Source organism: Palaemon carinicauda, unplaced genomic scaffold, assembly GCF_036898095.1.
Source record: "Palaemon carinicauda isolate YSFRI2023 unplaced genomic scaffold, ASM3689809v2 scaffold214, whole genome shotgun sequence".
Taxonomy (NCBI): domain Eukaryota; kingdom Metazoa; phylum Arthropoda; class Malacostraca; order Decapoda; family Palaemonidae; genus Palaemon; species Palaemon carinicauda.
In genome coordinates, this window is record NW_027169745.1 from 1 (window position 1) to 117,500 (window position 117,500).

The 117,500-nt window shown below is 39.4% G+C and overlaps 4 long non-coding RNA genes across 5 annotated transcripts; 3 read left to right on the forward strand and 1 right to left on the reverse strand.

The window, feature by feature from the left end:
• Nucleotides 1–1,935: 1,935 nt before the first annotated feature.
• On the forward strand, nt 1,936–38,329 carry LOC137636035 (uncharacterized). 2 transcript variants are annotated; one of them, XR_011042898.1, is made up of 4 exons: nt 1,936–3,000; nt 10,805–11,220; nt 29,669–29,771; nt 37,752–38,329. It is a non-coding gene; the product is annotated as an uncharacterized lncRNA (long non-coding RNA). The 2 variants fall into 2 exon arrangements; XR_011042897.1 differs by lacking the exons at nt 29,669–29,771; nt 37,752–38,329 and adding an exon at nt 25,124–25,277 and having other exon boundaries at nt 1,945–3,000.
• Nucleotides 38,330–51,157: 12,828 nt separating this feature from the next.
• On the forward strand, nt 51,158–73,350 carry LOC137636032 (uncharacterized). Its single transcript, XR_011042895.1, has 4 exons — nt 51,158–51,248; nt 63,266–63,484; nt 70,401–70,681; nt 73,179–73,350. It is a non-coding gene; the product is annotated as an uncharacterized lncRNA (long non-coding RNA).
• Nucleotides 73,351–73,384: 34 nt separating this feature from the next.
• On the forward strand, nt 73,385–93,497 carry LOC137636033 (uncharacterized). Its single transcript, XR_011042896.1, has 3 exons — nt 73,385–73,521; nt 74,532–74,606; nt 93,189–93,497. It is a non-coding gene; the product is annotated as an uncharacterized lncRNA (long non-coding RNA).
• A 4,267-nt stretch (nt 93,498–97,764) lies between these two features.
• On the reverse strand, nt 97,765–107,805 carry LOC137636031 (uncharacterized). The gene is made up of 3 exons (XR_011042894.1): nt 107,712–107,805; nt 105,207–105,267; nt 97,765–97,979 (listed from the first exon to the last, which is right to left on the reverse strand). It is a non-coding gene; the product is annotated as an uncharacterized lncRNA (long non-coding RNA).
• Nucleotides 107,806–117,500: the final 9,695 nt, after the last annotated feature.

Below are 117,500 nucleotides of genomic sequence, written 5' to 3' on the forward strand. Positions count from 1 at the left end.
TGACGGTCCATTGACACACATTGGCCACCCCGTGTAACCTTGCCACTGCCACATATTGCCTTACATGTTCACTTGGGGTCTGAGTGGTTTGTAGTAGTGTTGTCCTCCATACGCTTAAGGCCACACTCAGTACTGCCAGACGTTTTATTGCCGCTAGTACGTCCACCTCGGTCTTTGTTGCGATGGCGGAGTCCTCTCTGAATATGGCGGCTTCAAGTTCTGGTTCACAACATGCGAGCAGGTGAGCTGTTGTCTGGTTAGGTGCCAAAGACGTTCCATCGTGGAACATTTCCCACCGCCTTGTAAAAGCGGCCCAGTCATCTTCACAGACGCCTTGTTTCAGTAATGGGCGGTTAATTTTTGGGGGGTTTCTGGCGTGACGAGTTTCCGTCATGCTTGTTCTTTTGATGTAATTGCTTCAGTGCTATGCACATTGGCATATCATCCGTCCGCTTCACCTCCGTGCACCCAGGAGCCTCACACCTCAATGACGTGGCCATGTCTGTATGTCCTGCGTTCTTGTCTACAATATGTCTTCAAACATGGTCAATAAGACATTTGTGCATTTGATGACTTTATTTGAGGTACATGCAACGAATGTTTGAAGCTGAAAAAATAAATGTACGAAATTACACACTTGTAATGGTTATAAAATAAAATAGGCTACCATACCTGTGATAGGCCATCCTGCTACATACATATCTATACATATGGATATGATCTTCCTGTGGCCTGCATGGATATGGGATATGCACTGTCATATATATTAATCTATGTATGTACACTGTGATGCGTGCTTATATTCACTACCAGACCTGCATAAAATTACTCATTGGGAGAACTGTAAAATGCACCCCTGATTGGCCTATCCAAAGGTGTGAATCTCGTCTGACTGCTATGTAGCCCGCAATATAAATAAAACATAATGCCCCCTCTGGGCTCATAATAATGATGCACCTTCTTATACTTTACTTACAAATAGATCAAGATAATATTCCTAAGATTATTGTAGTATAACAGTTCCGGTAGCTGAGACTTCCCTCGTGAATCTGTTTATTTCCCTGTTTACCTTTTGTACCCGTAGGTGGCACACATGCCGCTTGCCCGCCAGAATTGACCTGTCCTAACTCATTATTCCACACACAGGAACATGGAAACTTTTTTTCCATTGGTCCCATGGTGACTGCACTACAAGTGGATTAAACACCTTATGCTCCTTGATGGATAATCAGCAGAGGGTTTGAAGGCGAAGGTTATATGGGATTAGTCTGGGATGAATGTTTAAAAATGACTGGCTCTTTCTTTTCTTCATCTTTCCCTCTCTTGGGGCATCAGCACCCAGGATCCTCTGCAAAGCTGACCTCAACTATCTGCAGGTAAACATTTTCCCTAGTGTAACCTCTTATTGTTTCAATACTTGTTGCGTCCCCATACTCTAACGATGGGGTATTAGGTAATGTCTTGGTGACCTCTGAAGATCCCAAGGGCTCGGAAGAACTCTTAGCAAGACAGTCTCATTGCTAGTATCACGAGCACACAGCTTTTGTAGGCCGCGGACCATGCGTAGTACGGTTTTAGTGAGGTGTAGGGTTTCCGCCAATTATGTGCAGAACACATAAAGGGGAAAACCCCCGGGTAAAAGCCAAAAAGCCAGTTGGCACCAACTTCCACCTTTCTCAAGGGTAAGTCATCCCATATAGATAGCTTTGGTTTGTTATTTAGTGACGGAACAAATGACAAATTTGGAAGTAATTTGTGTTTTTCCTAGTGACACAAACCTTTAGCTATTTATATAAATTGGCCCGCCAGTACCTGTCTCTCTTGAAGTCCTACTTCCTAGCAAATTAGGTTAATAGCTCAGGTGTGTTAGTGAGCAGGGTGGCTACTACTAGCACCCCCCCCCCCCCTTGCTAATTAGCGGATGGGTGCTTAACCCTCGTTAAAAGTCTCCTCACTTGGTTAAGTCTGTTAGGTTTGCAGATATCTATGGTTATCTACGGATACGTCCCTGATTATACACGATATCTTAGGATAGTCGTTCCGGGGGTTGGAACCCCGTGATACCTGACGGTAACTCTCTTGTAATATCACTCGCAGAAATATTATACAGTAGGAAGCTGCCGGAAGAACCTTCCATCAGGACGACATGGCTATCTCACCCTGAAATAGATTTTTCTTACTTCAAAATCCGCTTTCTTTCAGCTTCGCATAAAGTAATATCCATGTGTAAATAGCTAAATCTTTGCGTCGTTATAAAAAATACAAATTACTTTCAAATTTGACATGTTATGCCGATTTGTGACCTTGCGACAAGCTCTGCAACAAGCAGTTATGATGAAAAGTTACAAAAAGCAATTCCAATCATGAAATTAAAAAATACAGTACATACTCATTTCTGATAATGGTATAATGGTATTATACATAGCATAATGAGAAAATATAAGTATAGGAGTGTGATAAACAAAAACATAAGCTATGTTTTGACAACTGTGTTTGCATCTCAAAGCTGTTCAGTACCTTACAGGTTGAAGCAGGTAGCTCTATCCCGACTGAAGCTATGTCGGTTTTGTTAAGAATAGTCACTAAGGTCGTACAAATATTTTGTAAGTGGATAACAGCGTGATAGCCTAATGATTATTTTATAACATAATGGAATTATTTATATAATTTATGTACTATGTAACTTTTGAATGAAGTCTTGGTGCCTAGCAATGAATTTCTCTGAAGTTGGATCAAATTTTAGCATTTTTCAAGTGACACTATTAGGGAAAGGGCTTTTTTTATGATGATTTATTTTAATTGAGCAATATTCCAGGTAAGGTTGCTGTCACCCCTAGATGAAAGTGGCTTTTAATCATGACGCCGATGCGATGGAAATAGCCAGTTCTTTTCTGGCTGCCCCAGCGGACTCTCGCGACTCTCACCGACCCTTTCTTTAAAGTTCCCTTAGGAACTCATAAAACATCGCATCTGTTTGTACTGGATGGAAATCCTTTAAAAGTAAGTTGCTTTTAGTTTTTGATTATCTGGAAAGTGGTTTTTTCTTTTCACAAATGGTAATGTGCTATTGACTAGTAAAACAAGTAACCTTATAGGTTACTTTGAGGTACTGTACTGTATAGGCTATTGTGTTGAGGGTAGAATTAAATCATCTTTGTTCCGATGCTAAATGCAAACCCTCTCGTTCTTTATTAGGGATATACTTCCAGCGAAACTGGATGACTCGCCATAAGACGTTTAGTGAGGGGTAACTCCCCCGCTGCTACTTAGCGGTGGGTAGGGGAGGTAGCCGGCTACCCCTCTCACACACACACATACAGACACACCAGTGTTGTCTCATCACTTTTTATTGAAGACAGGACTTAGAGGGGGATAGGTGATGGCAGGCCAAGTTTATATAAAGAGTTTAAGGTTTGTGTTAAGAAAAGTACAAATTATTTTAAAATTTCTCATCTTTATTATTGTTAAAGAATTTTCTATAGGTGTCATAGGTGGCAAGATTTTTATTTGCATTAATTAATAAATATTTTCTTTGGTAATTCATGCTTCTTAAAATGTTTATACATAATCCAGAGTGTGTTGGCTTTTCTAAAATGTTAGATGAAGTAGAATTTTTAAAAATAACATTTGTATAATCAAAATCAAAACAAGAAAGAAAGAATACTTGTTTGGCACATTGCAAAAGACTGTCGTCTTTTCTTATGAATAGGTCAAAGTGAGCCCAAAAAAAGTAGTTTGTTTTGGATTATGATTAATTCAACCACTAGATTTGTCTAACATTGTGAATACTTTCAGATTTCAAAATAATGAATCTGCATCTCCTGTCAAACCTACTGGTATGCCATCTATACTTGGAGCCTTGTCGTTTTTCAGACTAGATATTGCTGGTGTTACCTCGACTAAAGTTGGGGTTCTGTCCAGTGTCACAACTGGTTGTTGAGGTCTGTTATTAATGGCATTTTCATCTTTTACAGGATCTCTATTCAATAATTCCTGGAAGTGTTCCCAACCAATTAAGGATCTCTATTTCACCCTTGAGGTTTCTAGTGCAATCTTTATTTCTGAATGGATCTAGTTCTTGTGAGATGGCACCATATACTCATCTTGCAGTGCTGAAAAAGCCAGCATTTTATTTGCATTTCTTCAAACTGCTTATCTACCACTCATTTTCAATTCTTCTTGCGGATCTTTGAACATCATCTTTCAGTTGTTTATTCTTTTGTCTTTTAGTTTGTGAGGAGAGATTATTCAGATGATCAATCAGTGCCTTTCTTTTTAAATCTGTTAGCTTTGTTTGCCTCTTAATTTTCATCAAACCAGTCCTCATGTTTGTGATCTTTCATCCCAATTGTTTCTGAGCAGCTGTCCCACACTCTTGTTTTGAGTTTCTTCCCAGTGTCCTCTAATATCTGGGTATATTCATCTGGTAGATTATTGTTTAGGTCATTCTGATATAATTGTTTTGCAAAGGAGTCATATAGACGTTCAGTCTTAAATCTGGTTCTCTTCTGCATCCGTCCGTTCCTGACAGTCTTTTCAAGACTTATTTTTATCTGTCTGCTAAAGAAGGTGATGAATGCAAGAGTTGATGGGAGAAGTACGAGAGGAAGGCCAAGGTTTTGGTGGATGGATGGAGTGAAGAAAGCTCTGGGTGATAGGAGGATAGATGTGAGAGAGACAAGAGTGTGTGCTAGAAATAGGAATGAATGGCGGGTGATTGTGACGCAGTTTTGGTAGGCCCTGCTGCTTCCTCCGGTTGCCTTGGATGACCGCGGAGGTAGCAGCAGTAGGGGATTCAGCTTATGAAACTTCATCTATGGTAGATAACGGGGTAGGGTGGGCTGTTGCACCCTAGCAGTACCAGCCGAACTCGGTTGAGTCACTTGTCAGTCTGGGAGGAACGTAGAGAAGAAAGGTCCCCATTTTTTTTCATTTGTTTCATGTCGGCTACCCCTAAAATTGGGGGAAGTGCCTTGGTATATGGATAGGACTTTTATCACTTAGTAGACAAGAGGATGGCAGTCCAGCAGCCTATGAAAGGGGCAGCTCTTGTGATCATTACATCTTTACAGTCACAGGTTCTTTCAGTGATATAACCTAGTAAATGCCTTGGATGTTTTCAGGTAATCTTATATTTGTTCCTTTGCCTGAATATAGTATTTGCAATGCATAGGTTGAATTCTTAACACTTGGATAGGAAAAGGGTTCCATTTATATTGATCTTACCCACTCCATGTCTACCGATTGTATTTCGCCATAAATGAGTCTGTTAATTCCGGTGTTAAAGTCACCAAGAAGGAACGCTTTCTCATGGTTAGGGAATAATATAAGTATTCTATCAAGGTCAGCAGAGAAAGATTTGCAATGTCTTCAGCATCAAGAGTCGGAGCATAAGCACTGATCATTGTGGCATATGCTTTTAAGATTCCCCTGATGAAGCCAGTTATACATGTTGAACATAAGACACTTTTTTTCAAAAGCACTAAATATATTAATGTTAATTCTTATGATTCTTTGTAACTAATTGCATAATAAATATTGAAAAATCAACAAAGGTTCCGTACAGCTAGAATAATATAATTGAGAATCAAACATTCTTTATACAAATTGAAATATTAAAAAGTAATTCACCAATCTGTTGCTAAGCAATAAAGTAAATGAAAAGAGATATAAATATTTCCTATGCATTATCTATAAAATCATCTTCACTGTACCGTTTCAGGGGTAAATTTGATATTATTACAAAGCTCCTCATTCCCTTCCCATACACGCACATCTGCATGTGGTAAATCATTTGCTAAGCATTTGCAAGGGGGATTGCAGACTAAGGATATTATTAGGAGAATGAAGCACAGACAACTTGGCAGTGTGTGTCCATTAGTTATGTCCCATCCATGACCAAGGGGCGATGGGAGTGTTCGTTTTGGCTCTAACCTTAGTCCATATCATGACCTGATAATTTATTTTCCTAAGTACAGGTACAACAGCCCTTTATGTGCAGTAGCCTTTCCCAGGGTATTTGTTTCTTTGAAAACATATACTGTATCATTGAAGTTCTTACTAGTTTATCTATACTTGACCATTTTTTTTTTGTAGATTTGACAAAAAATTTCAAGTTCCTCTTGAAACTCCATCAGAGATTTCTTCACTTGTTCCGAGTGTCCAATGGTTCTTTAGTTTCCATATATTAAATGCCTTCCAGTAAGAGTAAAGCAGTTGCCTGGGTTCTCTGCACAAGCTGACCTTAAGCCACTGCAGGTAAACCATGCTCCCTTGTGTACCTAGTATTGTGTAAATACCGTTGCGTCCCCATACCCTGTGAGGTGATATTTGGAAAGTCTCGGGTACAAAAGCTTTTCCTACATAGACTCGGAATAACTTTTACTTTGACAGTCACACTGCTTATCTCAATACACAGCTTGCGTGGGCCCGTACCTTATGTAGCAAGGTTTAGCAAGGTGTAGGGACTCCTTATTTTTATACCAAACTACTCAAGATAAGGAGCCCCCGGGTAAAGCCAAAAAGCCAGATATGCAGGGACGTCCATCCTCCTAATGGGGAATCACCCCTAATAAGTAGCGTACGGAACAAATGACAAATTTGTAGATAATTTGTATTTTTACTAACGATACAAACCTTATCTATTTAACCAAACTTGCCTACTAGCCCTATCCCCCTTGAAGTCCTACCTCCAAGCAAAATGAGTTCAGTCACAGGTGTGTGAGTGGGAGGGTAGCAAGCAAACTAGCAGGATGAGTAGTTAACCCTCGCTCAATTTTAAGGGCTGGGCCTTTCAGCTTCACCGAAAGGTCGCTGTACCTCATGGGTCCCGGCCTCTGTTTCAACCAGGAGGAAATTTTTTTTAATACGTCTCGTGTCGGCATTACCATCACCATGTCCGATTTTCTTATTTCATCAGTGGTGTTTGCCAACCTGAAGTTTGACTCGGCACGCTGAAACCAGTCCCATCGACATCTGTGTAACCGTTTGTGTGAATATCGCGCCATGCCCTTTGGTTCTGAGGGGCGAGGTACTGTCGACCTCTGAATCTGTCATCTGACCTCACACTCCGAAACTCAGTAGTGAGCTGTATTTAGTCCGCTAACGGAGTAGGAATTCCAAGCAGCTGAGTAGTAGCTAATTACCGTGGCAAAACTGCTTTTGGAAACGCCAGAATGCAAAATGATTTGTGCCGTAACGAGTCCGTTAGTGGCGTTGGGGTATGTGGAGTTGCGAGCTCAAACGATTTCTTTTAAAATCGCCTTTGTGAGTTCGTTAAGGGAAAATCCATAGCAAAACAGGATGTCTGGCCACCTGCGCAGGTCATCCGCAGGAGTCTACCAGGCGAAGTGGCGAGTTTTCTGTGGTTGGTGTCGTGGAAGGGGTATCTCTCCACTCGATGCCACTATTCCAGCAATAGCAGAGTTCCTCGTGTATTTGCGGGAGAAAATGCGCCTTTCAGTCTCGGCAGTGAAAGGCTATCGCTCAGCCTTAAGTCTTGCCTTCAGGCTCAAAGGAGTGGACATTTCTTCCTCGCGGGAACTTTCTTTACTCATACGAAGTTATGAACTTACCAGCCTTCAGCCAGAAGTGAGACCACCTCCATGGAACGTGGTTCGAGTTCTCAGGTCTCTAAAGAGACCTCCCTACGAACCATTACGCCAGGCTTCAGATTGCCACCTTACTTGGAAGACGGTGTTCCTGCAAGCTTTGGCTTTGGCCAAGCGAGTCAACGAATTACATGGTCTCTCATACGACGTCGCCCATTCAAGGGGATGGGGGGAGGTAACGTTCAGATTCGTCCCTGAGTTTGTTGCCAAGACTCAGAATCCGGGAGTGCCGGACCCTCGGTTCGACTCTTTCCAGGTTTCGAGTCTCCGTTCTGTAACAGATGACCCAGACCATCTCTACTTTGCCCAGTAAGGAGTCTGAGGTTGTATCTTAAAAGAACAGCTGCAGTTCGTCCCCAGGTGCAAGCCTTGTTCGTGAGCACTGGGAAAACGAAGAGAAGGGTCACCAGGAATACCATCTCAGCCTGGATTCGCAAGGTAATACACCTAGCCTTGAATCCTGACCCTTCTCCGTCACGTCGCCCTAGAGCCCATGATGTCAGGGGCATAGCCACGTCCCTGGCCTTCAAGAAAAATTATTCACTGATGCAGGTCCTGCCAGCTGGGGTGTGGAAGCGTCAGACCACCTTCACAGCCCACTACCTGCAAGACGTGACACACAGGAGGCTCGATACGTTTTCTATCGGCCCTGTGGTGGCTGCACAACAGCTGGTCTAACCTCAGGCTCCTTAATGGACAAGTAGCAGAAGGTTGAGGGCATTGTTACCCGGTTTTAGTCTGCGTAAATGAAAAGGTATGTCTGGCCATTATTCTTTTCGTCATCCACTCTTCCCTTGGAGAAAGCTGCATTCTGGGTTCTCTGCACAGCTGACCTCAAACCACTGCAGGTAAACCATGCTTCCTTGTGTTCCTAGTATTAAGTGTAATACTGTCATGTCCCCATACCCTGACGAGGTATTGGGAGAGTCCTAGCCTAGATTTCCATCTGAAAAACTCAAGGTCAACTTCCTAGGATGAGTCACTTCTTCATCTTCGCACACAGCTTACGTAGGTGGCAGCAGTTTCACAGCATGCTAGCGAGGAGCAGGGACTCCTTATTTTCTGAGTACGTAAACACTCGAATATGGAGTCCCCGGGCAAGGCCAAAGCCAGTATGGCAGGGACTTACCGCCCTTCCTAAGGGTTGAGTCACCCTATGTAAATAGGGTGGTTTGTATTTCAGTTACGGAACAAATGAAAAATTTGTAGATAATTTGTATTCTTCCTAACTATAGAAACCTTAGCTATTTACACATATGTGCCCGCCAGTCCTGTCCCCCAGGATAAGTCCTACCTCTAAGCAAAGTGAAGTACTCACTAGTGTGTGTGAGGGGGGAGGGGGGGGGGTTGCAAGCTACCCCTCCCTAGCCCCCCACTAGCTAGCGGTGGGGTAGTAAACCCTCTTTGAATATCTTATGGCTCGTCATTCAGCTACGCCGAAGTAATTACCCTATGTAAGTAGCTAAGGTTTGTATAGTTAGGAAAAATAAAATTATCTACGAATTTGTCATATATATTTGAGGATGTACAGTATATCATGTCCATCAGTCGTTGGTTAAAATTTATTTATTCCAGCGCAACATATAAACCTTTCGGTCTTTATGTAGGGGTATTTATTTTGGCGAAGTGAAACTAGCCGTTGAATGCAAGGTGTAACTACCCTCTGCTGGTCACTTTTTATTTCGGCTCTGTAAAGACGTAATCTTTATCCCGCCAAAGCCTTTTAACTTTATGATTAAAAGCAACCGGCATAAAGCCTTATAAAAAGTCCTTTTTCTTTCAGTCTTGTACGATTTTTGATGATCAATCTATTCTGAAGAAGTGTTTAAATTCTTTCATTCTACCTTGTTTTGAGTATTGTTCTCCTTTCTGGTCTTCAGATGCTGACTCTCATCTTCATTTGTTGGACAGAAACTTACGGTCTATTAAATTTCTTATTCCTGATCTTGATATTAATCTTTGGCACCTTCGTTCTCTTGTCGTCAGCACTTGGAGGGACGAGAGGATGATCACCAAAACATCATCTCTGTTGGATTCACTGAGTCATCAACTACGCTGTGAATCCAGATCCTCATCCAACATGTCGACCCATGATGTCAGCAGATTACTCTGTGACGCAGGTTGTACAAGCAAGGGTGTAAATGCTCCAGGTGACTTTCACAACCTTTCTCCTGCAAGACGTGACCCACAGGAACTCGATACGATCTCTATTGGTCCTTTGGTGGCTGCACAACAGCTGGTTGTATACCTCAAGCTCCTTAATGGACAAGTAGCAGAAGGTTGAGGGCACTGTTACCCGGATTTAGTCTACGTGAATGAAAAGATTTAACTGGCTCTTATTCTTTTCTTCATCATCCCCTCTCGTGGGGAAAGTAGCATCCTGGGTTCTCTGCATAAGCTGACCTCAAACCACTGCAGTTAAACCATGCTCCCTTGTGTACCTAGTATTAAGCTAATACTGTTGCGTCCGCATACCCTGGCGACGTGGTATTGGGAAATTCTTGGTTACATCAGTTTTTTCCTACAATTGACTCTGAATAACTTTACCTAGATAGTCGAACTTCTGCATGTCTCAACACACAGCTTGCGTAGGCCGCGGACCTTGCATAACAAGGTTTTAGCGAGGGCAGGGCCCTCCTTATTTTTGAGTACTAACATACTCAGATAAGGAGCCCTCGGGTAGAGCCAAAAGCCAGATTGGCAGGGACGTCCACCCTTCCTAATGGGTGAGTCACCCTTAATATAGAGCTTGGTTTGTATTCCAGTTACGGAACAAATGACATATTCGTAGATAATATGTATTTTTCCTAACTCTACAAACCTTAGCTATTTATACAAGCTTGCCCGCCAGGTCTATCCCCCTTGAAGTCCTACCTCCAAGGAAAGTGGGCTAAATCACAGGTGTGTGAACGGGATTGGTAGCAAGCTACCCCCCTACCCCCCCGCTAACTAGCGGTGTGGGTAGTTAACCCTCGCTAAATTTTAATGGCTCGTCATTTCAGCTCCGCTGAAAGTATAACCCCTAATAAATAGCTAAGGTTTGTATTGTTAGGAAAAATACAAATCATCTACGAATTTATCATATTTATAGGGCCTCATTGATATGTATCTGAGGGTACAGTATTAAGAAAATAATTTAGATACAGTATAGTAGCTATTATATTATTTGTACTTAATGAAATATTCTTTTGCAGATAATGGTGTACGTCGTTGCTTTGAAAGGAAAAACGCCCGTGCGTCCAGGCAGGACACTTTTCAACATCACGGGACAGAAAGGGTATCGATGCGTTCTTCCCCCTTCTGGCCAGTAAGGAGGCTATCAGATAAGTTTAGGGCATTGCAAGATCGAGCGATGATCTTCATAGCTCTGCTTCGGCAACATGCAGAATGATTCCCAGATCTCGTACAACTGCTCACAGAGGCCCCGAGGGAGCTCCCTCCACTTCCCGACCACCCGTGAAGATTTTCCATCGAGTGATACTATCGCTACGACCTCGCATCTGGAGATCATCCAGCAGCTTCTTGCAAAGAGAGGCTTTTCAAAGCCAGATGCGAAGCACACGGCAGGATAGCTCCATGAGTCATCTGCTTCAGTGTATCACGCGAAGTGGTAAGTTGTTTTGTTTGTGGTGGTTGTCGTGGACGGAGTATCTATCCACACAGTTCCTCTAGACCAACAGCCATCTGCTTTGCTCTCATCTAGAACAGACTGACGCCTCTAGGGAGAAAAATAACAAATCAGTTCAGTTCTAGGGGAACTTCCTGTCCATCAATTAGTGAGTCTTATGTCTTCTCAGTCCCGAGTCAAACTTCAAAAGTCGAGTCTAACGAGAGGAACACTATCTGGAAGGGGTTATTAAAAAAAAGTGCCTGAACTTGAACCAGTTGAAAAAAAAACATGTTTCAGGATGGTATATGATAGGGTTCAAATGTAATTTTTGCGGAGAAGTTTTATTTTCCTGTGCAAGAGACTTTTGGATCAAAGAAAATGGGGTGATTTCAAATGTATTTATATTTATTCTTATAGGGCATTAAGTATATATCTCTGTGGGTATTGTAGGGAGAAAAGAATTTATATACAGTATAGTAGCTATTACATTACTTGTCCTTAATGAAATATTCTTTGTTCCAACACGGAGTACTTACCTCAAACTACTTTCTTAGGAGGATCTGGGATCTCCTCATTATCCGACCAAGAATTTTGCGTAGTTCCCCCCCTCTCTCCGTTACCTTGTTGGGGCGCTCTAGGGCGGAAGGATACTCGCCCCGGGGCGACCCGGGTCAGCACGCGAGGCAGCACTGCTAGGTCTGAGTCATCAGTAAGTGTTTGGTCGCAGCGTAGATATCATCTCGCCCCTCTCACTTATCCCGTCCGATCCACCTTATGTACCACGTGTTACTTTGTGTTCCTCATCCCTTGTGCACCACGTGTTCCCTTTGTGTTCTTTACCCTTTCCCTTGTGTTCTTGTGTTGCTTTTGTGTCCGCGTTTCCTTATTATGGAATCCCAGCGTCCTCCCGGGCCCCAAGCTGGTAAGTCTTGCGGGGCCTGGTTTTCCAGGCCGGATGTCAACCCGCACACGCTGTGCGCCTCGTGTCGAGGAAATAAGTGCTCCCCTTCCTCCACGTGCCCGGAGTGCGAGTCCTGGCCAGAGCTTCAGTGGACCCTGTTTGCCACTAAGAAGAAAAAGGCGCCCAAATGATCTCCCAAGAAGGCGGGTCTCATCTCGCCGTTGACGTCGCCCTCAGCACCTTCGGAGAGAGAGGTTCTCCTTCACCTTGCCCTACCCAGAGTAGGGGACGAGGTAAGTCCATTGCGGGGAAACAGCCTATTGCCGGTCCCCATGAGTCTGATATCGGGGATTCTGTTAATGTGGGGCCTACGCAGACGGGTGGGAGGTCTGCTAGTGTGGCGGAAGTATGTGTTGTGGACGAAGTCCTGGTGCCCGCAGGACCCATCTCAAGTGAAGGCCCGGTGTGGGGGAAGCCCGAAACAGCTCCTAACCCCCCCCCCCCCCCAGTGGCAGTGTTTTTCAGGTTCAGCGGGTTCCGGGGGCGGTCGGGACAAAGAAAGGAGGACCACGTGTTCTTCAGGACCCCCATGCGGCAGGAAGAGGAGTTCGAGGGCTGGTTTGCCTCTCGAGCTGCTATTCGCACGCCCCCGGCGCCCTCAGCAACGCTTCCTCCAGACTTTATGGAGCCCTTGACCTCAATATCCAGACCGAGGGCCCCTAGAAGGCTTGTGGTAGAGACAGAAGATTCCGACAGCTCCTCCTCCTCGTCTTCCTCCTTGGACAGCTCCTCGACCTCCAACTTTTCGTCGGAGGAGGACTCCAGCGACCGGGACACCAGGAAGAAGAGGAAGAGGTCCAGAAGAAGGAGGGCTAGCTCCCACGCAAGCCCAGCGAGGAAGAAGGCGAAGTCCTCGAGGAGAAGGAGTAAGAAGAAGAGTTCCCCGAGGGGGAGGTTTGTAAGAGTGGCTTTTCACCCTCGCGGGTCGAGTAGGACGGCTGCCGCCCCAGTGCCTGCCTCGGTGGCTGCTGGAGCCGCTTCCGCGACCTTGCCCAGTGTCTCTTAGGTTCCGCCCGCCTGTCGGGTTCAGTCATTGGCACACTTTTCCTTGCCTGGCAAATCATCGGCTCCATCCGCTCCCAGCAGCTCAGCCCCCAGCCGCACCAGCTCCGTCCAAGTTACGGAACCTGCCGCTATCGCGACCTTCAAGCAGCTCCATTCGGTTCTCCCCTGGAGGGGGTAGACCCATGACGGCTACCCCCACCCCGGCGGCTCCAGCCGTGACGGAGACAGCCACTCCACCAACCCGTCAAGAGGGAAGGGATACCTCCGCGCCCACGGATCCCTCCGTCTTCGAAGATGCTTCCGACACGGAGGTGCAAGTAGTGGAGGAGTTGCTAGACACCGGCGAGTGCTCCCCGGACGAGGAGCCTTTCGTACAGAAAAATTCTGCCCCTCATTCGCCACCACCATAGGCTGGACGAACCACAGCCGTCTTCGGAACAAGCTTGGCTGTTATGTCTGGGCAGGATGGTTGACAATCCTGTACAACAGAAGCCATCCCTGACCTTAACGCCTGACGTTGCCCTGGGGATGGAGCACGTTGATCAGTTTGTGTCGGGCCCTAAGAACTCCCTGAGAGCCCAGGGTTCCTTCAAGCTCCTACCGGGACTGAGGACCCAAAAGAAATTTTATGTGCCAGACGGGCGGCACTCAGGGCCCCGCACAATGGAAGAAGCCGTCGCTACTCTGAACCAGGGCGACACAGATGAGCGGAGACTTAATGCACCAGTGGTTTTCTCTCAAGCAGAGGCCGCCATGATGGAGGACACTGTCAGGACATAGTCAACGTGACCTCATGGCTGGACTGGTGGGTGTGCACCCTAGCAGGGTTTCAACTGGCGCACGACCTATTGGTCCCAGAGAACCAGGCCCTCTTACAATAACTGATCCGTTCGAGGGGGGGGAACGGCGATGAAGTTTCTCACCTTCCAGTCCCTTACCCAGATGGCAAACTTGGCTCTGAGGAGGAGGGACACAGTGCTGAACAGACTCCCCCGTAGACTCCCTGAGCGGGAAGCTAAATTCCTGAGGAATGCCCCTTCAGGCGGTGGCGGAGACGCTAGAAAGAGTGGGAAAATTGAAGTTCATCCGAGCCCAGGCAGCCGGCAACAAGGCGGCCCTCACACAGGAGATCATCAGCGGATGGGGCCTACCCGCCTATGCCTCCGGCTAGGCAGGAGGCCTCCTCCCCTCCTTGCATCAATCCCCACGGCCCTCCCGCAGGAGCGGTGCCCCAGCCCAGGCCTTCTTTAGACCTAAATATTCCGGCTCAAGGAGAGGCCGTTCTAACCGTCTCCCCAGAAGGAGATAGGGAGAGGGGCCCCCCACACCTTCCCACGCCTCAGGTCGGGGGATGCCTCAAACATTATTGGCAAGCATGGTGAGACAACGGTGCGGATCCCTGGACGGTGACAGTCCTCAGGGAGAGATACATAATTCTCTTCCTGTCAGAACCGCCCCCTCTGATCCCCGAACATCGAGCAGAATGGCTGGCACCCAAGGACACCGAGAAGAGAGCAGCCCTGTAAGGGGAAGTGGCAGCCATGTTGAGCAAGGGAGCTCTACAGCCCGTTCAGGGACTATCCCCAGGATTCTACAGCAGGCTTTTGCAGATGATGGTGTTCGTTGTCGCTTTGAAAGGAAAAATACCTTTAGAATTTCTTATTCTATTCCATCTACCCAACGGGTTCTCCAACAAGAGAGATGGATGTTTTGAGAAGACACATCTGATGGGAGAAAATAGGTTCTTGCGTGGTTCTAACATTTTGAAGACAAGTATCACAGATAGGGATCATTGGTGTTAAATTTTACCATACGACTGATTTTTTCTATAGTTCTGGATCTTCAGTACCAGATCCCCAGGCGTTTTGACAGGACGCTTTTCAAAGTCACGGGACAGAATAGACGTCTTTGCGTTCCTTCCCTTCTGCCTAGTAAGGAGGCTATCGAACAAGTTAGGGCATCGCAAGATCAAGTGATGGTTCCCTGATCTTATGTACCTGCTCACAGAGGCCCCAAGTGAGCTCCCTCCTCTTCCCGAAATACTCGGACAACCACATGTAAAGTTTCCAACGAGCGATATAATCGCTTTGACCTCACATCCTGGGATTATCCAATAGCTGCTCGCAAAGAGAGACTTTTTGAAGCCAGTTGCGAAGCACATGCCAGGTTATCTCCAGTAGTGGTCTTCCACAATCTATCAGGCAAAGTAATGAGTTGTTTGTGTTGGGTGTCGTGGACAGAGTATCTCTACACACAGTGCCTTTAGACCATCAATAGCAGAGTAGAATTCTTATTAAATATCAGGTAGGAAAACTGTTTGGTGTCAGCGGTGAAAGTCCTTGAAGCTAGTCTTCAAGCTGAATGTAGGTAACATTCCCTTCTTGACCAAATTCTCTCTCCTCACACAGAATTTTGAGTGCGCCTGCCCTCACTCGGAAGTCTTTAAGCTGAACGGAATTAACATTTCCTTCTTGACGGAATTTTCTGTCATCATACGGAACTTTGCTGTGATAGGCTATCGCTCGGCCTTGACGATGGTCTTTAAGCTGAACGGAATTAACATTTCCTTCTTGATGGAATTTTCCGTCATCATACGGAACTTTGAGCGCACGTTCCCTCACTCGGAAGTCAAACCTCCGTGGAACGTTGTCAAAGTCTTACGTTCTCTGAAAACAGCCTTTTATGGGCCTCTTCGTCACGCCTCTGACTGAGACTTTACTCTGAAGACTGTCTTCCTTCTAGATTCTGTCCTCTGGCAGGAGAGTCGGCGAGCTGCATGTATGGGAGTAAAAATGACACAGCTTCATCCCTGAGTTTATAGCCACGACTCAAAATCCGGCTGTAGCGGATCCTAGATTCGGGCCCTTCTGGAATGAGAGTCCCCGGTGGGTAGCAAATGAGCCTAATCAATGATTACTCTGCCATGTGAGAGCACTGAGGAAATACGTAAAAAGAACGGCAAAAAACCCATCGTCAGATCAGCGGGTTCTTTGTAAGCACAGGAAGAACCAAAAGGAAGATCATGAGAAGTTTAGTTTCTTTCTGGATCAGACAGGTCATGGAAAAGGCCATTCCAAATGACCTCTCACTTCTGATCGATGTCCCTGTGCACACTATGTCAAGTATATGTACATCCCTGGCATTTGTAAGAATTTCAGTCACTTCTGATCGATGTCCCTGTGCACACGATGTCAAGTATATGTATATCCCTGGCATTTGTAAGAATTTCTGTGACACAGGTCTTGCTAGTTGGCGTGTGGGAAACGAGTAACATTCATCGTCCACTACCTGCAAGTTGTGAAGAGCGGAAGATATTTGTGTTGTGGTGGAACCAATGACAATTTTGGAAATCATTTTTATTTCTCCTTGGTATATAAACTTGGAGCGGTGCCGTTATAGTATGTGGCCTACCTTTCGAGTGTGGCCTACGGAATTTTGTCTCTGATATAGTATGTGGCCTACATACTGTTATTACGAATATTGATCATGTAAGTACACATGGATTTCAGTATTTAACTATGTAGTTAATGTTAATGTTGTGTAAGGGGGGGGGTCCGGGGGGGGGGGGCGCAGTCCCCCCGGGTAAGGACACGGCTTTTAGCATAGGTTAGGTGGGTTTTTTTAGTTAGCTTCTCCCGTCGTACTCGTAGGTAAGGACACAGCTTTTAGCATAGGTTAGGTGGGTTTTTTAAGTTAGCTTTCCCGTCGTACTCGTAGGTAAGGACACGGCTTTTAGCATAGGTTAGGTGGGTTTTTTAAGTTAGCTTCTCCCGTCGTACTCGTAGGCAAGGAAACTGTTCTTTTAAAATTGTATTGTTAGATATTAAACAATTGTGAAAAATTATTGATTTCATTACATATATATACAAACTCTTCCTAAGGTAGGACACATTCAAACCGGGTAGGCCACATACTATAACAGATCCAAAAAGGTAGGCCACATACTATAACGGCACCCCTGGAGCTCTGTACACATACTGGGTCTGCCATCATCTACCCTTGAGGAGTCCTGCCGCAACGGCAAAGCGACGGTCAGTCGCTAGTGCTGGTGTGAGCGGGGTGGCTAGACTACCCAACTACTCCCCCATCCGTTAACTAGCGTAGGGTAGTAACACCTTGCAAAAGTTTTAAACTCTAGTTTCAGTTCCTCCAAAATAAATACTCCTATGAAAAGAGCTGTAGGTTTTTATAGCTAGGAAAAATACAAATTTTGAAATTCATAATTTTTACAAGAAATTTGGACAATATGCATACAGTACAGTGAACCCTCGCTACTTCGCGGTTCGACAATCGCGGATTCACCACTTCGCGGGGTTTTTCCATAACCCATATATATATACATATCGCGGATTTTCCGGAAAATTCGAAAATACCGCGAAATCTGAAGACCCCCAAATACGATATTTTGTTACCTGTAATTCCATTAATACTGTAATTAGTAATATCTGCTCTTACTGATTGTTCATTGCATTACATATGATATATAATTCAGCACAGAAAGAAATAAAACACGAAAAGAGAATGTGATCATACGATAATTCAGTACGTAGTAAAATTAAATCGAACATGAAACGCAAATCAGATGCAGTCATACCATATTAGAATGGTGTGTACTGTAATGGATGTGCTTCTTTTCCATGAATCTTTTGTATGTATACGTACGTAGTACAGTACTGCATCCAATAATATTCTTTGTTGCAAAAATCACATTTCGAATAAGCGTACGAGAGAGAGAGAGAGAGAGAGAGAGAGAGAGAGAGAGAGAGAGAGAGAGAGGCGTAAAATAGCGTACGTAAATTTTTATTATTATTGTTATTATTATTATTATTGTTGTTGTTGTTAATGAAATTATTATTGTTATTATTATTATCATTATTATTATTATTATTATTACTGTACAGTATTATTATCATTATTTATTATTATTACGGTATTGTACTTAATCTACGTACGTTCAGTATGCGCGGGGCATCTTCTATGAGTAGGTAACCAACGCATCATAGTACTGTAAGACGGGTTGTGATTGGTTCAAGCGCTGATAGATGACGAATCAGAACTCAAGTTTTGTTATCTAGCCTGTGATTGGTGTTTTGCCCGCATCTTCTACCCGCAGCATCAAAGTTCTCGCGGGGCTGGATCGTTCACTCTCTGTTACCGCGTATCGCTGAGTAGACGTTCTTAAGTTTGTGAAGTTTAATCTGTGCTGTGTGCGACCTTTTTAAGTTGAACTTTTTGTTACAGTACTGTACGTAAATCCTACTGTAATGGCTCCCAAGCGTTCTGCTTCTCTTAAGGCTGGTAGTGAGCCTAAACGCCACCGAAGGATGATGACGATAGCTGAGAAGGTTACGCTTCTCGACATGTTAAAAGATGGTAGAAGTTACGCGGCCGCCGGCCGCCATTTTGGCATCAACGAATCCACCGTTCGCTATATCAAAAAGGACGAGGCGAACATTAGAAAGACGGCTGCAATCACCTTTAGCAGATCAGCGAAGCGAGTCGTTACAACGCGTAATAAAACGATCGTACGCATGGAAGGTGCTTTAGCTGTGTGGATTGCCGACTGCCGGAAGAAGAACATAGCGTTGGATACGAACACCATCCAAACAAAGGCTTTGAGTTTATATGAGAATTTTGCTGCAAAGGAACCTAAAGACGACGACGGCAACCATGCTGAAGATGATGATGATGATGATGATGCAGATGATCCTCAACCAGGGACATCCACTGATTCCCAGCCTCAGAAACGTTTTTCCGCAAGCAAAGGATGGTTCGCGAAGTTTCAGAAACGCTTCGCCCTGAAAAGCGTTTCCCTGCATGAGGAGTCTGCTTCCGCTGACACTGCCGCTGCTGAAACTTACGTGAACCAGACCTTCAAGAATATTATCGCCGAAGGTGGATACAAGCCGGAACAAGTCTTTAATATGGATGAGACTGGCTTGTTTTGGAAGAGAAGGCCGTCGTGAACTTTCCTGTTCAAAGAGGAAGCCAAAGCCTCTGGCTTTAAGGCATTCAAGGATCGCGTTACCCTCGTGATGTGTGGCAATGCTGCTGGATTTTTGTTAAAGCCGGGGCTTATTTATAAGTCGAAAAATCCTCGCGCTTTGAAAAATAAAAATAAGAATCTCCTTCCCGTGTACTGGATGCATAATCAAAAAGCATGGATTACGAAGATGCTGACCTCCAACTGGTTCCACCAGTGTTTTATCCCGCAAGTCAGTAAATATCTCTTAGAGAAGGGCTTGCCATTCAAGATCCTTCTCCTTATGGATAACGCTGGTGGACACGCAACTGACCTGTCGCATGAGGGCATTCAGGTTGAGTTCCTGCCACCCAACACCACGTCATTAATTCAACCGATAGACCAGGGGGTTATCAGGGCGTTCAAGGCCCTCTACACGAAGAATACCTTGGCGGACCTCATTGCGTGTGTGGATGCTGCCCAAGATGACGAGGATGAAGATTTTAACTTGAAGGCGTACTGGCGGCAGTACACCATAGCCACGTGCCTGCAGAATATTCAGAAGGCACTTCAAGAGATGAAACCTGCAACCGTGAATGCGAGCTGGAAGAAGTTGTGGCCCGATATTGTTTACGACGACAAGGGATTTACTCCGTCGGAAATCCAACACTGCAATACGGAAATCTGTGCAGTTGGCTGCCATAATTGGAGGTGACGGGTTTGGCGACATGACGACTGAAGACGTCGACGAGTTGTTGGACTGCCATTCCCAGCCCCTAACTGACGCAGACCTCGAAGACCTGACGAAATCGGCAAGTGAGGAAGAGAGTGATACCCAGGAAGAGACCCAAGAAAATGTCGAAGAAACGGGCTTAACATTAGAACGGCTTGCCAAGGCCTGCAACCACGCGAAGGAGTTGAAAGAAATGTTGCAAGAGTGGGACAAGGATATGGTTTGCTCGATGCAATTCTGCAACAAGGTTGATGACATAATGACTCCCTACAAAATGCTCTTGGATCGAAAAAAGAAGCAGCGGCAACAACTTCCGATCACAATGTTCTTCCAGCCTCGCAAAAAAGAGCCAGTTCCTCCTGCTAGTACGCCTTCGGAAGAAATTGAAGTTTCCCAGGAAGAAGTTGAAGAGGTGTCCCAGGAAAAGACACCTCCGTCTGAAGAGACGTAAAATACTATCATTGGCTGCACAGTAGAACACATCATCAGCTTCGTCATCATCATTTCTACTGTGCAGCAAATTCATCGCCATCACCATTCAAGTTTTTCTTCAACTTCTTTCGTGGTGAGTACAGTAACAATCTTTATTTTTTACTTTGATATTCTTACTGCCTGTTTTATAGTTTAGTAATGTACGTACTGTATGCATTAAGTTAAAGGGAAGGTTTTAAAAGTCTACATGTTGTAACCTATCATATTTTTTTTGTTTAAAATTTACATTTACGTACGTAAAACAATCTCTCTCTCTCTCTCTCTCTCTCTCTCTCTCTCTCTCTCTCTCTCTCTCTCTCTCTCTCTCTCTCTCTCGTAAATTGTTTTCCTGCTTTGCTACGTACAATACTGTATAATTTATATTTGTAAGGTAACATATTTTGTAAATGCTTTTACTGTAAATACTGTATGTACTGTACTGTATCATTATTTATCACTATCATCATGCGCGTTAAATGCCTTGTTTGTTCTGAGCGTGGTTGTTTACTGAGCGTACACGCCGTCGTTTCAGGCGGCGTCATAAAGAAAAAATTTCATTTGGAAGTCCTAAGAAAAATACGTAAACTAAAACATTGGTAATAAACAAATCAACATACAGTACAGTACTGTATAATCAATATAATCGATGCAAAAACTAACCTATACATATATGTGTACTGTACACTAAATGAGTTTGTTTCTAAATTATGATCAGAGATGAACGTAAACAAAACATTGGTTGCCATTTTTTATCGTGCTTTTTAGGTGTTTAGGAAACGCATGATATAAAATCCCTTTAATATTTGTGCCTGTTTTAGTTTAGGGTGCTGTAATACATGCATTAAGTGTTCTGTACATTAAAGGGTGGTTTGTTAACAGTACTACGTACAAGGGAAGGTTTTAAAAGTCCGAATATACATGTTAAATAAATAGGTAAATATGATGTCACTACTTCGCGGATTTTCACCGATCGCGCCCGCGTCTGGAACCTATCTACCGCGATAAACGAGGGTTCACTGGTTTAACAACCATAAAATTATGCTTTATTAGGCAAGGATGAGTCCTATTGTTTATTAACTTGCCCCTTCTATTTATTCCTTTTCTCCTTTGTCCTTGCTGTGGTTTGTTCCTACACGAGTACAGACTTTCAAACGTACTTGTCTCGTTCGCGAGGTAAAATGTTTAAAGAGTCCACAGATCTCTAGACACTGTGGAGGATTAATTTTATTTGCTTTGGTTTTGCCAAATCGCGCACGTGCGCGAGAGAGACAGAGAGAGAGAGAGAGAGAGAGCGGGTGCGAGTATGCATGTATTTGCGTGTGTGTGTCTGCGGTGCGCGCCACCGAACGAGGGGTATTTAGTGTAATGATTGTTTGTAGTGGGAAAGACTGTTGGTATAATTGAGGTTGTTTGTTTACATTTTTTAGCTAGGTTAGGGTGGTGATGAATGTCTTGCGCGAATGCAATTTTTATTTGACGGTAGCAGGAGTCGGTTGTGTCCTGAATGCTGGAATATTATTATTTTTTTCATCAACCAGCCGCCTTGGAAGTGATTTTTGTATTAGTGTAAGTACAGTGTTTTCATTTATCTTTGTTGGGCGCGATCGTGAATGATAAAAAGTTTATTATTTATCTTTGATTATAGTGCGATAGTTCAGTTATCTAGGAGTGTTTGTAAGTTTTTCTTTTTTTTATTTGCAGGATGTAATTCCTCCTTTGGACTCCTTTGGAGTTTTTGTTTGTCCATGGACTGTTGGTTGCCTTCCGCACATTTATAGATAGATTGATGACGACCCCGTACGTTTGATCATTTGTTGATTTAGATATACAGTGAACCCTCGCTACTTCGCGGTTCGACCATCGCGGATTCACCACTTCGCAGATTTTTTTCATAACCCATATATATATATACATATTGGTAATAACAAAATCAACATACTGTACTGAATAATCAATATAATCGATGCAAAAACTAACCTATACACAGATGTGTACAATAAATGCGTTTGTTTCTTCATTATGATCAGAGAAACGTAAACAAAACATTGGTTGCCATTTTTTATCGTGCTTTTTGGCGTGTTTAGGAAATGCATAATATAAAATCGCCTTTAATATTTGTGCCTGTTTTAGTTTAGGGTACTGTAGTAAATGCATTAAGTGTTCTGTACATTAAAGGGTAGTTTGTTAACAGTACTACGTACAAGGGAAGGTTTTAAAAGTCTGAATATACATGTTAAATAAATAGGTAAATATGGTGTCACTACTTCGCGGATTTTTACCTATCGCGGCCGGGTCTGGAACCTATCTGCCGCAATAAACGAGGGTTCACTGTAGACCGCTTTTGGATAACTCTTGATGACCAAGCTTAATATAAGTTCCGGATCATGATGATGACGACACTGGTTTGGCCTGGATATGGATATGATATTCTGAGAGTATAAAGTTAAGCGATTGCGCGGTGGAATTGGCCGTAGGGTAATACTCTTTGCCAGGAAGTTGTAGCAGTGGGCTAGGGATGTTATGCGTATGTGGACGACGGTGACCACTCACACTTATATATTTAGTACTTGAGTGTTTTCGCTTATGTTGGTGTGATTAATTGTTGCTGCTTTATGGCGTATGGTTGATGGCGAAGTGTAAGCATGCCTTCTGGACTGCTTTCAACTCCAGGACATTGATGTGGAGTTATTTTTCCCCTTCCAACCCGGTGCCTCGTGCCGTCCCGTCGAGGAGGTGGGCTCCCCACCCTTGGTTGGAGGCGTCTGTGAACAGGAGCAATTCTGGAGGGCTGGTCCCTCCTCTCTCGACCAGAGAACTTAATGACGAACGTGACCTGGCCAACGGGCGACCTACCGTTAATCCTACCCTCGGGGCACATTCCTGGATGCCGGGGGTAAAAGCTACTGAGAGCGCGGAACGGGGGGGGGGGTATATATTCAAATCTCTGGTCATAGAGAGAGAGATAACCAGTGATCTCCTAAAGAAAGTAGTTCGAAGGTAAGTATGTTAGGAAAAATTAAAATTATTTGAAATTTTTGATTTTTAAGTGTTTTTTTGGTACTGTGTGTGGACTGTTGGTGTTGGGTTAGAAAAGGGATATTGTTTTCTGATTATTGGTGAGTTCTGTGTACCCACACGCACCGTTATACCATATATATAAAATAGACTGTTGTTATTTTTGTCTGTTTTAGTGTCAAGTCTCTGTTTAGTGATGTGTGATATTTTGGTTGTGTTTAATTTGTAAGCAATATAGTTTTAAGGTTATGTTTTACTGTTCCCTTTGTGCAATAGTCCAGTTGACGTAAAAGTCAGGGGAAAGTTTGCGTTGTGAGACAATTTGTTTGTCTGAGTGATCAAGGGTGTGGGAGTTTGTTTTTGTTTACATCCCGCCACAACACTCTAGTTCATGGTCCTGTACTGGCTGTTCAATTAGTTATGTAGTTATCTCAGCTCCCCCACAGATGACGACGACGATGATAATTTTTTTTTTGTTTTAATCATTTTAATATTTTGATAACAACGATGGTGATGATAATTTTAACGATCTTAATAATGATAGTAACGTTGATGGTGACCGTCATGATAGGAATCATATTCTCTATAGTAATGCATAATAGTCTTTCTTTTCCCTCTCTTGGGGATGAAGCAGTCTAGCCGTGACTCGATGCAGGTATTGTACTATTCCTTCCGAGCTCTATTCTTAGAATCTAATGAAGTATCTCCCTTGTCCTCCCTTGACAAGAGGGAGGGTAGCTGATTGTACCAACCGTGTTTCACACAATTGTACATAATTCCTTTTGTATATATTATGCTTGTATCTTCGCTCTTCCCTCGCACTAAAAAGAACATGAAAATTCATGTCTGGTTTTTCCTCTGTAATATTGTCTGTCTTGTGAACTTGTTATGTCCTGTTGCCTTGAGGTTTTGTATGTAAGGAGAGTGTTCTACAATAATATAACTCAGTCGATTGCTTCCTGCCTTTGAGTTCACAACCCTCTCTCGGCTCCGTCACATGATTATGTACCTACCCATTGAACATCACATGCCCATACTGCTATCCCCTTCAGGGGAAAGGATTCCTCATGATGGGCAAATAATAAGGTGGAGTCTTCTCCCTTGCTATCATCTAGAACAGACCGACGCCTCCAGGGAGGAAAAATAACCAATCAGTTTGGTTTTAAGGGAACTTCCTGCCCACCAATTAGTGAGTCTGCCTATTCTAAAAGACAAAAAGTCTAACCAACAGGTGGGCAAAGTTATTCGCCCACGCATACCACCTGTTTTGTAATGAGGTCCACTTGTCGATAACTACCTTGTTAACGGCTGTTCCAGTAAAGTTGAAGACATATCCTATTTTAAAGGACTCATGTTTGCGTAGCTAGGAAAAGTTCAAGTTTCTTTTGAAATTTGTATTGATTTTATTATGTCCTTTTGATATCTAAAAGTTCACTTTGGTTGGCTATGCGCCATAAATTCTTTAAGGGGGAACACCATCTGGGAGGGTCATTAAAAAAACTGCCTGAACTTGAATCAGTTGAAAATAAACATGTTTCAGGATGGTGTGTGTGATAAGGTTTGAATATTTGCTTGTAGAGAATTTTTATTTTGCAAGAGACTTATATTAAAGAAAATGCTGAGATTTCTAATCTATATTTTTGTATTTATAGGCCTCATTTACATATTTTTGTGGGTACAATAGTAAGAAAAGAATTTAGTAACTGTATTATAGCTATTACATTATATGTACCTAATGAAATACCCTTTTTTGCAGATCATGGTAAACGTTATTGCTTTAAAAGGAGAAACGCCTTCAGGGTTCCTAAAGCACTTCAATTTACCCAGGGGTTTCTCCAACAAGAGAGAGAGAGAGATGTTTTAAGGCAAACCTGATGGCAGAAAATAATTCCTACATGATTCCTACATTTTGAAGGCAAGTATCACAAATTTTTACCATACGACTGATTTTTTCATAGTCCTGGTTCTTCTTTCTTTTTTAGGGAGCATTTGTGCTAAATGAAACAACGGTGTCTGTAGGGTATGCTGTCTGTAATAACAAGCACATCAGTCAAAATCGAACACTTTTGGTACGATTTCTGACCAATTTCATTTCAATTTTGCTCAACCCAATACTATTCGGTACACTTTTAAGGTAGAATTGACAAATTCATTTAACCCCACTGAGAAAACATATCTGCCGAATTGTTAATAGATCTGCTTTTCAGTTCAAAATATATAAAACATCTTAGCCCCTAGGAAAGATGTCTTCCAGAATACAGTACACCACTTAATTGAAATGCCAAGACCTCTGGTCTTAACCTGGCTACCGAGTACTGCTTAGAAGTAATGGCTATCCCAAAATCCAAGGCAAGAGGGCTTTTGATAAACAATATATTGAGTTTTGATCCTCCCCAACCAATTAGATACCATAAAGGTTGGCCAGTGAATTTGTAAGTGTTTTTCTTTTTTTATTTTGGCAGGATGTGATTCCTCCTTTGGAGAGACTCAAGTTTTGAAAGTGGATTATTGTTGCATTTAGACTTCGCTATTCGATTGCTCAACTGTTGATGACCTGGCCTGTATACAATTTTTTTTTTGGACTGTTTTTTTGGATTTCTGAACGGATGATGACTTGGCCTTTGAATTAAGATTGCTGATGATGATGATGATGAATATGATGATGATGATAACAATGACCCCAATCAGGGAAGTAGTGTGTGCAAATTGCCACCCAGTGGAATAGTTGACCACCAAGTGGTGATAGTGGTAGTTTGCCATAAAAGACAGTTTGGCTTGTGTTGAGGACAGTGTCGGTGTCTTATAAAATAATATATACATATTGGTTGTGGTCTATTTTAATTTTAAGTTTGTTAGGGTTTTTTTATATGAATGGTGTTTTGGTTTTTGCATATTTAATATTAAGTTTGATCAGTTTTAAGTATTTTGAATGTGGATGCTTTTGGTGTTGATTATTTTAGTTTGTAAGGTAATATAGCTTTATGGTTATGTTTTGTTTCAATTTTCCTTCTGTCCAAGAGTCCGGTTGATAAAGTAAGGGGAAAGTTTGTGTTGTGGGACAATTGTCAGAGTGATTCAAGGGTGTGGGGGTTGTTTTGCAACATCCCGCCACATTATTTAAGTAGACATTGCTCCAAATAAGAATTACTGTGCCTGGTTGTCACCAGAATAATAGACTTTGCTTGGGCCCCTAATGCTAAGGACATTAACCGTGGTGTAACATTCCGAGAAATTAAAGTGCTTCTGGTTATCGCTTTATCGCCACGACTGGATATATTTACTGCTGAAATTTCTATTAAGTAGATCTTAATCTATAAATTTTCCTTTGCTTTTTCATCCGTCCTTTTGCCTTTATGTATATACTACTCTGACTTCGGAGGTAGCAGCAGTAGGGGATTCAGCGTTATGAAGCTTCATCTGTGGTGGATAACGGGGGAGGGTGGGCTGTGGCACCCCTAGCAGTACACAGCCGAACTCGGTTGAGTCCCTTGTCAGGCTGAGAGGAACGTAGAGAGGAAAGGTCCCCTTTTTTGTTTCCTTTGTTAGAGGTCGGCTACCCCTCAATTTCCTTGGTAGATGATGATGATGATGTACTACTCTAACTAATGGTCTCTTTGATTCATTTTTCCTCAAGTTTGTTTTTGTAGCCCAGGGAACAGCATATAGCATTCCCAGCCTTCTCATTGATACTGTGATCTTTGGATATTGATCTTAGTCCTTTTAGGCATTTTTGTAGAAGATCTTCCTTATTGTTTACAAGATTTCAGTCTTTACAGTAGAAGAGATCTTTAGACTACACTACAGTACTCACGATTTTATGTTGAGTTATAAGGTACTCATTTACTAGTTTAGTTTAGCAATCTTTTCATTTCGTCCATGCTTTTGTAGCTTAATACTTTATTGCTTTGGTGCAATGCTTTGTATCTGAGGGAGCGGTTATGTTGCGCACTTTTGAAGGGTGGCTCTTGCAGCACAAAATTATTTGTTTCTTTGTCTACTTCTTGCGTAATGTTCCCACATCTTTTTAATCCTTTTACCCCCAAAGGACGTACTGGTACGTTTCACAAAAGCCATCCCTTTACCCCCATGGACGTACCGGTACGTCCTCGCAAAAAAATGCTATAAAAATGTTTTATTTCATATTTTTGATAATTTTTTGAGAAAATTCATGCATTTTCCAAGAGAATGAGACCAACCTGACCTCTCTATGACAAAAATTAAGGCTGTTAGAGCAATTTAAAAAAAATATACTGCAAAATGTGATGGGGAAAAAATAACCCCCAGGAGGTTAAGGGTTGGAAATTTCCAAATAGCCTGCGGGTAAAAGGGTTAACCTCAAAGATCCCTGCACATTTGGATTTCGTAACCACAAGCGTCTCTTGTAGTGATAAAAGTGATACCTGCTGTATTTGTTTCACGTGTCATTCACCCTTTTTCTGCTAACGTTTCTTCCCCGTTACCATCTTGATGCTTAGTCGTTTTGCTTTCTTGATTCTCCTTCCTCTCAAACTCCATTCCATGTGAAATATTTCCCTGTTGAAAGCAGCGCCATATTTCCCCTTTCTGTATTCTTGAAAATAGATAAAAGGCAATGTTGGTGGTCTTCGTTGGATGGCATAAGTGGCCCCCTCTAGTCTGTTACTGTTTGTGCCTCCATTGGGGTTAGTATACAATAGCAATGTTGTACATACATACATATACCAAAGGCACTTCCCCCAATTTTGGGGGGTAGCCGACATCAACAAGAAACAAAACAAAAAAGGGGACCTCTACTCTCTACGTTCCTCCAGCCCCCTGTGGCCGCGGGGGCATAAAACAATTAGAATAGCGCCAACGTTATCCCTGCGTGTCGTAAGAGGCGACTAAAAGGGACGGGACGAGGGGGCTGGGTTCCCCCTCTCCTGTATAAAAAATCCTGTGAGACAGCAACAAAGCAATGTTGTAACCTATGGTATATTCTGTTTATGTTTGGTCCTTTTAAAGCTGATTGTCAGGATGTAGCTGTTGAGATTGGAGTACTCTGGACCAAAATAAGAATACACATATACAAATTACCTTCACCGACGAGGTTGTAAAATAACCTGTTTATTTATGTTTGTCTATTAGTAGTGTTATGTCAGACTTCTCACATTTTAACAGCGAACAGCGGATAGGAAGAAACCCATCACATATTTGATTAGTAGATTCATTCAAGGTTAACTTGTGTAAAAGGGAAAGCTTGGTCCATAGGCTCGAGTAAAAAGTTGACAATCTCTGATTGCTCTTCCTACTCGTTTTATATTTGATTCCATTCTGTTCGTACACATGTACAGTTACATACATTCACTTGTACAGTACTGTGATAACGCAGTTTTAGCTTCAGACTGACCTCTAGACTAGTTTTATAGAACAGCTGTTACACCTATACTGTAGTCAAAATATTTGAAGAAAAAACCCCAATCTCTATCTAAATAAATGTAACTAGTTAATGATACCAATGCTCTCTTTTAACAAAATTAAATTTCTCTCTGACTAAAATTCTTTGAAAATATTTTTCTCTCAGTTCTCGTCTCACCATAGCTTCCCTCCAACAATACTTCTCCAACACGAAATCATATCTTACTGTATCTAAAACCCTTCCTCCAACAGTTCCCACCAATCTCATCTCCAACATTTTCATTCTTAGATATTAAATTCATGTTAATATATATATACCATAATACTAAAATATGATTTTTGGAACCAATGTGAGTCCTTAACCCTTTTACCCCCAGGCTATTTGGAAATTTCCAACCCTTATTTTTTTCCCAGCACATTTTGCAGTATATTTTTTTTTAAATTGCTCTAACAGCCTTAATTTTTGTCATAGAGAAGTTAGGTTAGTCTCATTCTCTTGGAAAATGCTCGAATTTTCTCAAAAAATTATCAAAAATATGAAAAAAATAATTTTTATAGCATTTTTTTGCAAGGACGTACCGGTACGTCCATGGGGGTTAAGGGATGGCTTTTGTGAAACGTACCAGTACGTCCTTTGGGGGTAAAAGGGTTAATATACTGTCAAAAAGACTTCAAAATAAATCGTTAAAAAAATGTCGACACGAGTGAAGGTCCGTGTAAGTGTTAGATTCAGCACTGTGTACTGCTGTAACACCCCGCAAAATTGGTGACTTTTTAGAGAGCCAATAAAGATCTATGCATTTTGCATTATAGTCTTGGGATGGTTTATTGCACCAGGTAAATCTGTCTGTTTGTAGCATTTATTTGCACTTAAGTAAATTTTTAATAAATTTTTCATAATCTGATAAACTGTAATTATTTGCAGGTTACCGCTATGGCTATAGCGCATTTGTGTACATAGCTTCCGTAAAGAAGAGCTTTCTCGAGTCTTGATTGCCACTATAAGGAGATCAACAATGTGCTAAGAGGTAAATATGGAAAATGTACCAGAGTATTGGAAGTTATTATTTTATAGTCATTATTTGAAACTCTTTACGAAAGGATGTCCAAAGAATTTAATCTCGAGTAAAGTGGGTATCACCATCAGTGCGTTACTTGGGCCAGTAGCTATGCTTAATTTTTAACTTTTCTCTATACATGGGTAATGAATGTACTCCCAGGCCCCATTGTTGAACCTCATATTCCAAATTCACAATTTAAAATGGGGCCTTTTTTTTGGTCTTAAACTGTCCCTTGAGTTCACCTACCTGTCCTCTCATCGTGACTTGAATTTAAACTGTGTTCTTTTTAATCTTGTGTTATTCTCAAAGTTATTAGATTTGAACCTAGCATTGTGTAAGCAAAGTTAAACTCAATTTCTATATCAGACAACATAAGTGTCGTCTTAAGACTTGGGAAAACCTTCGTTTTCAGCCTCTGAGGTTTAGTTGTTTAAATTACTAACCTTAGAATTAATTTTCAATATTAAACTTACCCGATAATCATGTAGCTGTCAACTCCGTTGCCCGACAGAATTCTACGGAAGGGATACGCCAGCGATCACTATACTAGAAGGGGGTGTACTCACCAGCGCCACCTGTGGCCAGGTACTGCAGTACTTCTTGTTGACACCACCTCAATTTTTCCTCTGTCGTGCTTCCGGCAAGACGTTCATGGATACGCTTATAATTTTGGAGTATTGTTCACGGTTTTTGGTGAAGTATTTCTCTAAGATTTCAGCTTTCGCTATACTGGAAACTTTTCTATTAGCTTAGATAGCTTTTATTTTGATTTGATTAATGGTTAACGATCTTTTGCTTGATTTGGAATCCCCCTTGACTAGCTCTTTGATTCAAGATGTCCGACCTTTCACAAGCCCCTCCCCATAGACGATGTAGGACTTGTAATAGGCGTATTCCGAAGGCCTCGGTTGATCCTCACACCGCTTGTTCCGACTGTAGGGAAAGATCCTGTCAGTTGGAAGATCGATGTGAGGAATGCGCCGGACTTTCGGAACTTGAGTTTGTTCGATTCCTTAAATATACCACTAAGTTAGAGAGAGAGAGAGTTAGGAGGAGTTCTGCTCGCTCTTCGCTTTTTTCCTCTCCTCATGATCCTCAACCTTTTCCTCCCCCTGTAGTGGCTACCCCCGAACCTACTATTTGTGCTCAGCCTGATATGTCCGATGTTTTGCGTGCCATTCAGGCTTTAGGTGACAAAGTGGAATCGGTAGTGAGTGACCACAAGTTCCTCTTGGCGGACGTCAAGGAACTTAAGGTCAAAAGTGCAGTGGGAAGTGGTAGTGCCAGTGCTGTGCCGAGTGCTAGTGTCAGTGCGGTGCCGAGTGCTAGTGTCAGTGTCGTGCGTGAGGGTACTTCTGTGCGTGCCAGTCGTCCTCCCAGTCCGGGACCTCTTGCAAGCTCCCAAGCCCAGGGGAGAAGCAATGTCGAAGGGCAAAAGGGTTCGGCAGGCCTTGATCGGCGCACAGAAGTATCCTCGGTGGTTGCGGGCGTGTCTTACAGAGACCGTCACTCCCACCCGCAGACGATTGAGCCCTTATTTTCCTCGTCTGCAGAAGAAATTTCGGGGAGAAAACGCTGGACTCAGGTCTCAAGACCTCTTAAACGTAAAGTCCAGACCTCAAGAGTTCAACAACCCGGATGCAGTCATTGGGTTAGCTCTGACTCTCCGCAGTCATCAGGTGACTGCACACCTCCTAAGAGAGGTAAAGCGATGCCTCAACAGACCTCATCTTCTGTTAAGGCTTTGCCTCAACAGACCTTATCGTCTGTTGATCCCAAGATGACTTTGCTGCAGTCCATGCAGTCGCAGCTTGCGGTCTTAATGCGTGAGTTTCAGGCTGAGAAGGTTACACCTCCTCCTGCGAGCGCTCCGCCTCACCGCAGTCCAGTCTGCCAGGCGTACGAAGTTGAGGTTCCTCAAGCTACCTTACCGCTTTCGGAGTTGCCAGTTACCAGCGTTGTGCAGCAACCTCAACCTTCCTTAAGGCAACCTCAACAATGGGAGCAGGAGTCTTATGCCTTGAGGCAAGATTTTCTTGCAGTTAGACCATCTTCGAGGCAACAACCTCTTGAGGTACGACAACCTCTACCATCCTTGAGGCAGCCACCTCAGCTCTCGCAGCTGCTACCTCAACTTTCCTCAAGGCGAGAGCCTCAACGCTTGAGGCCAGCACCTCAAGAACCTCAACTCGTGAGACAGGAACTGCGTTCTGCGCAGCCGCTACCTCAACTCTCGCAGCTCACACCTCAAGAACCTCAACTCGTGAGACAGGAACCTGCTACTGCGCATCCACCTCAACCCTTGAAGCAAACGCAACTCTTGAGACAGGAAACTCATGCTAGGAGTCAGCCACCTCAACGCATGCACCTACCTTCTTTTACTCTACCTGACCAGTCTTTGCAGCCTGAACCTCAGGTTTTAATACAGTCGCCTCTCTCCACACTTGCTCCTCAAACCGCCGCAGAACCTCCTTCATCCCAACCGCTTGACTTTGTCATTACCAGCCCTCATCCTCTTCAACAGAGACTTGAGGATGAAACCGCAAGTGTTTATGCACCCGCTTGTCAGGACTCTGCTGTTCAGCACACCGCTGTTACTTTACCTCTCGCTTCGCACCACTCAGGTGATGAGGTTTCTGAGGAGGAAGCTGCGCACCTTGATGATCCCTCTTCGGACGTGGAGGAACCCAAGTCTTCTCCTCCCTCCACTGACTTTCGCAAGGTCCTGGCTCTTTTCAGAGAGGTTTACCCGGACCATTTTGTTTCTGCTACCCCTCGCTCTCCTCCATCTGAGTTTTCGCTAGGCATGCAACCTGTTAAGTCGGCCTATACTAAGCTCGTCTTTGCTAGATCCTCTAAGAGAGCTTTAAGAATGTTAGGGGATTGGTTGCAGTCCAAACAGCAACTAGGGAAGACTTCTTTTATGTTCCCTCCACCTAAGCTGACTTTTAAGGCGGGCGTATGGTATGCCACAGGAGAGGAACCAGGCTTGGGAGTCCCTGCCTCTGCCCAGGCTGACTTCTCAAGTTTGGTCGACTCTCCACGTAGATCAGCTATGAGGCGCTCTAAGGTCTGCTGGACCTTTTCCGACTTAGACCACTTCTTAAAGGGTATATTTCGTGCCTTTGAGATTTTCAATTTTCTCGACTGGTGCCTGGGGGCCTTGAGCAAGAAGACAGCCCCTGCTGACAAGGACTCAGCCATGCTTATAATGTCCTGCATGGATAAAGCAATTCGGGATGGGTCCGGCGAACTTGCCTCAATGTTTGTTTCAGGAGTACTCAAGAAAAGGGAACAACTTTGCACTTTTCTTTCTACTGGCATCACCCCTTGTCAAAGGTCTCAGCTACTTTTTGCTCCGCTTTCTAAGTTCCTGTTCCCCGAAGAACTTATCAAGGATTTGTCTGCGGCCCTTATTCAGAAGGACACTCATGACCTTGTGGCCTCTTCTGCTCGTAAGGCTAAGGTTGCTCCTTCAGTTCCCAGAACTTATCGCACCCCAGTAGCCGATACTCCTGCTACAAGATTTATTCCGCCCTTTCGTGGCAGAGCCCCCAGCCGAGGAAGTACCCGTCCAGACTCTTCCAGGGGCAGGTCTAAGAAAGGTCCCAAGACTTCAAAAGGCAAACACTGACTCTCCTCCTCTCCAGACAGCAGTAGGAGCCAGACTCAAGACCTTCTGGCAAGCTTGGGAAAGAAGAGGTGCAGACTCCCAGTCTGTCAAGTGGCTAAGGGAAGGTTACAGGATACCATTCTGCCGCAATCCCCCTCTGACCACTTCTCCCATCAACCTCTCTCCCAACTACAAGGAAAAGGACAAGAGGCTAGCGTTACACCAGGAGGTGTCGCTCCTGTTACAGAAGAAGGCAGTGGTGATAGTCCGGGACCATCAATCCCCGGGCTTCTACAACCGTCTCTTTCTGGTGGCCAAGAAGACAGGAGGTTGGAGACCGGTGCTGGACGTCAGCGCGCTCAATGCTTATGTCACCAAGCAGACGTTCACTATGGAGACGACGAAGTCGGTCCTAGCAGCGGTCAGGCAGGAGGACTGGATGGTCTCGTTGGATCTGAAAGACGCTTACTTTCACGTTCCTATTCATCCAGACTCCCAACCTTTCCTGAGATTCGTTTTTGGAAAGGTTGTGTACCAATTCCAAGCCCTGTGTTTTGGCCTAAGCACAGCTCCTATGGTGTTTACGCATCTGATGAGGAATATTGCAAAATTCCTCCACTTATCGGACATCAGAGCCTCCCTTTATTTAGACGACTGGCTGTTAAGAGCCCCCACAAGTCGTCGCTGTCTGGAGAGTCTCAACTGGACTTTGGACTTGATCAAGGAACTGGGTCTACTGGTCAACTTAGAAAAGTCCCAGCTCATTCCCTCTCAATCCATCGTTTACCTGGGAATAGAGATTCGGAGTCAGGCTTTTCGGGCTTTTCCATCGGCCCCAAGGATAAGCCAAGCCCTAGAATGCATCCTGAGCATGCTGAAGAGGAACAGTTGCTCGGTGAGACAGTGGATGAGTCTAACAGGGACCCTGTCATCGTTAGCCCTGTTCGTCGAGTTAGGGAGACTCCACCTCCGCCCTCTCCAATTCCATCTAGCAGCTCACTGGGACAAGGATTTGACGCTCGAAGCAGTCTCTATTCCTGTCACCAAAGAGATGAAGACTACTCTCTTGTGGTGGAAGACCAACATCCTTCTCAAGGAGGGTCTATCGTTAGCCATTCAGACCCCCAATCTTCATCTCTTTTCGGACGCATCAGACTCGGGCTGGGGCGCGACCTTGAACGGACATGAATGCTCGGGAACATGGAACAAGGAACAGGAAACGCTCCACATCAACTGCAAGGAGCTGCTGGCAGTTCATCTGGCCTTAATGAACTTCAAGTCCCTTCTGTTGGACAAGGTGGTGGAGGTGAACTCCGACAACACCACAGCCTTGGCTTACATCTCCAAGCAGGGAGGGACCCATTCGAGGACGCTGTACGAGATAGCAAGGGACCTCCTCATTTGGTCAAGAAGTCTAAATCTCACTCTGGTAACGAGGTTCATTCAGGGCAACATGAATGTCTCAGCAGATCGCCTCAGCAGGAAAGATCAAGTCATCCCCACGGAATGGACCCTTCACAAGAGCGTGTGCAACAGACTTTGGACCTTGTGGGGTCAGCCTACGATAGATCTGTTCGCCACCTCCATGACCAAGAGGCTTCCTTTGTACTGTTCCCCAGTTCCAGACCCAGCAGCAGTTCACATGGATGCTTTTCTGCTGAATTGGTCCCATCTCGACCTATATGCATTCCCGCCGTTCAAGATCATCAACAGAGTCATTCAGAAGTTCCTCTCGCACGAAGGGACACGGCTGACGCTGGTTGCTCCCCTTTGGCCTGCAAGAGAATGGTTCACAGAGGTACTACAATGGCTGGTCGACGTTCCCAGGACTCTCCCTCTAAGAGTGGACCTTCTACGTCAACCTCACGTAAACAAGGTACACCCAAACCTCCACGCTCTTCGTCTGACTGCCTTCAGACTGTCGAAAGATTCGCTAGAGCTAGAGGCTTTTCGAAGGAGGCAGCCAGAGCGATTGCCAGAGCAAGGAGGGTATCCACTCGTAGAGTCTACCAATCCAAGTGGGAAGTCTTCCGAAGCTGGTGCAGAGCCAATGCAGTTTCCTCTACCAATACCTCTGTAACCCAAGTAGCTGACTTCCTATTACATCTAAGGAATGTGAGATCCCTTTCGGCTCCTACGATTAAAGGGTACAGAAGTATGTTGGCTTCAGTTCTCCGCCACAGAGGTTTGGACCTTTCCTCCAACAAGGACCTTCAAGACATCCTTAAATCTTTCGAGACTTCTAAAGAACGTCGTTTATCCACTCCAGGCTGGAATCTAGACGTAGTCTTAAGGTTCCTTATGTCTCCTAGGTTCGAACCTCTCCAGTCAGCTTCCTTCAAAGACCTTACTCTCAAAACTCTTTTCCTCGTCTGCCTTGCAACAGCTAAAAGAGTTAGTGAGGTTCACGCCTTCAGCAAGAACATTGGGTTCACATCCGAATCAGCAACATGTTCTTTACAGCTCGGATTTTTAGCTAAGAATGAACTTCCTTCACGTCCTTGGCCTAGATCGTTCGAAATTCCTAGCCTTTCCAACATGGTGGGTAACGAGCTAGAAAGAGTTCTTTGCCCTGTCAGAGCTCTGAAATACTATCTTAATAGGTCAAAACCTTTACGAGGACAGTCAGAAGCCTTATGGTGTGCAATCAAGAAACCTTCGATGCCTATGTCCAAAAACGCAGTTTCGTATTATATAAGGCTTCTGATTAGAGAAGCCCATTCTCACATGAAGGATGAAGACCTTGCTTTGCTGAAGGTAAGGACCCACGAAGTGAGAGCTGTAGCTACTTCGATGGCCTTTAAACAGAATCGTTCTCTGCAGAGCATTATGGATGCAACTTATTGGAGGAGCAAGTCAGTGTTTGCATCATTTTATCTTAAAGATGTCCAGTCTCTTTACGAGAACTGCTACACCCTGGGACCATTCGTAGCAGCGAGTGCAGTAGTAGGTGAGGGCTCAGCCACTACATTCCCTTAATCCCATAACCTTTTTTAACCTTTCTCTTGAATGCTTTTATTGTTGTTTTTATGGTTGTTACGGTAGGCTAAGAAGCCTTCCGCATCCTTTTTGATTTGGCGGGTGGTCAATTCGTTCTTGAGAAGCGCCTGGGTTAGAGGTTGTGTAGAGGTCCTTTAGTATGGGTTGCAGCCCTGTATACTTCAGCACCTTAGGGTTGTTCAGCCTCCTAAGAGGAACGCTGCGCCCAGTAAGGAAGACGAACTTATTAAAGGCAGAGTAATGGTTCAAGTCGACTTCCTTACCAGGTACTTATAATTTCATTGTTATTTTGAATAACTGATAATATGAAATACGGGATACTTAGCTATCTTATAGTCATGTACACTGGTTTTCACCCACCTCCCTGGGTGTGAATCAGCTACATGATTATCGGGTAAGTTTAATATTGAAAAATGTTATTTTCATTAGTAAAATAAATTTTTGAATATACTTACCCGATAATCATGATTTAATTGACCCACCCTTCCTCCCCATAGAGAACCAGTGGACCGAGGAAAAATTGAGGTGGTGTCAACAAGAAGTACTGCAGTACCTGGCCACAGGTGGCGCTGGTGAGTACACCCCCTTCTAGTATAGTGATCGCTGGTGTATCCCTTCCGTAGAATTCTGTCGGGCAACGGAGTTGACAGCTACATGATTATCGGGTAAGTATATTCAAAAATTTGTTTTACTAATGAAAATAACATTTTAATATTAGTTGGAACTTTTCATTCTTACCAACTTTTGTATTGGGAAAAATATGATGGGTGCAGTACTGTTTTTAACCCTTTTACCCTCAGGCTCTTTGGAAATTTCCAACCCTTAACCCCCAAGGGGTTATTTTTTCCCCAGCACATTTTGCAGTATATATTTTTTAAATTCCTCTAACAGCCTTAATTTTTGTCATAGAGGTCAGGTTGGTCTCATTCTCTTGGAAAATGCCTGAAGTTTCTCAAGAAAATATTAAAAATATGAAAAAGAAAATTTTTATAGCATATTTTTGCAAGGACGTACCGGTACGTTCATGGGGGTAAAGGGATGAGTTTTGTGAAACGTACCAGTACGTCCTTTGGGGGTAAAAGGGTTAAGTCTAGAGTTGATTTTTAAAATTATTGATAAGGGTATCCTAATTATAGTAGGGTCACTGTAATTTAATATTAGTTGGAACTTTTCCAGTCTTACACAACCCTTGTGTGGGAAAAATATATGATGGGCTCAGCCCTTTTTTGAATGTCTGTTGTTATGGTTATTTTCAAAATAATTGACATCTGATTATAGTATCATTGCCATAATTTGTTTACATCTAAACTCACTGCGTTCATTGCAATTTTCAGGTGGCTGCCCCAACCCAGCCTGTAAATTATCACTTTCAAGTTTCGACAATTTTGCTGAATTATGTGACAAGAATCTTGTTGTTTGAAAGTCTGCTCAAGAGAAAACCTTCTTCAATTTCAAGCCATACAAGATTCATAGATGCACAAAAAATCTTTTTGATATAGAAATCACACTTGTCTAACCCTTAGTGGTGTTTAGAAAAAAAAATGCTAGCTAGCCCCTCGTGACAAAATATACTTTGGTTTTTGTCATCTTTTAGGTACCATCCATCCATATACCAAAGGCACTTCCCCCAATTTTGGGGGGTAGCCGACATCAACAATGAAACAAAACAAAAAAGGGGACCTCTACTCTCTACGTTCCTTCAGCCTAACCAGGGACTCAACCGAGTTCAGCTGGTACTGCTAGGGTGCCACAGCCCAACCTCCCACATTATCCACCACAGATAAAGCTTCATAATGCTGAATCCCCTACTGCTGCTACCTCCGCGGTCATCTAAGGCACCGGAGGAAGCAGCAGGGCCTACCGGAACTGCGTCACAATCGCTCGCCATTCATTCCTATATCTAGCACGCTCTCTTGCCTCTCTCACATCTATCCTATCACCCAGAGCTTCCTTCACTCCATCCATCCACCCAAACCTTGGCCTTCCTCTTGCACTTCTCCCATCAACTCTTGCATTCATCACCTTCTTTAGCAGACAGCTAGGTATAGTTATGAATATTTTTTTTTTTCATGAAGATATAAATTTTGGGGTGAGATAGCCATGTTGTCCTGATGGAATGTTCCTTCAGTAGCTTCCTTAGGGTATATATGACTGTCATATATACCCTAAGGAAGCTACTGAAGGAACCTTCCATCAGGACGACATGGCCTAAGCCCAAAAAGATTTTTACACTATCATTCAACTCAAGCAATTATTCCTCCATACTGCATGTGACTGTTATATATACTTTAAAATTCAGCCATAGTCTAGGCAAGGTCTCAACTAATTTTCAGCCATTCAAGAATCTATTTATTGAATAATAATCCCTCAAGTTAGTGAAGACCAGCTTAGTCATTTTCAATCCATTTTTGGCAGAAATAAAGAGTGGATAGTTTTCAGTTATAGATTACTTTTACAGTTGGTGCCTCTCCCTTACTTTCAGTTGCGAATAGATTATATATAGCTGTATGTATATGAATGGCTATGCAAAAAAATTCAATTTAAAACTCATAATGATTGATAGACAAAACTGAAAAATAAATGTGAATATGTATGATCATTAACCCTTTTACCCCCAGGCTATTTGTAACTTTCCAACCCTTAACCCCCAGGAGTTTTTTTTTTTTTCAAGCACATTTTGTAATATATTTTTTTTCAAATTGTTCTAACAGCCTTAATTTTCGTCATAGAGAGGTCAGGTTGGTCTCATTCTTTCGGAAAATGCCTGAAGTTTCTCGAAAAAGTATCAAAAATATGCAAAAAAAATTTTTTATAGCAGTTTTTTTCAAGGACGTACCAGTACATCCGTGGGGGTAAAAGGGATAACTAGCTATATGCATGCAACATTCACTAAATCTTTTGAAATAGGTTTTTTTTTTTTAATTGTTTATGTTCACTTAATTTTTCATGTCGGCCATTTCGGGTTCATTAGAACAAAATTCCCTTTACAGGTCATTAGTTGACTATGCATTTCATCCAGAACAAAAATACCAAAATACACTATATCGCTTCTAGAAAACATTGCTATCAGTTATTTATGATTAAGATGTGCTATATTGTTTCCAATTTACCCATGTTTACAAATTTAGGTGGATGGATGGAGTGAAGGAAGCTCTGGGTGATAGGAGGATAGATGTGAGAGGGGCAAGAGAGCGTGCTAGAAATAGGAATGAATGGCGAGCGATTGTGACGCAGTTCCGGTAGGCCCTGCTGCTGCCTCCGCTGCCTTGGATGACCGCGGAGGTAGCAGCAGTAGGGGATTCAGCATTATGAAGCTTCATCTGTAGTGGATAACAGGGGAGGGTGGGCTGTGGCACCCTAGCAGTACCAGCAGCTGAACTAGGTTGAGTCCCTTGTCAGGCTGGGAGGAACGTAGAGAGTAGAGGTCCCCTTTTTTTGTTTCATTTGTTTGTCTAGTGCCTTGGTATATGTATGTATGTATGTACAAATTTAGTACGCTAGTAGCACTACAGGTGGCATTGTATGCAGTTATATCCATAACTAAACTCTTCTGGAATACCCTAATTGAAAGTCTAGGAAGAATATATTGTTGGTAACACATTTCCCACCGATGGTGAAATAGCTGGAACGGGTCTGCCATTTTCGCTCGGTGTACTTCCATCCTCCGTGAATGACTCCACAACTGTTGGACATATGAGTTTGTCTTACCATTCAAAATCTGTAGAATGGACACATCATGGTGGTCAGTAATGCACATTTTTCATTTTATTTAGGTATGTAAAATTTAATTTATTGGCAAAAGAAATAGCCTAGGCAAAATATTTAATTTTTTGTTTTCACTTAGTCAGGGATCCTAAGTAGAGTTTCAAGATGTTAAACAATAATATCAATACATAAGAGGTCTAAAAATATATTGAATAAATTTTTATTATTATAATTATTATTATTATTATTATTATTATTATTAGCCAAGCTACAACCCTAGTTGGAAAAGCAAGATGCTATGAGACCAAGGGCTCCAATAGGGAAAAATAGCCCAGTGAGGAAAGGAAATAAGGAAATATATAAATGATGAGAATAAATTAACAATAAATCATTCTAAAAACAGTAACAGTGTCAAAAGAGATATGTCCTATTTAAACTATTAACAACGTCCAAAACAGATATGTCATATATAAAGTATAAAAAGACTCATGTCAGCCTGGTCAACATAAAAACATTTGCTCCAACTTTGAACTCTTGAAGTTCTACTGATTCAACTACCCGATTAGGAGGACTTTTATATACGGCATTGACATTATGCATGGGGTGTGGTTATATAGTGTATAATTATTGGAATTCAACATCTTTTGCTTTTACTACAGTCACAATGTCTAACGTTTGCATTTTAGCTCGTACCTTTTTATATATACAGTGAACCCTCGCTACTTCGCGGTTCGACCATCGCGGATTCACCACTTCGCGGATTTTTTTCATAACCCATATATATATATACATATTGGTAATAACAAAATCAACATACTGTACTGAATAATCAATATAATCGATGCAAAAACTAACCTATACACAGATGTGTACAGTAAATGCGTTTGTTTCTTCATTATGATCAGAGAAACGTAAACAAAACATTGGTTGCCATTTTTTATCGTGCTTTTTGGCGTGTTTAGGAAACGCATGATATAAAATTGCCTTTAATATTTGTGCCTGTTTTAGTTTAGGGTACTGTAGTACATGCATTAAGTGTTCTGTACATTAAAGGGTAGTTTGTTAACAGTACTACGTACAAGGGAAGGTTTTAAAAGTCTGAATATACATGTTAAATAAATAGGTAAATATGGTGTCACTACTTCCTGGATTTTCACCTATCGCGGCTGGGTCTGGAACCTATCTACCGCGATAAACGAGGGTTCACTGTATCTTAATATTTTTCTTATCAGTGGCCATGTTTCTCTTTTCACATAGTGCTCCATGATCATCATCATCTCCTCCCCCGCCTATTGATGCAAAGGGCCTCGGTTAGATTTTGACAGTCGTCTGTATCTTGAGATTTGAATCCATACCTCTCCATTCATCACCACCTACTTCACGTTTCATAGGCCTCGGCCACGTAGACCTGGGTCTTCCAACTCTTTTAGTGCCTTGTGGAGCCCAACTGAAAGTTTGGTGCGCTAATATCTCTTGGGGAGTGCAAACCATCTCCGTCTACCCCACGCCATGATCTCGTCTGTATGTGGCACCCGATTAATCTGTCTCAACAGTTTCGTTTCTAATCCTGTACTACCATTTAACTCCCAGTATTCTTCTGCAGGGCTTTGTTCTCAAATCTACTACAAAATCTGTAGGACTTGTTCCATACTACAAACTTTTAATGTGATTAAGAAATACTTATATGAACGAATATTGGAGGAAATCCTGTACATAATATGTGTGTGAAAACTTGAAATGTGTGACTTATAAGTGTAGTAAATTAGAAAAATCATATGACTATTGTATATACGTGCTTTAAAGTTGATAAAAATTCCAATAAAACAAATAAGTTTTATACTTTTATTTCAATAAAAGACCAATGGGAGGTCTTATCCAAGTGAAGTCATGAATAGGTACGGGAAACCTCAGTGGAAAATAAGTTTAAAAGGTTAAAAGAAAAGAATGTAAATTTGTATTGTAGAAAACAGTAGTGAAATATGAGATTGAATTTTTACCTAAGTTTTTACTAATTCATTTTAAACTACATAGATTTGATATATAGTTAATTATTTTTATCACTCAGATTTCATATATATATATATATATATATATATATATATATATATATATATATATATATATATATATATATATATATATATATATATATATATATATATATCTACTCATCCATCTATTCACCCATATTTAGAATATTTAAAGATTATAAGTATATAATGTATATACATATATATAATTTTTTTTTTCATTTATTTATTTATTTTTTTTCCTTATCAATTGAATTTTTTATAATCTTATATTTCTTTATATCCCGATTTTTTTTCGGGCCAGCCCTGTGAGAGTCAAGCTTGACTCATTGGGCTGGTAAAACTCCTTCTTTTAATAATAATAATAATGAGATTGAATTCTAGTGCGTGTGTAGTATTAAATGGAAAGGAACTATTATTGTAGTTTAGGGCTTATGAATTCTGGAAGTATCCACAAGTATTTTGGTGAGAACGTTCTTTTGAAAGAGGTTTAACTAGAAATATTCATTTTCGAACTAGGGGTACGTGGAGTGCTGTCGCTTAATTTCATTTTAAGTTCATGGATGAAGTGATTACTAAACAACAGACATACTGTATATTAATTTACTAAACCAATCCTTAAATTTGATTAAATTTTATTTAGTTTTATTCATCAAAATTTTAAATCTTGAATGCTCAACATGGTTGAATAGTTTTAACCTTTTCGACCGGGTTTGAGAGTCAAGATTTATTTGGACAAAAGAATCGGGGTGTATTTTGGTTTTAACTAGAATTTTGTTTGGATAAAAGCATAAGATAGTGTTGCTTAACCCTTTTACCCCCGGGGTATTTGAAAAATTTCCAACCCTTAACCCCCAAGGGGTTATTTTTTTCCCAGCACCTTTTGCAGTATATTTTTTTTAAATTGCTCTAACAGCCTTAATTTTTGTCACAGAGAGGTCAGGTTGGTCTCATTCTCTTGGAAAATGCCTGAATTTTCTCAAAAAATTATCAAAAAATATAAAAAACAAATTTTTATAGCATTTTTTTGCAAGGACATACCAGTACGTCCTTTGGGGGTAAAAGGGTTAATGCATTTGGAAATGGTTACTATGCAACGCATGAAGAATTTCATTAGTAGTTATTGAAAAATATGGTTTGGAATAAGTATTTTTATATATCTTTTTAGGAAGTGAAGGCATTTATTTTGTTAAGGGTTCCGAGTGATTTGATTCTTGAATTGGCTGACTTTTAAATGTCTGCAGGGAAGAGAGTATTTTAATATTGCAGTGATACTAGTTGTAGAACTTATTTTTCCAAAAGATATTATGAATTCTCGTCTTATATGCAGTAAATATCATTTGTCTTTATTTGGTTACTACCACTAATACCAATACATTATTTCAAATACCAACATTGTCATCACTGTAATTGTAAAAATATGTTCAATATTTAGTCATTTGAAAAGGAAAAAGGCAATTTCTATGCATGTTACATTCAATATTTAGTCATTTGAACAGGAAAAAGACAATTTCTATGCATGTTACATTCAATATTTAGTCATTTGAACAGGAAAAAGGCAATTTCTATGCATGTTACATTCAATATTTAGTCATTTGAACAGGAAAAAGGCAATTTCTATGCATGTTACATTCAATATTTAGTCATTTGAACAGGAAAAAGGCAATTTCTATGCATGTTACATTCAATATTTAGTCATTTGAAAAGGAAAAAGGCAATTTCTATGCATGTTACATTCAATATTTAGTCATTTGAACAGGAAAAAGGCAATTTCTATGCATGTTACATTCAATATTTAGTCATTTGAAAAGGAAAAAGGCAATTTCTATGCATGTTACATTCAATATTTAGTCATTTGAACAGGAAAAAGGCAATTTCTATGCATGTTACATTCAATATTTAGTCATTTGAAAAGGAAAAAGGCAATTTCTATGCATGTTACATTCAATATTTAGTCATTTGAACAGGAAAAAGAAAATTTCTATGCATGTTACATTCAATATTTAGTCATTTGAACAGGAAAAAAACAATTTCTATACATGTTACATTCAATATTTAGTCATTTGAAAAGGAAAAAGGCAATTTCTATGCATGTTACATTCAATATTTATTCATTTAAAAGCTTTCTTTGCATTTGAAAACAAAAAGATATCTTGGCATGTAACTAATTTAAATTCATTTAAATATTGGTCATCAGTTTCGAATGTGCCAGAAGCTAGAATTCTGGAAACCTTTAGTTTAATTCTCTGGGAATATCCACTGTAGTCATATATACCCTCAGGAAGCTACTGAAGGAACCTTCCATCAGGACGACATGGCCTGAGGCCAAAAATAGATCTGTTTCCTGGTAATGTGGGCAATATGAATTCACTGTTGTGGTTTGTTCACCCTTATGTTGTAGCAAAGGTCAGTTCAATATTTTCCACATTTCATAATGCAATTTCTGAACTTCACTTGTAAATGGAAAATGGTTGTCTGCTAAAGAAGGTGATGAATGCAAGAGTTGATGGGAGAAGTACAAGAGGAAGGCCAAGGTTTGGGTGGATGGATGGTGTGAAGAAAGCTCTGGGTGATAGGAGGATAGATGTGAGAGAGGCAAGAGAGCGTGCTAGAAATAGGAATGAATGGCGAGCGATTGTGACGCAGTTCCAGTAGGCCCTGCTGCTTCCTCCGGTGCCTTAGATGACCGCGGAGGTAGCAGCAGTAGGGGATTCAGCATTATGAAGCTTCATCTGTGGTGGATAATGTGGGAGGTTGGGCTGTGGCACCCTAGCAGTACCAGCTGAACTCGGTTGAGTCCCTGTTTAGGCTGAAGGAACGTAGAGAGTAGAGGTCCCCTTTTTGTTTTGTTTCATTGTTGGTGTCGGCTACCCCCCAAAATTGGGGGAAGTGCCTTGGTATATGGATGGATGGGACTTGTAAATGTATTGAAATTTTGCTCAATGTGAATGTTTGATGCATGAACGAGAAAGTTGGAGTTTGAATTATTGCTCGTTTTAATGTATTCAGTGTGATGTTATATTGTCCATCAATACAGAATCTGTATATATTTAAACCTGACCATAATAATTGAATCTTTTTATACATTATTTTGTACATTCATACCTACATATACCAAGGCCCTTCCCCCAATTTTGTGGGGTAGCCGACATCAAACAAATGAAACAAAAAAAGGGGACCTCTCCTCTCTACATTCCTCCCACCCTGACAAAGGACTCAACCGAGTTCGGCTGGTAGAGTCCCTTGTAGTTAATGAAATCTTGTTCTACTTTCTCCAAATTACCAAATGTTATGTTCTTTTACTATTTGGAAAGAAATTACTCATAAAGATATTCTGAGAAGTTCACAAAAGGATGATATTGCTGTTAATTTTTAATTGATGTACATTGAAAATGTTCAAATTTGCTACTGTATTATTAAAGGACATTTGAGGTCATGATATTCCCCCCCCCCCTCTCTCTCTCTCTCTCTCTCTCTCTCTCTCTCTCTCTCTCTCTCTCTCTCTCTCTCTCTCTCTCTCTCTCTCTCTCTCTCTCTCTTTTGTACTTGAGCATCAATGTTACATCATTATTTCAGGAGCTAATTGCATCAGGAAAAGAGAAATATGAGCTGAAAAAACCTTAATAAAGTAAAATGTTGCACATTGATCTCTAGTAATAATGTCGATTATATAGAAATTGCTATGGCTTTATCACAAAATTTTCACTTACTAATAGATTTCATCCTCGACACCTACTGTGTTTTTTCCCCTCCCTTATTCTTCCACATAGACTATTCCTTCTTCATCTACTATTTTTTTACTTCTTGTCGCTTCTTATTCCAGTTCACCAATCTGCTCGAGACAGAAGTCTTCCTGACTAGGGATTTGCATTTCTTTAAACTTTAGAACTCTTGTCAAAAATCCATTTGTTTTCTTTGTAATGTGTTCCAGCGTCTGGGTTCTTATGGTAGTCCTTTCATCACAGATGAAATTTTAGTGCAAGCTTCAAACCTTATAATATACTCATGCATTTGTTCCTACGCAAATAAACGTACAAACCCGAGTCCCTTAATCGAAGTATGCTATCAGCAAAGCCTGTTTAAACTTCTAGCAAGGTAGTTATAGTCGCTGGTGTGTGGAGGGGTACCCCCGCCCACTCCTCGGGTAAAGCAATTTTCAATTTGTCTTTGGGTGCAGTTCAGCTCTTGATGTACTACTCAGCGGCTTCTTAATGTGCTACTTTCTGTTTTAATAAAATGTTTGTAAATATCATATTTGAAAAGATTTTCAATGGAAGTAGTCAAGGCTATACAAAAGATTGATGTACAGTACAATACATGTACGTTGCAATTCTTTCCCTGGTAACTATAATTGAGAGTTTTTGGTGGTACCTACTGTTATCCAGCATACTTGCTCCTGCCAGGTGGGGTGACTTGCCTTACAATGACTACAATAATATGAACTTAAGGAAATTAGTTTTCCTTAAATATCACTGATGCTCCATTAGAGGGATAGTTCTTCTACCGACCGAGGAAAGGCACCAAGGACTCAACACATGGTTGTGCTGTTTTGGTCACTTTAACAATAAGAGAGTAGTCATTAATCTGCATGACTCTTGTTTCTCCCCTGCCTCACTTTCATTAGAGTTCACTGAAACTTCGAGAAGAACTAGTGAAGATGTCATCAAAGAGGGGCAGTAAGTACCGAGAGTTGTTCCTGGCAGTAATAAACATGGGTACATGCAACTTGGAGAAAGTAGCTGGGTGCTCACACTTACTCTGTTATCAGTGCTCGTTCTCACATCGGGAAAGAGCAGGTGCCGCAAGTTGTCCCATACTGTAGAATATTATTTGTACCATCCTTTGGTGATGTATCTTATTCTTCCTTTTTTCTTGTTCTTGGCAGTTTTGTTACAGTGCTTTCTTGAATATAAAATGAAGACTATACTGTACTATGTTTTGCTTGTTAGTGATTTGTATCTTTAAATTTCTAGGGTTTCTTGAGAGAAAATTTATTCTTAATTGATAAACTTTTTGATAAAGTTGTCCCTTTAGTTTATCAGTAAATGATGCAATGTTAAACTAGCGTTAACTATTTTTTTTTTCCTGTGCAAGAAATGCTTTGTGTGTTGTAGATGTATTTGATTCAAAGGTCCTGGAGTTGATAAAATCCTTTGTATATTTTGTTGGGATGTTTCTGTAAGGGCTAAACTAAGTGGGCATGGTCCTCTGCATTCTGATTTGACTTCCAATCTTTGTTGTCTAATTCACGTTATAAATTTCATGGCAACTAATTTCCAATTATTGGAAACTTGTACATTTATATATAGCTAAGCTACAACTCTAGTTGTAAAAGCAGTATGCTATAGGTCCAAGGGCTCCAACAGGAAAAATAGCCCAGTAAGGAAAGGAAATAAGGAAACATAGAATAGTATGCCTGGGTGTACCCTCGAGCAAGAGAAAAATAACCCAAGACCATAGAAAACCATTGTACAAAGGCTATGGCACTTCCCAAGACTAGGTACAATACAGCAGTTTAGTTTTAAAATATCCTTCTCCTGAAGACCTGCTTACCATAGCTAAAGAGTGTTTTCTACCCTTACCAAAAGGAAAGTAACTACTGAACAATTACAGTACAGTTGTTAGCCCCTTGAGTGAAGAAGAATTATTTGGTTATCTTAGTGTTGTCAGGTGTGTGATGAAAGAGGAGAATGTGTAAAGAATAGGCCAGACTATTCAGTGTATGTGTAGGCAAAGAAAATTGAGCTATAACCAGAAAGGAGTCTATTGTAACACTATCTGGCCAGTCAAAGGACCCAATAACTCTCCAACGGTAGTTTCTCAGTGGGTGGCTGGTGCCTTGGCCAGCCTACTACCTACAGGTACGCAATTCTTCTTGTGCAAATGAAGCCTAGAGCAAGTTGCAAAAAGGCACCATAGAATTTCCTGGTGTTACATTGCCATCCTTCTGTAGTGCAAGTCGAGGCTTGCATTTGTTAGCATGGCTATTTAATTTAAATTGTCATCTTACTATGTAAAGTAAAGCATAGCAGTTTTTCACGTCATTAGGCATTTTCTTCAATGGTACCTATTGAAAACAACCCTGCCTGGCAATATGCTGGACTGGGGTTTGAGACCCGCTCAACCTCGATAGTTTTTCGCCACACTTGTGAGCTAAGGATAGATAGTTTGAGAGGAGTCTATAGGTCTAGCTGCTGTGTTAAAAGTAGCCATTGTCTGGCCCTCCCCTGTCCTTTGGGTAGAGAGGGAGCTTGGACACTGATCATATTTATATAAGGTCAGTCTCCAGGGCATTGTCACTGTCCCTTGCTTCGTCCATTCATGTGCGACCTTTAAAGAACAGCAGCCTTCAAACCATCACTCAATGCTAGTGCCTGTAAAATTTTCTGCCATGATTCACACAAGCTTTAGGTATAACGGTAAGTGGATTCACCAACAAATGGTGGTTTCTTGTTCAATATAAAGTACAGCCATCAATCTTCCTAAATCATTCACATTTCCAATCATTCAGGTATTTAAAAATGTCTAGGCCTACTGATATACATGAGGAGTTTTGAAATTCTAAATCTTTTGGGGGTGATGTTTAATGTCCAGTAGTTGACCTCATTCCAGTGGATGTCGTTTGTTCTTTGAATTTATTTTGAATGTCAAGAAAATACCAAAGTTAAGAGAGTTAGCAATGCGATTTACATGGTACCTGATGCATGTCCGTACCCTACGTATTTGGATGTCCTTTTTATTATTAAATCTATCATATTCAATCTTGTCTTACTGTTTCTTTGTGTTAAGTCCACCTATTAATAGTATTATTATTAGCTGCTGTGCTACAACCCTAGTTGGAAAAGCAGGATTCTATAAGCTGAAGGTCTCCAACAAGTAAAAGGAGTCCAGTGAGGAAAGAAAACAAGAAAATAAATAAACTACGAGATAAGTAACAATTAATATGATATATTTTAAAAACAGTAACAAAATTAAAAAACATCTTTCATATATAAACTAGAAAAGCTAGAAAAAAAAATAAAAAGAGAAATAAGATTATAGTTTGCCCGAGTGTATACTCAGGCAAGAGAATTTTGTAACCTCTTCTGCCATTAGGCTACTTAAGGCCTACTGTATTCTTGATGTTCAAAATTGAAATTAACTATTCTAATGAAGTTTGAGGTTCATCTTGTGTTTGCCAGCTATCATTATCAAATGCTATATTCATAATTATAGCAATACGTCAATCTATATTTCAGTGACAGTTTTTATATTGGCATCATCTTTAATCAGCTCTTCCAGGAGAAGAGCATTCTAAAATAAAACCATTGTTCTCTAGTATTGGGTAGTGTCATAGCCTCTGTACCATGGTCTTTTTCCACTGGCTTGGGTTAGAGTTCTCTTGTTTGAGGGTACACTCGGGCACACAGTTTTATCTAGTTTCTCTTCCTCTTGTTTTGTTAAAGTTTTTTATAGTTTATATAGAAGATATTTATTGTAATGTTGTTATTCTTAAAATATTTTATTTTTCCTTGTTTCCTTTCCTCACTGGGCTATTTTCCCTGTTGGGGCCCCTGAGCTTATAGCATCCTGCTTTTCAACTAGGGTTGTAGCTTAGCATTTAATAATAATTATAATAATAATAATAATAATGTCTTCATTTCAAAACTCCTCCATTCACCCAGTGTTAACTTGGCAATAAATACATCACAAAGGATATAGTTACATCGTTTAACTGCTTCTTTAATCCGTCAAAACTATTATAAAAAGATAGTTAAACAAACATAGGCTAATACAGGTTTACATGAAGTCTATAGGCTAACTATAAGTGAAGCCTTTGTACATTAGCGGCCAGTTCCTCCCATGTGTATGAGAATGGATGCAGCTAACCTAAACGTCCTACCCCCTAACCTAACCTACATGCCATGTCCTTACTTGCCTAATAGGGGTTAACCCCCCCCCCTGTGATCCCCTTATACTGCTGTATTCTTAGCCATCATCCTACATACAGGTGGCCGTTATTATACATACAACCCCTATAAATCCTAGATTTTAAGATACTATCTACTTTTAGTTTGTGGTGATAGTTTAACTAATCTTAAGTGAATCTTTCTAATTTTGTACCATACAACTATATAAGTTATGGAAGATAATATTCCTAAGGGCATTAACTCATAAATTTGCTAAGATAACTTTATAACAAAAAGAAAAATAAAGTTTTTTCGTCGTGGTTAAATATATCATAGTTACTCTTTAATTAAGTTTTCTCTGAATAGAAAGTCGCACCGTTTTCTTTTTCCTAAAACCCCGCTGATTCAGGGGTAGCTTGCTTATAAATTTCACTTGTATACTGTATATCAATTAAATATTAAATTATATTCATACTAATATCTTATGAGCTCCTATTATAATTGAATTAATCTATTAGAAGAATTTTTAAATATATTCTAAGCAAAATACTATAATTTTAGCCAATGAAAAGGCATTATATAGAACGCAGACTATGGTGGAGATCTCTGATTGGATAAAGCAATTCTTTAGCCAGGGGGACAACTTGTTGAGAATTTGTCCCCAAATCTGGAAATTTTTAGAGATGTTTAGGGACATATCAAGTGTGCAAATTCCCATACGTCTGGTAACTGAAAAAAACACTCTACTGTAAATACTTGTGAATAATTCTGTTTTCAATAAGATTTATAATAACTTAATTACGTTTTATTGTTTTCCTTTGGTATGAAATTCATTACAATTATGATTTGATTAATATATCTTTCAGAGCACAACTGTAATCAGAACATGAGTTCAAGATTTAAAAAATGATATTTTACTGTTTGTGGTTTTACAAATACCATAATTAAAAGTATATACAGAATATATTATAATCATAGACGATACAGGAGTACATAGTACAACATTTTAAAGGCTACAGATTTAATTGTGTTGAAAAATGCCTGGACAAATTACTTCTGGTCTAGGGAACTTTTAGGGTCTAGGGAAGTCCCTGAGTGTTTAGACAGTAGAAGAAGGTTCATTTCTGTCTCAGACACACACACAGAAGGAAGGAAGTGTCTCGTGTCTTTTAACTTGTGATTCTGTGAACAATGAAGGATTTAGTGGGTAAGAAGGGACAAATTTTACAAGATTTTTTGTTCTATTGTGTTTAAAATGTTTTATCACTCGAAATATTGGAGATTCGAATATATTATAGGTGTTGTAGGTTTCCATGATTGATAGCAAACCATAGAATTTCTGTAAGGGTCTTTTAATGGCGAAGAGTTTTTATGAAAAGACATTCCTCGAAATGTTCTTTTTAGCATGTGGTGGTAAATCCCTTGATTATAGAAAGGTTATTAAATGAGATTGTTTCTAGATGTGGCTTTAACTGTTCAATTAATGATAGAACGGTGTATAACTAGCTGTATAGTTTGAGTTCTATGTATGCACACTGTAATCACCTATTATTGTAGTTGTTACTGTAAAAATGAATGGGGATATTAACAATTCCTATAGCCGTAGGCCTACATTTTAAATTCCAAATCAAATGTTCATATTACCTATTTTCTATGGATTTTTTGTTCCCATGGTTGAAATAGAGGGTAGTAGCCTTTTGATATCTGCTCAATGTTTTATTTGATAAAATACAGAACTGTTTTAATCACATAATTTGATTTAATCTGGTAAGAAATTTGACGAGTTTTTTTTTCACATTTTTAAAGTTGTGAATGTAATGGTGTAAACTATAGTGAAAACCTTGTAATTTGTGCAAATTATTTGCATTGCAAAAGTGTAAGGAGGAAAAGAGAGTTTAAGGTGTTAGAAAATTATTTGTTAATTAACTAAAATACATTTTATTGGACAACTCGACATTCACAAATTTATTCTGTATTTTACTAATACAGAAAAATAAATGCTTCTATATAATTCTGTATACACATACTGTGTGAATACACTTATATCATTCATTTAAATACAAATACAATCCTTATGACAAATATATACAATTATTTTGCGTTAAAGAACAACCATTGTCTCACTTCCATTAGTTAGAATTCCTTGGTCAGCCACGCCCAACAATTAGGCTCTCTCTCTCTCTCTCTCTCTCTCTCTCTCTCTCTCTCTCTCTCTCTCTCTCTCTCTCTCTCTCTCTCTCTCTCTTTTAGTGTAGGCCTATCTTATTCCCAATTATCAAGTTCTGTTAACCTTGATTTAGTTGATGATTTTTAGGTTTTTAGTTTTCAAATCTATACTTTTAAGGGCTGCTTTTCTGGCCCTATACAGCAGGGGAACCCTACTCTCTACAGGACCTCCACAGTCATTTTATCATGTTTGTTCGAAAGCATATTGCTCGTTTATTGTCAAATCCACACTATCGAAGCCTTAATATCTTCAATCTTTCTAATGTCTTGTGGGAGCTTATTGTATAGTCTCGGGGCCACCTATTTAAAGGCTCCAGAGCCTATAGTAGACATATATCTAGGTTCCAGTAATTTGAAGCAGTCCAACTTTTCTCGTATCAACATGATTTGTTGGCTGTGCAATATGTAGCAATTCTCTTAGATATTTTGGACGTCCGGTTCTGATAACTTGGTGGGTTAGTTTGCAATTCTCGCTGTAATAGGCAGCCTGTGTAAATCAATTAGTATAGGAGTGATCCTTTCTCTAGGTGAGACCCCTTCCATCAGTCTTGTTCCTCTGTTTATAATGTTTTGTAATTTATGAAGTTGTACTTTTGGTATTCCCCTAGACCTGACGGCAGGTGTAGGCCTACTTGTTGTTACATATATAATGCTGGATATTATTCTAAATCATTTATAAAGAATGAGAAAGTTTTGCTATATCTTTTATCCTTCACAATCATCTTCTCCGATACGTTCATGCAACAAGAAATAGGCCAATCAGATTTTATTTTCCCATAAGAATATATTTTTGAAACTTAAGTTCAAGGTTCAGTACCAAGTGATTTATATCTTTAAAAGTGAAAAATTTGGTTCTGGGCAAAAGCGTTTTTTCAAAATGAGGAGGACTACTGTAGTCTCTTGATTGGAATTGCAATCGATGTATTCTCATGCAGAAATTGTTGTAAAACGAGAGAGAGAGAGAGAGAGAGAGAGAGAGAGAGAGAGAGAGAGAGAGAGAGAGAGAGAGAGAGAGAGAGAGAGAGAGAGAGTTTCCAACACCAAGGGAGAAATTACTTTGTAAAAGCTTTTATCTTTTATATCATATTAACGAATATTTGTGAAGTAACGACTCTCTCCTCTCTCTCTCTCTCTCTCTCTCTCTCTCTCTCTCTCTCTCTCTCTCTCTCTCTCTCTCTCTCTCTCTCTCTCTCTCTCTCAAAACCATTGAAATATTAAATATTCGGAAGTGTATCACAAGATATAAATTATTTGTAAGTATAGATTAAGTCGTTTCAGCACATGCACTTACACAGAAGTGTTTGATAGAAAAAGAGGCTTAATTTTGATCTTCAAGGGACTCTATACCACCAATGCTTTGAAATTGTTTTAATTAAAATATGAAATTACCGTGATAAAAGCCCAAGTAGAAACACGGCTTTTTGTTTAGATCTTTAGAAAATGTTCTTGTGAAAACCTTTATAGAGACGAATTAGTTTGTATGCAACTCGTGTTTGTTTATTTTTTCTCATATGTCAATAATGCATGTATAATTACCCCATTAGTTAATGACCAATTAACTCTTACTGTAAGGGGGTTGGAGTGTTCTTGCCTGTATTTTGACTAACCAAACAGAACTGGTTTTCTGCATATTTGTTCTTCGTTTAAGAGGACGGGTCTACTACTCCTTGTCAGTGAATTTTCAAAAAATCAGTTTTTAATCTGTAAATGGGAAGCCTTATTCAGTAATTGATACTAAGTCTTCCTTCAGTATCAAGGTAAAAAGTTGAATGTGTTTTTCATTAATTTTATTACATACACACACAAAGGCCTGATTTTCTCTCTTAATAATTACTAGCATAAATAATTTGACTTTAGTAGTGGTTATGATGGATCAGTTCTGTTTTGTAACCATGTTAAAATGAGTGGAGATGCTTCAACAATCATAATTTTAATCTAATTTTAATTTATTGTTTACATCTCAAATTGTGGCAAAGATGAATTCAATAATCACCATTTATAAACTTTGGAAAATACGTATTTTCCAAAGTTTATAAATAGTGATTTTAAATCTTTCTTTATCACAATTTAAGATATAATCAGTAAATTAAAATTAGATTAAAATTATGATTGTTGAAGCATCTACACTCATTTTAACATGATTGTGTTTCTAGGTGATATGGGCAGTCTTGCAGGAGTTGCTCAACTTGTTCATTATTATTATTATTATTATTATTATTATTATTATTATTATTATTATTATTATTATTATTATTATTATTATTATTATTATTATTATTATTATTATTATTATTATTATTATTAATCACGGTTTTTTCCTAAAGAAATGCATAAATCTATTTAGCCAGCTACTTGTGAATAACTTGCAACACAGTTGGGCCCATACATGAACTTTACTTTACATTTACCTTTACTGTCTGTTTTTCCTGGCCCTACAAAGTCAGTTTATCGTATACTTATTCTAATGTATTTTGTATAAAATCAATGTTTATTATCCAATACTTTCGTTTGAAACCCGGGTCATGATTTAGGCTTAGTATTTATTTCCTCTTTATTTGCTTCGAGATATTTACCTTCTGTTTTCATATGTTGGTTGCAGAATCGTAAGAAGTATCGACGAATTTCTTGTGTCATTCTGATATATATGAGGAAATATGTTTGGGAGAGCATTTATTGATACGAATTAATTCATATCAAGGTATCATTAATAATTTTCTGTCATTCACTAGTGAACAGGCTTACTTGGTTCGTTAGTTAATAACTTAACAATCATTGCAATTGGTGGTGGGGTGTTTTGGTTCTTAGTCTGTTTAAAGACCAGTCCGGCAAAAGTGTTTTTCAATAGATTTGTTCTTCGTTGTTTTAATCTGGAATTAATATTGCTTATTTGGTTTAATGTAAATGTAATAACTTAATTTTATTTTAAATGTATCAACTTTTGAAATAATAAATATATTGTTTCATGTGGAAATTTCCAAAGGCAATGTCATTTTGATGAGACAAAACTGGTTATTAGTGATCAACAAGATTGCAAAAAAGCGTCAATACTGTCCTTGATACTTCGTGGACTAAGCAAATTGAATTGAAGGCGTGACTATAAACTTTTTATATGTGTACTACATTTCATCTGTAACTAGATTAGATATTTGTTAATTTTATGACTGTGGGAAATGGTAGTGTTTATAAATAGTTTGCTAATTGATATAAAGGTATTTTTTATGTAGGAAATATATTACTTTAAATGATTTACAATAATCAGCAATGAAAGTATTTTGACTATTCTAAGGGTAGTTATGAAGGACCAGTACTTCTGTTGTTGCTTTAATTCGAAGTCTTTGTTGAGATGTTAATACAGTTATACCATTTCTGAGTGGGGATATCCTGACGTGGTGAAAGGGTTAAACCAGACACACAAATAAGATAAAAAAGAGTTTTAATGATGATTGAGAGTTTTCTGACATCCTGTTTTAATAAAGCAGTCATCAGGATTTTTAAAGGGGGGCTACAAATCAAATCGTGTAATTTATCTTATGGCAATATGTAAGTAATTGGAGTAAAATACTTTTTAGAGTGTTTCAAAAATATTAAATGCTACCATTGGACGAGTAAATATCAACACAGCCTCCCTTTTTTTTTTTTTTTTTTACGTTTATAAACTTTGTCCAAACTTTTTTTCTCTGTTCTCAGTTTATAAAATTTCCCTCTTAATATGTAACTAACTCCCACTACTTACATAAGCCCACTTATATTAATTTTTAATCTTGTCTTCTTTGCACTTTTTAAACAATGCAACTAAAATGTTCTTCCTTTTAACATACTGTTCGATCCATCCTTCCTTTCTTTCTTTCTTTCCTCCTTCCTCCTTCCTTTCTTTCTTCTCTTCCTTCTCCTTTCTTCTTCTCCTTTCTTCCTCCTTCTCCTTTCTTCCTTCCTTTCCTTCTCCTTCTCCTTTCTTCCTTCCTTCCTTCTCCTTTCTTCCTTCCTTCCTTCTCCTTTCCTTCCTTCCTTCCTTCTCCTTCTTCCTTCTTCTTCCTTCCTCATTTCTTCTTTTCTTCCTTCCTTCCTCCTTCCTTCCTTCCTCCTTCCTTCTTTCCTCCTTCCTTCCTTCCTTTTTTTCTTCCTTCCTTCCTTTTTTTCTTCCTTCCTTCTCCATGATTTTGATCATTTCTATTTGCAAAACTTGACCAAAGCATTTAGTCTTTTTAACTGAGCCTTCAACACCTGGAAATTTTTAGAAGGTTTTAGGGACATATCAAGTGTTCAAATTCCCATACGTCTGGTAACTGAAAAAAACACTCTACTGTAAATACTCATGAATAATTCTGTTTTAAATAAGATTTATAATAACTTAATTACGTTTTATTGTTTTCCTGTGGTATGAAATTGATTACAATTATGATTTGATTTATATATCTTCCAGAGCACAACTGTAATCAGAACATGAGTTCAAGATTTAAAAAATGATATTTTACTGTTTGTGGTTTTACAAATACCATAATTAAAAGTATATACAGAATATATTATAATCATAGAAGATACAGGAGTACATAGTACAGTATTTAGTAGGCTACAAATTTAATTGTGTTGAAAAATGCCTGGAAAAATTACTTCTGGTCTAGGGAACTTTTAGGGTCTAGGGAAGTCCCTGAGTGTGTAGACTGTAGAAAATGGTTCATTTCTGTCCCAGACACACACACACACACACACACAGAAGGAAGGAAGTGTCTCGTGTCTTTTGACTTGATTCTGTGAAGAATGAAGGCTTTAAGGGGTAAGAAGGGACAAATTTTACAAGATTTTTTGCTCTATTGTGTTTTAATTGTTGTTTTATTACTCGAAATATTGGAGATTCGAATATATTATAGGTGTTGAAGGTTTCCATGATTGATAGTTAACCATCCAATTTCTGTAAGGGTCTTTTATTGGCGAAGAATTTTTCATGAAAAGACATTTCTCGAAATGGCCTTTTTAGCATGTGGTGGTAATTCCTTTGATCATAGAAAGGTTATTAAATGAGATTGTTTCTAGATGTGGCTTTAACTGTTCAATTAATGATAGGACGGCGTATAATTAGCTGTGTGGTTTTGAGTTCTAGGTAGGCACACTGTAATCACCTATAATTATAGTTGTTACTTTAAAATAGAATGGGGGGTATTACCAAAGCCTGTAGCCGTAGGTCTAGATTTTAAATTCCAAATCAAATGTTCATATTACCTACTTTCTATGGATTTTTTGTTCCTATGGTTGAAATAGAGGGTAGTAGCCTTTTAGTATCTGCTCAATGTCTTATCTGATGAAATACAGAACTGTTTTAATCACTTACTTTGATTTAATCTGCTAAGAAATTTGACGAGCTTTTTTCACATTTTTAAATTTGTGAATGTGACGATGGTGAATAGATAGTGTGGAAATTGTGTAATTTGTGCAATTATTTGCATTGTAAGAGTGTAATTAAGAAACGAAAGTTTCAGGTGATGTGTGTTGGAGAGTTATTCGTTTGTTGACCAGAAATATAATTCAGTGAACAACTCAACATTCTCATAGTCATTATTCTATTAATACATAAAATGAATTCTTTGTTATCATTTGGTATATACATACTGTATAAATATACACATATCATTTATTTGAATACAAATGCATACAATCCTAGAGACAAATATATAAGCTAAAGTTATTTTGCTTTTAAGAAACAACCATTGTCTCACTTAAAATTAGTTTGACAACTAGCAGTATCAGCCACGCCCACCAATTAAGCTACTTCCAGATTCTCTCTCTCTCTCTCTCTCTCTCTCTCTCTCTCTCTCATTAGTTTGACAACTAGCAGTATCAGCCACGTCCACTAATTAGGCTAATTCCAGATTCTCTCTCTCTCTCTCTCTCTCTCTCTCTCTCTCAATTCTTGATTAAGCACTGGAAAGTTCCACACAAGTAGCTCTCTCTCTCTCTCTCTCTCTCTCTCTCTCTCTCTCTCTCTCTCAATTCTTGATTAAGCACTGGAAAGTTCCACACAAGTAGCTCTCTCTCTCTCTCTCTCTCTCTCTCTCTCTCAATTCTTGATTAAGCACTGGAAAGTTCCACACAAGTAGCTCTCTCTCTCTCTCTCTCTCTCTCTCTCTCTCTCTCAATTCTTGATTAAGCACTGGAAAGTTCCACACAAGTAGCTCTCTCTCTCTCTCTCTCTCTCTCTCTCTCTAATTCTTGATTAAACACTGGAAAGTTCCACAAGAGTAGCTCTCTCTCTCTCTCTCTCTCTCTCTCTCTCTCTCTCTCAATTCTTGATTAAACACTGGAAAGTTCCACACAAGTAGCTCTCTCTCTCTCTCTCTCTCTCTCTCTCTCTCTCTTAATTCTTGATTAAACACTGGAAAGTTCCACACAAGTAGCTCTCTCTCTCTCTCTCTCTCTCTCTCTCTCTCAATTCTTGATTAAGCACTGGAAAGTTCCACACAAGTAGCTCTCTCTCTCTCTCTCTCTCTCTCTCTCTCTCTATCTCTCTCTCTCTCTCTCTCTCTCTCTCTCTCAATTCTTGATTAAACACTGGAAAGTTCCACACAAGTAGCTCTCTCTCTCTCTCTCTCTCTCTCTCTCTCTCTCTCTCTTTCAATTCTTGATTAAACACTGGAAAGTTCCACACAAGTAGCTCTCTCTCTCTCTCTCTCTCTCTCTCTCTCTCTCTCTCAATTCTTGATTAAACATTGGAAAGTTCCACACAAGTAGCTCTCTCTCTCTCTCTCTCTCTCTCTCTCTCTCTCTCAATTCTTGATTAAACACTGGAAAGTTCCACACAAGTATCTCTCTCTCTCTCTCTCTCTCTCTCTCTCTCTCTCTCAATTCTTGATTAAGCACTGGAAGGTTCCACACAAGTAGCTCTCTCTCTCTCTCTCTCTCTCTCTCTCTCTCTCTCAATTCTTGATTAAGCACTGGAAAGTTCCACACAAGTAGCGCTCTCTCTCTCTCTCTCTCTCTCTCTCTCTCTCAATTCTTGATTAAGCACTGGAAAGTTCCACACAAGTAGCTCTCTCTCTCTCTCTCTCTCTCTCTCTCTCTCTCTCTCAATTCTTGATTAAGCACTGGAAAGTTCCACACTAGTAGCTCTCTCTCTCTCTCTCTCTCTCTCTCTCTCTCTCTCTCTCAATTCTTGATTAAGCACTGGAAAGTTCCACACAAGTAGCTCTCTCTCTCTCTCTCTCTCTCTCTCTCTCTCTCCCCACAGAAGTAGCTCTCTCTCTCTCTCTCTCTCTCTCTCTCTCTCTCTTTCTCTCTCTCAATTCTTGATTAAGCACTGGAAAGTTCCACACAAGTAGCTCTCTCTCTCTCTCTCTCTCTCTCTCTCTCTCTCAATTCTTGATTAAGCACTGGAAAGTTCCACACAAGTAGCTCTCTCTCTCTCTCTCTCTCTCTCTCTCTCTCTCAATTCTTGATTAAGCACTGGAAAGTTCCACACAAGTAGCTCTCTCTCTCTCTCTCTCTCTCTCTCTCTCTCTCAATTCTTGATTAAGCACTGGAAAGTTCCACACAAGTAGCTCTCTCTCTCTCTCTCTCTCTCTCTCTCTCTCAATTCTTGATTAAGCACTGGAAAGTTCCACACAAGTAGCTCTCTCTCTCTCTCTCTCTCTCTCTCTCTCTCTCTCTAAGTGTATCCCAAGATATGAATTATTTGTAAGTTTAGACTAAGTCAGCCTCGTGTCATCTCATCACGTGCAATTGCACAGAAGTGGTTAGTATAATAAAGGCTTAATTTTGATCTTTAAGAGACTCTCCATACCACTAATACATTGAAATTAAGTTTAAATCAAAGCAGAAAATTGCTGTGATAAAAGTCCAAGTAGGAACACGGCTTTTTATTTAGATATTTAGAAATTATTCTTGTGAAAACCTTTATAGAAATTATTTATTTTGTTTGGAACACGTGTTTTTTATCATATTCCAATAGCAGACGTATAATTACTCATTAGTTAATGACCAATTAACTCTTACTGTAAATGGGGGGTGGTGTTCCTTGCCTGTTTTTCGACCAACCAGACAGAACTGGTTTTCTGCATATTTGTTCTTCGTTTAAGAGGGCGGACCTACTCGTTGTCAGTGAATTTTCAAAAAAATCTGTTTATAATATGAAAATGGGAAGCCTTATTCAGTAATTAATACCAACAGTCTTCGTTTAGTATCAGGGAGAACGGTTGTATTTATTTTGCATGAATTCATTTTGTTACTAAGTGATGATTACCTCCAGGGGGAAATTACTGGCGACATTTTTTTGAAAAAAAAAAAGAAAAAAAATTGTCATTAAGATTTTCTGATGCATTTGGTCCCATTAATGAACTTGAAGGGCTGTTTTCTTTTCTTCCCATGTCACACTCAGGGGACACCTACGCCCTGCAGAGCTTACAAGGTCAGTTCATCGTGTACAATCTAAGATATTTTGCATATCAAACATTTCGTGTTTATTGTCAAATGCTTTCGTTTTGAACCCGAGGTATTATTTAGGTTTAGTATTTATCCTCACCTTATTTGCAATGAGACAATTACTGTTAGTTTTCATGTGTTGGTTCTGGCAAAATCGTAAAAAGTTGGGTCAAATTTCTTGTGTAATTCTGATATTTGAGAAAATATTCATTGGAAAGCCTTTATTGATACGTCTTATTTTGCATTAAAACCGTCATAAACATATTTTTTTTAGATCTGTTTGTAATTTAAATATAGGAATTCTTATTTAGTTTAATGTAAAGGTAATAAGTTAATTTTGTTTTGCATGCATTGAATTTTAATTAATAAATGATAAATAGTTTCATGTGGAAATTTCCTTAGGCAATGTGATTTTGATGAAACAAAACTGGTTATTAGTGATCAACAAGATTGCAAAAAGCGTCAATACTGTCCTTGATACTTCGTGGACTAAGCAACTTGAATCGAAGGCGTGACTATAAACTTTTCATGTTTGTACTACATTTCATCTGTAACTAGTTTAGATTTTAGTTAATTTTGCGATCGTAGGAAATGGTAGTGTTTATAAATAGTTTGATACTTGATATAAAGGTATTTTCTGTGTAAGGAAATATATTACTTTAATTGATCGACAATCATCAGCAATGAAAGTATTTTGACTTTTATAAGGGTAGTGATGAAGGACCAGTACTTCTGTAGGGTTTCAAATCTGAAAGTCTTTGTTGAGATATTTTAACAGTGGAGAGACCTTGACGTGGTGAAAGGGTTTGTGTATCGCTATGGTGAACAAAGTTGTACTAGTCAGGGCCACCCATATTAGGTTGATTTGTTGTAAAGGATTAGACTAAAGTCTTCTACCATCACCAATCTATAATTGACCAGCGTGCTGAGGAAAAGACTGGTCCAACCCCAGACAGGAATTAACATTATCTGAGGCCTTTGTCCTGCCATGGACTAGAAACGGCTGTTTTTGTTGTAGTATGTTATAACTGTAATCCAACTAAGTACAAATTCACAATGCACAGATACTGAGGTACTTAATAAATTAAGTTATCACAGTTCTCGCTTTGATGGGTGGTCGTTAAAGGTTAAGGAAATAGTTAATGATATGGTTAATTTGATAGTCTTTTGTTGACTAGCAATGCAAAAGCCTGTGACCTACGTAAGATGGGGGAATAATAACTGAACCCAAGCCAGATTGTCTAGAAAAATGAGGAGAGAGAGAGAGAGAGAGAGAGAGAGAGAGAGAGAGAGAGAGAATGGTCCCTTCGAAAGCTAAACAATGCATATTTTCATGATTTTGTACTGGAATTAAATCCAAAAACAGTTCACAGTCCTCAAAATCCTTCCCCATACTCAACACTTAGAGAGAGAGAGAGAGAGAGAGAGAGAGAGAGAGCATTATTTACGTTTTCGTTCGTATTAATTCACAAATCTATTCCATAACACTTAAAATTTCGATGCTTTATGTAGCTTATACTTCCATTTAACTCATTGGTAGTTTATGTATAGAGCTTTTTAAACATTATTTTATTCCTGCTACTTAGGATACAATTTGATACTTATCAAATTTTTATATACGAGGTAACTATTGACAATGAACTTTCTAGAAATTGCAGAGCCCTGCACCTTGTGATCAACAAGGAACAGGAAACCTGCTTGTTGCAGTAGTAGTAAAAAAGTTAGAAGTAAATTGATAAAATAACTTTAAAGTTTTGTTTTGGGAAATGAGTTTCCTAATGCATTTGCTTCCCAATTTTTTATTTCTAATAATCATTCAGTTACTGATGCTGTAACAATTTCTCTCTCTCTCTCTCTCTCTCTCTCTCTCTCTCTCTCTCTCTCTCTCTCAATACTACACATTGATAAAATAACTTTGAATTTTTGTTCTGGGAAATTAGTTTTTCTAATGCATTTGTTTTCCAATTTTTTATTTCTAATAATCATTCAGTTACTGATGCTGTAACAATCTCTCTCTCTCTCTCTCTCTCTCTCTCTCTCTCTCTCTCTCTCAATACTACACATTGATAAAATAACTTTAAAGTTTGTTTTGGGAAATGAGTTTCCTAATGCATTTGCTTCCCAATTTTTTATTTCTAATAATCATTCAGTTACTGATGCTGTAACAATCTCTCTCTCTCTCTCTCTCTCTCTCTCTCTCTCTCTCTCTCTCTCAATACTACACATTGATAAAATAACTTTAAAGTTTTGTTTTGGGAAATGAGTTTCCTAATGCATTTGCTTCCCAATTTTTTATTTCTAATAATCATTTAGTTGCTAATGCTGTAACAAAGCTCTCTCTCTCTCTCTCTCTCTCTCTCTCTCTCTCTCTCAATACTACACATTGATAAAATAACTTTAAATTTTTGTTCTGGGAAATTAGTTTTTCTAATGCATTTGTTTTCCAATTTTTTATTTCTAATAATCATTCAGTTACTGATGCTGCAACAATCTCTCTCTCTCTCTCTCTCTCTCTCTCTCTCTCTCTCTCTGGAATGATTGAATACAATGATGGATAAATTTACTAGAGTATTAATTCATTTCATTTTTCAGAAGCTGGACACACAAGTCAAGAAGATAGAAGAAGAGAATCTTCCTGGGCCGTATCTTAAATGCACCTTCTGAAGACCACAAGACTCTAGAGCAAGATAATAATAATGATCATGCAGTTGCCATATCCCAAAAAGGTTGGGCAATCATGGCTGGCCATTCCTCTCTCTTTCCAACTCTCTGCTGCAGCCAAGCTTTAGATATACACTGCATCAATAATAGGTAAGTGGTTAACTAAATAAGATATTTTTTGAGTGTGTGAGAACATTTACAGTCGAACCTTCCTGCTTTTCAGGCTGTTGAAATATCATTCAATCTTTGAATAACTTTTTAATACTAAATTTCATGATGTTTTGGTTAAATTCTTCCTGTCAGTCCCAAATGTACTATTATTATTATTATTATTATTATTATTATTATTATTATTATTATTATTATTATTATTAGTTAAGCTACAACCCTAGTTGGAAAAGCAAGATGCTACAATCACAAGGGCTCCAACAGGGAAAAATAGTCCAGTGAGGAAAGGAAATATGAAAATAAACGATATAAGAAGTAATGAACACTTAAAATAAAATATTTTAAAACCATTAACATCATTAAAACAGATTTTATTCTTGCATCCTGTGCTCTCTCTCTCTCTCTCTCTCTCTCTCTCTCTCTCTCTCTCTCTCTCTCTACTAATAATACACATTCATTTGCTTGTAGTATGAACAATTCTATTCCAACTTCATCCTGGCTTTTGACTCTTCTCCTATTTTCACAGACGTCTCAATAAGTACTTCCCAAAATATCAACACGGCCACTTTTTTACGTTTATTAACTTTATCCAAACTTTTTTTCACTGTTCTCAGTTTATAAAATTGCCCTCTCAATACGTAACTAACTCCCACTACTTACATAAGGCCACTTGTAATTATTTTCCATCTTGTCTTCTTTGCACTTTTTAAGCAATACAACTTAAATGTTCTTCCTTTTAACATACTGTTCATCCTTCCTTTCTTTCTTTCTTTCTTTCTTTCTTTCCTCCTTCCTCCTTCCTTTCTTTCTTTCTTCCTTCTCCTTTCTTCCTTCCTTCCTTCTCCTTTCTTCCTTCCTTCCTTCTCCTTTCTTCCTTCCTTCCTTCTCCTTTCTTCCTTCCTTCCTTCCTTCCTTCTCCTTTCTTCCTTCCTTCCTTCCTTCCTTCTCCTTTCTTCATTCCTTCCTTCCTCCTTTCTTCCTTTCTTCCTTCCTCCTTTCTTCCTTCCTTCCTTCCTTCCTTCCTTCCTTCCTTCCTTCCTTCCTTCCTTCCTTCCTTCCTTCTCTTCCTTCCTTCCTTCCTTCCTTCTCTTCCTTCCTTCCTTCTCTTCCTTCCTTCCTTTTTTTCTTCCTTCCTTCCTTCCTTCCGTCTCCATGATTTTGATAATTTCTCTGCAAAACTTGACCAAAGCACTTAGTCTTTTTAACTGAGCCTTCAACACCCTACAATTTTGACTGTGTCTATGATAAAATATCCGATCCTGTCTCTTCTCATTACTCTGCACATCCATTTTATCATTCATATTTCTACCATTTCCATTTTTCTATCTTGGGCCTTCGAAATTACTAGTGTGTCAGTCTCCCAAAACCATTGCAGATCTAATCTCACTTCTATTAAACCTTCCTTTAACCTTTGCACTGATCCCCTTCTATTGGTATATATAGTTAATTTCTGAGTCCATATCTCTATTTGCTAATTTGTTTCGAGATACTTCAATGATCCAATACTCCTGATGTCACCCAAGCTCTGTTTCACCTTTCATTTAGTTTTTATCATTTAATTGGTTTTGACATATTAAATTAATTACATTTTGTTAATTAGTGATATCGGGGTCTTGATAGATAAAGAAAATCAGTAATCAGCAATTGTTTGTTATGAATATTAAACTTAAACTTTAAGGGCTGGTTTCGTGGTCTTATTACACAGGAGAACCTTATTCCCTACAGCACTAAAGGGTCTCTCTCTCTCTCTCTCTCTCTCTCTCTCTCTCTCTCTCTCTCTCTCTCTCAAATCCATTGAGATATTAAATATTCGGAAGTGTATCCCAAGATACAAATCATTTGTAAGTTTAGACTAAGTCAGCCTCATGTCATCTCATCACGTGCAACTGCACAGAAGTGGTTGGTAGAAGTTGCTTGAGGGTACATTCGGGCACACTATTCTATCTCTTGTTTTGTTCAAGTGTTTATATATTTATATAGGAAGGTTTTATTTTGATGATGTTACTGTTCTCAAATATTTTATTTTCCCCTGTTTCCTTTTCATCACTGGGTTACGTTCCCTGTTGGAGCCCCTGGGCTTATAGCATGTCCTGCTTTTTCAACTATGGTTGTAGCTTAGCACGTTATAATAATAATAATAATAATAATAATAATAATAATAATAATAATAATAATAATAATAATAATAATAATAATAATAATAATAATAATAATAATGATAATAATAAAAGGCTTTGTTTTGATCTTAAGGGACTCAATACCACAAATACCTTGAAATTAAGTTTAAATTAAAACAGGAAATTACCGTGATAAAAACGCAAGCAGCAACACGGCTTTTTTATTTCGATTTTTGAGAAAGTTTTTATTTTTTTTTCTTTTTTTTTTTAAACCTTTATTGAAACTATTTTGTACTAAACTATCATCAATAATGTCCTTGCCCGTTTTTTGACTAACCAAACAGAACTGGTTTTCTGCATATGTGCTCTTTGTTAAGATTTTTAGGAAATATTTTTGGGAAAACCTATATAGAGACTATTTATTTTGTATGCAACTCGTGTTTTTCTCATTCCATTAGCGGATGTATAATTACCTCATTAGTTAATGACTAATTGACTCTTACTGTAAGGGGGGATGGGGTTCCTTGCCTGTTTTTCGACCAACCAGACAGAACTAGTTTTCAGAAAATTTGTTCTTCGTTTAAGAGGACGGACCTACTCGTTGTCAGTGAATTTCCACAAAATCTGTTTTTAATCTGAAAATGGTAAACCTTATTTAATGATTAATATTAAGTCTTCCTTTAGTATCAAGGTAAAAAGTTGAATTTGTTTTGCATTAATTAATTTTATTACTAAATGATGATTAGCTTTATTTGCGACAATATCATTGTTTTCTGGTCTTAGGTAGTGCCATAGCCTCTGTACCATGGTCTTCCACTTTCTTAGGTTAGAGTTCTCTTGCTTGAGGGTACGCTCATACTCACTATTTTATCTTATTCCTCTTGTTTTATTAAAGCTTTTATAGTTTATTTAGGAAATATTTATTCTAATGTTGTTACTGTTCTTAAAATACTTTTATTTTTTCCCTGTTTTCTTTCCTCACTGGACTATTTTCCTGTTCTGCTTTTACAACAAGGGCTGTAGCTTAATAATAACAATAATAATAATAATAATAATAATAATAATAATAATAATAATAATAATAATAATATGAAAAAAATAGTTATTGGCAATCCCCATGATTGCATGAAATGTCGATGCTGTCTTTAATAGTTTGTGGATTAGGCAATTTGAATCGAAGGTGTGACTTTAGCTCTATAATGATCATCAGCATAAATATTTTGACTTTAGTAGTGGTTATAAAGGATCAGTTCTGTTTTTTAACCATGTTAGAATGAGTGGAGATGCTATAACAATCATGATTTGAATCTAACTTGGTTTTACAAATTTTGATTGATTGATTGTTCACTTTTGAAATTGTGGTGAAGAACGACTCAAAACTATTGAACAGTGGTAATCTTGATTTAAAGTTAACATTTCGAATCAAATTCAAAATTACGTCTTGTGTTTCTAAGTGACATAGACACTCTTGCATAAGTTGCTCATCTGGCAATAATCATGACGTTCTTAAATATTAATATTAATGTATCTTGTGTATGGGTAATGTCTTGTTTCTATTTGTGTGTGGTGATAATGTATTTATCCAACGATAGTAAATGGCTTCTCATACAGTTGGGTCCATACAGGAATTTTGCTTAATTAATAAGCTGTTTTCCTGGGATTTGGTGACCGATTTGGTAAACAAGGCCACTTGGTAGTTAATTTTGCGGACAAAGCTGGGTTAGAAAAGGCTAAAAATGACTTAGAAGAGGTCGAGAATGACATTAAGGTAGAAGTGGATAAAAAGGATCTACTTAAACCATTTCCATATTGATGAAAATGAAGATATAATTGCCAGTATAAAGGAGAAGAAAGAATGGTTGAATATATGTGAAAATGAAGAGGACTTTAAATTGATCAGGAAGTTTAAATCAAGACAAAGCAGTAAATCCCATGTCCTTATAAAGTGTATTCCAACTATCAGGAAAGTTTTCCGTAAAAGGGATATTTTTCTTTTTGGTCCATTTTTGCTGGAAACAGACACAATGCATGGCCATTGTCCGGTTGCGCACTGTGGTAAAATTCGACTTTCGTATTTCATTGTATAAATTTAATTGTTTACGCAATGGGAACACTGATATTAAATGATCAAATATTGTTATGAAAGTGTATTTGCCTTATCACCCTCTGTCATATTTCGCCTATAGCAAATATGTTTCGGCATGCTCAGTCAGCCTACTTAATGTGTCTTTTATGTAAAGTGATAGATGAATCTTACGTGTTATTTTTTTTTTATGATCACATTTACTCCATTTTAGGAATATTAATGCAATGCTAAATATCAAAGTTGAAGAAATGCAAGCTAGACAGTATTTATTTAACAGCATCAAAGCGGTCATTCGGCTTTCAAACAATGGAGAAACGACTTCAGAAATGTGTTTTTATCATCATCATCATCATCATCATCATCTCCTCCTACGTCTATTGACGCAAAGGGCCTCGGTTAGATTTCGCCGGTCGTCCCTATCTTGAGCTTTTAATTCAGTACTTCTAACCGATGTTAATTCATTCATAGCTTATCACACCAAACAGCCAATCATTGAAGCGTTCTTTTATTGACATTATCTTAGGGTTGTCCAAATTGAGACAGCGGTCGTGATCGGAGAATCAAATTGATGGGTTGGGTATTTTCTCCACATTCACAGGACTCGTTAGTTTTGAGGGGCCAGTTGACCAGGTTGTCACCTGTTCTAACCAATACAGCTCAAGCCGATATTGATTATACGAAGTTGCATTTGAGGATTTGTGAGAAATTTTAAAGGTAAATTGAAGTTCTCAGAAGAGGTGATGTGGTGGTGGGGTTGGCAGGTGTATGGGCCGATTCTTCTTCGACGAAATGAATTATTCGCACACCGCTTGGGATACATACATTGCTTTTGTATTGACTATAAACCTACATGTCCCCTATCTCTCTCCTCAATTTTCTCTCTCTCTCTCTCTCTCTCTCTCTCTCTCTCTCTCTCTCTCATATCAATGCTACGAACTCAATGCCTTTTTAATCTCTCCTCCTCTCTCTCTCTCTCTCTCTCTCTCTCTCTCTCTCTCATCAATGCTACGAACTCAATGCCTTTTTAATGACTCTCTCTCTCTCTCTCTCTCTCTCTCTCTCATATCAATGCTACGAACTCAATGCCTTTTTAATCTGTTTCTCTAATCTGTTCTCTCTCTCTCTCTCTCTCTCTCTCTCTCTCTCTCTCATATCAATGCTACGAACTCAATGCCTTTTTAATCTGTTTCTCTAATCTGTTTCTCTCTTCTCTCTCTCTCTCTCTCTCTCTCTCTCTCTCTCTCTCTCTCTCTCTCTCTCTCTCTCTCTCTCTCTCTCTCTCTCTCAAGAAGAAAATAATTACTGAAATTTCTAAAAACGATGGACGATTATTCAGTCCAAAAATCAATCAGAAAACACGATTTTTTTCCTAAAATACCATCGCTGATCAAATCTGAATAAGATCCTAATTAAATCATTTAAATTTCGGTCTATAGACAACAGTAGTTCGCTCATTATATATGGCATAACGCTTACCTGAAGGGCTATTGGTTCTAAATTTGTTTGTTTTTCGGTCTGTCAAAGCAAAGGTTTTTACCCTTAGTTTTGCCCATGTTGGGAAGGTGGGTAAACATGTCTACAGTGTTACGTAAATGTAAAGGTAATTGTTAAATTAGTTCCATTTTAGACTGTTTCTAAGCAATCTACGTTTTGTAGTGGCTGATGTGGTAACGTGTATAAATACCTAGGTTAGTTAAGATTCCAGTAATCCATATAATGACAGACCTATGTCCTTTAAAGGTTTAAAGGCCGCTCATGAATGGCAGAGGCAAGGGACAGTGACATTGCCCTATCAAGCAGGACAATGCCCTAGAGACTGACCATATATGATCAGCGCCCAAGCCTCCTCTCCACCCAAGCTAGGACCAGGGAGAGCCAGGCAGTGGCTGCTGATGACTCAGCAGGTAGACCTATAGGCTTCCCCAAAACCCCATATCCTTAGCTCACAAGGATGGTGAGGTTACAGACACCAGAAGAAACTATCGAGCTTGAGCATGCCTCGAACCCCATGCCAGCAGAACGCCAGGAGGGAACGTTACCAATAGGCTACCACAACAAGGTCGATAGTTTTTGTGTTGTCTGCAACCATACCATCCTTCCAAGCTAAGAATGAAAGGAGGGGGATGGCTATTGATCTATCTGGCGAGCCATATGCAGTCAGTGCCTGGTCCTCCCTGGTCCTAGCTTAATGGATTCATACATTTTTGCCTATACAATCTGGCACTGGAGCCTGGGAGGTCAATTATAACACCCGTTTGACGGGAGGCGGGGTGAGGTACGATTTCAGTGGGGGGACTAGGTGGGGTGAGGTACGATTTCAGTGGGGACTCTAGGTGGGGTGAGGTACGATTTCAGTGGGGATTCTAGGTGGGGTGAGGTACGATTTCAGTGGGGGGACTAGGTGGGGTGAGGTACGATTTCAGTGGGGACTCTAGGTGGGGTGAGGTACGATTTCAGTGGGGACTCTAGGTGGGGTGAGGTACGATTTCAGTGGGGACTCTAGGTGGGGTGAGGTACGATTTCAGTGGGGACTCTAGGTGGGGTGAGGTACGATTTCAGTGGGGACTCTAGGTGGGGTGAGGTACGATTTCAGTGGGGACTCTAGGTGGGGAGAGGTACGATTTCAGTGGGCACTCTTTGCATATCATAATCAGTTTCATACTTGATCCTTATTATGTATTTATCTTTTTTGCAGATATTGTAATAGACTGCCAACTGAAATGAAGGACCTAAAGGGAGCAATTGAATTTAAGAAGAAACTAAGGACATTACTTTTCACAAGATCATATGATTTGGAAGATGCTACAATCAAAGAATTGTATAAAGTTATAATGAAAATGTTTCGTTTGATGATTAATATGGACCCAAAGAGAAGTAGTTCACTCGACTTCAGTGGAGGGTTGGATCTAAACCCTAAACAAGTAAGAGTAGGGTTCCCCTGCAGTATAGGACCTGAAAAGCGTCCCTTGAAGTAAGGTAAATAAAGAGGGTATTACTGAGACTTTGAAATTAACTATTTTTTTGTAATTATCAAACCCAGTCTTTAATGATGGTCCCCCAGGAGACACAAGTTTGCATCTCATTTATTAATACATCTTGTATTCTGTGAATCTAAATATCCTTTTGTGTCTCCTGGCTGGTGACGTCTGCATGTGGAAACCTGGCGGTGGTACATATTAAAGGATTTCGACTCCTTTAATGTAACGCAAGCATGTGGCATCAGTACTGACTGGTTGCGTAGATTTCAATACTTGATATTTCAGTCATTTAATCTTTTTTTAGTTTATCGTGTCTGTTAAATGTATTGGTGATAACTTTTCAGATGTTAATAGAAAAGGTTTCATCATTTGACTGGTAAGAAAAAAATTTGAGATTGAATAATAACTATTTTTATAGGAATAATAATGGTACTGAGTTATTACCGAGTCTATTTTCACTGTGGTATCTCTCTCTCTCTCCTCTCTCTCTCTCTCTCTCTCTCTCTCTCTCTCTCTCTCTCTCTCTCTCTCTCTCTCTCTCTCGTTGGACGATTTGCCATACTGCTGTCTTTTCTGCCTCCTTTCTTCCACCCTGTTGTCCGACCTCTCTTAATACACTATGTAGTAGAACGTATGTATATTCCTTGGCAGTGTATGACCCCTATCCCCTGGAGCTAATGATCTCAATTGATAAATGCAGTCTTTAGAGGGGCAGGATAACAAGTCTAGCCGTATTCATTTGCTGAGCTGAGCAAGAACTCTTTAATTTCCTGTTTGATTCAGGGATCCCTCCAAGTGTTCCTATGATATTTTCTTATTGTTGACAATTCTTCTTCACTTTAGAGGTTACTGCACTCTAATTGTTCTGTGGTTGCTTTCCTCTTGGTAAGGGTAGAAGAGACACTTTAGCTGTGGTAAGCAGCTCTTCTAGGAGGAGAAGGAGAAGGTAGTGCCATAGCCTCAATACCATGGTCTCCCACTGTCTTTGGATAGAGTTCTCTTGCTTGAGGGTACACTCGGGCACACTATTCTATCTTATTTCTTTTCCTCTTGTTTTGTTAAGTTTTTCATGGTTTATGTAGAAGATATTTATTTTAATGTTACTCTTAAAATATTTTGTTGTAATTTCTTTTTTTTTTCCTTTCCTCACAGGGTTATTTTCCCTGTTGGGCACCTTGGGCTTATAACATCCTGCTTTTCCAACTAGGGTTGTATCTTAGCAAGTAATAATAATATTAAGTTTACATCTTCAGTGAGATTTTTAACCCTAATGTACAAGATTGAACTTAAGGTATATGCATATCAGTGTTTTCTTAATTGCTCATCGAATCTTCTAGAGTTTTTATGATTGCAATTGCTTGCAAGACAAAGAAAGGCATTGCTTGATAGGATTTAGGGAGTGCTGCTGCATATATAACAAGGTCTTTGAACTGTTTATTTATATCAGAGTTTAATGTGCTGCTGATGAAGTCATGTTTTGTGTTTTAATGTGTTCAGGTGTGCAAAGGGTTTCCCTGATCAGGGCTTTTAGGGAGATGTGGTCTGCCAGCACAGAGCATCATTAACTAAACTTGTTAGTTTTGCAAGTAGAGACGTTGCAAGATCAGCTTAAGTATACTGAAGTCCTTAAATATAAACTATTCTTTATGTTATTAGTTCCAACAGACTTGCCCCCTCAATCACAAATATTAAGGTCAGTACTACACAATATTTTAGATGTTTTATTCCAGCTATGACTATATAGTGGAAAGACAGTTGAATCTTTGTAACTTCAGATGTTTTTATGTTCAACAGGCTGACACAACTCTCTTTTTATAGTTGATATATACCAGATCTATCAGTCACTACTTTTCATATAGTTTATTTCCATATTTCCTTTCCTCACTGGGCTATTTTCCCTGTTGGAACTTTTGGGCTTATAGCATCCTGCTTTTCCAACTAGAGTTGTATCTTAGTAATGATAATAACAATAATCTATTATGCAATGTTTTATGTCAAGGGAAACATGCCAGTCTGCATTAATGACTTGTTTCCAATGGTGAAGTGTTGTGCATATCTAGTAAGCTATAAAGTCTGGGAATCAGGGTGAGACACCCAGTCAGTTTTTCCTACCCAGGTTGTAACTTATCTAATCAGAACACCAGTTTAGCAACGGGACAAATCAGGCTGCTGTGTGTCATGGCTGTGAAAGCTGGCTGTCAGCACACTGCCATGGCAGGCACTACAGAAAATATCAGAGATTCTCTCCTCCTCCTTCCTGGGTTGACAAGGAGGGGAGGTTTTAGTTGTGGTACTCTATGAATTGTACAATAATAATAATAATAATAATAATAATAATAATAATAATAATAATAATAATAATAATAATAATAATAATAATAATAATAATAATAATAATAATAGTGTCCAACACAAAAGTGATTATTGGCTATTGCCTTGAAATTGACTTTTATGCTTCAAAAGAAAAGACTGCTAATCTGTTTTCCCTTTTCCAGATCTGATGGAGTGAGGTCGCCAACCAGCTGTTAAGTGCAAGTGCACTTCAACTACATCGTGAGCAGACAGAATGCCTAAGGACAGAATGCCTAAGGACAGAATGCCTAAGGACAGAATGCCTAAGGGCAGAATGCCTAAGGGCAGAATGCCTAAGGGCAGAATGCCTAAGGACAAAATACCTAAGGACAGAATGCCTAAGGACAAAATGCCTAATCCCTCAACACGGGCAAATGCCTAATGGACAAAACATCTAAAAAGGGATAAAAAAAAAAGAACTAGATAACTGAGCACTGTAGAGTACTGACCTCGGCCAAGATGGCTAAGTTTACCTTCATCCTTATTGTAAGTTGCATGAATTTTTTTGTTCTATTTATTTACTGGAATAATTTCGTATTAACTTTTTCAACATTTTCACCTAATAAATTCGGTATTTGCTTGTTCAGCCCTGCTGCTGCCTCCGATGCTTTAGATGACCGCGGAGGTAGCAGCAGTAGGGGATTCAGCATTATGAAGCTTCATCTGTGGGGGATAATGTGGGAGGGTGGGCTGTGACACCCTAGCAGTACCAGCTGAACTCGGTTGAGTCCCTTGTTAGGCTGGGAGGAACGTAGAGAGTAGAGGTCCCCTTTTTGTTTTTGTTTCTTTGTTGATGTCGGCTACCCCCCAAAATTGGGTTAGTGCCTTGGTATATGTATGTATGTACAAGCTTAGAGAGAGTTTGGTGAGGAATTGAAACACACTTGTTAAAAGTATGGTGCCATCCTTCTAGGGATTTCGTAGATTTTGGAAAATTCGATTCTATTCCATGATACACATTCCACATTTGAACTTCGTCAACCCCTCTGAACTATTCTGAGCCATGATATTTTAAAATATTAAAAAAAATTCACTAAAAATATCTTAAGTTTAGTGGTCCATTGGAGTAAAAAAGTTTGTGAGAAAGATCAGCCACATCCTCTGTTCCTTTTCCTCACCGAGCTATTTTCCCCTGTTGGAGGCCTTGGGCTTATAGCACCTTGCTTTTACAACAAGGTTTGTATCTTAGCTATTAATGTTAATAATAATAATAATAATAATAATAATAATAATAATAATAATAATAATAATAATAATTATAATAATGATGATTATAATAATGCTAATAATAATGACAATGATGATAATAATAGTTATAATAATAATAAAAATGATAATAATAGTAATAATAATAATAATAATGATAATAATAGTAATAATAATAATAATAATAATAATAATAATAATAATAATAATAATGTTGTGTTGTATGTACAATGTCTAAAATGTAGTTTAGCTAAAAATATAAGAACGGTAATTTATTTACTTTCTTTCAGAATTATATACCTGTTTTCCAAGTTTGCAAGAGGATACGTTAACAGTACTGGAGAGATTCACTTCACTAATTACAGGTAAGGTGTATACTGGTTTATTTTAGGTACCATTCACTCTTAGAGTATCATAAAATACATTAACACAAACCAGATTTGTGAAATTCATTCTAATTATTCCAGTCTTCCTTCACCTAATGAGTTATCCTAAACATATGCTTCTTTTCCCTTATAATTGCAAAAATCCTCTGATAATTATGACTAAGTCCTTCGTCATGACAGCCATACAGATCCTACTAAAAAATGGTGAAATACTCTTTTTTTTTCATACATTGTCTCAACTTGAACTCACCCCTATGTCCATGTCTGTCATGCACAATTTTACATATTGTGATTGCACCATTCACAGAAAATATGTATACATATACTTCTTTATCCATACACCAGCAAAATAATACTACCCCACAACGAACTAGCAAATCTCCTAATTTCGCCTAGCGTACCATTACCATGTATAAAAATGCCAACCTATTTTGGATTCCAAAAACTAACAACATTTTTGTATCTTTCACCATTCCTTGCATGGACATCCTTTTCATAATTGTAATCTTTCACTACTCCAAACACATCTTCCTATTATAACCTTTCATTTGCCTATCTCATTTTCTGTTTGTTTTTCTTTTTTCTTAAGAATCGAAAATCTCGCGCGCACTGGTAGGAACAACTGCAAGAACTTCATCCATACCACATATTCCTTTTATATTCTCATCCCAAAACTTCTTCCATGCTGAAGTGTCCAGTCTGTATCTCATTTTTCACCGTATATGCTTCTTCAAACGAATTTTTCTATGCCTTACGCCGGTTTTTATTCTTCTCACATTTATACTTCTGTCTTGAAGATCATGCAATATTGTCACTGAATACTTGCATATGGTTACACACACAGTCATAAACTCACTAAAGTCTCACTCATTATTCTGTCTTCTCTCAATGAATTAATATACAAACTTTCCTATATGATCTGCCACTATTATTATACATTTATATTACTTTATAGTATGATTACCGCCACTGATAATAGTTCATTTATATTTTTCCCTTATGACAATCAACTCGCGTATTAATATCCTCTTTAGCTATTGTAAGCAGGTCTTCAAGGAGACACACACTCCAAAATCAAACCATTGTTCTCTAGTTTTGAGTAGTGCCATAGCCTCTGTACCATGGACATCCACTGTCTTGGGTTAAAAGAGCTCTCTTGCTTGAGGGTACAGTTGGGCACACTATTCTATCAAATTTTTCCTCCTCTTGTTTTGTTAAAGTTTTCATAGTTTATAAAGAAAATATTTATGTTAATGTTGTTACTGTTCTTATTTTTTTTCCTTGTTTCCTTTCCTCACTTGGCTATTTTCCCTGATGGGTCCCCTGGGCTTATAACATCCTGCTTTTCCAACTAGGGTTGTAGCTTAGCAAGTAATAATAATAATAATAATAATAATAATAATAATAATAATAATTTTTTTTTCACACACCAAGGCCCGCCTGAACAGACTTTGTGTCTGACGAAGGGCGAGAAATAAACCCGTAAAAAAAGATGATGATAATAACACAATATGCATTAGCAAACCTTTTTGGGGATTACAAAAACAGTATCATTCTCCAACCATCTACTCAAACCATGATTATTTTTCAAACTCCAGTATTTACTTTGTTGAACCCTCTTCAAGCTCTTTTTCATTGAACCATACTTCTATTAATTCCTGAGATATTCTTTCTCATATGGCAATTGCTTTTATATACAGTTTTACACTAACTACAATTCAACATAAGCACATGTATTGTGCTCTGCAGTACACACTTGAGTTTTCTAGTTCACCCCTTTTAGCCTTACCTGCTACTCGCATTGCTTTGTACATCCTGGAGGAGATGTATAAAGGTGGCTACAGTTATAAAGTAATCCTGTTCTAGATTTGTGATCCATTGACCATTATTCCAAAAAGGATTAATTCTCTTATCTGTACTCCATCCTTTATACCTCAGTTCACCACATACAAAACCATTTTAATATGCTTTTTCTTTCACAATCCTTTCCCTGACCAATCTCACTGCAACCAAAACAGGCAACCAATGACCATCTACCTGTCACACCCTCTTTTCTGTACATCATCTGTCCTTCCAACTCTCTGATTTACACTTCTATTTTTATTTACCCCAGCATAATAGATTCTTTAGCTATGGTAAGCAGCTCTTCAAGAACACTCCAAAATCAAACCTTTGTTCTCTAGTCTTGGGTAGTACCATAGCCTCTGTACCATGGCCTTTCACTGTCTTGGGTTAGAGTTCTCTTGCTTGCTAGAAGAGTCTCTTTAACTATGGTAAGGAACTTTTCTGGGAGAAGGATACTCCAAAATCAAACCATTGTTCTCTAGTCTTGGGTAGTACCATAGCCTCTGTACCATGGCCTTTCACTGTCTTGGGCTAGAGTTCTCTTGCTTGAGGATACACTCGGGCACATTATTCTATCTTATTTCTCTTCCTCTTGCTTTGTTATTTTTTATAGTTTATATAATAAATATTTATTCTAATGTTATTACTGTTTTTGAAATATTTAATTTTTCCTTGTTTACTCTCCTGTCTGGGGTATTTTCCTTGTTGGAGCCCCTGGGATTATAGCATCCTGATTTTCCAACTGGGATTGTAGCTTAGCAAGTAATAATTTTTTTCTTCTGGGGACCTTGGTTGACAGGTGTGTGTTAGCATCCTATTTCCTCTAAACTGTCAGGTTCTGGGAAATCATTTCTTTTTTAATGCTTCTCTCTCTCTCTCTCTCTCTCTCTCTCTCTCTCTCTCTCTCTCTCTCTCTCTCTCTCTCTCTCTCTCTCTCTCTCTCTCTCTCTCTCTCTCTCTCTCTTAACAGTAACACAGTAAACGAGTTCAAGAATAAGTTAGACAAGCTCATAAGAACTTTCTAAATGCTTAAAGTAAATCACTCTACCCAAGATCATATGGAGACTCCGTGGATGGACTAAAAAGTCTCTCTCTCTCTCTCTCTCTCTCTCTCTCTCTCTCTCTCTCTCTCTCTCTCTCTCTCTCTCTCTCTCTCTCTCTCTCTGTTTGTGTGCATATTACCAGGGGAGCAAGAGGGCGTTGAATGGATAACTTGTGCTGTCAAAGTTTGGTGTCGTTTTTCGTAAATGAGGGTCCTTATAGAATGCATTTTGCTTGGTCAAGCTTCTGGGAATTTTGTAGAGACGTCTACATAGGGATAGTTTTGAGATGATCCACAAGCTAATTTTTGCTGCAATAGACAATAAGGGATATCATTGTTTTTAAAGAAATTACTTTGTCTAATTATAACAGTTTAAGCTGTTAATGTAATGAAAGATAGAAGAATTTTTTTTTTTTAATATCCATTACATTATATATCAGCATCTATGGTACTTGCCAAAGACTACATTATCAGGTGTATATAAAGTCTGTTTTCGAAAATATTGTTGCAATATTTCTGTTATATAGTAATGGTACATAACATTTACTAGTACATCCTGTTACACGATTTGTACATCCTCTGGAAGGACATATTTAAAGTATCAATTTGACTTACTATATAAGACTTCATTGTTCTCTTAATAACAGGAAAATGAAGAGGAAATATGCACATTTGTGTTGTAAGGCAATCAAAAGATTTGTTTTAAGCTTAGACTTTTGTGGAAATTTTTATATTTTGCTTCAACAAACCACAAAAAAAAAAAAAAGAAAAAAAAAATTATACTATTAGTAAGAACTTTTACATTACATTTCATTGTCGGTTTCTTACGAATTTTTTAAATATAAAGAAGTCAATGTTTGTTATTAGCAAGAATCAGCTTCGTCTGTATATAGCCCTTGAAAAAGTTGGTGCCTTTCTTTGACAGTGACAGCCAAGAAAAGGAACATTTTTATTCTTGCTGCAGACTCAAATCTCCGCACGCTGATTTTTGCACATGCACCTTAAACTTATTCCCAGATTAGCTGTGATACTGGAGTCAGTGTTGCTGAGATTTTTTTTTTGCAGAGACCAGCCATATGATGTGCAGTTAACCATTTTAGGTTTGCTTTACGTGAGGACTTGCTTATGATTGTTGCAATAGCAGAATGTTGGGTATGTTGTAGAAGAGGGTCTTCTGCTTGTGGAAGGCTTTAATAGTCTGGATTTAGCTATTAGTGTTTTGTCTCTACAATTCAACCAATGATAGCTCAGTGCCGTCTGATGCATGAACTACTAAGGACAGGCAAGATTGCAACAGTTCGGCACTGATAATCTGCAACTGCATATCTTTAGAAAATAATATCAGGGGATTAAAAAGCATCTGCCCTATACATTGCCACAACTTTTTTTTGCCAAGTCAGTAGAAAAATATCATCCTCTTTACCTGGAAATGCATAAAAGAATGGTAACAAGTTGCATTTGTCCTTATCTAATTAAATGAATGTATCATGGCTAGGGATAAATGTCTCAAAATCTATTAAAACTCTTAAATTGGTCAAGGAAGTTATTGCTCTGTAACAGATTACCAGAATGATAACATCTATGCCATTGGAAGGAATGACAATACGATTTGCACCTAATTCTTCAGCACTGTAAATTGTATTGAGGATGGTTCGGTTGCCAGCTTCCCTGCGAGTTGGTCCATGTGTGGTGATGTCTCTCATTCCCTTTTCTTCAAAAAATAAACATTATTTTTTACTTCTTTATAAAGGCTTGATACAGGTCGAGATGAACTGGACAACATGAAATCCCTGAAGGTAGGCACTGAAAGGTGATTCTGGATATTATATAACTCCAATAATCCTGATTTTATTTTGCCTTGTCTTTTCAATTGCACTTAGACTGGGAAGTTGATCATATATAGTAGAGCAGAATTGAATGTTTGATGTTTATTGGGACATCTTGAAGAAGGGTGTATCTGTAGCCCTGTTTTACATCTGAATTTTTGGTTTGGGTGAAAGGACCACTTGTCGGTTGCATACATGGCATCGACAATGACAGAAGTGTTGATTGTCACCTTGGGTAATGTATCTAGACATTTTGCGTGTCTTCCTATATTACTTTCAATTTGTTTACTTTTCTCATTCTGCCCTCAAAGTCAAATAAGGAGGGTGGAATTTCAGTACAGTCATATTCTTCAGCAGTTACCACCTGAGAAACTATCTGAAGCAGATATGTTTCTGAAAACTACTTAACTTTTTCTTTCTTAAAAGTCTTTCTCACAATTGTTTACCTTCACTTTCAAGGAGAAAAGTATTTAGGCTTTTCCTCCAATGAATTTGACTTGATTCAAGTCACTATGAAATTCTTTGAAAGCACCTACTCTATATGATATGCAAACCAATCTTTCTACTGTAAGCTCTTGGAATAGGTTGACCATTTCTGTGATGGTCACTTGAAGATAACCCTGTGCTGTCTGCTAATCCTTGAGACGATGACCGATCTAAATTCATGATTTTTGGGTGGTGTCTCAATACTAGTGTTCATATGAAGCACTCTCTTCAACTTAACAATACTGTATTTTCAGCAAAGATAGGTTTTGTGGAAAGCCATTTCATTTTGGGTTTTTAGTGTCGACGTGATCCCACAAGTATACATGGCTTTGGTTCACTAAAGTGTTGTATGTCTCTTCAAGAACCATTCAGTCTTGCCTGTCCTTAGTAGTTTGTGTAGCAGATGGCACTGAACAATCTTTGATGTAGTTGCTGGTGTAAGTCAGGACTACTGCTCAGTCTTCCACCAGCAGAGGATGTTCTTCTAAAATATATTAAATGTTTTGCTGTTGCAACGACCATGATAAAGTTCTCATACTTGACTTAACACAAAAGTTATTGACAACATCAAATGGCTAATCTCCGCAAAAAAAATAAAAATGCTGACTCCAGTTTACATGAGAAAAATTGTAACTCCGAGTAAAGGGGATGTGCAAAAATCGATGTGTTGGAAATTATCTGCAGCAAGAATGTTTCTTTTCTTGGCTATCACAATCAAGGAGAAGCACCATCTTGCTCAAGGGTAATCTACTTGATCGTTGATACTGACAAATATTAATAAGCACTGACTCTTTTTATATCTTAAAAATCCATAAGGAAAATGCTAGGAAATACAATTTAACAGTTCTTACTAATTATATTGATATTTTCTGCTATAAAGCTAAATATTAAGATTTCTATAAAATGCAAATCTATTTCCATGACTGTGTAATATTTTATTTTCATTATTATGTTAGGATAATGAGGTCATATATGAAATATCAAATTTGCAATGATATGCCTTCCTAGCAATTATGTCACTATTTTTTGTGTGGTGAATCTCTCTGAAAATCAATATTGGAAACATCCCTCTATTGTCATATGACAGAGTATGGTGACATTTCCTTTTTATTGTCATGTTATTAACAGTACAATAAAGTCTTGTATATCAAATAAATGCTCTGAAAAAGTACTTTCAAGTATGATGCACTAGGAAATATTCAGTATGATAAAATAAAACAAATAATATTGAACTAATAAATTTGTGAAACTGAATTATATCCACCTGTTAATGTGATATATTGCAAGTACCGTGAAGTATATTCTTCCAGATTTCATTTAGTATTACCATAACAGCTTCAAATGTCATGAATACACATTGTAATTTCATGGAAGACAATGACCACCTAATTTTTGTACCATAAAAACTAACAAGATTGTTTGCTGAACAGAAACTTATGAAATGTGCTTCATTTTCATTCGCCAAGACCCTCGACACCCATCACATTCTCTAGCCCTTGATTATTCCTTCCAACTTTAGCATTGAAGTCGCCAATCACAATTTTCATATCTCTTGGATCTCATCTATTAAACTCTGCAGTCCTTCATAGTATTCATCTTTTCCTTTCTTCAGGGAAATCATTCGTTGGGTTATAGCAAACTGTAATACTCACATTGCACTGCTTTGATTTGAACTTTGCTGGTAACAATCTACTATTTACAGCTCTCCACTCGGTTAATGGCTTTTCTGCTCTTGGTGTCATCAATAGGAATAGATGATGATGATGATGATTAAAACTGACAAAAATTAGTTTAAGGGTCACCTTGAAACTACCTCTGCATACAAGTCCTTCTAAATTCCTGTAAACCTGGCTAAGCAAAGGGCATTCTATAGGAACCCTAGTTTATGAAGAATGACACCAAACTTTAACAACACTACATGGGATCTGTGCTCCCTAGGTATATGTGTATGGTTTTAGGTTCCATGTTTTTACTACGTTCGCATTCTTTATCTTAACATCCAAAACCTGACCTTCTACCATCACAGGGTCATCCACTTTCAGGTATATGTTTACTTTTACTTTTGAAAGTTTTAGGTTCCATGTTTTTACTACGTTCGCATTCTTTATCTTAATATTCAAAACCTGACCTTCTACCCTCCCAGGGTCATCCACTTACATCTTCCCCAAATGGCTCCTTTCAATAGGTTTTTGGTTTGAAATCCCTTACTTTGATTAGTGATACCAAGGTGATACCATCTATTAATATTTGTACATCGTCTTAAGCTGACTGTCCACACATTTGGTGCAGCATTACCTAGACGGCCACTGCCATAGTTATACATTTAGCTTTCTATTCAGTCACCACTAGTATTGCTCTATACATTTACATTGATTATCCATCAACTATTCAGTATCCATTTCTGTTTCTGCCTATTCTTATATAATTTTCTTTTAATGGTGGCATAAGTCTTTTAATAGTTTGTCATCTGTTTTGATTTTGTTACTATTTTGAAAATATTTTGTTAATTTTTTCTCATCGTTTATTTCCTTATTTCCTTTCCTCACTGGGCTATTTTTCTCTGTTGGAGCCCTTGGGCTTATATCATCTTACTTTTCCAACAAGGAAAAGTAATAATAAAAATAATGATAATAATAATAATTCTCAGAATATTCTCTTGTTTTACACAACTAGCTACTTTTATAAATCTATTTTCAAGTCTATATTCCAGGCAATAACAACTCATTTGAACATAATTACATTTTCATCCTTTCTCCAGAACACACACAGTATACACCACAACTTAAACTCATATTCACTTTCCTCTAATACTTCCCTATTCTTAGGTATAGTGCCAACATCCCTTCTTCCTAAGCAGAAATATTTGCCTGTCCAGTTCTAAGCATTAATATACTTGAAGTTTTCTCTAAGTATACTTCTTATTAAACTGAAATATGTCCCTATTCATTTCAGGGCATTATTACACTTCAACGTTTTCTCTGAATAGACCATTCTACCAATATATCTATCAGACATAGTTCGAGGAAATCTTTGCAACTGTATCTATCAAAGGAACATTTCACAATTTATTTGAACTAGTGCGGTCATTCTACCATTTCCTTTCAATGATTGCAGGAATAAAATTCATTTTTTTTACTTGAAATTCTCTTCCTTACATTCTCATATACAGCCATCTTGCTCTACTATCATAAGTTCCCATCAACAACCCCATTATAATGAACACAATTCAAGGACCAAACATACACAACTTGCTCACTTTCTTTCAGACTGTTAACAACAATACGCAGCAGGGTTTAACAATCGATAATTCGCACACAACTGAACTATGTTCTTACACAGCCAACAACAATCTCTTGAAAAGTTTATATACTGCAGCATATATCTATATCTATCTATCTATCTATCTATTGCAATACCAATTTCCTCGATTCAATTGCACTTCTGTAATTGCAACAGCAAACTAGTCACACGTGAAATCTCTTGTCTATTCAGCCCACTCTCAAACAATAACATACTGAACCCCTTCCATCAAAATCCTTGAAATAAATCTGTCCTTTTGGCATAAACACAGATCTAAAGTGTATACAACTTTTCTATCCATCATTATCAAATAATCAGCTCTTAGGACCAACTGATATAGCAAGGTAACCCTCATCTTAATGCTGACTGTTCTTATTGCTATGAGGCCAATCTGTTGAACGTCTCCATTCTTTTGAGTTTTCAATTATCTCCTGTTATGTATTATTATTATTATTATTATTATTATTATTATTATTATTATTATTATTATTATTATTATTATTATTGTTGTTGTTGTTGTTATTACTACTTGCTAAGCTACAACCCTAGTTGGAAAAGCAGGATGCTATAAGCCCAGGGGGGCCCAGCAGGAAAAATAGCCCAGTGAGGAGAGGAAAAAGGGAAAATAAAATATTTTAGGAGTAACATTAAGATAAATATCTCCTATAAAAAGTTTAACAAAAAAGGAGGAAGAAAAATAAGATAGCCTAGTGTTCTCGAGTGTACCCTTTTTACCCTCAAGCAAGAGAACTTTGACCCTGGACAGTGGAAGACCATGGGACAGAGGCAATGCACTACCCTATACTAGAGCACAATGGTTTGATTTTGGAGTGTCCTCATGGAAGAGCTGTTTGCCATAGCTAAAGAGTCTCTTCTACCCCTAACAAGAGAAAATTCTATTTAGTTCATTCATCTTGCCCATTACTGATCCTGGTAACCTTTCTGAAAGGTTTTCCTGTTCACGTCCTGGTGTCCCAGATTAAGGTTGACATATTGAGAACACCCGTATTGCCTTATCTCAAAGATCATTTAAACATTTAGTAGTCTCTTATTTTTTCACAATTACAACAAAAATAATTAACATCTAAAAGAACTGCATCATATGCTTTTACTCATTTTATGATCCATAGCATCTCCTGAATTCGTTTCTACTCACAGCATCCTTTAAGCAGCTCTCCTATCTTCTATTTGATATCCTTCCTTTCCAGTCATCATAGGATCTGTTTTGCTTATGTTTAGCACATTCATCTCTACATTTTTCTCCTCCACTTCAACATTTCTATATTTCTCCGTCCATTATTGAGATAAACTGTAAATGATATAGGGTTTATCCTTGAAAGGAATCTAAGATTTTTCTGATATACTTCTCAAACACCTACCACTGTCTTCACCCTAGATATATGTTAAGTAGTCTGTCAATCTAATTCCTACAAATAGTGGTATTGTGTGTCTTTGCAAATACCTACCACTGTCTTGAGGGTACACTCGGGCACACTATTCTATCTAATTTCTCTTCCTCTTGTTTTGTTAAAAGTTTTATAGTTTATATAGGAAATACTTGGTGTTGTTGCTGTTCTTTAGAATATTTTTTCATTGTTTCCTTTCCTCACTGGGTTATTTTCCTGGTTGGAGCCCCTGGGCTTATAGCATCCTGTTTTCCCAACCAACTAAGGTTGTAGCTCAGCAAGTATTAATAATAGTAATAATATACAAATGGACTCTGTCCATCTAATTGCTTGCCTTACTACTATAATAAGTGTCTTCTCGAAGTATCATTCCAGTATTTAACTCATTATCATGACTGTCTTTGTTGCATTACCTTTAAGATACAGGGATCCTGATCAAGCACTATATACACTATCCAACGTTGTTAATCAAACTGTGTATAACTCAAACACGAACATATTTTATGCCCTTGCAAATGAATCTATTACCTCTGTCTGTATTTCACACTGGACCACATAAACAGGGTAATGTTTCTCCCATGTGATATCAAACAAGACCTTACTTTGTCTCATTTTGTTTCCCATTTTAGACTATTTTGTATGATTTTCATCTGGAATTTTTCATTTCTAATTTTCTTTCTTTTTATATTGCATTCTAAATTCAGTTATATTTCATCCAGGAAACTTTTTAAACATTATAGAAGCTGTTTGACCAAAGATCTGGCAGTTATTTAAGTCTTATGGAAGCGTTCTAAACGTTACAGATGAATTCTGAACAAAGAACTGGCAGTAATTCTTCTATTTCCACATTCATGTTTCTACACATTTTCCTTCATTCTTTTATTGAATCTCACAGAAAATTCTTGGTCCCAAAATAGAAACTTACAAATACTAACTGGTTGACATTTTTCTTGTTTGTCCATTCTTTTGCATGAATTATTCGTTCGCCAATAAAAACACTTTTTTTAATCACATTTATCCATAATAGTCTTAATATCTACTTTCATTTTATTTCAACTATAATCAATTGAGCATCCTAGCAATAACTTTACTCCTTCAAAAGTATTCATTTTATGGGACAACTATTCTACAGTAATACTCTGGCTGTAATCTCTATATACGTAAGCTATTTGGATATTTTCTCTATATACGTAAGCTATTTGGATATTTTCTCTCTACAATTATATGTCCTTACCTCCCTCAACAGCAAATGACACAGGGCTGATAATTGGTAGACATCGGCATTTTTCTCAAATAGTTTCATTTTTTAAATCTTATGAGATTAAAGTAACGATATCCAAATAGAATCTTTCTGGTGACCTGCGTTCCTAATTCTCACCACCTGCTTGCCTTAGTCTTTTGTCCCTTCTCATTTCTACATTATTATTATTATTATTATTATTATTATTATTATTATTATTATTATTATTATTATTATTATTATTATTATTATTATTATTATTTAGAGGAGGAGTGGAAGTTATTAAAAGAAAATTTTGTTGGACGTGCAAGTGATGTGTGTGGCAAGAAGTTTGTTGGAATTGCAAGTGATGTGTGTGGCAAGAAGTTTGTTGGAGACAGCATGAGGAAGGGCAGTTAATGGTGGAATGAAGGAGTGAAGGTAAAAGTGGAAGAGAAAAAGAGGGCTTCTGAAGAATGGCTGCAGAGTAATAGTGTAGAGAAGTATGAAAGAGATAGAGAGAAAAATGTGGAAGTAAAGCGCAAGGTAAGTGAGGCAAAGAGGACAGCTGACCTGAGGTGGGGTCAGGGATTGGGTCATTCATATGAAGAGAATAAGAAGTAGTTTTGGAAAGAAGTGAAGGGTGTAAGGAAGGCTGGTTCAAGAATTGAAGAGACAGTGAAAGATGGAAATGGAAGATTGTTAAAAGGAGAGGAGGCAAGGAAAAGATGGGCGGAATATTTTGAAAGTTTACTGAATGTTAAGGATAATAGGGAGGCAGATATAATTGCTGTTGCAGGTGTTGAGGTGCCGGTGATGGGAGATGAGAATGAGAGAGAGAGAGAGGAAGTGAGGAGATCACTAGATGAAACGAGAGTAGGAAAAGCATCTGGTATGGATGGTGTGAGAGCTGAGATGTTGAAGGAAGGTGGTGTGACTGTACTTGAATGGTTGGTGAGATTGTCTAATATGTGTTTTGTGTTGTCAATGGTACCAGTAGATTGGGTCTGTGCATGTATTGTACCACTATATAAGGGTAAGGGAGATGTGCATGAGTGTTGTAATTCAAGGGGTATTAGTTTGTTGAGTGTGGTGGGAAAAGTGTATGGTAGAGTACTGATTAATAGGATTAAGGATAAAACAGAGAATGCAATCTTGGAAGTACAGGGTGGTTTTAGAAGAGGTAGGGGTTGTATGAATCAGATTTTTACAGTTAGGCAGATATGCGAGAAATATTTATCAAAAGATAAGGAGGTGTATGCTGCGTTTATGGATCTAGAGAAAGCATATGATAGAGTTGATAGGGAAGCAATGTGGAATGTGATGAGGTTATATGGAGTTAGTGGAAGGTTGTTGCAAGCAATGAAAAGTTTCTACAAAGGTAGTAAAGCATGTGTTAGGATAGGAAATGAAGTGAGCGATTGGTTTCCGGTAAGAGTGGGGCTGAGACAGGGATGTGTGATGTCACCGTGATTGTTTAACTTGTATGTTGATGGAGTGGTGAGAGAGGTGAATGCTTGAGTGCTTGGACTAGGATTGAAACTGGTAGACAAGAATGACCATGAATGGGAGGTAAATCAGTTGTTGTTTGTGAATGATACTGTACTGGTTGCAGACGAGGAAGAGTAGCTTGACCGATTAGTGACAGAATTTGGAAGGGTGTGTGAGAGAAGGAAGTTGAGAGTTAATGTGGGTAAGAGTAAGGTTATGAGATGTATGAGAAGGGAAGGTGGTGCGAGGTTGAATGTCATGTTGAATTGGGGGAAGTACATTGGTATATGTATGTATGTAACCTTGCTTCTTATTTAGGTACTTTTCCTGCAGTTAATTCATTACAAAAACTAATTTTTCTTTGCCTTGCTTATGAGTTACAATGCCCAAAAGGCTATACACTACAGTACCAAACTTTATTCAATGAACTATACACATGCACTCATTAACCTTGCACAAATCAACTTAATACCGTCACTGTATATCAAACCACGTAACTAGGACACATATCACCTATGTTATACGATACAAGGCCTTCTCTTTAATCTTAGTTTATCTTCCATTCCAAACTCTACTTGACAATGTTTCAGAATTTATTCCACACTTCATCCGATATTTCTTCATCTACCACATACCGTACATTATTTGTATCTCTCTCTCTCTCTCTCTCTCTCTCTCTCTCTCTCTCTCTCTCTCTCTCTCTCTCTCTCTCTCTCTCTCTCTCAGCATGTCAACATGGACGAATCTTATCCTCACTACAAGCTCAAAATAATACTCTTATTAATGTTACTATGTCTGTCATTCCAATCATCATCGTGAAACATTCGACCTCTTATTTCTCAACTCGTCTGCACTTTTATGGCGGTCTGCTTTTCTCTCGTTTATCGATTGCGTCCATTATCAAGTATTTATTCCCAAGGAGAGTTCTTCCATTCATTGGCTGTTTCTTCTTTTACCTAACTGCCTACATTGTTTTGTTTACAAGATCACATTCTATTATTATTATTATTATTATTATTATTATTATTATTATTATTCCTCGCTAACCTACAACCCTAGTTGGAAAAGCAGGATGCGATAAGCCCAGGGGCCCTAACAGGGAAAATAGCCCAGTGAGGAGAGGAAACAGGGAAAAATAAAATACTTTAAGAACAGTAACAACAATAAAATAAATATTTCCAATATAAACTATAAAAATTTTAACAAAACAAAACAAGAGAAAGAGAAATTAGATAGAATATAGTGCCCGAGTGTATCCTCAAGTAAGAGGAACTTGACCCAATATATGGTGTTTCAGACTTTATTTTTTCTTTACCAACACTCAACCAGTCCTTGTAAATTATTATCTGAACTTTCTCTCCTACTTCAATCAATAGACATTGAAACACTTACTCTCATTTATTCACGTGTATTCACATTATGTTCAATGTCCACTTCCTTTCTCCCTAAAGTGAAATATGTCTGTCCAGTTCTTTGACCACATGACACATTCTCTAGCTAAGGTAGCCCCAGGAAATTTCTGCACCAGTACCTTTCATGAAACTATTTTACAATCTATTTGTTACAAGTGCAGTAATTCTGCCATCTCTTTCTTGCAATGCTTATAGGAATAAATCCATTTTTTACCATCCAAATGTACTTCACATCACCGTTTTCTTCATGTGTAGTATCTCACACTTGCAGCCTATCTCAATATTGGTACTATGGCAATTATTATTATTATTATTATTATTATTATTATTATTATTATCAATTGCTAAGCTACAACCCTAGTTGGAAAAGCAGGATGCTATAAACCCTTGTGGGCCCAACAGAGAAAATAGCTCAGTGAGGAAAGGAAACAAGGGACAATAAAATCTCTCAAGAACAGTAACAACATTAAAATAAATATTTTCTATATAAACTATAAAAAAATAACAAAACAAGAGGAAAAGAAATTAAATAGTGTGCCAGAGTATACCCTCAAGTAAGAGAACTCTTTTGAGATAAAAGGTATTTAACTCAGTTCTTGATAAACTTCTAGTATTTTTCTCATACTTTCGAAACACCTACCATTGTCTTCACTCTAGATATGTACAAGGGAGTCTGTCCATCTAATTGCTCGACATGCTAATTTAATAAGTATCTTAACTCATTATCAGGGCTGCCTTTTTTTGCATTACTTTCAAAATATAGGGACCTTTATCAAGCACTATATACTCTATCCAGCATTGTTAATTAAATGGTATGTAACTCATACACAAATATTTTCTATTCTCTTGCAAATTTCAGTGTTACCTCGGTCTCTATCGTACACTAAACCACATAAATAACATTCTCTCTCTCTCTCTCTCTCTCTCTCTCTCTCTCTCTCTCTCTCTCTCTCTCTCTCTCTCTCTCTCTCTCTCTCTCTCTCTCTCTCTCTATCATGTGATATTATACAAGACCTTACATAGTCTCCTTTCATTTTGGAATCAACTTGACATTCATCTATAATGTTACTTGACACTTTTCTCTCTTTTCTATATTGCACTCCAAATTCAGTAACATTTTTTTTCCATTTCCTTATATTTCCACAATCATATTTTACACTTTCTCATTCACTGTTTCCTTTAATCTGACAGAAGATTCTGGGTCTCACACAAGAACTTCCAAATACTAAATGTTTGACACTTATTTCTGTCTCTTCCATCCTTTCACATGAATTATTGGTTCTCCTATACATGGTCTTTTTATCAAATTCATCTGAAATAGTCTTGATGTCTGCTTTCCTTTATTTAAACCTTTTAGCCATGGTAAGTAGCTCTTCTAGAAAAAAAGACACTCCAAAATCAAACCATTGTTCCCTAGTCTTGGGTAGGGCCATAGCCTCTGTACTATGATCTTCCACTGTCTTGGGTCAGAGTTCTCTTGTTTGAGGGTACAATTGGACACACAATTCTATCTAATTTCTCTTCCACTGTTTTGTTAAATTGTTATAGTTTATATAGGAAATATTCATTTTACTGTTGTTACTGTTTTTAAAATATTTGATTTTTCCTTGTTTCCTTTCCTCCCTGGGCTATTTTCCCTGTTGGGGCCCCTGGGCTTATAGCATCCTGCTTTTCCAACTATGGTTGTAGCTTAGCAAGTAATAATAATAATAATAATAATAATAATAATAATAATAATAATAATAATAATAATAATAATAATATGGTACTGTTATCTCAGGATGCCAGAAAACCTAAAATCAATCAATACACTTTCAAATATCAACTTGTGACCTCCCTCAACAGCACGTGACCCAGAGCCTATGACTAATAGACTCCAACATTTTCCCCCCAACTAATTCTTGCTATATCTGGCCATATACTGAAGCAAGCTTGTTAAAGTCTAGCTTCTCAATGCCTATCTATCTGTTACCTTGGCACGTTGTCCTTTCCCTTATGTTGTATGCTCTATTAGTGTTATTTTTGTACTTTTCCTTTTAGTTTATTATAAACAAATTTCCTTTACATTTCCTTAGAGCTACAAGGACTAGAGTCAAATAAGCATTATACATTACAATACCGAGTTTTATTCAATGAACTATCTACTTTCACTCATTAACCTTGCACAAATCAACTTAATACAGACAGTACGACCAAGTATATAAATAACCCCTTATGGAATGTTATGCGAGACATTCCTTTCAGTCTTGCTTCATTTTCCATTCTAATCACTACTTGAATTTCCTTTAAGATATGTTTTCATACACTTCCTAGCTTAATAACCCCCCCCCCCCCCTTCTCTCTCTCTCTCTCTCTCTCTCTCTCTCTCTCTCTCTCTCTCTCTCTCTCTCTCTCTCTCTCTCTCTCTCTCTCTCTCTCTCTCTCTCAGGAGAATCTGACTCCTTATTTTATTTCCTTTTTTTGTCATTCCATTCTTCCACATCAATCATAACACTCTTATTCTTCACATTCTTCTGCAATTTTCCCTATGTCTGCATTCATCACTCATGAACCAAATTCAGTTTCTTATTTTCCCACCAGTGATTGATCCTTATCACCTTTACATACTGCATTCATCAAGTATTTAATCACAGAGGGAGTTCTATCTCTGCCTGTTCTCTTCAATCAAGGAACTGACTTCATTTAGTTCTCTTTTTTAAATCACTTTCTTGCAAGGAACTTTACCATTCTGACCAGAGTTACTCTTAAAACATACGTTCCTTCAGACTCTTAAGTTTCTCACATGACCAACATTCAACCTTTCCCTTTTCAATCACAACCATTCTGACCCAAGTTACTCTTAAAACATACGTTCCTTCAGACTCTTAAGTTTCTCACATGACCAACATTCAACCTTTCCCTTTTCAATCACAACCATTCTGACCCAAGTTACTCTTAAAACATACGTTCCTTCAGACTCTTAAGTTTCTCACATGACCAACATTCAACCTTTCCCTTTTCAATCACAACCATTCCGACCCAAGTTACTCTTAAAACATACGTTCCTTCAAACTCTAAGTTTCTCACATGACCAACATTCAACCTTTCCCTTTTCAATCACAACCATTCTGACCCAAGTTACTCTTAAAACATACGTTCCTTCAGACTCTTAAGTTTCTCACATGACCAACATTCAACCTTTCCCTTTTCTATCACCTGTTTGCAGAGGTCGATCTCCTACACATATATTAAAACTCTAATTCACCTTTCCTCCATTCTTCTCTATTCACAGCATCATCCAATTAGCGTTCTTCCTTCGTTTCATTTCCAGACAACTTCAACATTACTTCGTCCATTTTTGTAGTAAATAAAAACAATAATAATATTCTTAAATCCTTCTGAAACATTTACCACCGATTTCACCCTAAATATAAGTACACTCTTATTTTTCTTCCTCTTGTTATGTTAGATTTTTTTTTTTATAGTTTATACGAGATATTTGTTTTAATGTTAGTGTTCTTAAGATATTTTATTTTTGTCTTGTTTCCTTTCGTCACTGGGTTATTTTCTGTGCTGGAGCCCTTGGGCTTATAGCATCCTGCTAGGGTTGTTGCTTAGCAAGTAATGACAATAATAATAATAATAATAATAGAAGGGGTCTGTTCTTCTGTTTCTTCTCAGAGTAGGGTTCTAGTTGTTAATGATAAAGACTGCTTTCATTACATTGTTTTTAGGATATAGGGACCCAAATATATTTGTTTGAAAATTAGATTAAATATGATATGAACGCTTTACTAAATATCAGTATATTTCCCCAGTCTGTATTGTACACTAAACCACTTAAATACATATACTGTATCTCACTTGTGATACTATACAAGACCTTACTTTTTCCATTATAGACTGTAGTTAATATTCATATAGAAATTTTAATTGGCAATTTATATTCCATTCCAAATGCAGTAAAACTGTTACTATTTCCAGAACCATATTTTGCACATCGTCGTTCAGTCACACCATAAACTTTTTTTTTCACATGAATCATGGAATTTTCTATACATTCTATTCATCACATTCATTTTTCGTTATTTAAAGCATAAACAATTATCTTTCTTTACTCTGTAACAAGTATAAATTTAATCTACGTTTTTTATTTATGAATTTTCTCAATTTTGGTTAATTTATTCCTATACTGGACAATGAACTAAAATTTCGTGCCCATATCAGGATTTGTCTAGCAATAAGTAATTTATCAGTTTCACTTGGCTAATAATTATGGATCTTTTTATATGCCTGTAAAACTTTTCCAGTCCATTGGATAATTTTCATATATGATTCTCACTTTGTAAGTTTCTTTTATATATGTATTGATAACTTTTCAAGTTTCCTTTGGCGAATTCTATTTTCTATGTTTCAAGTATATGTACAACTAACTTTTCCAGGCCACTTGGCCAATTCCCATTTTTCCCCCATATTCTATGCATAAGTATTCCAGCCCAATGGGCATATAGGTAATTCCCATTTTCTATGGTTCAAGTATATGTAAATTTTTCAGAAATGGTCGGAATCCTGGTGGTTTCAGCAGCAGATCGGGGTATACCTGGAATTCATCGCCTCGCCTCACTTCCGGGCGGTACTGGAAGAACCTGGAACCAGCCCTAGACCAACACCAGTGAGGGGGGACCCTGGTCGCTCATTCGTCCCTGGTACTATAAAAGGTCTGCAAACCTATCTTTAAAAATTCATTTACAAAATAGCTAAAGGCAACTCAAGAGGCTAAATTGACAACTCATTGAACTCTTAAACACCATTTTCTATGCTGTATCTGAGAAACCTTCAGATAAAATAAACCTGTGAATCAGTACTTATATTCTTTGAATACATCCCTTTTTTGTGGTTTTGAAATGAAACTTGTTTTTGTATTTTTCTTTTATTTTTCACATTTGAAAAAAGACTTGAACATAAGAATGCAAAGTTGACTGGCAAACTTTGACTGGCAAACTTGAACATTGGAATACAAAGTTTACAGGCAAAATTGAAATAAAGGCAAAATTGAATAAAGCCAAAATATTTTAGGGCCAAAAACTGAATAAATCCAAAAGATTTAGAGCAAAAAATTATTCAAGGCAACATTCAAACATGGAATACAGAGTTTACAGGAAAAATTGAATAAAGGCAAAATTGCAAAATTGAATAAAGCCAAAATATTAAAGCCAAAATATTTTATGGCCATAAGAATACAAAGTTGACTGGCAAACTTGAACATTGGAATACAAAGTTTACAGGCAAAATTGAACATTGGAATACAAAGTTTACAGGCAAAATTGAACATTGGAATACAAAGTTTACAGGCAAAATTGAATAAAGGCAAAATTGAATAAAGGCAAAATTGAATAAAGCCAAAATATTTTATGGCCAAAAACTGAATAAATCCAAAAGATTTAGAGCAAAAAATTATTCAAGGCAACATTCAAACACGGAAATACAAAGTTGACAAGCAAAAAAAATATGACTTAAAAGCAGGACTTGAACAATGAAATACACAAAAGTTGACAGGCCATTTTTATACATAATGGAAAACTTCACTGCCAGAAAACTGCCTAAGAACCAACAAAAAAAAAAAAAAAAAAAAAAAAGAAAAAAAAAAAAAAAATTAAAATCTTATATATTCAAAACGTTTACGAAGAGTGTCCAGAAACTGCGTTATATAAGCCCTGGATTACCGGCTGACTTTTTTTTTATATGGGGGGGGGAGGGCGGCGCTCCTCTTGATGGCTCACAGGACTGCCACTCTCTCCTCTTGATGGCTCACAGGACTGCCACTCTCTCCTCTTGATGGCTCACAGGACTGCCACTCTCTCCTCTTGATGGCTCACAGGACTGCCACTCTCTCCTCTTGATGGCTCACAGGACTGCCACTCTCTCCTCTTGATGGCTCACAGGACTGCCACTCTCTCCTCTTGATGGCTCACAGGACTGCCACTCTCTCCTCTTGATGGCTCACAGGACTGCCACTCTCTCCTCTTGATGGCTCACAGGACTACCACTCTCTCCTCTTGATGGCTCACAGGACTACCACTCTCTCCTCTTGATGGCTCACAGGACTGCCACTCTCTCCTCTTGATGGCTCACAGGACTGCCACTCTCTCCTCTTGATGGCTCACAGGACTGCCACTCTCTCCTCTTGATGGCTCACAGGACTACCACTCTCTCCTCTTGATAGCTCACAGGACTGGCGCTCTCCTCTTGATGGTCACAGGACTGCCACTCTCTCCTCTTGATGGTCACAGGACTGCCACTCTCTCCTCTTGTGGGCTCACAGGACTGGGGCTCACAGGACTGCCACACTCTCCTCTTGATGGCTCATAAGACTGGCGCTCTCCTCTTGATGGCTCACAGGACTGGCGCTCTCCTCTTGATGGCTCACAGAACTGGCGCTCTCCTCTTGTGGGCTCACAGAACTGGCGCTCTCCTCTTGTGGGCTCACAGAACTGGCGCTCTCCTCTTGTGGGCTCACAGAACTGGCGCTCTCCTCTTGTGGGCTCACAGAACTGGCGCTCTCCTCTTGTGGGCTCACAGAATTGGCGCTCTCCTCTTGTGGGCTCACAGAACTGGCGCTCTCCTCTTGTGGGCTCACAGAACTGGCGCTCTCCTCTTGTGGGCTCACAGAACTGGCGCTCTCCTCTTGTGGGCTCACAGGACTGGCGCTCTCCTCTTGTGGGCTCACAGGACTGGGGCTCACAGGACTGCCACTCTCTCCTCTTGATGGCTCACAAGACTGGCGCTCTCCTCTTGATGGCTCACATGACTGGCGCTCTCCTCTTGATGGCTCACAGGACTGGCGCCCTCCTCTTGATGGCTCACAGAACTGGCGCTCTCCTCTTGATGGCTCACAGAACTGGCGCTCTCCTCTTGTGGGCTCACAGAACTGGCGCTCTCCTCTTGTGGGCTCACAGAACTGGCGCTCTCCTCTTGTGGGCTCACAGAACTGGCGCTCTCCTCTTGTGGGCTCACAGAACTGGCGCTCTCCTCTTGTGGGCTCACAGAACTGGCGCTCTCCTCTTGTGGGCTCACAGAACTGGCGCTCTCCTCTTGTGGGCTCACAGAACTGGCGCTCTCCTCTTGTGGGCTCACAGAACTGGCGCTCTCCTCTTGTGGGCTCACAGAACTGGCGCTCTCCTCTTGTGGGCTCACAGAACTGGCGCTCTCCTCTTGTGGGCTCACAGAACTGGCGCTCTCCTCTTGATGGCTCACAGAACTGGCGCTCTCCTCTTGTGGGCTCACAGAACTGGCGCTCTCCTCTTGTGGGCTCACAGAACTGGCGCTCTCCTCTTGATGGCTCACAGAACTGGCGCTCTCCTCTTGTGGGCTCACAGAACTGGCGCTCTCCTCTTGTGGGCTCACAGAACTGGCGCTCTCCTCTTGTGGGCTCACAGGACTGGGGCTCACAGGACTGCCACTCTCTCCTCTTGATGGCTCACAGAACTGGCGCTCTCCTCTTGTGGGCTCACAGAACTGGCGCTCTCCTCTTGTGGGCTCACAGAACTGGCGCTCTCCTCTTGTGGGCTCACAGAACTGGCGCTCTCCTCTTGATGGCTCACAGAACTGGCGCTCTCCTCTTGTGGGCTCACAGAACTGGCGCTCTCCTCTTGTGGGCTCACAGAACTGGCGCTCTCCTCTTGTGGGCTCACAGAACTGGCGCTCTCCTCTTGATGGCTCACAGGACTGGCGCTCTCCTCTTGTGGGCTCACAGAACTGGCGCTCTCCTCTTGTGGGCTCACAGAACTGGCGCTCTCCTCTTGTGGGCTCACAGAACTGGCGCTCTCCTCTTGATGGCTCACAGAACTGGCGCTCTCCTCTTGTGGGCTCACAGAACTGGCGCTCTCCTCTTGTGGGCTCACAGAACTGGCGCTCTCCTCTTGTGGGCTCACAGAACTGGCGCTCTCCTCTTGATGGCTCACAGAACTGGCGCTCTCCTCTTGTGGGCTCACAGAACTGGCGCTCTCCTCTTGTGGGCTCACAGAACTGGCGCTCTCCTCTTGTGGGCTCACAGAACTGGCGCTCTCCTCTTGTGGGCTCACAGAACTGGCGCTCTCCTCTTGTGGGCTCACAGAACTGGCGCTCTCCTCTTGATGGCTCACAGAACTGGCGCTCTCCTCTTGTGGGCTCACAGAACTGGCGCTCTCCTCTTGTGGGCTCACAGAACTGGCGCTCTCCTCTTGTGGGCTCACAGAACTGGCGCTCTCCTCTTGATGGCTCACAGGACTGGCGCTCTCCTCTTGTGGGCTCACAGAACTGGCGCTCTCCTCTTGTGGGCTCACAGAACTGGCGCTCTCCTCTTGTGGGCTCACAGAACTGGCGCTCTCCTCTTGTGGGCTCACAGAACTGGCGCTCTCCTCTTGTGGGCTCACAGAACTGGCGCTCTCCTCTTGATGGCTCACAGAACTGGCGCTCTCCTCTTGTGGGCTCACAGAACTGGCGCTCTCCTCTTGATGGCTCACAGAACTGGCGCTCTCCTCTTGATGGCTCACAGAACTGGCGCTCTCCTCTTGTGGGCTCACAGAACTGGCGCTCTCCTCTTGTGGGCTCACAGAACTGGCGCTCTCCTCTTGTGGGCTCACAGAACTGGCGCTCTCCTCTTGTGGGCTCACAGAACTGGCGCTCTCCTCTTGTGGGCTCACAGAACTGGCGCTCTCCTCTTGTGGGCTCACAGAACTGGCGCTCTCCTCTTGATGGCTCACAGAACTGGCGCTCTCCTCTTGATGGCTCACAGAACTGGCGCTCTCCTCTTGTGGGCTCACAGAACTGGCGCTCTCCTCTTGATGGCTCACAGAACTGGCGCTCTCCTCTTGTGGGCTCACAGAACTGGCGCTCTCCTCTTGTGGGCTCACAGAACTGGCGCTCTCCTCTTGATGGCTCACAGAACTGGCGCTCTCCTCTTGTGGGCTCACAGAACTGGCGCTCTCCTCTTGTGGGCTCACAGAACTGGCGCTCTCCTCTTGATGGCTCACAGAACTGGCGCTCTCCTCTTGTGGGCTCACAGAACTGGCGCTCTCCTCTTGATGGCTCACAGAACTGGCGCTCTCCTCTTGTGGGCTCACAGAACTGGCGCTCTCCTCTTGTGGGCTCACAGAACTGGCGCTCTCCTCTTGATGGCTCACAGAACTGGCGCTCTCCTCTTGTGGGCTCACAGAACTGGCGCTCTCCTCTTGTGGGCTCACAGAACTGGCGCTCTCCTCTTGTGGGCTCACAGAACTGGCGCTCTCCTCTTGTGGGCTCACAGAACTGGCGCTCTCCTCTTGATGGCTCACAGGACTGGCGCGCACTCTGCTATCGAAGCTCATTCCTGTTAATGATCAAATCTGAATTAGTACTGTCGTCTATTTCATGTGTAACATGTTTTACATGAAACAATTCCTGACTGATGAAATTTGACTAGAGACTAGACAAAATATCCCTTCTTCCTCCGTTGAATTCACTGACACGTCATGACCATAGCTACGAAATGAGAAATGAAAGACTTGGAGATAGGAGTTACACCCAAGTCCAAATTGGTGATATCGACGGACTCAAGTCCGTCCATGTCACTCATTTGGACTTTATTATTTACCAATCAAGTCTTCATTTTCCTTTTCGTGGCTATAATTATTTACTTATATATTTTGTATACGAAATAAAACTAAGCAAAAATTTTAACGCAAACTCTCAGACAATATACTATGATCAGTTAGGTAAATTCTGAGAGTTTTGAGTCAATTATTTCCCTAAAATTAATCTTGATCTGTATGTCAAATTCTGAGAGCTTTGAGTCAAACAATTATTTTATTTAACTAGATATAAAAATTATGAAAGAGAAAAAATGGTATTGTTGAAATTGAATAAGGAACAAATTACCACATATAAAAAACCAACAATAAAACATATACAGAATGAGAATCAATGGAAGATCAACATAAAAATCTTGACTTAAATGAAAGAAAAAAATACTGGCATCAAGAAAATAAATTTAGATAAGGGACTTAGAAGAGTGCAGAAAGGAGAGAACAAAATATGGATATGAATATAGAGGTGAAATAAAAGACATTGGACATGAATAGAGAGGGAACGAAAATTTGGATATGAATAGAGAGGGGGAACAAAAGTTGGACATGAATAGAAAGGGAACAAAAAATTGGACATGATTAGAGAGAGGGAATAGAACATTAGGTATGAATATACTGTACATGGGGAACAAAAATTGGACATGAACATTCTGGGAGAACAAATATTAGACATGAATATACATGGGGAACAAAAATTGGACATTTACATTCTGGGAGAACATGAATATTCAAGGGGAACTAAATATAGACATGAAGAAAAGGGGAACAAAAAAACTGGACATGAATAGAAAGGGGGGGAGAAAAACTTGGACATGAACACGGAGGGAAACTTATAAGTAGACATGAATAGAGAGGGGGGACAAAATACTGGATATAGAGGGGGGAACTTCTAGTTGGACATGAATAGAGAGGGGGAACAAAATATTGGACATGGAGAGAGACGGAGAGAGACAAATACAGACAAATATGGCAATAAACATACTGCTTTTTGAGTGAAATTGTCAAGTTTTCAAATTGCTTCATGAGAAAAAACGCTTGAGAGAATGAAAAAACCTATTTTTAATAGGAGGGATAGAGAGTAAAAAAACCTATTTGGATTGGAGAGAGAGAGAGAGAGAGAGAGAGAGAGAGAGAGAGAGAGAGAGAGAGAGAGAGAGATTCCCCTTCCAAGATACTGTCAAACATTACCAATAAGTCAGCTAAGAGGCCAAGCCTTATTTTTTTTTTTATATTCGTAATTTCAAAAACTCCTGAGGCAACTTTTCAGACATACTACAAAAAGCTAAGCAGTTTGAATAGACTGTACTTTCCTATCCTCATATAAAATCATAACCTATAATGCCCCTACTGTCAAAATCATATTAATGACCCTGCCCTAAAAAAAATTAAAATTACCACAGCCTTTGAAATCAACATCGAATCACCCTGCCCTCAAAATCAACAGAATTACTTAGCCTTGCCAATCCTGATTGACTGACATTAGGAGTTATTAATTCAAAATGCCCAACGCCTATATAATTCTAATAAAAAAATAATGAATAAACAATTGTTTCGAATCCCAACAACAATAGAGGAACAAAATTTGCATATAATTACCAACGAAAAGTCTACCAGCATTAAAATTGTGTTCTTTAAGGTACCGGAGTCGAAGACTGTGGAATTTTATAAACAGAACGTAAGGATCGAGACACACAGGGTCATCCAGAGAGGCAAGTCAAAGAATATAGTTCACTCGATTAACCTCGCTTAGGAAATCTGTGCATTGTATAAGGCGCTAATACCAAAAGGCTTTGAATGCCAGGTAGTGAAGGCATTCACTTTGAGCTAACGGTAACCCCATGATAATTACAAGAGTTCACATTGAAACAATCCAGGAGTATCGTAAGCGTGGCTAAAATTATCAATAACAAGTGGCCAGCTTGATAAATATCACCACACAAAATCGAGATGATAAATGACAAGGCACAAACCACTACTGTAAAGACAGGAATCCCTGAGAGAGAGAGAGAGAGAGAGAGAGAGAGAGAGAGATCCAAGGGTGATATTCAGTACACACCTGCCAAAGATTCCAAACTTCAAAGTTAATCAACAAAGAACTTTGCTAAACACAGTCAAGTTAAAATATTTTCAGTAACCGAGAGAGAGAGAGAGAGAGAGAGAGAGAGAGAGATCCAAGGGTGATATTCAGTACACACCTGCCAAAGATTCCAAACTTCAAAGTTAATCAACAAAGAACTTTTCTAAACACAGTCAAGTTAAAATATTTTCAGTAACCAGAGAGAGAGAGAGAGAGAGAGAGAGAGAGAGAGAGAGAGAGATCCAAGGGTGATATTCAGTACACACCTGCCAAAGATTCCAAACTTCAAAGTTAATCAACAAAGAACTTTTCTAAATACAGTCAAGTTGAAATATTTTCAGTAACCATGAGAGAGAGAGAGAGAGAGAGAGAGAGAGAGAGAGAGAGAGAGAGAGAGAGAGAGATCCAAGGGTGATATTCAGTACACACCTGCCAAAGATTCAAAAGTTCAAACTTGCAGCGAATGTTTTTTATGTTGAAAAGGCTGACAAGTCTTTTTATGGTTTATATATGAAATATCTGTTTTAATGTTATTGTTTTTAAAGAAATTCTATTTCAATTGTTCAATACTTCTCATATCGTTTATTTATTTCCTTATTTCCTTTCCTCACTGGACTATTTTCCTTGTTGAAGCACATGTGCTTAGAGCATCTTGCTTTACCAACTAGGGTTCTAGCTCAGCTAGTAGTAATAAATAATAAATAATTAATAATTAATAATTAATAATTAATAATTAATAATTAATAATTAATAATTAATAATTAATAATTAATAATTAATAATTAATAATTAATAATTAATAATTAATAATTAATAATCAATAATTAATAATTAATAATTAATAATTAATAATTAATAAATAATAAATAATAAATAATAAATAATAAATAATAATAACAGTGCAAAGATCTGTAACCAATGCCTACAGTACACCGCGCATGTTCCAACGACACCAGTACTTTTTGTATTCCCAATAGCAGTAGTGATTCTGTAAAAGCAGTTCATAACTAAAACCAACAGAGAGAGAGAGAGAGAGAGAGAGAGAGAGAGAGAGAGAGAGATCTACATTAAATGCTTGAAAGGCCTTCTATTTTCAGTATCAAAGTCTAAACATACATAACATTTCGTTTAGTAAAATGTATGCATAAACTGGAGTCATAGCCATCTAGTATTTTGCTGTGAATATATAAAATAATTTACTAATATAAAATGCTAATTATATCTTTTGACAGATAGCCGGCAGAAATCCTAGTTTGGACTAGTTTTCTGTTTCGCCAGAAGGTAGTTCGAGGGAAGAGGTCAGTTCAAGCTAGACGGGGACAAGAGACACAAGCAGCAGAAGAGGAATGCTGTGTGGAACTTGCCTGTAACCTTATGGAGTGTTTGGGTGTTAATTTGTGATCATTGTATAATAATTGTATTCTGTTGTTTATAACTAAATACATCTTGATTTGACTGTTAAAAATACTCGATTGTGAACTGACAGTAGATTAATATTCATTTGAGTTGTATGAACTGACAGTAGATTAATATTCATTTGAGTTGTATGAGTATTTTATAATTAGTTTTGCTTCATTCACATTGTAACCAAAATCTGTATGAAGGGATATCTATTTCTATTCACATTTAAAACTGCAAAGAAATCGATAAATATATTCATTGAAATGGTTTATTGTGTTTTGTAACCTTACTGGCAGTGTAATCAAAGTTGTTCTAAAACTAATATGGAAAATTTTAGATTTTCTTATAACACGACGAACTTTATCAATAAATTATAACTAAAAAATGACTTGAGAAAACTTTATATGGTTTTTTTAAACATTTGGTTTTATTTAACCCATAAATTTCTCCATTGTGTTAGAAAAATACAAACGAAACTGGTGGTATTAAGAAATGAGAAAAAAAAATGTTACCAAAAATGTCAAAAGTAGAAAAGTAACTGCAAATTTTCAAAGTAGACAAGTAACTGCAAATTTTCAAAGTAGACAAGTAACTGCAAATTTTCAAAGTAGAAAAGTAACTGCAAATTTTCAGAGTAGAAAAGTGTGTGGCAAATAATTAACTACAAACTTTCAAATTGGAAAAATGTGTAACTACAAACTTTCAAATTAGAAAAGTGTATAACTACAAAACTATGAATAACCACAAAACTCTTGAAAAGTAAACCTCAACACTAAATATGATTAAAAATAAAATGGCTGTGGTAAAATGGAGAAAATTCCTAAAATCGAGACAATTTTGATTATAACAGAATTAAATGTACCTAAACATATTTGTAATATTGTAAAGTAAAATAATATACATGTACACTGGTATTTATTTTAGAGAAATGTATTGGTCTGTCTACCCAAACGCTTTGACTTCTATAACTAATTAGATTTTCGTGTCAGGGAACCGGCAGGAATTCCAGAGTGGACTAGTTTTTGGACAAGCTGAAAGGGGTAGGGGGGGGTGGAGAGGTTTAGTCAGAAGGTTGTAAGGTAGTAAGGTTGTAAGGCTGTAATGTAGTAAAGTTGTAAGTTAGTAAAGTTGTAAGTTAGTAAAGTTGTAAGGTAGTAAGGTTGTAAGTTAGTAAAGTTGTAAGGTAGTAAGGTAGAAGTCAGTCAGTCAGTCAGGGATTGCAAGTCCCTGAGGAAACAGGTAGCTAAGAGAACACTAGTGTGAGGTCTGCCAGTGCTTTTCAAGAATTTTACTTGTCCATTGTAGTTTTTTTTTATTAGGAATTACCATTAATACAATATAAAAAAAGTCGTCCTGCATATAATGGATAATATGAACAAAATGTCTATTTTCCTTCCTGTGCATTATAACATATACAAATCAAGCATTACAATATTAAGAATCAAATTAATAAACTCGTTAAAAAAGCTTCATATTCCCAACTTATTACCAAATATGCCAAAACTAACTGCTGTTAAACACCTACGGAATTTTCATTAGGATCCAATTGAAAAAAAAAAAATAAATAAAAAAACTTTCCCAGAATCTCACAAAAACTCAACTACACAAAAACTCAACTACACAAAAACTAAACCACACAAAAACTATATATAGCAGAAATTAACAAGAAAAAAATCGAAATGAAAATTGGAATAAATCCAGGCGACCTCAATACAAAGATTTCAGTATCCTTAATGTTACCCAACAATGCCAAAAATAGGGAGAAGTGAACTTGAACTATGAAAAACTACAGAAGAAATCTTGAGTCATGAAGTAATAATAAAAATAGGGGAAGATTATCAAGCAAGTAAACTGGGGTGTCTTCCACATAGGAGGAATAGAAATTGTTTTTCATATTTTTAAGCGATTTTTCAATCAGCTCATTGCAACATGTCTATTTCTACTCGTCAAAAAACAAAAACGAAAAATACATTTACAGGCCCAATGAATCGGCTTTAGTTTGGATTGGTATTAGTCTGGTTTGGTTTTAGTTTGGTTAGGGTTTTGCTTAGTTTTGGCTGGGTTTTGGTTTGGTTTGGTTTTAGTTTGGTTTGGTTTTAGTTTGGTTTGGTTTTAATTCTGGCTGGGTTTTGGTTTTGTTTTAAGTTTGGTGGTTTTGTTTTGTTTTAGTGTGGATTGGTTCTAGTCTGGTTTGGTTTTAGTTTGGTTTGGTTTTAGTTCTGGTTGGGTTTTGGTTGGGTTTTAGTTTGGTTTGGTTTTAGTTCTGGTTGGGTTTTGGTTTAGTTTTAGTTTGGTTTGGTTTTAGTTCTGGTTGGGTTTTGATTTGGTTTCAGTTTAGTTTGGTTTTAGTTCTGGTTGGGTTTTGGTTTGGTTTGGTTTTAGTTTGGTTTGGTTTTAGTTCTGGTTGGGTTTTGGATGGGTTTCAGTTTGGTTTGGTTTTAGTTCTGGTTGGGTTTTGGTTGGGTTTCAGTTTGGTTTGGTTTTAGTTCTGGTTGGGTTTTGGTTTTGGTTTTAGTTTGGTTTGGTTTTAGTTCTGGCTGGGTTTTGGTTTGGTTTGGTTTTAGTTCTGGCTGGGTTTTGGTTTGGTTTGGTTTGGTTTTGGTTTGGTTTGGTTTGGTTTTAGTTTGGTGGTTTGGTTTTGTTTTAGTTTGGATTGGTTTTAGTTACCCACCAAAATCTGATAAAGTTTTCTGACCAAAACCTCCACAAAATACATTTTGAACAGTTCAAATAGTGCCAAACTCACTGCACTAGGAGATATATTAACTTGAAGTGTGCACATTGAAAAACCATGAGGCAATTTTTTATGACTTATACGAAATCTTACTAAAATCAAGGACAATGAAAATCCTCTTTTAATAAACAGACAGAAACTCGATCCTACTACACCAACATACAAAACTAAGCAATTTAGTCACCTGGTGGAGTCAATAATGTCACAACCGAAAATTCAGGCTACACTTTTTTTGTCTTGCAAGGCTTAAAAAAAGGCTACATATATAAAGTGAACTAAAGACTACAATAGGAAAAGAATGACCCTGCATATCACATCTTGAAATAGACCTCAATATAAGAGGATCTACAGACATTATATTTTTGCACAGCTGGAATTTTTCTATAGATGAGAACTTATTAAGGGGGAGAAAGATGGTAAAAAAAAATCTTGTTAAAGGTCTGATACACTCCTACGTCAAACTGAAATATGATAAGGAATGCAGAGAAATGACGAGGAATACGTCTAATGAGAGAGAGAGAGAGAGAGAGAGAGAGAGAGAGAGAGAGAGAGAGGTGGTTTCAGTCCATAACTGCCTTCAAATGCCCCTACATTACGCGCAAAACCAAAATATAATAAATTATACCCAACAATTTTTAAACGACAATCAAGTTTCCTAAACACCTCGCTCGTAAAGTTATTTAAATAGTTGCTATCAATGACTCAGGATTCGAAACTTGACTTAAAAAATAGATATCATATCCAAGGTTAAATACTTACGTTTTTAGGAGTCTCTTCTTAACAACTTCTACGACCAAACTGCTTCAGTACCATGGTTTGTCTGAAAAATAAAATCAAGCTGTTACAACGACAGAGTAAATGGGTAAATTGATTTCATTATTAAATAAAATGCAAATTTAATCGACCTATTATCTTATATAAGCCCCTATTAGTCTACACAAACCCAACATCGAATTTTTAATATCAAAATTATACCAAACGTAAACTAACTAGAAATTTCCAAAAGAATAACAATTGCCGCATGTTAGTTGCTTTCGCCAAAATCGAAGATAATTGCCTACATGACAAAAGACATTTCAATACACCTGGAAAAACTGGAAAAAGTCAATTCCAGTAAAACAGAATAATAAAACTTCCCCCGGGAAGCTAAAACGAATTCTCCCCTGGAAGAGGTAGCCAGAAAATTCCTTTTTCTGACTGAACCTAATAAGTTTACCAAACGTTTCTTCAGGCATACGAGAGACATGGATGTTCAAAACTGAAACAGATTCTGTCATTTTGTATCATCGCCATGAGTTGGGGGTGCAAATGTCTCCTATACCAGCCCACAACTTTTCCCATGTCTCCAATTTGCGTAGCTCGCTCTCTCTCTCTCTCTCTCTCTCTCTCTCTCTCTCTCTCTCTCTCTGGTGGATATACGAGGTGCCTCACACTGAGGGATCTGGGGGAACCCAAACATAGAATATGGCAATGAATAAGGCAATAAGTAAGGCTCTCTCTCTCTCTCTCTCTCTCTCTCTCTCTCTCTCTCTCTCTCTCTCTCTCTCTCTCTGCATATGCAACTCTCTGGTGGATATACGAGGTGCCTCACACTGAGGGATCTGGGGGAACCCAAACATAGAATATGGCAATGAATAAGGCAATAAGTAAGGCTCTCTCTCTCTCTCTCTCTCTCTCTCTCTCTCTCTCTCTCTCTCTCTCTCCTGCATTGACCGCGATTGGATTGAATTTTCTTCTTTGACTTCTAAACCAGTAACAGATAATCAACTTCTCTAACGTTCTGGCGTTATTTTATACATTGCCTCTACACGTTTATTTCTGCCTGGAAACATCTGTTTTAGTTTCATCAGCATGGGTCCTTCGATTAAATTCGATTAGCAACTCTGTTTCTCTTCTATCGGATCCCAATGGCAGATTTCTCCCGTAACAGAATTACAAATAGCCATGTTTACAGGCCAAGTGGAACCTAATTAACCAACAGCTAAAGTTCATCTGGTAAATAAGTATAACTCCGTCCATCGAGTTCTCCCTGAATTTACTCCCCCTTGGTACTCGTTATTGACGTCACCAGCTCTTCTTTCTGCTTCCCATTGTTAACTGGCAACAGTGTCCGTCCGTGTGAACGCACCTTAAGGGATAGTTATAATCGAAATCCATTTAACATATAGCTGCTCAATATTAACATTTATATTTATCCAATGAATAATCAACCGTAGTTAAGAGTGGGGCTAAAGTGTCACACTTTAAACACATTGTTTTAATATAAACCAATGAATATAGATACTGTTTTATTGGGTAACTCATGCAGCATCAAAATATTCAACCTATTATGCCATACACCTAGATGAAGTTACTCTACTGACAACAAACCTTCCAATGTTATTATTATTATTATTATTATTATTATTATTATTATTATTATTATTATTATTATTATTAAATGCTAAGCTACACCCCTAGTTGGAAAAGCAGAATGCTATAAGCCCAGGGGCCCCAACAGGGAAAATAGCCCAGTGAGGAAAGGAAATAAGGAAAAATTAAATATTTCAGAATAGTAACAACATTATCATCATCATTGTACAGCTAGACTAAATGGCAAACAAGATTTTGGAAATAAAATAATAACTATGACAAACTTTATACAAATTAATATAATTAAATTCAGATAAAATACCAAAGACATTATATAGATACCCCAATCTCCTTCAAAATACACACCAAAACTACAATAGTCCTAAAACTACAGTTAAAAAACTGTAATTCTAATCAGAAATTCTCCTTGAAAATATACTGTTCTCAGCTGTATTTCAGTAAGATACAGGTGACCGTAATTTATACCCTATTTTATCATTATTTTTTACGGGTTGGTGACCGTAATATCACTCCTTTACGTCAATATATTTGTCTTTAAAAAGATTAAATGCCTGGGGACAATTATTCAAGGATTTTTACCATTTTATAATGCAAGTTTTTAAAAGGGTATCTTTAAAAGGTTAAATGGCTGGGGACATTTATTCCAGGATTTTTACCTTTTTTAATACGAATTTTTAACAGTTTATAGTTCTCTGGAAAGCAAAATCCTTCCTCACAATGATGATTACACAAACACTTTGGAAATCATGAATTAAATATTCACTTTGTTCGTAATTGTTAATGGCTATAGAAATTTAATGCTGGCTTTCTTTTCATCTTAAATATTACTCAAGATTAAACTTTAATTTAGTACATTATCTTTTGAAGTTAGAAGAATCATGTTACTCTCACCTTGAATGAAGTCACGGCAAAGGTTATAGTTTGATCTTCACTGATGAAGTTACAAGCTTTTCGTTCGTAACTTCCAGGTTAAAACAGCACCTGTAAAATTTAAATTTAATCAGCTACATACAATTTTGAAGTCACTAAAGATTGATACATTTCTGGCACATTCATACATCTTTAATTATTATTATTATTATTATTTACAACCCTAGTTCCAAAAGCAAGATGCTATAAGCCCAGGGGTCCAATAGGGAAAATAGCCCAATGAGGAAAGGAAACGAGAAAATAAGAGAATTAATATATGCAATGAAAAGGAAAATCCAACATTATAGTTTTAGTTATCTTGGACAATCCCTTATAGAATTCCTCCTCTATACATCGTATCCTATGTACACCGTAGACTATGTACAGGACCCACTTTGTCTCTCCTCCTTATGTACATCGTAGACTACAGTATGTACATCGTAGACTAAGTTTAACTTCATAGGAGTAATGTTTTATAACAAAATTAGATTTTACCTTTCTACTTCTTCCTCATGTTCATGACGTCAACATCTAAATTTAATATGTTTATCTTACTTTTCTTAAGTCAATTATGATAAATACATCAATTTTGTTTACAAAACTAGTAAATTAAACAGTGTTCAAACAAAAGACCAAATGGAAAATCTTGCCTACATATTTGTTCATCCATAAGCGGAGTTCATGAGCCGTCCAACTTCTAAAATCTCTAGAGAGAGAGAGAGAGAGAGAGAGAGAGAGAGAGAGAGAGAGAGAGAGAGAACATAATTAGGATTAAGGTTTTTGTGGAATGTTAGTTTGGGCATTTAAACTATTGATTTGGGAAATTTGGTTTGTCAGGAACTATTCCTCGCGTTGAAGACTCTACAAAACAAGATGACTGGTAGAAATTCCTTCCTTAAACTTTAAATATTCACCTTATTCGCCTCATTAAGCTTATCTAAAGTTGATGACCTTATTAATTTACTTGAAATCCGCCTTTACTTCAAACACTATGGAAAAAAAATCTTATCTAGTTATTTAGTTTAACTATCAATGCTTGGGATCGCTCTTAAAGTAATAATGTCCAAGTTAAACTTTTAATTTCTCAACAAAGGCTTCCTTTGATACTTTTTAGTTCAAGTCAAAATACTATTAATCTTGCAACATTTATTTTTTCCTGTCATGAAAATCATTCGTCAAATCAAGGGAAATATCAGTTCAAATATCGTTCAAAACTATACACTACGACTAAATTTGTACCCAGGAAGGTGTTCACACACAAACAAAACACAAACAGGGGGTAAAACATAACCTCCTTCCAACTTCGGTGTGCAAGATATCCACAATTACGTAAATCAACGTAAAATATAATTAATGACTTGCAAATAGACTAAAATTATAAAACGGATTTTGAGCGAAGCGAAAAATCTATTTTTGGGTGAGATAGCCATGGCGTCCTGATGGAAGGTTCCTGTTTGGTAGCTTCCTTGGGTATAAGACTACTAAGATATTCCCAGAGAATTTAACCACAGGTTATCACAGAATTCTAACTTCTGGAGCGAGTATCTCAAAGGTTTCCCTTTAAGACATCGTAATACAACAGGGGACACGCATGTCTGGTCGTGCCACATAGCTATCTCCACCCCGAACAGAGTTAACGCTTCGGTGTGTAAGGGCTGAGAATAGCTGGGAGCCGTTCCACAGCTAATCTCACTCGTGGCTACTACTGATACTCGAGACGTAAACAAACGGACGCCATTGCTCTAATGACGTCACGAGCGTCTTTATCCTGGCGCCAGTTGCTGCCCATCACCATGATACAATTGTGTAGGGTGGGAACAAACTGACGAAGTAGTAGGGAGGGTCCATCAGGACGCCATGGCTATCTCACCCAAAAATAGATTTTTCGCTTCGCTCAAAATCCGTTTTTTGGGCTCAAGCCATGGCGTCCTGATGGAAGAGTACCAGAGAATCAATGTATCGTGGTAGATTTTCCCCCCAGAGTTAAGTGCCTAGGCATTGACAAATAGCAAAGTAATCTTAGATAAGAACCATAGGAACGAAGTATCCTGCCCCCCATTGGTAGGAAGTTCCCATGGGCTATGCCGACGTCAAAGTGGTATTGAAGGACTATTCATCTTGACAGAAGAGCTTTTTAAGAGCTTAGAGATGAAGCAGAATGTTTGATATTTGTATAGGAACATTCTGAGTGGGTCAGTGGTGGTTGGGCACTGTGTGTAGGATTCATCTCCTGATTATCAGAAGTAAGTATTCGAGTAGGAACCTTACTGAGGCAAGGTGAATATAATTTAAGGATAGATATCTTAAATTCTTCATGACCATAAGAAAGGAGGAATAAATAAAACTATGACAGTATGTATTTCATAGTAAGTAGGAGCTGAAGGAGACGCATAAGTAATAAAATAGAAATTTTATTTCACAATGCAGAAATTAAATAATTTACAGCAAAAGTAAAGTTCATTTACAGTAATAATAATGTACATAGAAATAAAGGCTTGCTCTTGAATCTGAAAGGGAATTTCAGGATTAGTAGGTACTCGTTCTCGAGGAACGCAAGTCTTTAAATAACACATCATGCTCAAGGCATGCGGCACTTGTGTAACACTATGACATTTCACCTGGGATAAGAACAGTTATAAAAGCACTAAGTGTTTTTAGACATCACTATGAATCACTCGAGGGTCAACATAGGCACCCGAAGAGTTAGAGTCCCAAATAACTCACTGTTCTACGCAGAGTTAGGTGCAGGTTTCATAACACTACCTGCGGCTACCACAAAATGTTTGATTTCGTGCACTTGTTTCGCATAATGTTTAAAGAAAACTCGCGAGGACTTCCAGCCCGTAAAGTTTTTAAGGCTTTCAAAGTCCATGCTCTGAAAGAAGTTCAGAGAAGATGCCACTTTTCTAGGATCATGACCAGCGGGTGTACTGTTCGGATCCGCTCTGCGAATGAAGTAGGTGATTTTCGCTCTTAATTGTTTCAGTGACAGGTCGCTGCCCGATGTTTCTCCTTTGAAGAGTTGGCCTCCACCAAAGTTTGAAGTTCTACGAAGATAGACCTTGAGGCTCTCTACTGGACATAGAGAGACATCCTCCTTCAGGGGGCATATTCTCCAAGGGCCCCATCTTTTGGTGGGTAATTCATTTTTGGCGAGAAACGTCGGATCAGGGGAGAGGGTCACTTCTCCTGAATCAGCAAACAGGATGTGTCCCTCTTCTCTTGATAATGCCACTATTTCGCTGACTCGAGCTCCCGAGGCGAGAGCAAATAAAAATATAACTTTCTGAGTCAGATCCTTGAGGGGGCATGAATCGTTGTCCAAGTTGGAGGCGAAATGGAGCACCTTGTCTAGTGACCAGGAGATCGGTTTCGGAGGGGGTGCTGGGCGGAGGCGAGCACATGCTTTCGGTAGTTTGTTAAAGATGTCGTTGGACAGATCAATTTGGAAAGCATATAGAATTGGTCTAGTCAAAGCCGATTTGCAGGTTGAAATCGTATTGGCTGCTAATCCTTGTCCATGAAGGTGAATGAAGAAGGACATACAGAAATCAATGGTGATTTCTTTAGGATTTTTTGCTTTAACAAAGGAGACCCATTTCCTCCAGGATGATTCATATTGCCGTCTCGTGGATTCGGTCTTGTATTCCTCTAGGAAGTCTAGACTTTTCTTCGAGATCCCAAACCTCTTCTTTGCGGCAAGGGAGAGAAAATCATGAGATGAAGGTCCTTGATTTTCGATGATGAAGCGAAGACAGTCGACTTCTGTACTTGTTGAGAGAGAACTGGGCCCGGGAGAGGGATCAGCTTGGGCTGCAGCTCCAGGACCAGGGGGTACCAGTTGCTCCGGGGCCACTTGGGAGCCACTAGGGCCGCTGTCCCTTTGAAGGTTCTCAGTTTGGAGAGGACTTTCAACAGAAGGTTGGTGGGAGGGAACAGGTATATCTTCGACCATCTGTTCCAGTCCAGTGACATGGCGTCCACCGCTTCTGCTTTGGGGTCCTCGTACGGGGCTACGTACAGAGGAAGTTGATTGTTGTCGCTCGTTGCAAAGAGATCTATCTGAAGTTCTGGGACTTGATGAGAGATGAAGGAGAATGATCTTGCGTCTAGAGACCATTCCGACTCTATCGGGTTTGTCCGAGATAGAGCATCCGCTGTCACGTTGCGGAATCCTTGTAGGTGAACTGCAGACAGGTGCCACTTCTTCTTCTCCGCCAGACGGAAGATTGGGAGAAGCACCTGATTTATCTGGGGCGATCTTGAGCCCTGGCGATTGAGACAACGAACTACCACCGAGTTGTCTAGGGTTAGACGGATGTGGATCGAGGGCGGCGGGGATAGCTTCTTCAGAGTAAGAAGGACCGCCATGGCCTCCAAGATGTTTATGTGGAACGTCTTGAATAGTGGAGACCAGGTCCCTTGAGCTTGTTTCAGGTGGGAGTGACCTCCCCAGCCCTCCAGTGAGGCATCCGTGTGGATGTTGAGTGATGGAGGAGGGTGTTGGAGAGGAATGGACCTTTTCAGGGCCATTGCTTCCGACCACGGCTTTAGGAGGCGTCGAAGTCTGTCTGGAAGCCGTCTCTTGAGGTCTCTTCGAGCGATGGATGCCGATCGTCTCCAGACTCCCGCGGCATCCTTTAGCTGTGCACGAAGCACTGGGTTTGTCACTGAGGCGAATTGTAGAGAGCCTAGAACTCGTTCCTGCTGTCGTCTTGAAATGCGTTTGGATTTCAGTAGTCGCTTGACAGACCCTGCTATTTCCTTCCTTTTCTTCTGGGGGATGGAAAGGCGGTGTGACTGAAGATTCCAGTGGATTCCCAGCCACTGAAACTTCTGAGCTGGAGAGAGGCGAGATTTCTTCTCGTTGATCTTGAATCCCAGGTGTTCTAGGTACTGGGTAACTTCGTCGCAAGACTTTGTACACTCTTCGGGCGATGGAGCCCAGACTAGCCAGTCGTCGAGGTAGGCCATCACCTGGACGTTTCTTAGGCGGAGCTGTTGTACTATGGCATCCGCCAGCTTTGTGAAGATCCGAGGGGCCACATTGAGGCCGAATGGCATGGCCCGGAAGGCGTAGCTTTTCCTTTGGAGTCGAAATCCTAGGTAGGAGGAAGCGTGATGGTTCATTGGAATGTGCCAATAGGCATCCGCCAGGTCTATCGAGACCGTGTAGGAACCTTGAGGCAGAAGGGTCCTTATTTGATGAAGCGTCAGCATCTTGAATTTGTTGTTCTCTATGAACTTGTTGAGGGGGGATAAGTCCAGAATGACTCTGAGCTTGTCTGAGTCCTTCTTGGGAACGCAAAACAGTCTCCCTTGGAACCTGGTGGACTTTACCTTCCTTATCACCTTCTTGTTCAAGAGGTCTAGAACATATTCTTCCAGAATGGGGGTCGATTGTTGGAAGAACCGCTGGAAGATTGGGGGTGGATGCACCCAACTCCAGCCTAGACCGTTCTTGATGATGCTGTGTGCCCAAGGATCGAAGGTCCAACGATCCTGGAATTGGCGGAGTCTTCCTCCCACCGGAAGCACTTCATTGCTTCTGGTGTCCCGAGGACTTGTTGCCTCGGCCGCTAGCTCCCTTTCCTCCTCTACCTCTGGAGGGACGACGAGAGGCGTCTCTGCTTGCACCCCTGGACGAGCCTCTACCTCTGGCATGAAAGGTAGTGGTTGGCTGTTCAAAGGCAGGGGTGAAGACCGGTGACTGTGACAACACCGGTTGGGGGACCAATTGAAAGGTCTGTTGTGGTTGGGCAACCACTTGGGAGGTAGCGGGTCCCGGAAACTGACGTCTTTGTTGACGTTGCTGGGGTTTCGGTTTCTGAGGTTTCCTCTTAGGCTGAGGTCCATCGTCCTGAGAGGTTTTCCTTTTCCTGGACATGCCCCACTTGTGGAGAAGGTTCCTATTCTCCGTGGCGGCTTTGTCCGTTATTTCCTTGACAAGGTCCGAAGGAAACAGGTGCTTTCCCCAGATGTTGGAGGAAATCAGCCTCCGGGGTTCGTGTTTCACAGTGGCACCGACAAACACGAATTCACGACAGGCTCTACGAGCCTTTATGAAATGGTACAAGTCCTTCATTACCGTCAGTAAGTGGGATTTGGCCAGTACCATGTAGTGATCTGGTACTGCTGTGTCACAGGCCATAACTTCAAGTTGGACTTGATGAGAAAGAGACGCTGCAAGCCTCTCCTTCGTGTCTTGTTCCCGGCGAAGGAGGTGATCATTGAGCTTAGGGAGGTCTTCATTAAACTGACGTCCGGCAACGTCAGGATCAAGCCTACCCACAACGAAAGTATGTTGGACATCTTTCCATTGTCTAGTGTCAGGGGGCGTTACGATGGAGAAGGGTCTGCACTCCTCCAGTGCAGGGCAGGGTTTCCCTTCTTCCGCCGCCTTAAGGCATGCAGCCAAGGCCTTTTCCAAAAATGGAAGAACCGCAGTGTCGGGAGCGACATAAGTAGGATGCTTCTTGCTCAAGGCAGGAAGCTTAGAGCAGGTAAAGCCCCTGCTCTTAAATGCGGAGGCTAGCATAGCCTGGGCCTTAGCGAGATCGAACACTATCTCTTCCTTAGGTTCGGTCTCCTCCTTCGAGGCAGGTTCAGAACGAAGCCGGACGTAACAGTCCGGGTAGGCCTCGAAGCTTGGGAAGAATTCCACATCTTCCAACGGGACCGTGCCGATTTTGTCACTAACAAAGATCCTGCCGGTCGCAATAACCATATGCTCTGCATACCTCCATGGGTTGGCATGAGAGCAAGCTGGGAGATCCTTAACCGAGATCTTCTTCGGTTCTCTGGATCCAATCATAGACCTGATGGACTCCTGGTTCTCCTTCAGTCTGTCGTCCATGACAGCTCTAATCAGTCGGATCAGTTCTTGTGTAGAGGAAGAAGGATCCGGGGTCGAGGAGGTAGACGGAATGGACACATCCGTCGGTGTAGGAGTAGGCGGAGGGATGGACGAGGGAGTAGCTCCAATCTCCGACTCGGTGTATTCCACCTTGTCTTCGTCCTCTTCGGCTCCTTGAGCCATAAGCGTCTTCTCCGTGTCTTCCGAGACGTCAGAGATCTGTTCATCCTCTTCGGAATCTAGGCGACACTCGTGCATGGACTGAGCCATGACCACATCAGGTTCCACCGTAATTTGGACAGTTGGGATTGCTTCCTTTGGAACCACTGAATCAGGGGAGGCCTTAGGGAACAGCAGGGACCTCAGTTCTTCGGTGGCCAGGTACGGTCCAGTGGCATTCCTCTGAAAACCACGCACCCACTTGCGCAGTTTCTCACGAGCCACGTCTCTAACCTCCGCTGAGGGAGGGTTATGGAAGGCCTCAACTAGGTAGGCCTGGCAGACCGTACAATCCAGTGGATTCCAGAACTTCCAATCCCCTCTCTTGTCTGAGCAAGGGGCGTGAGTCCTGCACGCCGTATGTCCGTAAAACTGGGAACGTTTCACGGCACAGTATGCGAAATCGCATTTCATCTGCTCCTCCTGTGGAAGAAAGAGAAAATGAGTATGGGGGAGTCATAGGAATGGCTCTTAAATTAAGTTAATATTAATCATTAATTTTAACTTATAAGGTGTGATGCATAGAGAGTGAAACAGAAAGGAGAACACGCTCCATGCATCTCGCCCGGCTGGTTACCAAAGGCTTGGTCCTGGGATAATCCAAATGACCGAGATCATTGGATACAGTTTCCTAGGATTCCCATTATATTGGAACTCCATGGAAAGCCAAGGACAAGGTTGGGATCGAATTCATTCGGTTCCCAGATAAGAGCCAGAAGGTCTCATTAAGGGTAACTGCTTCTGGCAACCAGCCGTGCTAAGATGCACATAGCATGCTGGAAATAGAAGAATGCAAAGAGACAGCATGATCACTAATAGAGCAGTACTAGGTACTGATCTTAGAAGCAAAGCAGCTTATCTATTTGCCAGGTAGGGCTATCTTAGACTTATGATAGCTACAGAGAGGGGGTGCAAGTATTCTTGACGCCTCCGGGGTATCCGGCAAGCCGCCGGCACGCCGGAGCCCGCTCCAGCATAGATTCTGGCATTAGAACAGACAATTTTCAAAAGTCAGTTAGATACCAGGATGGCGGCCGCCGGCACAACGGCGGCACGCCGGCAGGGAGCGGCGGCTCCGGCAGCCGGAGGATGCCGGATTGGTGACTGGGGTAAGGATGGTACAGGTAGTATCGGGTTGCCGGCAGTATATGCCGGCACTCCGGAGATCGACCGGCAAGCGGACGATTAGATAGGAGGAGGAGAGCCGCCGGTAGTAGCCGGCGGCAGCCGGCAGTCCCTCGGAACACGGGGGGCTGGCGGCAAGGGTAGGGAAGTCACCAAGAGGCAGGTATTGCCGGCATAAGAGGCGGCAAGAGACCGGCACCCAGATAGATAGAGAGACAGGGGGAGGGGGGAAGGATGCAGGAAGTACCTTCAGGGTTCCAGGCATCCCTCCCCCTCCCTGAGGGGGAGTACCCATGATAGAGACAGGCTCTATCATCCATATGCAGGGGTCACTAGGGACCGGGAGCAGGTAGCCCAAGGGAGGACTAGGGAACACCCAAGATGGGGGGGGGGGGGGGAGACTCCCTTATGCAGAGCTACACTAGGAACTAACCTTATAGGACACTATGAAGGTATATGTACCAGAGCGGACTGCACAAGGAAGCTCGGGTAGCCCTACTCATCCACCCTAAGGAGGAGTTGTAGGACAGGGGACAGATAAGTATAAACTAACCTAAGCATAGGCTAGGCTATACAAGAGATAGGTGGGGAGGGAGAAGAGAGGGGTCTTCCCAGGAAGGGTTTCTGTACCAGAGCGGCCACAAAGGGAAGGGAGGACACTCCCTAACCTAAGATTAGGCTGATCGGCTAAAACGGTGCAAGAGTACAGTTTCAGCAAGGAACAGAGAAACCTTCCTAACCTGACCTAGAGCAGGGCTAAAAGTCCTGAACTAGGCAGGGAAGAAGACGTATCGCTATCGCAGGAAAGTCGCAGACTATCCTAGCCATAGAGGTAGGCTAGCCTAACCTCACTCTCAGACGCAATCCTAAAGGGGGTTCATTCCTTTAGGGAGGACTGAGAGGCGATATAATACTCTATTAGACAATGAATCCCTTTACTCAGAAAAGGGATCAAGGCTAATTAGAGGGAATGCCAAGGCAGGGGATGAAGGAAGCATATAGGGGTCCTAAGGTTAGGTTAGGCTAGTAAGAATCACTGACTAGCCTATCCCCTATATGGTCCCTGAAGGCGAAAACATTTGCATCACTAGTCAAAAGTATTGTATAATAATAATGCCACTATCTTCATAACTTAGTCTAGGATCACTGATAATTCATGCATGAACACTTGTATATAGGCTCCTGGCCTGGGGGCTATAGTAGCCGACTGGTATGAGGTCAATCGATGACCGATAAAAAGCGTCTAAACACGAAATAAAAGTTCCTAGCTATGAAGACTAAATAAACTAATGTATTCAATTAGTATATAAGGCCGGAAGCGTTGTTGTGGCTAACTAAATAAGACATGCAAAACAACAACGACGCCATAAAATGGCGGGTCCGGTAGAGGCACAGCTCTGCCACAAAACATCAATTATTTCGCAAAATAATATTTACTTTACGGCCAGAGCTTAATTAAACAATACTGGAACCTTGTACTCAACTTTCCAGAAGAAGGCGAGGCTGAAGGTAACGACATAGCGAAGATGCAAAACGATAAAGTTCACACAAGGGAAAATCCGTCTCAGTAG